Source organism: Coffea arabica, chromosome 7c (genome assembly GCF_036785885.1).
Source record: "Coffea arabica cultivar ET-39 chromosome 7c, Coffea Arabica ET-39 HiFi, whole genome shotgun sequence".
Taxonomy (NCBI): domain Eukaryota; kingdom Viridiplantae; phylum Streptophyta; class Magnoliopsida; order Gentianales; family Rubiaceae; genus Coffea; species Coffea arabica.
This window is the reverse complement of record NC_092322.1, coordinates 5,039,396-5,179,778: the sequence shown is the minus strand read 5'-3', so window position 1 is coordinate 5,179,778 and position 140,383 is coordinate 5,039,396. Positions and strand designations below refer to the sequence as shown.

The following is a 140,383-nucleotide window of genomic DNA, read 5'->3' as shown; positions in this document are numbered from 1 at the left end:
GAAAAGTATATGGAGATCACGACGAGCCCTATATTTTTAATGGTTGTTGGTTAAGTTAGATTACCTGCTTCCGATATTCATATAGAGGCTGCAAATGATGCTATCCTCTTCCTCTGAAAATCCACCATGCTTGATATTTGGCCGCAGATAATTCAACCATCTGAGCCGACAACTCTTTCCACATCTCCTTAGACCTATAACATGCCACCGACTCATTTTTTAGCTCAGCTCAAAAACATTATCAGTTAGAATTACGCCCGTGTTATCAATTTACTTTTTTCTTTCTTAATCATTTTATTCTGTTAAAAAAGAAAAAGGAAAGTGAGAGCACGAATTAGTCAAAACTCAAAAAGTATTAGCCCAATTACCTATTTTCTGTGGCAAGGCAATCCAGTTGCCGCCAGTGCCGTACTGTTCGATGTAGGCTTTGAGTTTTGCATCTTCTTCTGGCGACCACGGTCCTCTCTTGACGTTGGCTTTGTCACAGCAAGGAGCTCTACCCATATTCAGTTTTATGATGGAGAAATTATTATATGCTCTGATGATCTTTTGTTGCAAAGCTTCCCACTATTGGTGATGGTTGCAGCTGTACGTTTTTAAGTAATTATATAGTGCTGGGTAGGCTAGAGAAAGGGGGGTGAATATAATAGCTGGAGAAGGAGAGACATAGGATGGAATGAGCCCCTGAATTCAAAAAAGGAGGAATGGGGAAAAGATGAAACTGCTTTCTGCATAAAATAATAGAGGAATTTGAATGCCAGAGGAGGAGACTTGGGAAGTTTTCTTATTGTCTTTCTTAGTCCAGAATCTCTCTCTATCATCATGCATATAATTCAGACATTCATCTTGACTGTCTCCATCTATAAAACCTCCAAACAACACACTCTCGGACACGCACAAACGTACACGCTAACTGTCACCATCTCTCTCCCTATCTTATTTAACACATAGTACGTACCAGCTTGATCCTGATCGTTCATTTGACATTTGCCTGGCTAATTTCTCTACTGTTTCGGTGGAGACCCGGAAAAGCACAATACTGCTGACCCTGCTGCATCACACTTCACCTATCATCTCATCAACCTGAAAACTATAATCAATCGAGCTTAAGGATAGTAGTATCTAAAAATTGGCGGAGGGACATCATTTTATCGGCTCAATTTTACGTTGTCGATATTAAGCATTTAATAATAGATAAATACATTATTGGCTACGACCACAAGACGACAAGGGGATGGAATTCAGACGCCACCAGATGGACAACAACTTGGCGACTTAGCAGTTTGCAGCCTGCTTTCCATGGCAAAGCTGGGCATTTAATCCAAGCATATATGTTGAGAAAAGGAAAACCCAAGATTTCACTGTTTCCGACGATGATGAGATCACAGAAACGGCGGCATGGTTTTTGGGCGTTTTAGAACAAATGACGCGCTAGAAGAATTGCGGTCGGTCGCGTACATGCTGTTAACACTTACCACATGTGTCATACATCCAAGTGCAGAATATTTCATGATGAGATCAGTTGATCACAAGTATTTTGATATCTTTTACCTAAGCTTTGTTTATGTTTAGAATTACTAAGTGAAGAACTTATATTTTTCTGCGCCTTAAAGTCATTACCATTTTGCTTGTGGGTCTCATGACTTGATAATTTATGCTTGCGATAGAGAAGTTCATAGGAAGGACAGCTATGGCACTTTCGTAGATGCCAGAGTTTTCAACACCTTTAATATCAAGCAAAGTCTCCCCAAGTGAATATATTTTTGACAAATCTTGATTATGATGACGATTTTATAAGTGGCACAAGGTTTGAAACTTGTTGGAGAAAATGGACAAGTTTCAACTAATTACTAATACTACTGTTGACCCGCGACAAACCCCCTATCACAGAGCGCAACAGCCTCAAATCTCACTAATGGAGGACAGGGATTTTGACTGTGTCTTTCATGCCGTATCCAAATTGATCTTTTTCACCCTTGCAGCCTGTGGAAATGGGATCCCCGAATTTAGATTTTAATTCGAAAACTTCGTGTTGCAAAAATAGAAAAAGCATTTGTTTTAGCTGTATGTGATGCAATTATCGAACACCACCATTAGCCAACAAGCGCTGATATCTCGAAGATTATGGTGGAAATAGGAACTTTCCCCAGAAGGTTCAGCTTCAAAGAGAGACAACTATACCCAAATTTCCACAACCTTTATTTTCTTTTGTTTTGGTCAGTAAATAGAGCTGTCTTGTCCTGCTGAATTTTTCTGCTAAGTGCCTGTACCAGACACTATATTGTTTCACGTGCCATAATTTAGAACATCTAGTAGTATCGCGAACACACAGGTAACCTTTTGAAATTTGCACACATACATAAAGTTCTCTTAGTTAGCAGTAGTATTTGTATTGTTTGACACATTACAGGTAGGTTTTCGTATTCCTCAACATGGTATAGCGCATAATTTCGGGCATCCTTGAAATCTATCCTAATTTTTACAGCTGCGAGTTCTTGCATGCAGCTAGCTAACACAAAAAGATCTTGTGTTCTTATGTGCTTATGATATCAATTAGTTGAACAGGAGATGCCGGAGTAGTTTTTAAGTGATTTTTGGGATTTTTTTTTTCCTGGGGCGGCGCCTTTGGGGGCCGGGGGGGGGGGGTGGTGGAGGGTTGGAAGATCACAAGGAAGAGTTTGTGACATTCAGACGCAAAATGAGAAAGGTCCTCCAGAAAGGAGTCAATAATGTGTGGTTTCCCTGGAAAAGACAGTGAGTGGAAATTTTATGTTGGTGGCCTACAGCCCTACCAATGACAACTTTTCTATTTTTCCGCGTTGAAAACTTCGTGTGAATCTCTTGATTAATCGTCTACTTCATTTACTGGTAAACAACAAGTAAATATAGTGCTGCAATCGCAATAAATTCAACACCCTTTTGTTAAAGTAAATGTTAAATTAATGCCATCCTTTTGACTTCTTGAAACGTTACATTTGATCTGCAGCCGTAGTCGGGTCTTAGTTGGGATGTTTGGTGCTCAATTTGCTAGACTCCCGCTTCCTCTCATCGCAGTGTTCATCTCCCCCGGATTCTGTCTTCTCGCGTAAACCTGGCCCTACTCTTTCCCAAAGAGTCTTTTGATAGTCTTTCCCGACAAATAATACTACTCCTTTACAGTGAGATGATTGAGAATATGAGTAATTTATCAATTAAAAGATCATCATCAACTAATAAGTCTAAAAAAGTGATGCCAAAAGTGCATCCATCCATTGCCTTGAGAATATCCAGACCTCTGAGGTGTCAATTATAATCAAATTATGTTGATTCATTCAATTCCGTTCACTAATAAGTAAATTTGGATATGCAATAAGTTTTGAATGGGTCTAAATGAGTACTCAATTAAACCCATTTAATTAGTGGATAGTGGATTTATTTGACTCATCCATTTATATCAATTTAAAAATAATTTATATTTAAACTTAATTTTTAGTGGGTGTTAAGCATATAAATTTGAATTAATCGAATAATAATAAAATATCATTATTTTTTATCAAATAGCATGCAAAATTTTTTTAAAAAAAAAATTAGAATTTCAACTGAGTCATAAACGAATAATTGGATATAGCATTTAAATGGGTTGAATCATATTGACCCATTTATTGAATGGGTATAAATGAGTTAAGTCAATTGTATCAACTATCCATTATGTCCCGCCCAAACGTATCTCAACATTAATTTCCGAATCACCCCTTTTGACACTTTTAGTTTATTCGAGGCTAGGGGGAACCTGGCAACTATACTTTCAACCATCATCATCATTACCTTGGAAAAGAAAAAAAGAAAGAAAACTTTCTCAATCCGCATTTTATTCTCATTTAATTAGTAACCCAAAAGATAAGTGATCATTACTTAGTTTAAAAATTCTTTTTTACACTAACATACTTAGATTATACCACATATTATAAATTTAAATTTAAAATTCAAATCATACACATATAACATACATCCAAAACTGATAGCGTAATACATTATTACATTGTCAGTGTATACAAAGTTAATCCAATAGATTAACTTCTCATTTTACTCATTTCCTATTCTTTAATTTCACTGGTGCATTACCCTATCTCCTTCGAATCCTCATTGGATTGGGCCATTTTAGCGGGGCCAATCATGCATAAACTGGGTTACTAACAGTTGAAATACACTTGGAGTCTTGGCCCAAATTTACGAAACGACATAGGCCCGAAAATCTGCCTGATGGACTCATTCAGTGTCACTTGGGCTTTAGGAATTTAACATACTATCGTTGGTGATTTATCTGTTCCATAGGCAGTCATTTTCCTTAAAAGCTGCTTCTATTAAATTTAAGATCAATATTTTATGTACTGACAGTGTATACATATATCACCGTCCGTTTGATATATAATAATTAGTTTTAATTTAAATTTAAAATATAAATTTTATATATTAGTTATGCATTCAACTATAATAATATATATAATGACAGTATATATAAGATTAATTCTAAATTTAAACTTAGAAGAAAAAGAAAAAGAAAAAGAAAAAGACTGCAACTCATATTTGGTTCCTAATCGTCTTGAGAGTTGATGGTAACCTTTCTAGCCGATTTTATTCTATTGTATGTTTAAAGAAACATGCATGGGCGTTTCCAGATTTTGATCATCTACATGTGAAATAGTAGGCTACATCTATAGAGAACTATAATGGACCCCAATCATATAGGAGTAATGTGTACGTCTTCATTGACAATAAGCACTCGTCCAAAGCCCAATTTATGGTTGACAACATGACATTGAAATTTTCGTCCTGGACAAGGGAAATCCCCCGTCACTGATTTTAGCCGGTCTGGACGGGAAAGCTTCCGACCTTCAATTTGACTCCTATGCACACGATGCGGACGACTTTGTTGCCTTCACAATGTGGAAATTAACTCCCTCGTCACGCATTATGTTACCTCCTGTGTCCCTTTTTTTTCTTTTTAAATTTCCTTCTTCTCTGTTTCTTGGGGGAACAGATCCGTCGGGACTTGGTACAAGGATATACATTCGTGTTAAAACACGCATAAACTAGAATCTTTAATTTCTCCATCGAAAGAGTGAAGAATGCTACAGCATTGCTGATATCCATGCCATGCGCTCAGATGTTTGCCGTCATTAGTCAATGATGCCTTTTCATGTCTTTATATAAGAATAAGATGCACCACCCTTTTTTTTTTCTTTTTTTTTAAAAAAAATTTAAAGTTTCCTGTTTCTTGGAGGTGGTGGCTGGGCAATAGCCAGGGTTTAGAAAGAAACAGTAAGATGTTAGATCAATTAAGTGAGTTGGATGGCTTAAATTGAGAAAATTCCGCATCATCTTTCCACGTCAGTCCGCATGGGAGATTATTTTCCCCTTGTTTAGTTGACAAATTTTAAGTGATACAGATCATTTCTCCGTTTGCTAATATTTATTGCGTAAGTAGTATGTCAAGATTCTTTAGTCTCAACTTTTACCGCCCATGCAATAGCAAATGTAAACAATCCGCAAAACACCAGAGTACACAAGGCTACTTGGAAGAGTAATATATGGTTGATCAATCCATTGATATTTTGTTACACAAGTGCTGTTACATTTCCGAATGCATCTTAATTTGCCGACGTAAAAGTACCATATCATTTAATATCAATGAGAGTCCATGATTGGGTGGTAGTATCCCACTTAGCAGCAGGTCCCCCCTATAGGTACATTTGTCCCACATCGGGGTTGGGGTTGGGTTTGGGTTGGGATATAAGTCCCTGGGATTGCCTCAAGAGTTGCCGGCTTTTGAGGTTAATTCTGGGATTAGGTTTATAAAACAACAAAAGTCTGATTCAGGCTGTTGAAAAAAAAAAAAAATGAGAGTCCATGCATGGTTTACCAAAATATCCTTGTGCTCAATGCATCTAGAAGTACCCCTGTAATAGAAAATGCAAGAGGAGGTTTGAAGGGAAGAGGCGATACCCTTTTTTTTTTCCTTCTCCCCCTTTTGATTACAATTTTGCTGATAAAGTAACAGTAATTTAGGTCCATCAGTCCATTCAATCATTGAGAATCGAGACAAAAACTGCTGAGACTGGAACAATCTGTTCGAGATGGACGAGGGTCCGTGTTATTGAAAAATCCATGGTATGGGCTGTGGGGCACGGTTTCGTACTCCTGAGACAAGGGGTCACGTTCAATTGGCCATTCATGTTCACGTCAATGTTGGTGAGTAATACTAATAGCGAGTTATTGATATCGCTAAGGACACAAGCAAGGAATAGCCATGGCACCACCTCACACAGGCTCACCTGGCTCCATAGCTGAGAGCACGCGGATAAACCCTACCTTCAACTCTTTAACTCACACGCTTTCTCTCAAAAAAAAAAAAAGAAAGAATACTGCAGATGTTCTCTGTTACTCTCCATGTGCCTTGATCGATGATTTCATGTGAAACCCACATGACACTCCATCCCACATTTACATAAATGGTCTTGTCTTGCCTTCAACTCATGAACCAACGTTGCTCCCATGGTCAAGGTTGTACGCAGTTGAATTTTGGAAGATTCTTTTCTTTGGTTTTTCCATCGAATCCTTGAATATTATGACATGAAAGTATGTTAATTTGAACAATAAGAGGCAACTGCTGTAAAGGTTGAGAATTTTAACAATCACGATACGTATGTGTAACAACAAGTTTCTTGTGGCCAGCTCGACTTTGGGGTAGGGTTTAGTCGATAGCTTGTCATTCGGAATATTAACAGTAGCTATACGTTGCCGAGTGTCTAGGTTGCAGGAAACAATAGCCTCAGTCAAAAATATTCCTGTCTGCTATTGTCTTCCATGTCGACATACAAACAAATCTATTCAACTGCGTGCTTATTGACTTTGGATCAGCTAAGGTGAAAGATGTTCAAGGTTCTGTCTTGAAAAGTTTTTCCAAGTTTTAGCTTTTCCCTGTTGTTACTTACCATTAGAAAGAAAGTTTTACAATACGCACGAAGTTTTCAAGGGTCACTGTCGAATCTTTATGTAAATACCATGCTCAAGAAAGCATGATCTGCTTCCCCTGCAAATCATTGTACTTTTAACAAAAATTTCTGATAGTAAAAGAATAAATGCATTGCTTGGTCCGAAGGGACTAAGCTCGTGAGTCCAATTTGGAATTTGTGATATTCATTCTCTTAAAGTTAGAAAGGCATCTCAATTCCGATCTTTGCTTACAGTCTTTTTCATAGCTCGTTTGTAAACTATTTAGAAAGTTTATTGTCTTGGACAGCATAACTTGTGAATGCATGGTTTAGCTGCCAATTCTAATAATGCTATCTTGCTAGGTTTTCCGAAAGTTTATGCAATCTCACTACTTGATGAGTGTTTTGGATAATTCGTGTTGAAGTATGCTCAAGTTACTTACAATTTTATTTGTCGAAATTACTCCAAGTAATACAATATTGAATACTTAGTCCAGATGGAAGTTTTTTTTATATATGAAGGGTTGGAGGCTGAGCAAGCTGATGTTTTGTTCTCATGCTGAGGCAACAATAGTGTTGAGGGACAAAATTTGCTACATCTATTTCTCAAGAAATTTCAGCTACGTTAATAAGATTATGGGCGAATTTACTCATTGTCAATCAGTTTTGAAATGTAACATATTTTTTTTTCTATGAAATTAGACTTGGAACTTGGGCATACAATTCCATGTGTGACTTAGTATTGGTTTTAGTAAACTATTTTTACTATACATGTCTCCTTCATTTCAGCAAGTAAATACATAATCAGTAAAAATTCTTTTGTGTTCCACCTCAAAGCCCAAAATGACCACAAAATAATCATACAACGAGGTTTGTTTATATTTTGGAACTGAAAATTCTCGACGTTGATAGGAGCAGCCGGAATCATCGCTACGGGAAAGAATGCAGAATGGGATTAGTCATAGTCGAAAATAGCAATGATCCGTAACCTAAAGTTAATATAATAGTACAGCCCCAGAATCTTAAGGAGCATCTCAGCTCTCCGAATTCTACTGCATAACCTAGCAGATTGTAGGCCACATGTTAGCAGTCAAGAAGAACATGGAAACGGACCAAAATTCTAGTGTGTTTATTTTTACTCAGTAATGTTTAACTCTTTTCCTTGGCCACCAATACCCTCACATGGACCAATTTCTCATGCAACATTCCGGGAAAACAATAATAGAAATCAAGGCTTCACATGCAGGTACCATGATCAGAGCCTAGGATGACTACACTAGTTGGTATGTTAGTGCTACTCCATCTTTAGACAAATGCAACAACAAACGATAGGATGAGGAAAATGTCACTTTGTTGTTTTAGAAAGACAATGGCGTTATTGAAATATATAGCACCAAAGTCTTTTGGCTTAGAAATTTTTAGATAATTTTCTAGCATATCTATAAATAACAGTAAAATTTTCAAATACTACCCTTTGTTATTATTGCAGTTGGAAGGAGAAAAAGGATCCGTATATCTAGCCAAGTATATGAAAATTTGATCATTTCATTTTTCAATTGCCCAAGTCTATCATTTAAGGACAAATGGGGTACATGATGTGCTTTAGGTCCTCGTTAGATTGCAAGCTTTTCAAGAAAATTTTTTAAAATAACATATGCTTAAATTATTTTTTTATCTCACGTACATCATATCATTATAGCATTTTTTTAATAAAAACTTCCAAAAACTCCGATCCAAATGGACTCTTAGTCTAGTGCTACAATTGAAACTCCAAAATTTAGAGGTGTTCAAAATTTTCTTCTCTCTCTCTCTCACTTTTTAAATCTCACACCTCTCTTAATAATAATAATAATGATGACGATGATGATAATACATTCAAAATTTTCAAAAGATTTAAACATGAAAATTTCTTGCAGGAAACTCTACCAATTACGTAGTTAGTGACGGTATATGGATGATCATTTTCTTTTTAAACTTTTTTCTTTTCCTTTGTGTTTAGTCCTTTTTCTTATCTGTGTGTCCAAGATTAAAAGCGTTAGAAAACTTAGATTGTGTTTGGATTGCATTTTTCTAGATTTTTTATAAAAAAAAATACTGTAGCGATTCGATATATGTTAGGAAAAAATGACTTGTGTCGCTACCCTGCCCCAAAACACTAGGTGGAGAACGAATTCATTGTTGTGACTCATTCCATTTCTGACCCGTATCAAGAAAGCTGCTCATACGGCTAAAACGTCGTCTTATACAGTATTCCATTTCTAAAAAAAAAAAATCCATTGGGGTGGGGGTGGGGGTGGGGGGAAATATCAGTTATATATCTGTTTAGGAAACCGGCCAATGCAAGTCTAATGTCGGCATCGTTCTACCAGGATCTTGCCGGTAATCCCGCCGCTACCATGAAGCATTCCCAAATTCCAATGTAATCAAGTGTAGGCATTACATGCAGTCTAAGTAGTTGACACAGTACTACAGTGGCATGTTAACTTGATAGTTAATCGTATTCATTTGGGTTTTAATTTTTAGGACGTTGCAATATTGAGTTTGATAATGCCATGCATACTTACTTCTAAGAAGGAAAAACTCATGCAGAAAAAAGGGCGTCAAAGAACATACAATTAAATATGTAATCCCGAATCTGATCATGTGATACGTACATTATTGTATTAGTGATGGTTTGAACAATTCAAGAAGATATCGTGGAAGTCCTCACAAATGAGATTTTACAAAATAATAGAGCAGAAATCAACCACTTCTAATCCACATGGACCGAGTGCACTCTCTTTGCATGAAATAATAGTACAAAATTTGGAACTCAACATCTAAATATTGAGGAAAAAAAAAAGAATAATAGTTAAAAAAAAAAAGTCAACTATTCGATACGTTCACACTAGGACTATCGTTCGTTTTCACTGTCATGATGAAACGATAACCGAAAAACCCATTTGCTGAGAGACTTTCGGGCTGAATACTTGCTGGAAAGATGATGACTCCGACCGGTGTTGGAGGATTTGGTGGCCGTTGATACCACAAAATCCTTTATCCTTTGCATTGCCAGGTCTAGCGTTTCTTCCGACATGTTGGCGAAGCACACACGAAACCAGCCGGGTTCGGCACAGTGGCATGAGGATCCCGGGGAGATGTTAAGCCCGACTTGATATACTATCTTCTTCCAAAGCTCCATCTCCGCGTCAAAACTTTTGGAGGTCAAAAGATGCCTCATATCCACCCAGCAGAATAATCCGGCATTGCTATCAAGGCAGCTGATTCCAGCATTCTTCAGTCCTCTAACGAGCATTGCGTGCCGCTTCTGAAGGCGTACTTGATTCTCAAAAATGTAATGCTTTGTGAATTTCTTGTCGGCGAGCATGGCGGATAGCAAATACTGAGTCTGGGAAGAAACTAATCCGAAGCTCGACATTTTTGTGGCTGCAGCTACGACTGTGTTGTTGTTGGAGTAAATCGCTCCAACTCGAAAACCGGGAAGTCCCAGATCTTTGGAAAGACTATATACTAAATGAACTCTGTTCCAAACTTGAGTGTTGGCGAGATTTCTTTCTAGTAAAACCTCCATGACACTAACGAAGCTTGGCGAGCTAAAAACTGTGCCAGAATAGATTTCGTCGCTAATGAGATGAATGTTCTTGGCAGAAATGAAGCTAAGTAGAAGATTTAATTCCGGACGGCTCACAGCCGTTCCCAGTGGATTGGAAGGGTTAGTGACCAGGACGCCCTTGACTCTGAGGTTCTGCTTGCGAGCAAGTTGATAAGCATCCTCAAGGGCAGATTCGGTAATTCGAAAGCCGTTTGAGCTCGTGCATTGAATTGGAACGATTTCAACTCCGGTTCTCCACTTGAGATCTCTATCAAATCTGCATTATTCATGCGGTTTCATCATTAGACCCGGTCCGGCAACGTGATATCATATAAGAGTGAGTGTTTATATACCGTGTGCGTTATATCGTGTACAAAAAAAAAAAAAGAGAAAAAAAAAATACGGGGTAGCATGGCGCTGCATGTATGCGTGCGTACCCTGGATAGTATGGAGTTGGAAGGAGGAATGCTTCGCCTGGTTCAGCTAAGCAGAACGCGAGGGTCTCGTTAGCCGAAGTTGCTCCTGCAGTTAGGACTAGGTTTCTGGGATCAAATGTGACTTTGTTTCCTCTAATTTCTTCCATGAATTCGGCCAACGCCTGCATTGAACATCCATAAGAGATAGAGCCAGCAGAGCATAGTACTTAAATAAATTTGTGACGGTAATTCATAAATTATCGTTTTCTTAGGCACAACGAACCTTCTTGAAAGCGGGAAGGCCGTGATAATCTTGGAAAAGAGCTAGTTCTCTGAAAATGGACTCCCCGTTTCTCGTGAAGCCACTGGCATCTGGATTTTCAGCCAGCCATGACTCCAGCAGATCAAATGAGAGCTGCCAAAAGTAATAGTGACGGTATGAGATAAAAGAAGAATGACAGTCGAAATTTAACCCCCAAAAAAAAAACCATCACATGCATATGTGGAAGTAAAAGAGTTGAAAAAGGGGAAAAAAAATTTTGTTGACAAACCTGACTCTCCGCAAGACCCATCTGAATAATGCCTGTCGGATTGCGAACCTCATCGTATGGGTTCTTCTCATACTCCTGCCATCCCAGGAAGTACGATGAATCTTGGCCGTGGGAATTGCACGTGGCTTTCCTAGATAGCAGCTTCATTTTAATTACTCTGTATTTCTGGTTTTGTTTGGAAAAGTTAGCCTCGAAAAATCGTGCGAGCCAAAAGGCAAAAAGAGAAGAAGCAGCCAAAAACTAGCAGGAAATTCTGTAGCCAGCAAAAAGGAGAGACGGAAGAGAAGAGAATTGGGATTCAGTGGAAAAGTGGAAGGAGGAGAAAAGTGGAAGTCGTCGATGGAGTGGGTTTTGGGCAATGGGCAGGTATGTTGCTATCTGGCATATTCTCTATGCATATATATAGAAGTTTTGGCTGCCAAGGTCAGCATAGACCAATATTTTTCTCCAATCTTCTGGGTTTTTTTTTTTCTTTCTTGTAATTAGTTTCTCCACCGATTTTGCTCATTTATGAAATTTTTTTTGAGTACGAACACGCAATGTGTGCTAAATCCACGCGCTTTTCCGGCTACTAAAACATCAATACATCCTCTTTCAAGACTTCAACTGTGCCGCGTCAGATATGCGTAGCAAAATCAGTGGAAGTGAGTGTACAGCAATCTCCAGCAGGCATATCTATTTCGGAATTTTTTTTTAAAAAAATATTTTTTAACGTTTGACTCATTTACTTTTCTTGATGCTTTCCTTCTTAATTACTGCCAGGGGGCGAGAGAGAGAGAGATGCAATTTGAATTTGGTGCCGATTCTCTGAGGTAAACATTATGCCATCTCGGCCAAACTCAGATGATTTCAATTGCTTGGAATCTAAAAAAAAAAAAAAATTGCTTGGAATCTAAAAAAGTTATTATGAAAATTTGATAAAATGGTGTGGTATTAGATTTTAGACGGATACATATAGAGAAAAGCTTGTGATTTGCCGAGAAACTCAAAGCCAGACCGACACAAATCTCAGGACATAATGACATGAGGAAACAAAGCCCACCGAAAATTGGACCTTTAACCAAGCCATGGTCCACATGTTCCCCGACCGCAATGGCCCATCTCTTACTTCCATGTCGGCCACTCATTCTCCGTGTACAGTCTCCAGTCTACACCCGTATATCAACAGATGCAAAAATTTTTTTTGAAGAAAAAAAAAAAAAAGAATTACTCCCTGATTTAATCACCACGATTTGGTTGTTAAAATTTGTGATCAATATTAATGGTCTATTATTAACGAAGAAGTCCACCTGAACAAATATCGAGAGGAGGGGAGGGGAGGGGAGAAAATTGAAGCTAATACGAAAAGCTGAGTTACCACTTCATTCCTCTGCCCTCCTCAACCCACGTTATCCACTAAACTGTGCCCGGGGGCAGCCAGCGAGAAAAGAAACACTCTCCGTGCCATTGCGTGTGGAGAAAAGAGATAAAATAAATTTACACATTGGCGATCAAGGGTGGAAAATGTGCCACCTGGTTTTGAGTTGTATAAAAATAGTAACTTCGACAATCACGTGATTCAGTCCCAATAACTTGACCGAGGTTTCCAGAAGGGCACGGTAGATTGGCTGTAACAAAAGACTGTAATGTGGGGTGAAAAAACAGAAACGAGAAAACCGCACCGACCGGAAACTTTCGACCGAGGAAATTGTTCCTAGAATCCGTCACCAATAACCTAAGTGCGCCGTTTGTATTGGCCAACTGATTTACGACTCAGAGGCTAAAGCGATGATGGTGGTTACTGGTTATACCATAATCACATTGAAGACTTGGGTGAAAAAAAAAATTATACTTAAAATCATTTCGGAGTTCGATTGAAGTCATAAGACAGCCTCGTTTAGGTTAAAAAAAAAAAAAAAAGTGATCAAAAGTGACCTGGGATCTCTATAATTCCACAAATTTCGAACAACGAAAAAAAGAAAAAGATATTGTTATTGGCATCATGGTAGGTCATGGGTGACCTGCGGTGACTTGGCCCTCCCAGATTTAGAGGCCTTTTTCATGTCTTTTTTGGCGCATGCACGAAAGAATTCTTCTCTCGTTTTTTTTTTTTGTCAATTGTCATCCTTATTCCTATTTCTACTTTAATTAGGAGAAATTTCAACTGAACCTACGAGGAATCAACGGAAACAGAATCACTGTCAGATCAGACAAATGTACCACGCACCCGTTTAGATTTGAAACAAAATTATAAGAGTGATATTTTGACAGGAGATAAGATTTTTTCACCAAAGTCTTAAGGGTTTGGTGGTGGCCACTGGCCCAAGAGCCGGTGGTTCTTCTCTTCATAATTCTTCTCTTCAGAGAAGAAAAAGTTGAGGGACAGCCCATCGTGGTTTCAGCAATTGTCTGATTTCTCTTTTTTTTTTTTTTTTTTTTAGTCTGACATTTAGCTGGAGACTGGGATTTGGATACTCCCCTAAGTTGCTTGACGAAAAAGTCACGTTCCACACCAACCCCGCCACCAGCCGTACCATAGACCTTTGCATTTTTGAGACGGAACCGCTGACCGGTCAAATTACGAGCCCAATGAATAGAATGAATAGCAAGCACATCATGGTGTCGTAACCCCAGAGCAGTTCAAGATAACAACGTTGCTACATCCCGACGGTGAAAAAGTCGGGATGTTACAATGAATTAATTTGAGGACTTTTAGACAAATTTTAATTAACAAGGTGGTGATATACAATTAATATGCACATTTGGTTTTTGCCAGCAATTTTGACTCTGCAGATTGGTTTACTCGTTTGGAAAAAGGGTCCCATTGTACCAAATTTTGACTTTTTGTCATGAATTGAATTCATTCATTCAAGACACGATTGGCTTAATTACCAGGGTTGGCTCAACATATCCGAGCGAGAACGTGGGCTTAAGAGTTCGAACCTAAATTTGGTGGTTGGTAGGGAAAAAAAAAAAATGGAGACATGTTGAGTTTAAATTGAGATTAATATTTTGCTTCCGAGATTTGATTCCGTTCCAAAAGTATAATCTGCAATCTCGTATTATTAAATACTTATTAGTATGTATGTATATATGTAAAACAATTTCAAATTTTGGGCAGTTAAAGAGTTTCCTATTCCATTATGTTCCACCAACATTTTGTTTTAAACGGTTAAGGACTGGGAAGCACATAAACCACTCATGGGCTGTCGAAGTGATTTCTGTTATCGTCTCAACTGGAAAAGAATTTGGATGGTTTGCCCAAACCCCAGCTCCCATGAGACATGGCATACAAGTTTTCACTTCCTGAAGCGAATTGAAAGAACAAAATAAGCTTAATCTAATACTTGCATCTAAGGTTGCTATGGTCCTACTCAAACATGATGAAAATTTGGTCTCTCAATCGGCGAGACCTCATTGATTGATTGATTGAACTATTACGTTAAGATTCACCCTGGGGCAAGAAATGACAGGTCGAACAATATAATTTCACCCGGTCGTGGAAAATTCTGCTGATAAAATGACATGCACGAGTAGAAGACAAAGTTTGAAGGCGGTCGAAAAAGAGGCATCCGTCTATATCGTTATACACCTGACATGAAATTGTCACAGGTGCCCATCCTGAGATATCTTTACGGGTTATACAAATGTTACGGATCAGTTTGCCACGCAATCGTTCGATTTTGTCAAGAAAATGACCGACTCTTTTGGCGCAACGGATCTTCTGTCCCACACTCTGTGCCGCTCTCTGTTCCACTTTTTATTATATTAATAAATATCACGTTTTAGTTTTTTTTGTTTCCTTAAAATATTCAATAATTATTAATTCACTAATACACAAAATTTAACAAACTCAACAAATCAAAATGCATTAAAAAATTTGTATTGTGGAACGAGAAAAAACGCATGCTTCCTGGTTTTGGGCGTCGTATGATCTTCTCTCAGAGGAAGAGGACGAAGTGGTAATCGTGCAGCCAACCTCCTGCGCAACTTGTTCAAATCGTGTTTCGATCAGAGCGAGCAAAACTTCAATCAAATTTTCCACTCTTGACAAAATTAATTCAACCAACAACATAATGCTTCTGGACCACCCACCGGCTCACAGTGCTTATCAAGTATATGTAGAAGTTCCCATGCTCTGATTTGCCACATTTTTCTTCCCCACAACCCAAAAAAATACATTCTGTATATATATATATATATATATATATATAGGTACTTTGTTTATAGTAATTTTCAAGGTTGGGTACATTTAAGAACATCTTTGTGCTGACAATAATAGGCAAAAGATTTCTCATAGTTGATTAAATAGGAAATAAGTTCATTACCTTTGGATGAAGGGTCCTGTGTTTATTTTTCGTATGAACACATATCCTTATCTCGACTCTAGACTGACATGTTTATTACAAACTAATGGAAAGATTAATATAGGAAAGGGGATATAAACCGTGAAATCCAACTCTCCTTCACTGGACTGACTTATATTGGGAAAGATTATTAATATTTTCTTTTTTATATAGGGGATTAAGGGCCATAATTTTGGGGGAATATATTGGATTCTTAGCCCCTCAAAATGATAAGAAAAAAATGATTGAAGGGGGACCACGTGGTTTGTAGTAGGAGAAGGGTGATTAGGGCATGTGAAAGCCTTGTTTAAGTGCCCCCACCCCATACCTCGAAAGGGCATAGGTAAGGACCATAGAGGCCTAAAACCAGGGTGACAGCCAACATGACAAGCACATTAAGTCCCATTCCTTCCCCAGACTTACCCAGAGGAGAGGAGACACTATCAACTAGTCATAGGACCGTTTGCTTCCTCATCCCCCTCTTCAATGGTGTAGGCCCCCGGCCGACCCTCCTTATTTAGGACCCTAGTGCATCAGCTCCTGTCTCTCTCTCTCTCTCGCCGGCGCCCCCCCACCAAAAAAAAGCCCAAGGCCGTTCATCTTTGAACTCAATCAGCACTTGTTCTTGATAGATGCATGTTGTGTATTTATGAAAGCCGGCAACGTTGAGACATAAGATAAAATCCCAAGGTCAACGAAAATTACACCTAAATACAATTTTTTTTTCATTTTTAGGTGAGACCTCAAATTTCGACTATAGTATATCACAGTTGAAACATGGACACGTAAACGGCATGCTGTCAAGAGTGAAACTCAAAGCTGTCCTGACTGACTCCTCAGTAAACAATTTCAAGTTCTGGATCAAATGGTTGACTTCAATTAAAGTCGTGCAAGGAAACTCGATATTTCAGTAGTCAAGACTTCAAACTCCAGCAATATCTATAGCAACTTCGCATTCCTTATTTTTTCTAAAGCGTCAAGGCTTTAGGTTTAGGAGATGACAGTTCCTGAAAACTCCTGGCACATATAGGCCGCAGAGTCAATGCTGCATACATGTGGATGTGGTATACACTCTGAAAGCTACAAGGAGCAACGGTGGGAGATAAGACCATAATCCATCGTTGACAAATCTTGCTCCTTAAGTTTGGTAAGGAAGTATTGACATATCCATTTTCTTTTTATTCTTTGTTTTCCCACTGTTTTTCTTGTTGACTGAAGAAAGTTCAAAGCTTGAAGTTGCACGTTGCGTTGAATATATGCGATTGCTTTCACAAGACTGATTAAGAATTCAAATGGAGTTTAAAAGAGAGTTTAAACAACAATTCTATTTTGACTCGAGGAGTTTGCTTTTTTCTTAGTGAACCTATATTATTGGTTGACCCAAAAAAAAAACACTCTATGTATGTTTCACGTACCATGTGTACAACCAAAGCACTGCTGATTGTGTTAGAAGAAGTTTAGAGAAGAATGATTAGGTCCGCTTCAATCTGATCTGATCATTTCTTTCTGAAAGTAATCAAAATTTGGAAGAGATTTTGTAGTAAAGGGCTCAAAGATAATAAGCTAGAAAACTAGTTTAGAAGTACTGCCAAGGAAGAAGAAAAACGAGTAAACATGTAAGATTGAAATACATGTCGAAAGGACGTTTCGACGCTACGAACATTATTGGGAGTGTTTGGATAGCAAAAATATCTCAAATAACATTTTGCTTGCATCATAAATACATTTCTCAACCCAACTTTTTATATTTTCAGTCACTTTTTTATTTCACATACAGCACATCACAAAAAATACTACAATGATTATTCCAAATAATACTCTATCTCAATTAATATTGGTATTTCCTCATGATTAATCCACTACCAAGCTTGTCAGAAAATTTCCTTAACTGATTATAAGAAAATATAAAAACCAGATAAGGATTTAGGATCACACTACTGTTTTTTCCCCCTTTCTTTGGAGGGTTTTTGTTTGGTGAGGGGTAAAATAGGATAATAAAAATAAATTAGAGGTTTTAAAGTTTCTCCACATTACAAATTTTCGTCAACAACGAAGCCAACAAGTAAAATGGCGACTAACTATGAAACGTAGCGTGTCATGACGAAAGGTAAGAAGAATGTCATTTTGAACTTTTATTTTCTCTTCTTTTCTTGTTCCTTTCCTTTCTTGTCCAAACAAAATTACACGGTCAAGCTTACATTCTTCAAATGAGGAGGAAAAAAAACATGCTTTTAGCGAGTTTATTTGGACAGTGGTTTATTTAAAAAATTTTTATTATATCACAAACAAATTTTATAACGATATTTCATTTCACATAAAAAAAAAAGAATTGTAGTATTTTTTTCAAAATATTATTCTAAATAATCTCGTATACAAACACACTGATTGGTTATTCCATCAGTAGGACTTCACTTAACGGAAATGAAAAAGTGATGCTTTAGTGCGTTACATTTGTAATTCTCCTACCATCGTGGAGTAATTTAATTTATCTTTGGTTTGCAAGTCCAATTTTGCTTTATCTAAATCTTGATTATCGCACGTAACTCCATGGTGAAGTTGAGGGATCCCCACCAACTTTCTTCTACCTGTCCATTCTTTGGACAAAATACTAGTACTGGTTTCTTCTAAATATAACCATGGAGATGTGAAGTGTCAATCCGCTAAGCATTTCACCGTTCTCCAATGCATTTTGCATCCTCAATTTTGCAGTTTAAGATACGTATGCTGTCTTCTCCCAGCTGAAGATTTCAAGCAGCTTCGGGCTGGAAATTGCGTTTGAGCATTTTTTTACTTTTTTTTCCAACACGATAGATTGTATATTACAATTATTCCTACTCTACACTAGAGAAAAATGGGATCTAAGCAGATCAAGAAGAACCCGGTGAACCATCACTGGACACGATAGATTATATATTACAACTACTCATACTCTACATTAGAGGAAGGGCTATCTATACTATAACTATTCCTACTCTATATTAAGGGAAGGGGAACCTAAACAGGTCCAAACGGATGCCTATGTACCGTTGGTGAAATATTTCCACAAAAGTCTAAATATTAGAATATAAGTCAAGAGATTTACATTCAAGTAGAGTTTTAAAACTCTATCGACGGCCAATTACCCTGGAAGTGGGAGTAGTTGGTTGTTTGAGCGTTTCCTACTTGTTCATCTGAAGTTTGAAGCGGCCGAAAGAAAGTTTCAGTAAGATATATCATGTTGCTATTCAAACATAATACTAGATACGCAATAGCCGCATTTTTACATCAAAAATGTGCCGTGTATACCTCTTATTTCTTTTCTCCCTTCAACGTACACATCAAGTTTGAAGACAAATTTTTCAAAAAAATTTCTGAATTGTAATATACTTCTCATGAAGTCTCGTGCTGAGATGATAAATTTCCACAAAAGAGCTAAAGTCATAGACAAGTAATTTGGAATTGAATTCCCCTGCTCAATTTGCAGGTTGATGTCGACACCCGGACAGGTTTTCAACGATCATGTCTGACAAGCAATATTGACGAATAATACTGGTGTCGAAAGGAGGAAGTATGCAGGATTATCTATATAACTTTCCACAACCCAATTATATTTCACATAATTCATCAAACGTGTTTTGTAAATCCAAAGCCTTTTTTCCCCCCTTGACAATATCAAAACAAGAACCCGATTGGTTTGCTATTTTGAGAGCTTTTATAAAAAAATGCACTGTAACGATTTGATGCATGTAAGTTAACAAAAAAAAAAAGTGATTTAAAATTGTGTTCATAAAAAAATGTAAAAAATTTTCTAAAAAAAAAAAATTACAATCCAAACAAGTTATCAACGCCGGAAAAGGAACGGATGATGCACCTTACCTATTGACGTAATTAGATATATCTTGACTAAGGTGTAAGGTTTTGAAGGCATTTTACGTTTATAATCGAGCTAGTGTTGACAAATTAATTAACATTCCATTCCGAAACAATCTTTGAGTTTCATTTATGACTGGAGGACAAGAGACGAGAGAAGCAGTCTCGGACTCGCATGTTTCTTTCAGACCAGTTAATGTTTTGTCGACACTCTCACTTAGTGGGCCGTCTGAAGTAACAATCACGCATGTAGTGTAGCATATTCACACGTCAAAGGATGTTAAGAGCTGGAGATGATGCCATTAAATGCCAACATATATAACAATCAGATTTTATCGCTTTCTCTTAAGTAAGTCTCAGGACTCACAACGGGGCGCGCCCATGCTCGATGGTTTTCGGTCATTACCTTAATGCTTTAAATATTGATGGATGGGACTCCTCCAGCCAATCTTGAAAGTGTTGGCGTATTAAATCAAGTCCCCAAAAAAAAAAAAAAAAATAGAAATTTTTATATATTATTATTTTGTAGTATTTTAGTCAAGTTAAAATTTTAGTAATTCTATTATAATCAAATTATACTAGTTTTATTGTTTGAAAAATAGTATTTTATTGTGATTATATGACTTATTTACCAAGTCATCTAGTTTATAAATAAGAAATATTATTATTATTATTATTGTACATGGTTGGGAAGATTGAAACTTTGAGAACTGTGTTATTATGTGTGATTAATAATATATTATTGATTTATTCCTCTTCTTCTATATATACACATACATATATTTATGTGTGTAAGTTGTCTCCATATATGCATGAATTTTATGAAATATATCTCCTATAAGTTTTTGATTAATTTTTGAGTTCTACACCTAGCCCTAGATCCAAAAAATTAATCTTGGAGTGCTTGTGAACATTGAAGAATTGGCTAGATCACGAGATTAATCCTAGACGTTTCTGCAGTCAAAGTTAATCTGTAGAAATTGATGTGAAGAAATCTGTTGATTGAATTAGATCAAAAGGTTGGTCATGTAGTATCCAATTGGTGAGGATCGAACCATAAAATTGGTTCAAAACTTGTCAGATTGCGGCCGTTGTAGTGATCAGAGAAGAATCTTGTTAGTTAAGGTGTGATTATCAAAATCACAAAGTGATTTGTCAATAAATTGACATCAAATTGCACGACAAAAACATTCTACCCAAGTGTGTGGATTATTGCATCAAGAGAAGTGGTTAATGATAAAGAAATGGTACAAAATGAAATTGATATAATTTGCAAAAGAGATTATTGTTTGTGACAGCGGTGAATCAAATCTAAGAGAAAACTTGATTTAAAGAAAGTAATGTTGGCATATTAAATCAAATAAAAAAAAAAAGAAATTTCTATATTAGTATTTAATAGTGTTTTAGTCAAGTTAAGGTTTTAGTAATTCTATCAGAATCAAGTTATAGTAGTTTTATTATTTGAAAATTAATATTTTATTAGAAAATTTCTTGTGAGTGTTTACCAAATCATCTAGTTTATAAATGAGGAATTTTATTATTGTATGCAGCTGAAAAAAGTGAAATTTTGAGAGTCTTGTTATTATGGTGTGTGTAATTAATGATATATTGTTGATTTATTCCCTTTCTCCCACATATATTTTTATATATGTTAATTGCCTCCCCATATGCATATGCATGAATTTTATAAAATATATATTCTTTGAGTTTTTGGTTAATTTCTGAGTTCTACAGAAAGTGATAATTTCGCAGACTCTATTCAAATAATACTCCACTTCAATGCCTCTTTATGTGCTGTAGTCCATCCATTCTTACGTTTAAGAGCTTCGAGTCAACTATTTTGTTCAGAAGATGGCTCGTCGTCAGTGTGAAATTGTTGAATCATTAATTTCGCAGTCAGTTCTCCGATGCAACGTCATTGGGTACCAAAGAGCTGGCCGTGCTATTTTGGAAAATGAGTTGCGGTCTCCGCAGGCAGAGGACATTGGCACCAGCATCAGCATCACCAATCAAGTTTACTGCAAAAGCCGGCCAGCCACACTGCTAGTTAGTGAGAAAAAATTGTAACGCGAAATAAGCATACTCAGAAGAATAAGAATATTTATTGCGCTATGTTTCTTTGTGCTGGCGCTGGGGAAGCATGTTGCTGCTTCCCCGGTGAAAGCTAGCAGAGCCGAAAAAGATCCAATTGTTGTAGCTAAAAGCCAAATTGCCACCTAAATCCTCCCCTTCGCGTTAAGATTTTCAGGCCCAGCGTTCATCTGGGACTAATTAAACTTGTCATCAACCTGAAGCCAGAGAGATGCACTGATTAAGCAAATCATGAATTGTTCCCCCCCCCCCCCCCCCCCCCCACAAAATCCATGTTCACATGCCTCCCCACAGAGCAAGTGTGAGCCACCAAACCAGCCTCCCTAGTCGTCCCCTTTTGGTTTCCCAATATAACACTTGCACCTTGCTTTTATTTCTAATTTCTATAATAATAATAATAGATCTGATACTCAAATAGACCACAGGCATATTATATTAGTAGAGTACTGTGACGACAGCGTATCAAGCACCACCAAGCACAGATTCTCTGTATACATTTACATACTTAGGCGAAGCGGAGATCATAAATTCCCAATTTCGTAGAGGTGAGCTTGTAAACATATGCTCGCTACAAAACCCAAATTGGAATTGAGATCTCTTAAGCCCAGCAAGGTGGAATTAGTTCTTGGGTTATGGGCAATCAGAAGATCCCATGTTCCCAGAGTTCAAAAGAGGGACTTGGTCGCAAGTTTTGGGCCTGTTCTTCGATCATTCCATTCGTCGCCAAAGTCCTTGCTACGCTGAAGCGTCCTATTGTTCGTCAGAGCATTTTTAGGTCGCACAAAGACCTTTCCACATGTAGAATTTTTCCTGTCCTGTAATTAATCCCCAGTTAGGTAGGGTCTTACTCACGCCCAGAAGAGAAGAGAGAAGAAATATTTGTCTCCAAAACCCCAGCTTAAATTAGTGATTGGATTTTCAAGTATTATTCTCCTTCTTCTTCTTCTTTGCAAGACTTAAAGAGTCTCCCGTTAAAATTATTAAAAGAGAGAGAGAGAGAGAGAAGATATTTTTTCCCTCCTTTATCTATCTCTATGACAACAACAAAATACTTAATAAAAAAGAAGAACCATCATCATAATGCATAATGTCACAAACAAAGAAAGTGCTACAATGCCAGTGTTGGCTTCTTAGATGAACCAAACGTCATGGAGCCTAGTTCAACAGTTCCGCCAACTTTTGAAGACATGCATAATTCAAAGAGACCTCTTAACGGGAAAGTCTCTCCACGCTCTTTTCATCAAGTCCCTTATACCACCTTCGACCTACCTATCCAATCACTTCATCACCCTCTACTCCAAATGCGGCCTACTCTCCGACGCCCGCAAGGCTTTCGACACCACCGCCAACCCAAATGTTTTCTCCTTCAACGCCATTATAGCTGCTTATGCCAAAGAGTCTCTGGCCCACTTCGCCCACCAACTGTTCGACCAGATTCCCCAGCCTGATCTGGTTTCCTATAATACTCTCATCTCCGCCTATGCTGACCGCGGGGATACCCTGCCTGCCCTTCAACTCTTTAGGCGTATTAGGCTTATGGGTTTGGATATGGACGGCTTCACATTCTCTGCGGCAGTCAATGCTGCTTCTGATAACAACAGTTTGATTCAGCAGCTGCACTGCTTGGCTGTTTTGGGTGGGTTTGATTCATATGCTTCTGTAAACAATACTTTAATTACGTGGTACGGTAAAAATGGCTTTATAGATGAGGCCAAGAAGGTATTTTATGGGATGGAAGAAATTAAAGATGAGGTGTCTTGGAATTCAATGATTGTGGCTTACGGGCAGCACAAAGAGGGATCAAAGGCGCTCTCTTTGTATCAAGAAATGGTTCGCAGGGATTTTAGCGTTGACATGTTTACTTTGGCAAGCGTATTGACTGCCTTTACAAGCATGGAGGATTTGTTTGGTGGGCTTCAGTTTCACGCTCAATTGATCAGAATGGGGTTCCACCAGAACCCTCATGTGGCAAGTAGTTTGGTAGATTTGTATGCAAAATGCAGAGGTAGTATCTTGGACTGCAGAAAAGTATTTGAGGAAATTCCTGACCCCGACTTGGTCCTGTGGAATACAATGATTTCTGCGTGTTCCCAGAATGAGGAGTTCTATGAAGAGGCAGTCGCTTGCTTCAAAGAGATGCAAATGTCTGGTCACCGTCCTGATGATTGCAGCTTTGTTTGTGTGCTTAGTGCTTGTTCTAACTTGGCATCACCTTCACAAGGGAGGCAAATTCACGCTTTGGTAGTTAAAGCCGATATACCATCAAACCTAGTTGCAGTAGATAATGCCCTGATAGCTATGTATTCCAAATCTGGAAATCTTCAAGATGCAAGGAAGGTATTCAATCAGATGCCGGAGCATAACAGTGTCACTTTCAATTCAATTATTGCTGGATACGCTCAGCATGGTTTAGGAAAGGAATCGTTGCTACTTTTTGAACAGATGCTTGAAAGTGATACGGCTCCTTCTAGCATAACTTTCATATCTGTTCTTTGTGCATGCGCGCATACAGGAAAAGTTGAAGAAGGGCAGAAATATTTCAAAATGATGACTCAGAAATTTAGGATAGAACCAGAGCCAGAACATTATTCATGCATGATTGACCTTTTGGGTCGAACAGGCCAGCTCAAGGAAGCAGAGAAACTGATTGAGACCATGCCACATGATCCTGGCAGCATTGGTTGGGGATCATTGCTCAGAGCCTGTAGAACACATGGTGACATGGAGCTAGCAGAAAAAGCAGCTAAAAAGTGTCTTCAGCTGGACTCTTCAAATGCAGTTCCATATGTCATGCTTGCGCACATGTATGCCAGTGCTGGCAGATGGGAAGAAGTTGCCAAAGCTAGAAAACTAATGCGAGATAAGCAACTAAAGAAGAAACCAGGGTGTAGTTGGATTGAGTTGGACAAGAGGATCCATGTATTTCTAGCAGACGATAGTTCGCATCCAATGATAAATGTGATATATGATTTTTGGGAAGAGATGTCAAAGAAGATGAGGCAAGCAGGTTATTGGCCGACTGTGAGGTGGAAAGGTGAAGAGACGGCTAGGCAGGGGTATCACAGTGAGAAGCTAGCAGTTGGATTTGCTTTATTAACAACTAAAGAAGGTGATCCAATACTTGTTGTGAAAAACTTGAGGATATGCGAGGACTGTCACAATGCAATTAAAGTTATCTCTGCCATAACTGGGAGAGAGATTACTGTTAGGGATTGTTACAGGTTTCACTTCTTCAAGGATGGGCATTGTTCATGTGCCGACTTTTGGTGATTGCTTTTCTGTCGAGGATGTAAGAGCTAGTGTTTTGAGGAGTTCAAGGAGATTAAATCTGCTACTATTATACTAAGCAAACATTTACTTGGTGGATTCCATGTATACAGTACACTGCAAATCTTGCTTAAATGACCCTATGACATGTTTTCCAATGTCACCTCTCCATTGAGTTCACATTGGTGCTGGATACTTCCGTAAGTTTAGAGCGCTCAATTCTGGCAGTCCATCCCCGATGGTGAAGTTGCTAAAACTTTGCAAATTCAGAAAGACTCTTTTCATCTATTGTAACTTGTTATTGGCATTCTAACATTGGAAGTGAAGCAAATTTGATTGTATTCTGCTGATGGACCATGGAATAATCTTGTTCATGTTTTCTCCCTCTGCTGCCTCCTCGCTTTGGAATGTTTTTAGCATACTTAAATTCATAGACAGTAATTAAAATCCAATGGTAGCAAGAACAAGGACTTGCAATAGTAGACACAGCAACTGATAATTAGCCAAATTCCAAAAACTCGTGCCTATTGCCTTTTGAACTGTTCAACAAATTGTTCTCTAATGCAAGGAAACTGTATAAGCACTAAATAAATAACTCCTATGCTACCAATTGTCTAATCAATAATTATTGATTCAGTGGCTTAATAAATTTTAAAGACAGTCCTAGTATTGAAGCAAGTCAGCGAAAAGACTTGAGATGGAAAACTTGGCACCTGGGGATGTATGTGCTCTCGGTTGCAACCTGTTCAAACTTTTTTACTGCAGCTTCATTCTCCATTAAACTAGTCTGGACAAAAAAACGACCCCACCAAGAAGAGCTGCGCATTTTTGCCTGGACATGAATTTGGAGTAGTTATTTTTCAGGCAAAACAAGCCCTCTGCATTCAGCAAATATAAGCAGCAAATATCCCACAACAGAGCAGCTCAACCAGTAATGTCTCATTTTGCGTACTCTAAGTTCTTCATGCTAAAAGTATAAAAGAAGCTTTGATAATTGAACCAGATGTAAATGATTGGCCTTTGCTCTTTGATTGTGGAAGTTTTTGTAAATTTTGTTGTCTGTTTTTGGCGGACTAAAAGCAGAGAACTAAAATCAAGAGGCAAACAGGCTGGCACAGATTCAAAAAAATACATGCAACCATAGGTAACAAATTTGTAGCCTATGATCAGCTACTGTAATAATGGTCAATGCTTTAGACACTAAAACAATCCAAAAAAGAAAATAGAAAAAAAAGGCTTAGGCCCCAAATTAAATGACTATTGACAGAAAGCATCAAAACTACAGCATCTGAGACAGGATTCCTCCTGGAAAAAGGCTAGAGAAAGAGCATATTGACCTTCCACATAAGCTACAACTTTTCTCTGACATACTATTTCAGCAAAGAAACCCCCATATTTATCCTGTTGGTATGCCAATTAGCTGACTCTTCCTACATCATTTTTCGATTGCTAGCTATAAAAACATCTAAAAAGCAGTAAGACTACTTGAAGCCAAACTAGTTAATAGCTTACCGGGCGCCCAAACTTGGATAGCTCAGCAACATTAGCTCTAGAATGACCTGGAAAACCTAAATAGGAAAAGATATAGACCAAATAACAGGGAATTCAATCTCCATCTTGTTAATAAACTAGATATAAAATGAGGAGTTTACAAACTAATCACTGTTTTTGGGTCAGACTGGTTAATTGAATACTGAATAGCTTAGGTTGAGAACCAGTACCAGTAATGGTTGGTGGGTTCCAAAATCAGCATGCATTCAAAGGAAAACAGACCAAATTGTTCAAGTAAAAGAATACATGCAAAGTAGATGGAACTGCAAATGTAAGTGGATCACTCAAATAAAAGAATACATGCAAAGTAGATGGACCAGTATATCAGCACAAGTGGATGGGAGCATGGCTGTGAGGATGTGCCAATGTGTGTACAAGTGAGAGAGAGATAGAGAGAGTTTGTGTGCATGTGCATGCGCTATTATGTTTGTGTTTTTGTGTGTGTGTGTGTGAGAGAGAGAGTGAGAGAGAGAGCTCTATTTTAGGAGACAAATATTTGGCTGCTCTATGGTTTGCTAATTTATTGCAAAAGAAGGTAAATGACTTCTAGTTCTACATGATGTGTTGGTGGACAAGGATGAAAGGGTCTTGCAGGTTTGAAATTCTTTCACTTGGATACACAACTAAATATTACCAGACAGCAGTATGCATATTGTTTTGAACCTACCTGTAAATATGACGAGACCATCAGATGACACCCTCGCCAAATCAGAAAGAGTCTTGTTCAGGTATTTTGGGGACAAATAATCCACAGCATCTGACACAATAACAAGAGAAAATGAGTTTTCCCTGTATGGAAGAGAAAACTTGATATCTGCCACGCGTACTATGCCCCTGTGCACAAGGCTTTTGCAGCTCCCACTGGGATCCTCCAAATCGTAGGGCTCCACACCCCAGGCTTCAGTATCATCGTCTTTCAACAAATTAGAGACCACCGAACAAGTATCAAGTCCTACATGCAAAACTTTTCGCATGCTTGCACCATATGCCTTCTTTAGGATAGGTATTGCTCTCAAAAGTTCCATTGTACATGTGTTGCCTATAGATGCTGAAAACTCAAACTATCAGCCCTTGGCATACCAAGTCCTCGTAAAAATTATATCATAGCGATGTTCAACTAACATATTCAATGCTTTCTAGAAAATTCTATAGCTACATATTAATCATGACTTAACATAAAACACTTTTGAAAAAATAAAACAAAAACAAAAACAAAAGGATGAAAAGGGAATCAATTGCAACTTTTGGGCAAAGTTTATACATCTAAAACTTAAATATCTGAAGTTATACCATCAATTCCAGCAACCGCTTCCCTGCTAGTCCCTGATAAACCTACAAACAAAAATCTCTTTCAGGGTGAGAAGGGAGAAACATTCGATATCAGATCCTATTAGAAATAAAAAAAAAAGATTTAAAACATGAAACTTCTAAAAAATATGATGCGAAATTTTATTAACCTATAGTTTCTCATTTTGAAGTCATACATGAAATGATTAGTAGCCAACAGGCAACCTATATCTCAGCAAACAAAGAGTTACCTGAGCCCCGAAACAAATAGCCAACAACAAGGATGACACCCTGAGAGTTTAAGAATAAAGAGAAAGTTTCAGCATATGAACACTCAAGTTGCAACATGGAACTTGGAATTTAGAGCAATAAAAGGAAGGAAATGCATCACACAGCTAGCTGCATATTTCATTCACAAACAACAAAAAAGAGTTGTAGTCTAACGTACCAGGGCACCAAGGACCACGGATAACAAAGAAGAAGGGCGTGATTTAGGACGAAAACTTGCCCCAGAAATTCCAGTGGCCGTAGAGCGCCTTGCGGGATTTGAAGGCCTTCTTGACATGACTGTTCTAGTAGTGATCCACACTGGACCAAAACAAAGACGAAAATTTAACCATCATGACAGCCAAAGCACGATAAAACATGACCCTACTAACTCTACGCACAAATTGCAGACAGTGTTAAAGTAAGGAAACAAATTAAGCCCATACAAACCCGCTATCTATGTCCAGGGCATCGTACTATAATCATGATCTTCAATTGCTTTGCTTACAATAATAATCACGAGAAATGCAGCGACGGCCTAAGTTAAGACCGTGATCTATTTTTACGTGCCATTCTTCAAAGAAATACCAGAGTCCAACAGTTGTGCCAGCATATCAGATCCAAATATAATCTTATTTCTCATGCCCCCGTTCTCCCTTCCCGTCCATATCCTTCCCCTTCTGAGATTCTTTTCTTTTCTTTTCTTTTTCTTAAACAACCATTTATGCTGAAAAATCAAGGCTAGTATTTGCAAAAGGACACATAAAGGTCGAGAAAGATTTAAACCTTGCAGGTAGATGATCATATCGATCAAAATGCAATCGCAGCAATATATAATTACATAATGTGCATGCATGAACTCCAGAGGATGAGAAAATAATTCGACATCAAAACGAAAAATGATAATAATTAAGAGAAGTTTAAGGGATAAGGAGGAGCGTAACCTGAAGGAATCAATTTGAGAAGAAGAAAGGTAGCGGTGGAGGCGCGGCGGGGCGATGGGGTGGGGTTGCCCGCATTGTGGATCTAAAGATTTTAGTTATTTGGCGCGCCATCGGATCAACCGCGTTTAAATAGCGCTGCTGCTCCTGCTACTTGGTTAGATTTTGGATACTACGGGTGGCCTGCCAGCCCGTAACAATAATAATAGGAAAACGTCACTCATATTTTGTAAAATAATTTTTTTATTTTTTAATTTTAAAAATATAATTTTATATCATTTATAAATTGCATATTAATCAAATTTAATCCCTTCTTAAATTTTTGACTAGTTTTTATGTGAGATTTACTGCGTGCCTTGCACGTGATTATTTTTGAAGCGTAAAATTATCAAATCAAATTTTACATAATTTGATCCATAATCCCTCATATTTCACAAAATAAATTATTTTATCTCTTACATTTTATAAAATGAATTTTTTCATCCATCGCATTTTATAAAATCAATTTTTTCATCTCTCAATAATCATATATATACGAATGATTTTTTTTAAACCCATATATATATATATATATATATATATATATATATATATATCTATTTGATTTCACCTGAACATTACAAATAGTATATAATATATCTCTATTTGATTTCGATTTGATTTCGTCAGGCAAAATCAAATATAGATATCTTACATGCTATTTGTACTGCTCAAGTAAAATCAAATAGATATATACATGAGTTTAAAAAAAATTATTAGTTTTTCACTCAAATTCATTTCTTTTTACTCAAAAATTGAAAACAAAAATTTAATTCTAAATATTATCGAGTGTTTATATCGAATTAAATTTAGACAAAAAATAAATAAAGAAAAAGTATGACAAAAATAAATAAGTGATTGGCACTTTCAAATTTTAAAACAATCACAAGTCAAATAATTCAACTATTAGTCTTAAAGATGATGAGTAGAAATTTCAAATTTAAATTACAATTTATTAGCATGACTATAGAATTTGAATTATGACCCATTAGTTTGATGGCTTTATTATAAACTCAATAAATGAACTATTACCAAAAGAGAAGAGGTCACAAATATTGAATAAGTTTACATTATGAGATCATATAGATATATACATGGATTTAAAACAAATAATTTTGTTTTTAATCTATGTATATATCTATTGAATAGCATATATATGACTACAATTAGCCTGTTTAGGTGAAATCAAATAGAGATATATTATATACTATTTCTACTACTCAAGTGATATCAAATAGATATATACATGGGTTTTTTTTAAAAAAACTATTCATATGTATGGTCAATGAGGGATGAAAATTTTCATTTTGTAAAATGTGAAAGATAAAACAAATTTCATTTTGAAAAATGTGAGAGAAGAAACAATTTATTTTGTGATATTTAAGAGACTATGGATCGGATTATGTAAATTTTGATTTGATAATTTTACCCTTAAAAAATGATTACATGCAAGACACATGGTAGATTCCTATAAAAAACCAGTTAAAAATCTAGGTAGAGATCAAATTTGACCAATATAAATTTGTAAGGAATGTTAAATTATACTTTTAAAAGTAAATGATGAAAATGTTATTTTACAAAATATGAGAGACGTTTTGAACTATTTTTCCATAATAATAATAATTGAACTTACGCCCTTCCAGCTCAAGTTGTTTAAAGGAATAAACCCTGTGATTCGCCCTCCTACATTTTTTAAGCCTAATGTGAAAATATCTAACCAGGTCATTCTCTATTTGGTAAATAGAGAAAGAAAAATATTTGCTTTTCAAGACATACAACTCATGGCATATTTTTCACTTGAGATTTGATTTGAGAATTGAGAGAAAGAAAAAGAAAATTATAATTCGAGACTTTAAAAGAAACTTAAAAAAAAAAAAAAAAAGAAGGATAAACCTAAGAATGCCTAATTAGTCAAACAAGTCAACGTCATATTTATTCCCACAATTGTTTGATAATTCAATTTAAAACTTAAATTTAACAAATTCAAATTTTAACATATCCAGACATGTTTGACGACAAAACATAAAACATCTTAATTAATTGATTAAGTGACTCTGAATTATTTAGACAAAACTTACTCCAAAAAATAAATAATAAACCGTTCATTTATAACTTAACACAAAATATGCTCAAATGTTGGGATTTTAATTCAATAAATTAATGACTTTAAATTTCAGATTTCAGTTTTATTAATATTTACCATATAACAAAGTAGAGTATATACTACTTCGTCCTGGTATCTGTTAATGAATTGGCACATCATCATCTGTGAAGAGAGGAACAACACAAGCATAATAATCTTCACAATGAGAATTTCTATGGCTGCCGCGATAGCTACTATCCAAAATTGATGTTGGATCCTGATTTGATGGCCAAAACAAAGTAGAAAGAAATCCAGCAGGCTAAGCGTCATTGATTTGGTGCCCCTCCTCCAAGTCATTCTTCTTTAGCATATATATATATATATCTTCCAGAACTGGATCACATGAATTAAGCTTTAAGCTTGCAGCTTCCCAGCTTTCTTTGACCTGGCCAAACTCATGATAGTAGCATTAATCCAATGGCAACACAGCTACGGCTGCTGGAAGACAAAATGAAGCTATCCTGCCTGGCCAACTGGCTATTGCTCAGCTGCTATAGGATCTTCTGAGCGAGGGGGCCTCCATTTGCGATCAAAGATGCTCCTTTCCACGACTTTCTCGTTCTGGATCTTTAACCTCTCATCAATGAGCTCCAGCAACTCTTGCAAGCCAACTCCCATAATGGCAGATGTTTTCACATATGCAGTGGGTCCCAAATCAAATTGAGGATCTTTTCTGCTATTCCTCCAGCTCCTGTAGGTGAAACTTCGTAAATTATCCGGAGTGTCTTGTCCCACAGAACAGCCTTCGTAGTCCACCAGTGATTCTTGTTCTTCTCCTGATAACAGCCAACCATCAGAATAATCACCTTGTTGATCATCCAGGCCCTCCTCACAATTCCCTGACAATTCAGCCTTTGCATCTACATCATCAGCTTCAGAAACATCCAGTCCGGACAACTGGTCAGAAACATTTTCACCGTCTGTTGCATCTGATAAATCGCCAACTTCTTCATCCTCACCATATTCATCGCGCTGGAATTCCTCATCTTGAAGATCAATCTGAAAATGTTTTGCCAAAAAAAAAAAAAAGGCATCTCCTTCTCAGATACTCAAATTTTTTGCCTGTCGTCCACGACTTAAGGAAGGAACTGGCCATAATACCTTATTCCAAACTTCAATCATATTCTCAAGCTTCTCCTCAGATACTCCTATTTGCCGAAGAACTTGAAGTACAGTCTTCCGTTGCTCATCCAGAAATGGCGAACTCGAGTCTAGGACATGCTGCAAAAGAAATTGCCAGTTATCTTGTCTAGCAATTAAAACAATCAAAGCACTCCATCCATTTGTCGAAGGCAGGAATGGGACATCTCAAAATAATGCCCCAACTTCACAAGATTTTTATGCACTCCTTTGCTCCCTCTGGGAAGGAGAATTGATTCCCCAGGTATCAGGTGCTTTTACAGAGCATAGATCAAAGTTCAAGATCGAAGTCAACAGACAAAAATCAAATAGTACTACATCATACCACAAGGAGGTCGGCCTCAACAACCTCTTCCAAGGTTGCATGAAATGCTTCCACCAACTGCAAGGTGCAAAATATGAGAAGTAAGAGCCATGCAAATAAAGCCCAATGGAAAAACACAGCTTCCTGGTTACCTGCACGGGCAAATCTGATATGAAACCAACTGTATCACTAAGAAGCACCTTCCTCCTGAAAATAAGGGAGAAATAACGATCATCTCCATGACATAAAGCTTAGCAGACAATAAAAATCTTCCTACTTTATATCATCATAAAAGTTGACAAAAATTATTAGCGTTTCAATAACAAAATTCAGAAGTTGTTGCTTACTACAGAAAACTAAAAATTAAAATCTGAAGTGGTTTATATTACCCGGAAGGAAGAACTACACTTCTTAATTTAGGGTCAACTGTTGCAAATAATCTGCATAATTGCAAAATTCCGATGAGCCATGCAAACCAAAAGAACACAAGAAATGGATACCAGATCCATGAGACCTCCATATCATGTGAATGACGTTATCAAGATATACAAAGAAGACAATTGACTGCATAAACAATTTGCTATACCGGTCATCACAGTAAAGATAACTCTCTGAAAGCTCACCAACTAGGGTAGATTTTCCCTACAGAGAAAAGCCAAACAGCATTAGGCTAATTAAACAGTAGGGAACTGTAAAAGGAATTAGAGGTGTTCTAACCACCTACAGCATTTGTGTACCCAACTACAGCAACAGTAGCAATGACATCATCATCTGATCCTCCATGCCTCTTACGAGCAGCACGTTGCACAGCTCGTGTCCGTCGCACCTCCTTAATTTCAGACAACAATTGACTCCGCCGCTCCAGTATTCTGAAATTGAAGAGTTACAAGACATATATACTTCTATTGAAGGCATGTAACAAGTGGTGGTCGTGGTGGTGAAGAGGGGGGGGGGGAGAGAGAGAGAACTTGACAAACACAGAAGCGTAAACTGTAATAGAAATCCAAAACACAGAAGGTAAAATGGTTCACACACAAAGCATCCTGTCAAGAGAAGTTTCATTCGAACTGATCCTGTTAACAAAATGTTTTCACTAGTGAAAAAAGGTCCCCGCTCAACATTCAACTCTTCACTTCTTTTTACACCACATTCCAGGACAAAGTCAAAAAAGGACACAGAACTCTCAACTAACTTGCCATGATAAAGTTAGAAGTCAAACTAGGACTTTCTGGATACCATGCTTTTAAGTCAGTTACCCCATACCACCCTTCGTTTAATAGGAGTGTACTTCAATACAAATAAAGTAGAGAACCAACCATCCTTGACTTACATATTTCTTTTGCATATACAGACATTTAGAAGATACCTGTATAATGGCAATCTAAGAATCAGTTGAGTGCAAGGTTTAAAGTCAATGATCAAACCTCCGTCTTTGGAGTTGAAGTTCAGTTTCTCCTGCACCACTAATGAAACCACGCCCCCCACTTCCTCTCCTGCAAGTCACAAGGAAGTGCATAAGATTGGAACAAAAACCACAAAGGCTACAAAATAAGCAAAAGGCTCTATCTGACATCAATTGGTTTTAAACAATAGACGTCTATCATAAGAATGAATATTCCCATACTAGGTAATTTTTCTCTCTTGTTCTTTTTGAGGACTTTTACTAAAGATGTATCACATGGCTGAGCCGTAACTGAGGAACTTCAAACAATGTACTTACCCTCTGGCACTGACTACTTCTGCTTCACCAGCTCCGCCAAATGTATAGCGCCCACCAGGACCACGAACACGGACAAGCCTTGATCTCTTGTACATAAGAGCTGCTAACTCAGCCTGTGGGTCAATGATGGATCAAAGATGAAATATTTGAAACTTGTACGAATAATGGTAACAACAATAGTAGCAATGGTAGAAGGCAGAATATTCGCTCAATACTTGTAGCTTTGCTTCCTTTGTCTGTGCATGAGCATTAAAGATCTCTATGATCAGACCCACGCGATCTAAAACAGGTTTGCCCCAAATACGCTGTCATTTGAATAAAAAGACAAACAAATGGGTAAAAATGATCAAATGATATTCATACAATATATAGAGTAGATAAGTAGGTGGATTTGTCTAAACAGACCGCAGAAGGCAATTAAAATTAAAACTTACCTCCAAATTCCTCTGTTGAATGCCCGAAAGACTTGCATTCACAAATATAGCATCCACCTCGTCCTATTAAGACAGAAAAATGTTAACAACTTCTGCGTACTAAAAGAATTCAGCTGAGTAATCAAGACAAAGAAATAGCAAGCCAACCTAGTATCCCAAAAGCATACCTTCGAGTCCAAGGCATATAGATGGCATTTAACTGTGTCCACTGTTCCTTTCCTAAAATAAGTATCTGCAATAAAGCACAATCTGATAAAGCTACTTCCAACTTTTGGTTCAGCTCAACATCTTACTGTGTACTGTTGTTTTAAAAAGGATAAAAAAGATATAAAATTTAGCTAATAATCAAACACTAGTTTATCAGAAAGTTCATCACTTTACTGCTGTATTCCACAAAGGGATACTAGTAAATAAATCCGGAAAACTGACCAGCACGAGGTGATCGGTCAATCGGATTCTGCACCACAACATGAGGGGGCAACTCTTTCTCCGAAAACTCGGTGTCGTAGTAACCATCTCTCTGTTCTTCCAGCGAATTCGCGAGGTTCAAAGCCTCTTCAAGCTTCCATTGCAAAACGGGTTCAGGCCGAAACCGCGGCTGAACCACGAAGAGCTTGGGAGGGCGGCTAACAAGCTCATTGTTTTCAATAGACTCTCCATCTTGATGGCGTCGCTGAAGAATCTGAGAACTTGAAAATGGAAAAGAAAGGGTTGAGAGAAAAGAATGCAACTTTGGGCTTTCGAAAAAGGAATTTGAAGGGCTGAGTAGACTGGGATGGGTGTCATAGCCTGGGATATGGTTGGTTAATGTAGTATAAACGAGGGATTTGGGGCTGAGCAATGATTGTATATGGCGAATACGAGAGATGGTTCTAAACATATTTTTGGCAGATGGCTTTGCCTGCCTCTGGTTACTGCATAGGGAGTAAGCAGCTTAGGAAGGAGAAGGTTCGGTCTTTTTTGTCTTCTTTATTTTCCTCTCTTTTTTTCTTGTATTTCCTCTTCGCGATTTGGTTGACCGCCGAAACAAAGGAGCGCTCTGGCTCAACTCAACTCAAATTTTGGTTAGGCTTGAGCAGCTGTTCAAATAGTGTAGTTGAATTGAATTTGAGTTTACATGTTTTTGTAAGTTGTTCTTTTGTGCGTGAACCATAAACTATTACGGAAAATTTGTCAAATTGATCCCTAATATTTTTACAAAAAATTTTTTTAATCTCCAACATTTAAAATCAATCAGAATCGTCGCTAACATATAAATTATGATCCATTTTGATCATAATGCTCGTATTTGCTCATTTTTTTCGACTGAAAATAGCACGTCTCTCTCACGTGAGTATATTTTTAAGAGCAAAATTGAAAAACATACTTCGTTACTTATCTTTCCCCTCCTCCCCGACCCCAATCATCACCACCATCATTATCAATACCGCCCACATTCCCTTCCTTACCTTCTCCGTCCCTCCCTCGCCTTCCGTCTGTGCCACCACCGCCACTTCCTGCTGCCCCTCCTCCATCTGTAAACTTATCACCCCTTTCTCCCCCACAACCATCACCTTCCCCTCCTTTTTGCACAACACCTCATTCTCTAGCTCTTTCACCCTCTTCTTCTCGACCAATTGCAGTTCCATCATCACCTATCTCAGTTTCTCCACCACCTCCCGCAATAAAGTCACCGCTCACAACCCTCCCTCTCCTGTATTACCTCCTCTACCCATAGTTATTAAACCCAACCCGGGAGGGAACCCGGTGAACGAGGTGGGTCAACAGGTTACTGGTTCAACCAGTGGGTGGGTGGTTGAACCGGTGGGTCACTAAATATATTTAAATATTATATTTTATAATTTTAAATATAAGATATATGATATAAATTATAATAAATAATGTCATAGCAAATGCTCATATAATTTAATTTGCTATAAAAAATTAATTCATATAAGAATCAATAAAATATAAAGTTATTTAGTAATACACCAAACTTCAAGTATAAAATTTTATCTATGTTTAGTGTAATTATCTAACTTATTTATAAATTTTAAGTGCAAAAAATTATTAAAAATAATATATGTTTTTAAAATGAATTATGTAACATGTTAATTTTTAAGTCCATTTCATAAGTTTGGGGGTCATAAATTATTATTAAAAGATTCCAAATTAATTTGTTTTAGAGAAATAAAACAGAAAGATAAAATTGATAAAATGTTTATATATAATATGTAAGCAACCTTATCATCATCTCGCGAGGTAGCCTAGCGGTTTCGTCGATGTTGCTTTGTATCAGACGCACAGGTTTCGACTCTCAGTCTCAGCACTGCCATAACATTTTTATATGAAACCCGGTTCTTAGACACAACCGGCCGGGTTTCCGGTTTAATCCGGTCGAACCGGCGGTCCGTTGACTAATCAACGGGTTGATTACTTAAATGATCCAATTGAAAATCCAGCCCGGTCCCATGTCTGGTTCACCAGTTTGACCGGTTCGACCGCCGGGCCGAGCCGGGTTTAATAACTATGCCTCTACCATCACCTGCTTCTTCCCAAGCTCTATCCTTGTTAAATCCCCTTCTATTTTCGGTGGTGTCTCCTCCTCCTATTACCACATCTCTTATTCTACCTTCTCCCCTCGCCTCCCGAAATAATGCATCCCAAACTGAAACTTGGGATCTTCGGTGGCATGTTTTCTATGCCAACCCAATGCCACCAATAGTGTTGCGCCAAGTGTCTTGTTATTATTTACACTTTAATTTTCTAATAATTCAACTTGGCTTAGTTTAACATAAGTTTAAATAATAACATGACACTTGGCGCAACATTATTGGTGACATTGCATTGGCATAGAAAACATGTCACCGAAAATCCCAAGTGCCAAACTGATGCTCCAACTAACTCAGCCTTACTAGCAATTGTCCCCTGAGAAACCCACTGCAAGATTAACTACACCTGCTCTAAATATTATTGCAATCACAATATCTAGTAATGGTGGGGGCATGAAGAGTGGAGTTGTCATGACAATTGGATTCGTGAGCTTTCTGGCAATTGATCTTGTGGTGTTTAGTGTCTGGTTGGCACGAAAGCAAAAGAAAAAGGGAGCCCTATTCAACATTAGGTACACAATGCCTTCTTCATATGCTTTCTCCCAAAATTCAAGGGGAAAATTAGGGTTTTTTGTGACTGTAATGTTAGGGGGAAAGATGAAAAGGGACACTTTTGCTTTCAATCGAAAATGAAGTGTGTTTTCAGTTTTGTCCTTAAAAATATGCCCACAGTGAGAGAGGCGTGCTATTTTTAGTCGGAGAAATGAACAAATACAAGCATTATGACCAAAATGGATTATAATTTATATGTTAGGGACGATTCTGGATGATTTTAAATGTTGGAGACTAAAAAAGTTTTTTGTAAAAATATTAGGGACTAATTTGACAAATTTTCCAACAGTTAATTGACACTTCAGTAATCAAGTTTGAGTTGATTTTAAAAAGAAAAAAGGTTGTTGATTTTTTAGAAGAAAAAAAAAAGAGGCTGAGTCGATCTTAAATTGGACATTTTTCCTAAAATAGTAAAAAATAAAAGATCACATGATTTTTTGGAAAGGTATTTAAAGGTATTATATATATGTGTGTGTGTGTGTGTGTGTGTGTGTGTGTGTGTGTGTAAAGGAGTTTATACATGACTGTTGGAAAGGTAATGATGTTTTTGCTTATCTATTACAATTCTATTTTTTTTACTTATAAATTTATTTTTCTTTATAAGTTTGTTGATTTGACCAATTTATTTATAATTTCATGCACTTCAACTGTTTCAATTAAACCAATTATCATATAGTTATAATACTACTATCTTTTTTATAAATTTATTTGAACAAATATTTTATCACAAAGGTTAAAACTCCCGCGTTTAGCGCAAGCTTCTCCCTAATATATATATACATATATAGGACTTTTTTATTTAATAGCGATAAATCTTTTATGTATTAATAATACCATATACTAATAGATATAAATAAAAATCTAGATGAATATCACATATACAAAATTTTGTCGTTTCACATTTATAAAATTTGATGTTTAAATTCAATTCACAGGACATACATCAACCTTACACTGATGGTATATAGGAAAGATTAAGCATACGTTGTGTGTACAAAATATGCTAAAAGTCACTTGTGTTTCATAATTTCATCAAACCAAGTGGGAAGATGAACGTCAGATGTTACGAGGAGTAGGCTTCTTGCCTACCACCATAAGTGGGAATTGCGCCAAGAAACTAATCAAACTCAACCGCCACCTTATAAAACTCACTCGTTCCGAGCAATATGCTGGCGCCCTCCTACTATTCAGCCAAATTAATTCTTCCCCACATCTCAGACCTGACCATTACACCCTCTCCGCCGCCCTCACAGCCTGCGCCAACCTCCGGGACAGGAGCGCTGGCAACCAGCTCCATGCTAATGCCATTCGGGCCGGGCTCATTTTCTTTCCTCACGTTTCAAATACTCTTCTTTCGGTTTATGCAAAATCACAAGACTTGAGTTCAGTCAAAAGGGTTTTTAATGAAATTGAAAGCCCAGATGATTATTCATGGACAACATTGTTATCTGCGTGTGCAAAGCTCGGGGACGTTGAATATGCTTGTCAGATGTTTGATAAAATGCCACAACGAAATGTTGCTGTTTGGAATGCGATGATCACAGGGTGTGCAGAAAATGGGTCTGATGAGATTGCATTCAGATTGTTCCAGAAGATGCATTCTTTGGGTGTTGGACGTGATAATTATAGTTTGGCTAGTGTTTTGAGTCTTTGTTCTTTGGAGTTGTTGGACTTTGGATTGCAAGTGCATTCTTTGGTTATCAAGTCTGGACTTCTAGCTAAAACTTCGGTGATTAATGCTTTGCTTACAATGTATTTTGCATGCGGAAGGATTGGTGATGCTCATGGAGTTTTTGAAGAAGAAAAAGGTATTGTGCATGATCAGATAACTTATAATGCAATGATAGCTGGTCTAGTCAGCATGGAAAGAAAGGAGGATGCATTTCTAATGTTTAAGAATATGCAAAGTGCTGGTCTATGGCCTACAGAGTTGAGTTTTGTTAGTATAATGAGTTCCTCTTATTGTTTAACGGATGCTATTCAAGTGCATGCACAAGCGATAAAGATGAGTTTTGAAGATTGTACTTCTGTGAGTAATGCAGCAATAACAATGTATAGTAACTGTGGGAACTTAAATGCAGCTCGTGTGGTTTTTGAGAGACTAATAGAGAAAGATAATGTGTCGTGGAACACCATGATAACAAGCTATGCTAATGAGAATTTGGGCAGAGAGGCTATCTTAGTCTATTCTCATATGCAGAGAGAAGGGGCGAAACCAGATGAGTTCACAATTGGAAGCTTACTAGTAAGCTCAGAGTCAGTAGTGAATGTTGAGATGATTCATGCTGCTGTTGTGAAAAACGCTCTACTTTTGAAAGTCGAAGTTTCCAATGCGTTGCTTTCAGCATTTTCCAGGCATGGTTACATTAACCAGGCCTACAGATTATTCTATACAATGAACACCAAAAATTTGATATCCTGGAATACTTTAATATCCGGGTATCAATTGAATGGATTTCCTGTCCAGGGTTTGGAGCAATTTTCAGTGCTTGTGTTGTCAGGATTTATTCCTAACATTTTTACTCTCAGCATTGTTCTGAACATCTGTGCCAGCATTTCAGCTCTGCGGCATGGAAAACAGGTGCACGCCTACACACTCAAAGTTCATTATTCTTTGGAGACATCTTTGAATAATGCTTTCATTACTCTTTATGCAAAGTGTGGTGATTTGTGTTCTTCTTTGAGGATCTTCCATAAAATGACTTCAAAAGACACAGTTTCATGGAATTCCATGATATCTGCATATGCACAAAATGGAGAAGGTAGGGAAGGTGTCCGTTGCTTTGAGCTGATGCAAGATTCTGACACTAAACCTGATGAGGCTACCTTTACTGCAGTTCTTTCAGCTTGTAGCCATTCAGGTTTAGTCAACGATGGCTGCCGAATTTTTAACTCCATGGTCAGTACTTATGGTATTGAACCAGATGTAGACCACTTCTCTTGCCTTATTGACATTCTAGGTCGAGCAGGTTACCTTGATGAGACCGAAAGATTAATAAACAGCAAGCATGTTGACATAGATTCAAGTGTCTGGTGGACATTATTTAGTTCCTGTGCAGCTTATGGTAACTTGAGTTTAGGAAGAGTAGTTGCTGGCTTCTTGCTTCAAACTGAAAAGCATGATCCTGCAGTTTATGTGCTTCTATCAAAAATCTATGCAGATGCAGGAAAATGGACTGAGTCTGCTGATGTGCGGGAACGGATTAAGAAATTGGGAGTGATGAAGCAACCGGGTAGAAGTTGGATCAGATCATAGGACTAAAAGATCGGTCACGTTGGCATGATTGCCATGATACATTTGAAAGCAAGTATGAGACGTGCAGTAAATGCGAAGCACTTAAAACTTTGGACATCATGGCCTCGTAGCTCGGAGAAGTCCGTGCCAAATCCATGTGTTTGAAACGCAGACACTAGCTTGAAAACTCGAGAGGCAACCTTTGACTAGTTTTCGAGTTACCTCATTCTCCTATTTCTTGACTAATCATAATTAACCTGAGGAAGGTTCTGTTTTCGCTGTTTGTGTAGTGCATTCCTATAAAAGGCTACAAAGGAAATCAATGGCCAAGGCAGAACAAATTGGAATCATATCTTCTATTTTTTACTATTTTAACTCTTCCTATATTACAAGTCTCTTAGACAGGAGTTTGCATTGACATTCCTTGTTGAAGTTAAGAAAACTACCATAAAAGAAGTACCATATCCTTATCAGCTAATTACTACGAACCCATTAAACTAGTTTACATATGTACCTTATTTTTAATACACGGCCTCGCATATTTTTTAGATAAGGAAATATATAATATGCTGCCTAAATTGTACCTGAGAACCAGAACAATTTAGTGTAGTGGCAAATTACCATTTTCGCTGAAGAGCACCCAAAAGCCATGAAAGTAAGAAGGTTCAATGTTGATGTTAGCGACGGTATGTGAAGTTTAGAAGTAAGATGGTTTTTCTATTAAAATATGAGCCAATGTAATATGGGAGATTCATGCTTTACAGTTTTATCAGATGCCTAAACTTCAAATTTTTAGTTTTGTTCACAGTTTTAGTCTACTCTACAGCTCCTCTCTCCTGGCAGATCAAAAATTCACATAACGTCCCTTGCTTTTTAGTAAGAGGAGACGGGTGAAAGTCGCTAAATTGCCGTCAGGCCTGATAAACTCTATAATATGCAGGATCACTTGCAGGGAAAAACATTTGCCTCGCTCCTTCAGCCTTGATGATAGGAAAAATGATACTTGATGCACCCTGGAGACAGGAAGTTTGCCAAGTCATGAAAATGACCAATGCTCAAAGACAATCCAAAATGTGTGGGGAAATTGACGTTTATAATTAAAAGGGTACTATTTAATGATTAAAAGTGCATGAAAGGATTTGTTGCTGTTGCCGAAAGGATTCCGTGGTAAGAGTCGCCCATAGCAGCGACAGTGAGAAATGAGAAAACGAGTTTATGAATAACAAGTGATTACTAAGTATGGTTTATGGTCAAGGAAACTCAAACTGTCTCGCAGAATCACTCTCTGCTGTATGCAAAAACCTTGTTTGCATATTGGCAGACTTTTAACATGTTGGCTAAAAAGAAATTGGGGAAGCTGGATTTTGGAGCTAAAAGAAGGAAATCAATGCCTTGGGATGCACCAATCATTTGTTGGAAAAGGATTTTCTTTACATACCGAAATCAATCTAGCTCCAATCCACAATTTCTTGGGGGAAGGAAAAGGGGTCAATAAACGTCCCACGGCATACGCGGCAACGGCAAAGAAATGGAGAACTAAGCTCAGTGGTCGCGGATTTAAACCGGAGAGCAGAGCTATAGGTCCATCCGAACAAACGCCACCAAGGCTCAAATAATCAAAACATGCTTCGCGCATTTCCTTTCTTGCTTGATCAGAAGAAGCACAGAACACCTTGTATAGGGCCGCAGCCAGCGTATTTATCGTAGATGCCACTGGCTGCACATTAAGGACCATGAATGGTGTCAATATTATGAGAAATTTTCTTCATAGACAGCATGCAGAAGCTAGATGGTAGACATGTATATGGCAAGTAAGAATTGAATTGCATTCTTTCTTCTCTTTTATGAGAATTGCATTTTAAACGTGGAAATCAAAGAATGAAACTATTCCTTGTGTCAGACTAAATATCTACCAAAACTTCATTTTCTGAATAAACGCTTCAACATCTTCTAATTCAAACTGCAGGTTAGCTTACCTTGCGCAATGTGTAAAAGGACTGGAGATATTTACACAAGGACTCAGCGTCATTCATGTTTTGCAAGGGTTTAAGCAGATCTCGTAACACTACAATGTCAGACAGGGCTACGGTCATTCCTCCACCGGTTAAAGGATGACGCATGTTGAAAGCATCACCCAGCAGTAGTGCTCCAGGAGTAGGATGTGGAGCAGCTGGCATGCTTCTGTTTGGCATTGTTCTAATGTCTCCTTTGTCAATAGCAGATACGAAAGCATCATGTAGCTCTGCAGGAATCTAGGTCAAGCAACATATAAATCAATTGAAGTTGGTCCAAAAACACGACAACTCTCCCATGTCCAGAACAAAACCAGGGAAAAGAAATGGACATTGAGATGCAGAAAGCTGAAGCATATGCCAAAAAATTAATTTAAAAAAAAAAAAAAATCGCTAAAGCATACACAAACATGCTAGAATGAAGGATCTGCCAGAATGACATGCCCGTGATTTGGAAACGGAAGTTGACAGTTCTCTAAGATCAAACCAACAAAGCAAGAGGGAATCTCCACCTACATGAAACATAATGGTTATACTGACAAACTTTCAAAGATTTACGCATTCCACTTGGGAGTGAAGAGCAAATAGCAGAGATATTAATGTAACTTTTTTTTTTTTTCAAACAGTATTCTAACAAAATAAAAATAAATAAATAAATAAAGATAAAGAGACAAGCTTCAGTTTAATTTGATTTGATCCAGATCTGAATGCAGCAGACAAGAAATTGTACACAAAGCCATTGCTTTTGAGGTTGTACCTTAGAGCTGCAGAGAGATCGTCGCAAATTTGAAAAGCACCCATCACACACTATTGTAAGAGGAGCATAAGCTTTCAGCTGCTTGCCGCTTTTGGTTTTGTACTCAACACCTTTTACAGTGCCATCGTCTTCAAGCAGGGATGTCACAGTGCCTTGTTCCAGTCGTACACTAGTGAAAATTGAACCAAGAAGATATTCAAGAAAAATAGATATTTAGAAAATCAGAAATGTAAATGATGGTTATACATGTGGTGCATGGTCCAAAAGATAAACTTTTTATGGATCCTTAATCTGGAAGTCTTAGTAAATTGGACATCCTTAGGCACGAACAAGTCTAAAAGGAGCCATAGATTAGATTTTTTTTTTTATTTTCTTCTCTTTGCTCTTTTCATTTTATTCTGTAGCAGAAGTTATCAGAAAGCTTATAGATACTAATTGATCTTTCCAGCTTACTAAATTTTTTATTCGAGTAATCAATAAATCAGCATGTTCAAAGAGATGCGCGTTGGAAGTACTGATCAGAATTTGACAAGGGTCAGTTAAAATAGCACGCAAGTAGTGAAATCAATGCATGAAAATGAATTGTAAGTATCCAGGAAAGTAATTTGGTTCCTCATTTGTTCTGGCGTAAGATAAGAAGCAAGATAGACATTTGTGCTCTACAGAAGTGGGAAATAAAATTTACTTGGCAAGGCTAGCTGCTTTTTCTCTCATCCTCTGAATAAATCGCCCATGGTGAAAGCTTCTGCCTGCGACATCTGAATGGAAATTTTCCAAGGGATAAGAAACTCTAGTGCTTCTACCGTCCTTGAAAAGAGCATAACCAAGCACTCGCTGAGCATCAATGTTAACTACGCAATCTGTAGTGAATGGGAAACCACGTCAAGCTACTAAAAATCAGCTTCTGCCGCCCCAAAAAAAAAAAAAAAAAAAAAAAGAGCCACAAAGCTGATGTTTCACCAAACAAGAAGATTAGCAAAAACGTTAAGAACATACCTTCCAGTCCCAGCTCAATTAACTTGAGATATCCACCTGGTTGTAGCAGCTCACCCACAATTCTGTCAGGCTCAGTCAAGTCTCTTTCGATTACACGGACTCTCCTTCCTTCCTGCAACAGCAATAAAAGATTACATCGTATATTATAGAACTCCACTGTGGTGAAGTGAAGGGAGAAACTAAAGCCAAGCCGAACTTCAAAAAAGTCTTTTTTTCGTATATTGTTTTTACATAAGTGACAATGCTGAAAACTCCAAAACTACTTCATGCCAGATAACATCGCTGACAATAGCCAGATATTATTTTTACTGTAGGAAAGGTGAGCTCCAAGTCATCAGAGCTCTCAGTTCAGAAAACCATCCCTTTATTTATTTGTAAGGAAATAAATTAAATGCTCAATACATCATCATCAAAGAAAACCTGTTAACAATCTAAGAGTAAATAGAGAACTGATAGTCACCCATCTTAGTACATATAATTATTAAAAAAAAAAACTTTCCTTTAGACTCTTCCTCTTTTCTCTCTAGTGCTAAGATTCTTGGTGCAAACCCTTCCTTCAAACAAATTCACCTATACAAAATACTCCCAGGAAGACTCTTTCTTGGCTTATCTTTTTTGGGCTTACAGAAACATTAAATTTAAAAAAAAAATCTTTTACAGAATTTAAAACGGAATAGTACTTTGAGAAAACGCTCATATGAATTTTTTTGGTTTTTTTTTCTTTTTTTTTTTTTGTTTTTTGGGGGGGGGGGGGTGTTTGGGGAGTGTATGTGGGTGAGGTGAGCAGGGCAGGCGTTGGCGTTCGACCTTCCCAAGGGTGTACGATAAGGCTGCACCAACGACGCCCGCACCGACTATAATAACATCGGTATCAGAGTCCCAGCCGGTCCGGCATTCATCAACCGCCATCTGGTTGCTCCGAATGTCTAAGCAGGGCCGGTCTGCGTGCGGTTTCTGCTTATATTGTTTATTACTCCTAAGCTGCAAAATGCAGAGAATGAGAAAACCAAAAACAGAGGCAAAGAATGTTCCGGCAATGTACTTATCCATGAATATTGTCATGATGATCAGCATACCAATCCGAATTTGTTGGCCAAAGAACAAACGGGGTTTGAACCTTCTGGTTCTCTGTTTTGGGTTGTCGCACTAGTAGTATTGCTGTTGTCAGTACAATAAACTACTGGGAATGTTGTTGTTGTTATTTTAGTTTTGGGGTTTGTTATCTGAATATATAGAGGCCTGTTGGGTCGGGATACTGTTGGTGATGGTAAATTCCAAGAAACTGAAGTAGGAAAGGTGTGGCGTGTTGGAAGAGGACGATGGACGAAGGAGTTGGCAGCAGTTGATGAATAAATACTACTCCTAAAACAACTATTAAACCTATTAAACCGCATCATTCCGTTGATTTTGTAAGTAGATATTTGAGTGGTTCCTAAGAGGACAACAAAATTTGGACCACTGATATGAGTAACAACGCTGTTGGGGTCGGCTGAGGTTTGGCAAGTAGTACCAGCATCTGCATCTGGGGATCTGGAGCTGGATTGAGTACACAGGGGAGAGAGGACGAGGGAGGGGTGCATTTTAAGTGGAAAGGTCCAGCGACCGGGCAGGTTGGCCGCTGGGTGTCTTGACGTGCTGGCCTTTTTGTTTATAATGCTACACTACTTGGTAGGGCGTTCAAGCCAGAGCTTGAACTCAGACGAAATGGAGCTCAATCAAGCCTAATCGATTTTAATCGAGTTTTCAAGTTTGATTTTTTAAAATTTATAATTTTATAATAAATAATTAAAATTATATTATAAATATATTACTCGATAAAGTTCGACGAATAATCGAGTTTTGATTTTTTCTACTTGAACCTTATCAAATAGTTCAAAGTTCAAACTCAATCAGTATCGAGTTCGAGTCGAAGCAATCGAAAGCCCAAATTTACAACCTGGTGATCGGAAATTTAGTGTTCATCCACTGGTGATCGGAAATTTGACTTAAAAATTGATTTTGTTCAGTTTTTTACTCCCGAAACCAACATCTTATTACTGTCTTTGATAATTGGATTTATGCCAAAGAATCAATAATTTGATAATAGTCGAAATATGAAATATCATTATAGTAAAGCAGAAAATTTTAATTTTCTCTAAAAAAATTGTTACACCAAACTAGAACCCACGTGTTCTTTCTCTACAAAATTCAATGAAATCAGCTCCAACAAGCATGATATACAAAAAATAAAAGAAAAGAAAGAAAAATAGCATAAGTTTTCAAAATCATCCATCATCATTATTATTCATAATTCCTAGAGTTATTATCACTTTATCCCCTTAACGTTTGGTACTATTATCAATTTCCCCCTTAACGTTATTTTTTTAGTCATTTTACTCCCAATACTAACGGTCAAACTTAACGGAATTTGTTAATTAAAGTGAAAAGACATGTTTAACCCTTAAAATATTATCATTTTACCCCTATAAAATATGGTCTCATTATCAATTTACCCCATAGAGTTATTTTTTAGACAATTTATCGTGCCATTAAACCAATTTAGCAAGTTAAAAAACTTTAAAAGACAATACCCTTCTCTTTGCATAATAAAAATAAAAAAAAATTAGAGTGACTCTTCTCCTTTTTAGTATCAAGAAAAAAAAGTTAAAGTATTAATTTATTTCTTCTTGGCAATCTTATTAATATTGAAAAAAAATAAAAAGATGGAGAGGGGGAGGGGGAGGGGGAGAGAGAGAGAGCTCAATTCTTTTTTAAAAAATTACAAATAAGAAAGAATTAAATACTTTTATTAAATTAAAATTATTTCACTTTTTGTTTATCACCAAATTCCAATTTTAATCCCGACAATTTTAAAGTAATACGATATGTTAGATTTTTATTTATTTTATGTTTTTGAAAAATCTAATTTTTTATCTCCTTCTTTCCTATCTCTTTTTCTTTTCCTAGTATTAATAAGTATGAAAAAAATTTGAGAAAACCTTTTTATTTTTATATTTTTCGATCTCTTTAAAGTGAAAAAAAGGAAAAATAACCATTCCAACTTTTTTATTTTTAATTATATATAAAAAAGGGTAAATATATTTAAAATTTTTTGACCATACTAGTTAGATTAATGATGAGGTAAAATGCCTAGAAAATAATGTTACGAACTAAAGTAATTGTATCACTATAATCCAAACGAATAAAGTGATAATAACAATGTAGTAATGCTATAAAATAAAAGGATATTTTTGTCTAAAATTTCTTAACATGTTTAGTTGAATTATTTATGAGATAAAGTGACTAAAAAATAACGTTAGAGAACAAATTGATAATAATAATATAATTTAAAGGGATAAAGTGATAATAATCCTAATTCCTATTATAAGCTAACTAATCAGTAATCAGAGTAATCCCTAGTATGTAAAACATTAAAGTATTACTGTACTAGTTAGTAATAGTCCCTAGTCACTAAGAATTAGTAGATCTTAATATTATATAATACGTAATATGTATATTTATATCATGTATAAGTAATAATATATATTAAGGGAAGTGCCCGCGCATCACGCGGGTATTTAGTGCTTGTGGGGAAAGAGGTTTTTTTGTTGAACAAATAACAATACATTGTGAGAAGAAATAAAACTTAGTATGAAAAGATAAACAATATAATCAATCAATTCACACAGCGTTACAATAAAACTATATCAAATTGAAGGTCATTGATAATGCAGAAAAACAGAGCAATACAGAAAGTTAACTTTATTCCAGAATCCCCACCGAAAGCTCTTTCTTGTTGTTTCTCGAAACCTATAAGATTATAACCAACCCAGATCAATTGGGGTTAGGCAACGCGAAAAATGTTATCTTTCAACTAGGCAACGCGATAAGAGTCGCTAATTATAGGTACTAACAACACATCGATAAAATTAAAGAGGAACTGAAAAATTGGGGGAGTGAAATCTAACCTCACGCTGAACTATCAGGCGTAGCTGGGATTGAAAAGCATTCTGAATTGATTAGTATGAAACTAGGTAGAATTATCTCAATTCTGAAATGCGAACAGGGAGAAACTGATAATCAACCGTTTAGGCATTAATATACCAACGGTTCGACAATTGAATTGGATGTAATTAATGACGAAATAAAAGTTAATTTCAAAATTGAGTTCGGATGAAAGAGAAAACAATGAGGCAAATCGTTGTAGACAAAGACAAAAAGGAAAAACTTAATTCCTGAAATTGAAAAGGTATAAATTGACCAATGTTTGTGGCTCATAAATGCAGATTATAAATGATAGAGAAATGGGTTCCTACCATTGATAGAGAAATCGTTGGCTCATTTCCTAAATCCGGTTGCCATTCAAATATTTCAGACAAAGTAACATCTCAAACGGTTATCTGCGGGTGAAAAGGGAAATTATTGATAGTTAGGCAATATTCCGATAATTACACCAACATATAAGTATATATGGGTTGTACAAAAAGTAAAAATAGTTGCACACTAATTACACATTCCATCAATACCCAAATGGCTCATCAATGACAACTTTAAATGTATTAAAATAGGGTCATTTCAGTAAACATACCCAAATACATGCTTCCTTAACTTGTACTTAAAGTTTTTAAACTAATACACAACATTTCACATTCTCAAAAAAGCCCCCACCTATGTGGTTGAAATTCAACCTATTTTTTGACCAAAACTCAATCTTATATAGTATAAGGATATTCTGTGTGTGTATATTATAAGAATTTCGAAGTTCGGCCGATAATCAAGAATTATGAAATTTATTTTCAATATTCATTTCTGAATTATTTTACCAAACATTGTACATTGAATATTCTTCTATTTTACCAATTTTCATTTTACTAAAATTCAATCGAAATTTCGATTTAGATTGGACTGGCCGATTTTTTTTTTCTGAAGTTTAAGCACTCCTGCAGCTTGGGGAAGTAGATAGGTCTATAGTTCGACAAATACATTTGACATTTGTCGTACTGGTTGATTTTTTTTCTGAAATTTAGCCACCCTTAGTGATAAAAAAAAAAAAAGCACCCTTACAACATGGGGAAATCAATAGGCATGTAGTTCGACAAATACGTTTGACATTTATCATAATTGTCTCTATGTGTGTTTCTTTGTGATAAATTTTTTTTTTTGTGCATAATTTCAACTCCAATCACACCATGGATTAGAATATGGACCATAGTGGTTTATAAGAATTTTTATTAATACAGCTCTAACAGTGAAAGTCAAACATACGTACAAACGTCTATTATCATTAAGGTGCCAACTTGTGTTGGGTTGCGCAATTAGGAATACAGGATACATTCTGAAGGTACAAAGGCTGCATCAATACTTACACATAAGTTTTTTTTTTCCCCCTATTTCTTTTGGGGTGATACAGTCCACAGCTCTCCCAAAAGAATAACGAGCCCGAATTTTTTAGGTTCTAATTTAAAGAACTTAGCTGCATTAGTCGACTGTTTCTACGGACCTATTTGACAAAGATCGTGCATTGGCTTTGAAAATGACAATCCCCATACAAAATCTAAGTAATCAGGACTGAGATCTGGTTGCCAAATTATACAGTGCTGGCAGCCACGTTTCTATACTCGAGAGTTAATAGAATGGTATGGAACATAAAATAAAAATCGGAGGAATATGGGTTGGTGGTAGCCACAAAATCACCCCATGATTTCAAGAGGTTTCTTCTTGGCAAATCAAAAAGTAAAGAGACAGAAAAGTAGTAGTTTTTGTTGTCTTTCTTGATATTATCATGATGGCTGTCGAAGTGCTTGTAATTGCCCCATCGACAAACATGCTGAAGTCGTTTTTATTTAGGTTTCCCCGAACCGGTCAATTACCACATTCTACATGTATTTCAAGTGTCGCTTCTTCGGCATGCGAACACAATAATTTCCAGGTATACGTTAGGCAGTTAGGCAGCAGAAACTCGTGCAGTCGTAATGCTATGGTGCCGTAGAAAAGAGCGACTCCCTGTGGTACAAGAAAAAGATATGCTTCTGATGATTTATCTGAAAAATTAAGCATAAAACTAAACGAAAATGACATCTGCCTCGTTTGGATTGTGATTTTTCACGGGAAAATTTTTATGTTTTCCGTAAACATATATATTTTTTCAACGCAAGCTTTTCCCCATACTTCACTCAAGTATAATTTTGCGAAATCTTGTCGAAGAGCAATATATCTCGCTATTGATCTAATCCAAATTACAATACTACTACCCTTGAGCGCCTGTCATTTCCAACTTGTGAAGGTTTTATTTATCTTAATGCCTTTTCTTTTGGTGATGACGTAAATTATGCATGTTTGATATCCAAATGCATAAGAAATCGTTTTTTCTTAGGACCACTTGGTCTAACTTCATCCACATTTAGACAAGATAAACTCAAAATTAGGGGACAAAGTTGGACCACTTAAGATGAAGTTGCTGCTCAATTTCCCGAATACAGTTTGCGAAGAGACAGCTGATTATTAAATGCAGAAGATACGGCTGATTATGAAGCACTAAGAAACACATCGCCACATTTTAAATATTTCGAAGCAGATGCGTGAATTTATCAGCAGAGATTGGCAATGTAACCCGCAACAAGCTTAAGAGGGAGGGAGAGTAACAAGAGTGCAGATTGGCTAGCTAGACCAGGGGTCCAAATACAAGCAGATTTCATCTACTTGGATGATCCTCCAATGGCACTGTAGGAGCTTCTGGGGGCGGATATTATTATAAGGGCAGCTACCCCCAGAACTATTCCATGTTAAGGGCTCTGTGGCCAGCTTTGTAACCCCAACTGTACAAGTTTGACATGGCATTTTATCAAAAGAAATCTTGATAATCAGTCATCAGTGCCCACAACAATCACTTTACTAAAAGTTAAGACCATAGGTAATCTCAACTTTTGGTTAAAGCCTTCAGAGTGTTTTCGAGTTCAAGCTTTTTATTCCAATATATATCCTCAAATCTTTGTTTTTTCCTTAAGGAAATTATTCTTAAAGAAAATCGTGGAAAAATAAAAAGGGAGATATGGATCATCTGGAAACTAAATTACAACAAGGGTTTTTATGGTATGATATAAAGTGATTGCACCAAAAAGAAGACTCGTACTTAGGCGGGTCTAAAGATAGAAAACCATTTCGAAACCTAAAGGTGGACATGGATATTTAATAATTTTAACTGGTATACTACTATGTTGTCTAGTTAAAAGAAAAAATAATAATCATATATCTACGTATAAATCTAATACACACACACACACACATATATATATATATATATATTCTTTTTGGGCCTTTGGGACACGGCAAAGTTGATCCACATCAAGCGTGGCCGAGTGCATTATGAAAACGGGACCGGTTGGTGGGGATCACAACAAGTCTGCTTCACGGCCTGCACGAACACATCAAAGCAGCATGACCACACCAAGACAGCATAGTCTCTTGGCACTATGTTTGGATTGTGATTTTTCTACCAAAAAAAATTTTACATTTTTTATAAACACATTTCTCAATCACTTTTTTATTTTACATACATAAAATCGCTATAATATATTTTTTTTATAAAAAAATTCTAAAAATAGCAATCATCAAATGTTACTGTCCACAGATCCCTGTAGTACCCGCCAGCAATCTCCCATCGATGGCCAAAAGACAAGAGGATCATCAGTCGTCGCTGGGACAGGGGGGCTAAATCGGAAAAGAGGAAAGATACATATTTACTAAACCGACGACCAGGCTTCTGTCAAAATATATCAATCACGAATCGTGGCTGGCCGTGGGGCAGTCACATCTTAGGAGGAGCTTTTGTTTCTTTCCAGTGATGTTTACATCATCTCTTGTCAAATTTTTGTTTGGACGGGGTACATTAGCTTAAGAAGGATCCTGTTTCCGTCTCGAAAACAAAAGGTCGGGGGGTCGGTTGCCAAGATCAAAGACACACGCCTATCATGGTCATTAACATGGCCTCTTTAATGAGTATCTCTTAATATCACTAGTGGCGTTCAGGAAGAATTTTAAGACTTACTTGAATTGCTTGTTTCCGTCAGAAAATATTATCGTTTTCCATGATCACATTTCCCTATCACTTTTTTCCCTCACATATATCAAATCGCTATAGTAATTTTTTCATGAAAAATGACGAAAAATGCAATCCAAACACAACCTAAATATTCCAAACATAACTTCTTTGCTAACATTATTTTTACGCCACATTTGATATTCTCAGACAGAGAATTCCTTCCTGTCTTGTTTGCACGAGCAATCAAGCTATAGGCTACGCAAGTCCGCTTCAGACTATCAGACTCGGACAACATCGACTGGTGAGAAGGAAAGACCAATGAAGTTACCAACGCGGACTAGACACTACATCAACACAACTACATGTTTTCTAGACATCAATAAGGCAGCATTCGCTTTTCCACAAACGTATTCTTGAAAAATTAAACAAATTAGTTATTGGGCTCTGTTACGATACTCAGTACGGGACTGGAAGCCGTTGCACGAGGAGGAGTGAATGGATCATGCAGCTTTTGGCGGCCAACTTTTTCCGCAGGGTTTAGACGGATACAATCTACGCCATACGCCATCACCAAAAGAATTCTATACTTGCAAGACTAATCAATTCCGAAAGTTCAGACACTGCAATTGGCCCAGGATCGCCCCAGCACGCAAAATGCAGTGTGACCATCCAAAAGAGACACGGACAAGAACGGGACGACATGCTGGATATCAAAATTTACCATTACAATCATATATAATATAAAACAAAACTTTTGGGGACTGAGACTCTCCCGAGCTGAAATATTCCAGCGAGCGCGCAACAAATCAATCGACAGTCTCTTTCCTTTTGCGCTTATGACTGGCATCGCACCCTGGTCCCCTCCTCCTCATCCCACCTTTTGAAGGTCGTCTTGATGCCTGAAACCAAGACTTCGTTAAATTCATAAGAAATCTGCCCTTGCAAGCTATTCGACCCACCACCATTGCAAGCTATTCAACAACATTTTGATGTAATGCAGTTGTATAAAGTAATTTTTGTATTATTTTGCAAAATATGCTAGCAAGTGCGAATGCGAGAGCTTGGTCCCCTTAGAGTTTTAGAAATTGTAGATTTTCCATCTTGCAATCTGAACTTGTTTTTGGCCCCATTGCATTATCAGACATAGTCGCCGATTCAATCTATCATCTTTTTCATGCATTTACTGATTTGGATACCTACTTTTATACAATAAATTTGAGATCATTAATGGAACTTAACCATTGTCCCATGCCTTCTGGGGTGTGAAACTGACATTCGATACAATAGTTAACTTTTAAAAGGTGATGTAAATCCTACAATTTATCTATTTGTTACATGAATTCTAAATGCTGAATATCTATTTAGTCGCACAAATGATATATGTAAGTTACCAACCAAAAATTTGTACCCAATTTGATGATAACATGAACTAAGATGATAAACTGAGTTTACCTTCTGTTCTTTACGAGGAAATTGGGAACAAAAATGAGTTTAGATGGCAAATTTACAGGGGCGAATTTCACTTGTCATAAATATTAGAGGGGGCATTAACTTTTACAAGGATCTAACTGAACATTTTAATACTTATAAAGGAAAATTCTACAATTTTGAAATATTAAAAAGCATCCCACCCCGAGTGCACCCATGTTTGCTAGTATAATCATGAGCAAATGAAGACCAGAAAAAATACTGTAAACGTACCTCAGCAGAAAAGGTTTTCAAAGGGTCTCTACTTTTTCTAAACTTGCCCTTAAATCCTTTGCGGCGAGCAGTGTTATTATTGCCCATTGCAGCTCTCACAAGCTTTACAATTTTGCGGGCTTCCTGCGTTGTTGGGTCCAAGAGGTATTCGGGCACATCACGTAGATGGGGAGCCGGATCCTTCTTACTTAAAACCTTGTCATGTTTCAAAAGATCTTTCCCCAGAAACAAATATACGTGTCAAATTGCTGAAGAGAAGTCATGTGCAAAGTCAATGTAATTATCCACGAATAATAATTCATCTTACCTAAGTCCCTGGGATTATCTTGGAAATGAGCTTTCAACCTGATCAAAACTATATAAATTAGCTCAAAAGCAAGATAGAAGACCATGCAAGAATAAGCAGAAAGCATAACATGCATGCAAATCCAAATAAATTTGCATGTCAAAACAATATCAAAGCTAAATGAAAACAATAGACATGATCACAAATGACTAGCATAAATTTTTGGCCACACAGGCCACTCATGCTAGTGACTGTCTACCTCAAAGACATAAAAGTCAAAATCAATGTCTCCCTGACAATCAGATATAGTGTTCAGATGTAGAGGAACGTTTAATTTGCATCCACTTAAACAACTCCCAAGTCCAATGTCACAGTCAGAGATGTCATCTCCTTCCAATGGAACATGTCTAGTGCTCATATGCAAAGTATGAAGAATTATCATCTGCATCTTAATGCATAACATGACAATAAAGGGATCAAATTCAACAAACTCTAAAACAGATATGTGAACTGCATCGCAACTTCCAAGGTGCAATTAACTGAAAGCTTGCAGGCAAAATAAGGCCAACCCAATCATAAGCTAAAGTGAGAAAACTACTTACTTTTCTGAATTGAGAATTTCATTTCTAAGGTCCTGTGCCCGAGATTCTCTCACAGCAACTTTTGTCACACTCCTTGCCACATCCTGAAAAAATAGCCATTTACATCTTCCACAGTACTGATTTTACAACACCAAAGATGACCGTTGTAAACATAAATCACAATTTCATTGCTGTTAATAATCACCATCCTAACATAACAAAAGTAAATATTTTAATTTCTCAGAAATGTCCAGCAACCAAGGTGACTGAGTTGATGACCAACTTACCCTTGAAGAAACATACATACATGAATAATTAGAGAAAGCCATTGAAGAGTTTCTACCTAGTTCCTTTACGAAATGAGCATTCACACAATGGAAAGGACTCTACTTAGAATATAGATTAATCACTTCTATCATACTTTGACAAATGCAGTACTTAAGTTTGGCATATAAAGAAGCACAGAAGCAAAGTAAGCATAAAGAGATGCTTAACGCATAATAAGTTCAAAAAGTTACAACTTACTATGCAGTAAAGGAAGGCAATATTTACCTCAGCTCTATATCTCAAGCCCTCCACAGCATTCTTAGTGAGCAGCGGAAATGGAGCTATAAAATTGGAGTCCATATTATCACTTTCACCGATGATGGATTTAATATCTTCAAACATGTCATTTTCCTCAGGGGACACCTATTCAAGATCAAGTAAGAGGGAGATAAGAAACATATAAGAAAATGATCACAATAACTTTAAATTCATTACCATAATCACTTTAATCATATTAGGGGAGACATTATTCATGTTCTAACATATATTAGGAATTCTGATATAAAAATAACAGCAAAAAATAGGGGCAAACCCTCTAGCACAATCCAATATTTGATATAAAAAATAAAAGGCATATTTCAGTATACAATAAACACAAAGAAAAAACTGAAAACCAAAACCATGATTCGGAAGGATGACAGAACTTCTACAACATGGATATATATGAGCCAATGATTTACCAAAGATTCTAGTCAATATTCAAGCAATCCTACTGTTCATCAGTTCTGCTTGCAAAAAAATGAAGATCAACCAAATTCAATCTGGAAGTCAGGGTATAAATTCAGTTACAAAAGTAATTCCAATTTAGTCTTTAGAAAATTACCAGAGAGACAGATGCACCAGTGTTATACGCTCTTCCAGTACGTCCAATTCGATGTACATATCCCGCAGCACTTTGAGGCATCTCAAAATTTAGGACCTGCAAGAAAGAAAAGAATCAATACAAGTCGATTATCAAACTGACAACCTCATCAGCCACAGACAAGTAGATGATACGCAAAGCAATTCCTGTATGGAAGAAAGCTCAAGGGTAGGATAAACAACATACATGGAAAAGCTCAAATTTTCAATCAATAGTAACATACTAATTACTAATCGTGCAACCATCCACTTTGATTTTAATAAGAAGATTAAGTAGATATAATAACCTATGCATAATGATACCTGCGCTTATCGCAAAAATTACACATCAAAGTAAAGATATTGTAACAAAGAATAAGATACTGCAATATGACGTCTAGAATGTGGTGCAAAAATTTATATAAAAAAAAATCAAGTGTCAAGAAAAATGTATTTTAGAAAAGCAGCCTACCGTGTGCACATTTTTGAAATCTATCCCTCTCACAACACCAAACTCTGCATCTAGTTTTTGCTTGGCATGCTTTCTGGCTTTCTTCTGCTCAGCATTACTTCCACTGTCAAACTTCTTTTTCTCTTGCGGCTGACTGTCATCAGTCGCAATCAAATAATCAAAAAGTCCAGCATTGAACTCCTGACAGAACATGAAACAAGTAATTAGACCGGTTGTAATAAGACTAGTCATATCATCATAAAGATAGCTGCTTGTTGACTACAATCCAGCAAGTAGAACTGTTACCTCAAGGATATGTAGACGAGAATTTTGGGGCAGCTCAGCATTTAAAACAGCAGACTTTATACCAAACTGTAGAGAGGGACACTTAATTGGTGAAGTTGTAAATAAAGGCTTACCATACTTGCCTCACCAATCAGATTGAAATTCATCAAGAAACAATACAATCGATCAACACTTTGCTGAACTTGCAAGTTTTCTAAACCCCAGATCTGATAACCATAATTCCTAGACCACTGATACCCATTTCCATCTGTCTACAGCTTTAGATTTTCACCCAAAAAAAAATCATAATAAAATAAAAATAAAAAATAGGAAAAAATTGAAAGGTCCTTATATGCAAATTAGGGGGATGAAAAATTGAAACGCAGAACGTCTTCTTACTATTCCCTGTGTTAATTCTAACTTGGTTAAAGCCAGAAGTCCCCAGTCGACATCAGAAACAGCAGATATTAGATGATAACCCACAAATAACTGGCACTAGCAAGTCAAGACAATAGCAAAGCAATAATTGAAAGCAAATTAAAAGAGTCAGAATACCTGTTCAAAGAAGAGCTTCAGTCTATAACTTGTATCAATTGCATTGGTGAATATCAAAACTTTTTTCTGAACAAGCTCGAGCTTCAACAGGGCAAGGATGTGGACAAGCTTATCTCGGGCAGTGCATGATATCTGATAGCAAGACATAATTTTATGTAGTTAATGTGAAATAACAACAACTATTCCAATGTAATACAGTACTGTTATGCATATCTACAGAGTCACTTATATGTGCATAAATTCATTAGACAAAGCTCCAACCCTATTCAGACATGATTAGGCTAGAGAAGCAAATCATCTGTTACTTTAGCAATTATGTCAGTAAAAGGTTGTAAACCACTATAACCTTGGGATATGCTGCAGACCAGAAACTTAGAGGGTAACTAGATTGTACCAAATTTCGCAAAATTATAACCATTGCTGTCTGATTTTTAAATTTTAAACAAGGCATGTTGCGTATGACGTATGTATTCCATTGGAGAGCTGTAATGAAGCTTGACAGAGTATACAAAATATAAGAATTGAAGCAATAGCAGATTTTCTGGCTTCTTGGCCAGTATGGTAATTCTAGTTTTCATTTGCAGGGCCAAAACTGCCACCAAGAATATATTGACAAGATACACAACTGCAGGCAGAAAATTTCTTACATAAAACTGCTGAACATTCTTGGGGATGATGTCATCCTTAAGGTCTCCTACTTCAGGCAAAGTTAAGATGTAGGGATTATGTAAAATAAGCCTTTTCAGCTTCTCAACATCAGCACTGCAAAATGTCACATGATAGAAGACAGTGTAAGGTATTTGCCAAATAAGCAATGAGAGGCAAGTGGCATAATCCGATCCATAGGAGGAAAAATAAAATGACTGAATGCAGTAAATTTCTTGCGAAGCTTCATGCATGACATGCTTCAGCATTACAAGCAGAGATTGATATCAAAGTAAACAAAATATCACTTTCTAAAAGAGCATGAGCCAAAAATGCCATCGGTGGTATGCCCCACCACAAGCAAAAGAATGAATTTCAGAACTGACAGAAAAGAGTATTGGACCCGATGCAATATAAACAAAAATATTAGGATAATGATTTAATTTCAACACAGATAGGCATAACCTGCTAAAGCATTATAGAACAGGATCAAACCTAGAGGTTGCTGACATGAGAAGACACTGGCAACGTCTAGGGACATGCGCCGTAAGAGCTTTAAGATCATCTTCATATCCATATGACAAAAGAAGATCTGCCTGATATCAAATACAACTATCATGAGTTTCTCTCACCACTAAGCCATCCACAAACTTGAGATCATCAAAATTACAAATTTTTTCCTCGAAAGTATTTGAGGTTCTTATAACCATACTAATTAAACTGGTGCTAACACCTGTTTAGAAACTCGATAAATGAACCTCTTCAATAATCATGTTGTAGCAAATGCACCAACCCTTTTTCTTATCCATATCATAACTAAGTTATATTGCACAGTTTGAATTCACACCTCATCGAGGACAATAATGGACAAGGAATCCTGAACAGCTTTCTGCTGAAGAACACCATCTGACAGGCATGTATGTACACAAGCAGGCGTAGACACTAGAATATCAGGTGGCCCAGCCAATGCTGTTCTCTGCAGCCACCAACATCCCATGTTTAACAATTGAATTATACAACTCCAAGCTCATTAATTACAAAATGGCACCAAAACAAAAGTAGGTAAATTCTGACCAAGTCAGAATTAGACATGCTGCTAGTCAATTGCACAACTTTCAGCTGCACTCTACATAACTCAATTAGCGACATCACCTCCGCATAAACCTAGAAAATGAGGAGCAAAAACAAAAATACTACTAAGCCATTACTTCCTCAATAAGATTGATTTTTCTTCATAACACTAGCTCAAATTAATCAAGATTACATACTTGTTGGCATAACTCACGAGTAGGAGCTAAAATGAAGGCGGTAGGAGCTTGGTTATGTTTAGAAGGCGAGTCAGAAAATAGCTTCTGAAGTAAAGGTAGGAGATAGGCGAAGGTCTTTCCTGAACCAGTCTTTGCCCGAGCAACCACATCTTTACCTTCCTGCAACAATTTAGATAGACAACCAACAAAAGAAAAAAAAAAGGGTTTAACGAATTCGTAACTTTTAGACAAATCGAGAAACCGACCAAAATTGATTCAACAAGTCAGTTACAAGGATGAGAGGAATGGCGACGCGCTGGATAGGAGTAGGTTTGTCGATGTTTTTCTTGATAAGTGCTCGAATTAGGCGAGGGTCTAATCCAAGGTCTTCGAAACTCCGTTCTTCCTCCTCCTCCTTTTCCTCGTCTTCTTTTTCTTGTTTAGCTGCTGCTGCTGCTTCTGCTTCATCCTCTACAACTACCGGCTGCTCCTTTAGTTCTTGATTCTTATCCTTATTTTGCGATGATTTCTGTTTTTTCTTCGCCATTGGATTCGAGGGAAAGAAACGATGGCTGAGGGTTTAAGACTGCACCGGTAGGGCTTTTGCTTTCCGCTGACAAGGAAGCAGTCCAAATGACGACAAACGGGTAATTCGGGTCGAATTACGTAGCTCGGTAGCTGTTGCAATGAACTGAGTGGGCGTGGTACCTCGTGATATTAAATCAAACGCCTTTAGGCGTGCAGCATCCCACAGTTAGAGGCGTGGTATCTTATCGCGGATCAAATAATCACGACTTATACAGTCTTTCTTTGTATCTCTCCCCCAAAAAAGAAAAAAAAAATTTGCTTTTTGTCTGTGCATTTTTTTTTTTTGGAACAATTAATTGATATATTTGTAGAAACGTTGGCTTATTAATTTTGAATACGTCAGTCTCTTCTTCTTCTTCTTCTTCTTCTTCTTCTTCTTTTTTTGGCTTGAATGAATTTTCAATACATTAGTTAATGATGATATTCTGAATGCTCAAAAAAACTTTTTATTTTTGGAGTGTTGAGTTAAATGGTCTGGTGAGAGGGATTGCAGTTGTGTATATAATTTTTTTTAATATTATATTTTGAATATGATTATTTCTTTTCTAGAATGATTTTTTCTCCATTTGCTTCCCTTCTTCCCCTTTTTTTTGTCCTGTCACAGTTAGAGGCGTGGTATCTTACCGCGGATCAAATAATCACGACTTATACAGTCTTTCTTTGTATCTCTTCCCAAAAAAGGAAAAAAAATTGCTTTTTGTATGCGCATTTTTTTTGGGAACAATTAATTGATATATTTGTAGAAACGTTGGCTTATTAATTTTGAATACGTCAGTTTCTTCTTCTTCTTCTTCTTTTTTTTGGCTTGAATGAATTTTCAATACATTAGTTAATGATGATATTCTGAATGCTCAAAAAAACTTTTTATTTTTTGAGTGTTGAGTTAAACGGTTTGGTGAGAGGGATTGCAGTTGTGTATATAATTTTTTTAATATTATATTTTGAATATGATTATTTCTTTTCTAGTATGATTTTTTCTCCATTTGCTCCCCTTCTTTCCCTTTTTTTTGTCCTGTCACAGTTAGAGGCGTGGTATCTTACCGCGGATCAAATAATCACGACTTATACAGTCTTTCTTTGTATCTCTTCCCAAAAAAGGAAAAAAAAAATTGCTTTTTGTATGCGCATTTTTTTTGGGAACAATTAATTGATATATTTGTAGAAACGTTGGCTTATTAATTTTGAATACGTCAGTTTCTTCTTCTTCTTCTTTTTTTTTTTTTGGCTTGAATGAATTTTCAATACATTAGTTAATGATGATATTCTGAATGCTCAAAAAAACTTTTTATTTTTTGAGTGTTGAGTTAAACGGTTTGGTGAGAGAGATTGCAGTTGTGTATATAATTTTTTTAATATTATATTTTGAATATGATTATTTCTTTTCTAGTATGATTTTTTCTCCATTTGCTCCCCTTCTTCCCCATTTTTTTGTCCTGCCACAGTTAGAGGCGTGGTATCTTACCGCGGATCAAATAATCACGACTTATATAGTCTTTCTTTGTATCTCTTCCCAAAAAAGGAAAAAAAAAATTGCTTTTTGTATGCGCATTTTTTTTTGGGAACAATTAATTGATATATTTGTAGAAACGTTGGCTTATTAATTTTGAATACGTCAGTTTCTTCTTCTTCTTTTTTTTTTTGGCTTGAATGAATTTTCAATACATTAGTTAATGATGATATTCTGAATGCTCAAAAAAACTTTTTATTTTTGGAGTGTTGAGTTAAACGGTTTGGTAAGAGGGATTGCAGTTGTGTATATAATTTTTTTTAATATTATATTTTGAATATGATTATTTCTTTTCTAGTATGATTTTTTCCCCATTCGCTCCCCTTCTCCCCCTTTTTTTGTCCCGTGATTTCTTTATGAACCCTTCTTTTTTTTTTTCTTAAGGGTTGGGTGGGATTGAATGGTAGTATGAGATGGATTGTAGTCCTAAATATGATCATTTCTGAGTATGATTATTTCTTTTCTAGTATGATTTTTGCAATTTCGCTTCCCTTTTTTTTTTATCCTATGATTTCTTTATCATGACTACATAAAGTTGGATCAACATGCTAAATAGTAAACTCTCTATTTAAAAAAAAAAATCTCTATAAAAAGTGAAACTTTTTTGTCTATATAAAAGTTAAACCTCTTTCACTAATAGAAAACGTGGTTGAGCTAGAAAATGATTTTATTATAACTTGAAACTAATTAAGTAAGTTTTGATCACAATCTCCTCTAAGAGCTTTGGAAAAACATAGAGGAACTTATTTTTGATTTCAGGTTGTCCAAACAAAAGGGTTGGTAGAAGAGAGAGGACAACGATGCATTGTATTAAATTTGTATACTCTATGTTCGTATGTAAAGTTTAAAAAACTTTAATATTTTGTACATTTTCAAAATATTTTGAAAGATATATACATATATATATATATATATACTTTTTAGGGTAAATTCCCTTTTGACCCCTTAAACTATACCCTGATTCCCACTTCAATCCCTAAACTTCTAAATGGGACACTTAAGTCCCCAAACTACTGAATCCGTCCCAATTAAGCATAACCGTTGACGGACTCGACAAAATCGTCAGTGTTTTCCGAGCGTGCAAAACAAGCGCCGCTGACCAAGGGCAGGGATGAAAATTCAGAGAAAAGATATAAAAAGAAAAAGAAATAACCGTATTAAGGAGGGAAACTTTCCCTCCTTTTATCAAGCACAATCGGGTCAAATAAATGACCTGATCCAATGCATAAAAAAGGGACGAATTGTGCCCTAATTACCGAAATGAGGGGTAAGAGCTTCTTGGTGGAGAGCTGGCGGAAATCTAAAGATAAGAAAGAAGACCAAGGAGAGATGGTTAGGGACACATGCAACTGTGGAAAACAAGCATTGATGATGACATCATGGACTGATATGGAGCTGCACATTGGCAATGATAGTTGAATGATTTACGTGACCTGCTGCTGCCTGCAATGTAGACAGATTTACACACATGTTTCCCCTCCAAGTGAAGGGGGTTGGTTGAAGTCGTCCGGTGACATGGCTAGTTGAACCAAGCTCTTCTGTCTGCCTATCATCAATGTATGAGTCTGGTGGTTTCATTGTTATCCCTGGACTGTGTGAATAAAATTTGGCACCAGTATTGAAGTTCAACTACATGTCACGAGATAAGAAATAGTTAATAGGATAGTGAACATTTTCACATCTCACACAGTATAAAAACTGAAATTTCGAAGCACTTACATGTCCAGATTCAGTATTGTGTGGAGCTGTCTCATATGGGTTAATCAGAGAATCGGTTGCAGCTCTGTTGAGTCCAAGTTCTCCAGTCATGTCCAGTGAGTTTCTAAAGGTCCATTGCCTCAGCTTGCAACCTTTCTTTGAATGGCCAGGTTTCCTGCAAAATGAGCATTTTCTTTTGCCCTTGACTGGTTGTTCTCCACCAATTTTCTGTTGAGTCTGACCTTGAGGAGCAGCTGTGCAGCTCTCTTGTGTACTTAAGTGAGTCACATTAGAAGTAGTTGGACCAGTACTGGTATGCCTTGTTTCATTTCTGATGGCATCTGTTTGTTGTGTGCTGGTCCCACTAGTTTCCTTATCCATATGGCCATCTCATCCCTTTTCTACTGGAGCAGTTTGCTGATTTTTTTTCGGGCAGCTCCTCCTATTATGGTCATATTTCTTGCACAGACTACAGCTCATCTTAGTGCCAACCTTGCTAACTTTGTGAGGTTTAGATGGATTCACACATGACTGGCTGTTCCTATCTTCATCTGGTCCTTTTTCCTCGTCTTTTTTGGCCTTCCAAGTGATTTCCCATATTTTGGAGGCTTCATTGGTGGTAAATCTACTGGGGCCCACACATTAGGTCCATTGATTGGATTCAACACAGGTTCATAACTCTTCATGTATGTAGTCTTCCAGTAGATAGGTGCCACATTTTTTTCTGGCTTGTCACGTCTCCTATAAATAGCAGCCACTGCATGGCCACATGGGATTCCCCTCAGTTGCCATTTTCTACAAGTGCAGGTCTTGCTCCCCAAATCAACGACAAACTGGTCACCAAAAGGACAGCATATCTGATACTTCATTGTGCCAGCGTAATAGCAGATCACATGCATTGCTCTTTCTTAGCCTTCTCAAGAATGTCAAAAATTGCTGGACATAAGAGACCTGACAAATAAAAGGGCAAATTAGATATTGAACATAGGGTAACTAGAAAGAAGTGCTGATAAAAAATAGTAAGCAAGTAGCTTAACATTCATGCTTGGACATTGTCTCTCTATTCTTCTCCATTCTCTTCAATAAATATAAGTAAATAGTTTGCAACATGCCTATGATAGGCAGTGATCGTGCCTTTAAAATAACTGAATTAAAAGATTCACACATGTTATTAACCAATATATCGCAATCCAATCCAGTCTTGAAATGAGCCCTTGACCAAGTATTGAGGTCCTTTTCATCCAACCATGCATATGCATCTAATGATTCTTGCTTCATCATCTCCATTTCTGCTTTGAAATGAGTCATATATGAAGCCCTTGCACATCGCCAAAGCCTATCTTTAAGAGCAAGACCTCTATGCATTTGCTTGAAGTTAGTGTAAAGGTGTTGGACACAACATCTATGTTCAGCTTGTGGAAGTTTGTCCCTAACAACCTGAAGTAGTCCCTGTGCAACACAGCATAACAATCACATATGTCACATTAATATCAATAGTATAACATAAATAGTTAATGGATAATAAATTTATTAATTTGTATTAATAAATACTACCTTCTGTTTGTTAGTCATAATGCACCAGCAACTAGAGTCTTCAATTTTTAAATCTTGTACAAGCAATCCTAAAAATCAACTCCAATTATCATAATTCTCTGCCCCAACAACTGACATTGCCAAGGGAAATATTTTGTTATCACCGTCCATTCCAACTGCTGACAAAAGCTGCCCACCATATGGACCTTTTAGGAAGCAATCATCTAACCCAATCCACTTTCTACAACCAACTAAAAAACCTCTCTTTATTGGTTCTAAGCACACATACAACCTTCTAAACCTAGAAACACCATCTTCATCTACATCAGTCTCAACAAACACAGTAGATCCCGGATTTGCCCTCCTCAATTCACCACAAAATGATTCCAACATGGTGTACTGTTTGTCATGGGACCCCTGAATAGTGTCTCTAACTTTTCTAAGTGTTCTATATCCTTGCTTAAGGCTGAAATCAACATTTAACTCCTCAGTTACTTTGGTCATCAACTCATGCACTGTCATAGATGGCGTTTTCCTTACCTCATCAACAAATAGTTTGCTAGCCAACCTAGATGTCATGTTTTTATTGTGAAATACTCTTCCACAAGTGTGCTTATCACTAAGTGTTTTTATCTTAAAAGTATTTTCATCTTGCATTTTAGATCCAAATAGCTGCCAGTCACAACTTCTGCATTTCACTCTCACCCTCCGTGTATCATTTTTCTTGAAATACACATCTCTCCCATCCATAATTGCTTGGATTCTTACAGCCAACCTGAATATAATGACTGATGTGAACTTCTGACTAACTTCAAACTTTGATTTCTTCATGTCTGTTTGCTCATTAAAAACTGAAAATTTAGGCCTCCTTGTCTTACTATTCCCATTTTCATCGGATTCACTTTGACTCTTCAATTCAAATGAATCATCCGAGTCATATTCTGATTCAAAGTCATCAATGTTAATCATATCCGAGTCATCACAGCAGTTAATTTCAATATGTGGGTCTCTCTTCCTTCCTGCCTTCTTATTTCTTTGCTCACTGCAATGAGAAGGACCAGGTTTATTGCAATGCGAAGGGCCAGCTGAATGTGCACCTAGGTCTCCTCCAAATGTTTGACCAATTTTGATGGCTTCATCTAATATGCCATTGTCTCCCTCTTGATCCTCATAGTCTGAATCTGCAATCTTCTCATTAACATTGACTCCATTTTCTTCCTCTTCTTGTCTGGCAGCATCACATTCTGTTTCCCCTACACCACCTTCATTGCTGGCTGTGTTTTGTGCATTTTTATTACTCCCTCCGTCCCGTTTTCTTAGTCTTGGTCTTTTTTTCACACAGATTAAGAAAGTGTAATTAATTTGGTTGGAAACATAAATTTAGATTAATAATTTCCTAAAATACCCTTATGCTAATCAATGTAGTCAATGTATTCAATGTATTGGAAAAACTCAATGTATTCAATGTAGTGGGTTAGCATTTAATAACAATGTATTAATAACAAGATATTTAATAAGGGTATTTTAGACAATTTGAAAGATTACTACATTTCTTAATGGGAAAGTGGACTACAATTTGGGACGGACGAAAAAGGAAAACAAGACTAACAAAGTGGGACGGAGGGAGTACAATTTTTACTTTGGTCATCTTCTTCTTTGACTTGTGCATTTGAAGCTTCAACACAGCCTTCAACATCTTTTTGTTCCTTTGCAGCATCACTCCTATTATCAGCTTTCTTTTCTACCAAATTTTCAGTTTCAGTCGCTTTGCTATTCACGTCTTCATATTCTGCTTCATCTTCAGCAGCAACACTATAAAATTCCTCACTTTCTGGTTCAACATCAGCACCTTTTGAGTGCTTGTCTACAGTTTCTGGTGCTACTTCAATACTTTCTGGTTCAACGTCAAGACCTTTTGCTTGCTTGTCTGCAGTTTCTGGTTCTACTTCTGGCCCAGCACTAGAGGGTGCTGCAGCTTGTGAACAACCTTGTGACAAAACTCCAAGAAACACTTCTGCCACCCTATGTGGTGGTAATGTGTTCACCATCATCTCACAATCCCTATCACACATACAAAAGACCAAGCATGTATCCAATGTCATCCCTGGTAGCAGATAATACCACCCAAAACGATCTTCTGCATCATACCCAAGACGGACTCCACATTTGTCTAGAGCTACTAATGACCACATTTTTGGGTTGCATCTATCTATAAAATCAACCCGTCCCCCTATATACTGTTTGTTAGGAGAGTCTGTGAAGGTTCCTTGATGATGTATCTTTAAGGAGAAAGGTTCAGGCCAAGTTCCACTATCACCATTTCCTGGTTCAAAGAAAAAAAATTTTAATTCAATAATTAATTTTTTTTACACCTTTTGCAGTGGATAGGGGACCACAATAATGTCTGAAATACAGGGAACAGCATAAACATTCGACATTAAACAATTTTGTCTTAACATTGCCTTAAAAAATACCCCAAATTATCAAATTGCCCATACAGGGAACATTCTGGCCCTTTTTACATTACACAATATCACTACAAAACCTAACCGACAACACAGCGCAATAACCCAACTACTATATACGCTATTATCCAACAAGCAAATAATGACATTTTAATATCATTTCTCTTACCGGGAGTGGGAGTGGGAGTGGGCTTTCTCTTCTTGTTCTTCAATGGCGACCTCATTTCTCCATCAGCCCTCTTGAATGTCGATCTAGACTTTCCCATTTTACAATGCCAGTCACCTCTAACTCACAGTCACAAGAATGTCAAAGGTATAGATTAGCACAAATCTGCTAACTTCGTTCACACCGTCCCTCTCTCTCTCTCTCACTCTCTCTATCTGTTCAAATCCACGGTGAAGACTGAAGACGACAGAAACAAAGCTGCTTCCCTCAATTTTCTTTTCCCCTTATACCTAACGGGCGAAATTACAATTATGTCCTGGCTATTTCAGTTTTCATGGCTTGCTTAGTCTGACTAACGGCGCTTGTTTTGCACGCTCGGAAAACACTGACGATTCTGTCGAGTCCGTCAGCGGTTATGCTTAATTGGGACGGATTCAGTAGTTTGGGGACTTAAGTGTCCCATTTAAAAGTTTAGGGATTTAAGTGAGAATCAGGGTATAGTTTAGGGGGTCAAAAGGGAATTTACCCTACTTTTTAATTGATCATATAAAACACATAATAATCTTTTGACGTATTATACTTCACGAATTATACTATAATTTTTGAAAAAATTTTAAAATTTTAGTAAGGAGACGGACTTCATCCTCTTGGTTATATACAAAATAATTATGTACTTAACAAAACATAATTCTATAGATTTATACATATAAAAGTAATAAGCTGATAAGATTTTAATAAATTTAGTGTCTCATACACAAGAATATGGGTTAAAATTAGCATAAATATAATATGATCTCTAAAAAATATAGTAATTTTAACTGTTGTATTTTCAGTTTCATAACTTTCAAAGACATTCGTACTATTCACATGCGAATTTATAATTCTGCCAAACAAGTATTTTAATTGCATTATTTTTAAAAAACTATATAATATATATGCATATAATTATCTCATATTGTACTCGTCCCGAATTTTGGGAAGCGTGCATAAATCCAAATCAATTTGGTCCGAATTGAAGGAAATGGAATCGGCCGCTGACAGTCCGAAGACTCATGAGAGTTTTCTTAGGGATTTTGGGCAAAGAGGGCCCAGAAAATGATGAGTCCATAACATGCATGCTATTCTTGGGGGATGCATTAATGAGAGGAATTAAAGCAGACTTTGACTTAACTTTTACTTTCGGTGCGAAGTTGAATATCTTGTGATCCATTTGATGATCTGATGAAACGTACAAGGTGCCATGCATCACTTTCTTTTCTCTGTGCTGCCCTTTCAATTTGTTGAGCCCATCGGGAATTTTCTACAAGAAAACTAATAAGACGAGGAGGACGGCACGGGCGTTAAGTGATTCACAGGAATATCGGGTTAATTTCAGTCATCAATCTCCGTTTCTTTTGGTACTTTCATCTACCAAAAGGAAACAAAATTAGAGCCGATTAAATTAACATCAAGAAATTTGTAAATTTTTAGCAGTCGATAAGATTGGCTTACGGAAAAATCGTGGCAACGATTTTGACTAAAAAAAAAGTTCAGGCTCTAGTGGCTTCTATTTCATGTTGATGAGCCTAATCAGCAATCACCACAAAAAGTTTTGGCACTTTTACTTCAGTCGTTCAAGCTGAAATTCCAACGTCGTATAAGCAAATTAGAGAAAACAATCCACAACAAAAGGAAGAAACAGGAGGAAGACCGCACCCAACTTCGGAGGAAGCAACTTTTCTCTCTCACGAATGTCTGTCTTGTGTAACCACCGGCCTTTGATAGGATGAGATGGCCACCACCTAGCCATTAAGGCTTGCCAAGTCAAGAGTTCAAAAATTCACATTTAAATTGGCTAGGCTTCAAAAATTCAGACAGATGTGTAGTGCATCCGTTTGATTCGATAATGATTCAAAAATTCAGACGGATGCGTAGTATATCCGTTTGATTCGGTGATAATTCAGTCCCTTTCGAATTATTCCTGAATAAATTAAATTAGAATTACTCCTGAATAAATTAAACGATACAACAGTTGTTGTCGTCTTTCCAAAAATAAAAAATAAAAAAGAATGTCTGTCTTGTGCACAAAAGTAATACTAAAAAGCATGTGAGCACGTTTGAAACGAAAGCTAGGCCTAGGATGTTGGCGTTGCTTCATATGGCCAACAGATCAAAAATCACAAAGTCAAACCACTCAATCCACCATCACAAGGTCAGGAGAATTGTAAGAAAAATATCTAATTGAATCAATCTTTACATCGTGCCCAACTTCAAAATTGTGAAGTAGTAGTAGTATCAAATCATCAATAATAATAATGAAAGTATATAATGCTTCATTATTTTGGCTTAACAGAAATGGTAGTATGAAAAACTGGCTGACTAACTGTGGTTCAAACATATATTAATACAGGCTCCCTTCACGCGGAAGCCTAAATTCTTAGTTAGGTTCATAATCATAATAATAATTTCGAAGAAAAAGAGTTCCTTTCGCTCATGATTCAACAGCTTGGAATAAACTTTTAACTGCCCGCCTGCCTGCCCCGTTGACATCTTGCTCTACACAGACTCATTTGTGTCTTTTCCTTCCGATCTGATCATTCAACATAATCACAAATTCTCCTTGTTTAGTGTTGATTGATCATTCAACATAATCACAAATTCTCTGTAATTATAGAAAACACGACCCTTGTTTAGTGTTTACACCACGAACAACCCGGCACTGACACCACCCAAAAAAAGGAAGAAAAAAAATCTTGACAATAAAAATCAATCACAACTAAGGTCTCAGATATACTAGATGATTTGAAATAGAAATCAGGAAATCCCACATCGTATTAAATGCTAATGCCATAATTTATTCTAGTCGCGCCAGCAACTAATCCACAGTATTTAGAGCTAATTAGTATGTATAATATAGGAGTATACAAACAAAAGAAAAAAATTAGATTGTGATCAGCTGGAATGTTTCCCATTCCATAATTAATAATTTTTTAGTAGTCAAACTCTGCAAACATGGGATGTCTCCACAAATATATTTTTAAACAACCGTACGTAAGTCAACTTTTAGCGTACGCACAAGCAAAAAGTCGACAAGTACTCTAACATTTATGCTGTAGAGCACTAAAAAAATACGTAATTTACAGTGCCACTATATTAAAATAAACAATTTGAGAAAAAAAAAAATGTACGTAATACATTTGCCTTAACTCGTAATTGAATTCGTTAATTCTTTACATTGTCAAATGTTTCAGAAGGATGAAACCAAAATTTAGCACAAAAGGTGGGAAAAAAAAAAAGAAGGAAAACGGTCACAGCAGAAGACGTAAAAGGGGGCGCAAACAAAACAAAAACAAAAAAAAGAGCAACTAAATCACCCCCCCCCCCCCCTCTCCCCAATGAAGTTGGAACATACCCCCAAATTTTAGCAAAAAGCCAACAACATGGAACTTCAATCCAGATGCCCATCACAATCATCGCCACTAAAATTTACTGCTACTGCTAATCTACTACCAATACTAACACCATCTCCCTAAACATACCTGTAAGTTCCATCCAATCCTATCCAGCCATTGATTCTTAGTGGCAGCTCCATTAATAATATATTTTTTTTTAAAAAAAAAGAAGAATTCAAGAGAGAACAAAAAAAGAAAAAAAAAAAAAAAGAGGCTGAATCAGTAATCCGGCATGAGTTGACTAATTTTGCCTTCTTCAGCAGCCATTTTCTGCTCCGAAATTTTCAACCATACGCAAACAGCTGTAAAGCTCAGCACCAGACTCAACAACCCACTCCCCAATCCGATCCCCACAATGGCCAGAACCGATAGCCCTTTGCTCCTCATCGGCGGCAATGGGTACCCGTACAGATCCTTATTCCCCTCGTAGGAGCTCGCATTAAACCTCGGCAGGTTCCCGCTCCTATTTCCTAAGGACGACGGTATCGGACCGGACAACTTGTTATTCGAAACATCGAAAACCGAGAGGCGGGCCAGCAATCCCAGCTGCTGAGGGATGAGCCCGGAAAGTTGGTTATCGTGGAGATCGATCACATTAAGGTAGGCGCAGAGAGCGAGCTGTTGCGGGATTGGCCCGGAAAGTCGGTTAGAGGAGAGGTTCAGGACAGCGAGGTTGACGAGGTATTGGAGGTCAGGGGGGATGGGGCCGGAGATGGCGTTGGAGGAGAGGTCGAGTGCTTGGAGATTAGTACAGCTGGAGATATTGGGGGAGATGGAGCCCTTTAGGAAGAGGTTGGAGAGGGAGAGTTTGTAAATGCGGCCGTTGTTGCAGGTGGCACCTTGGAGGAAGGAGGTGAAGCCTTGGCAAGGGTTAGCGAAGGTAGCTTTGCTCCAGTTATGGAGGTTCTTTAATGGGTCTTGAAGGGATTCACTGAGGTGGGTTAAGCATAACTCGTCGTTTGGATCTGGCTCTGATGGCGGGAGTAGGGCGCACGTTAGCAGGATAATCAGCAGCAGGATTCTTGTGTTGCTCCAAACACCCATTCTTTTTGTGGGGGGTGGAGGGTGTTGCGTTGGGGGCTAGAGGCTGGTGGCACTAAAATGCGTTTGGAGAATTATAAGATACTGTTATACTTTGCAGTTACTAAAGTATTCTTTTATCTTGGGGGGACGTTTTTTGTAGCACTATCTGAGTGCAGGTTGGCAACAGGTGGGAGGGGAAGATGGGTACAATTTGCTGTAATGTATGGAAGTAATTAGACTAATTGCTCTAGTCTATATTGGATTAGTAGAAGTTCACAGAGCTGATGTTCAGAAACTGAGAGAAGGGGAAAGGAGGGGACTCACCAAAAAGAAGCAACGAAGAAAGAATTTTAAAGAATGAGAGAGGGATGCTTTTTATTTGGGATTTTTCGTAATTTCCTTATCAGAGTGACAAGCCGCACGCTAGCCCAGCAACACGAGCACGGACTAGGAGGAAGGGGATTGGTGTTGTCATTTGTCATCAGGGCGGGTAAAATTATCCGTTAACTCAAAAATTCGTCGTATCCAATCTAATTCGACTCAAAAATTAGAATATCTGATCTGTATTATTTGATTGGATCAAAAGAGTGTCGGGTGCCATTTAAGATGCAGGATAAGTTATGGCCGCATAATTAAAAATTCACGAGAACTCGACTCGCCGTCGCGTGTATATATATATATATATATATATATATATTATTTTTATACGCATACTATAAAATAATATTTTTAGAGTTAAATGAGCAATTTCATTGAACAAATGGTATTACGAATTGAAAGCCTATAGTTTATTTACAAGATTCATTTGTCGAGATCATGATATTATGTTTTATAGAAAAGAATTTAATTAATGTGGAACATATATTTAAAAAAATGTGTTACTTATTTCAAACTTTTATTGATTTTGAAGTCTTTTAAATTCTTTCCTTTATCTTGTATTTTCTTCACTAGTGGGAGACTTTTTTTTTAGAACAAAGCCTTTATTAAATTTTAGATAAATATTAAAATACAAAATTAAATTAGTATAAATTATTTTTTTAAAAAAAATTAAATGATAAGTCGGACGAAGCGAATACCTGTTGAGCTAGCCCTAACTTAGCAGGTACTCGCTAATATGCGAGGTAGATAATGATAAAAAAATAACTGATCGACAAGATAAGGATCTTGCGGGTCAGATCAGTCAAATGATGGACGTGGCGGATACCCGACCTTCCCCTACCGTGTCAAACGATTAGGTTAATGTTTTCGAGATCTTTCATAATTAATTAGAGCTAATTCATGCTCATGCTGTGGGCTTTTGCCACATCATAAGGCTCTTTAATTTTATTTTTTTTTTGGGGTGTTTGGTAGGGGAAGTGCTGGGGAGTGGTGGTGAGTATGGGGATAACGAGAATGAGAATTAATTTCTATTAATACTTAGCTTCTCTTCTGTAGTCTATAACACCCAGAAATAAAAATAAAAAGAAAAAAGAAAAGAACCGGGGGAGATCAGGATCCCACTAGAGACTTGATAGGCTTGGTGAAAATGAAAGTGGAAGTAAATACAAAATACTTGGCACGAGCGAGACGGGGTGTTCTCTGTTGCGGACTGGGGGTGGGTCAGCTGCTGCAAAATTTGAGGACTGGTGGGGTTTCGATGGGGACAACACTAATCCCGTCCTCAATGGCAATTTTTGGGCACTTGATGCGCTCTTCTTTTCATTTTCATGGGCGGCTAGCAACGTCGAATTCTAGTTCAATTACACTCTTTTTATGCGGCAAGCTTATCTCTCTTCGGACCAATCAGCCACTACTCCTATTTGCTTTAATGAAACAATTAAAGTCGATTAAAACTTTTATAATCACGGTTAAGAGATGATTTATTGATGCACTTGCCCCTCCTGGCTCTTTTGATTTATCCAAAAATTTAATTTAATTTAAAAAAAAAAGAAAGAAAAGAAATGGCCTTGCTGGAGACGATTTTCCAATTTTTCTGGCCCCTCAACTGTAGAGTACTTTCCCACTCTTCTCTCTGTGTGTTTACTTTTAATGTTATGCATGTTCTCTGAAATGATACCTCTTAAGTATTGCTTAATTTAAAAGTTATCACCGGGTTTGGACGGCAAGATGGACCACATTACTCATGCTCTACCCAGCCTAAAGCTGCATTGACAGTGGGCGCGCAACCAAGTCCAAAACCTACAAAGTACTTTCTCAGCTGCTGTTTATGTAGTTTTGGTTTTACCTACCGGATTGAGTAACTTTCAGTACTTAATTCCTCAAAACGGGTGAGGGTTTAGCTTAAAAAATGTATCAAGGCAGCATATATAATAGGACTATATAAAACGAACTTCCCATTGTAATACTTGGTTGTCCATTGAACACAAAAGGGTTAGGAAGTAGTGATTATTTTGTGAGTTTGGAGATTGCAAAAGAGTCACGCTTGCAATATTCAAATTTTATTACTAATGCTGAAGTTTTTTGCATAATCATTCATCCATATGCAACTCACTTTAGGATACTACTAAAGCACAATCTAGTTTTTTTTTTTTTTTTTTTAACACAATCTAGATTATCATGGTGTTAACTAAAAAACACATCATCCATTTATAACTGTATAATGTCCGTCCATATCCCAATAAGCTGCTCAAGACAGAATCAACATCTTTTTCCTACAAGCTAGCACAAATGAACATGCTGCTGTTGGGAGCAAAGTCCAAAGCTCTAAATCCAAAAGCGCGCTTCATGGATCACTGAAAGTGAAGGAAGAAGCCATATTTTTGCCTAGCAGGCCCGTGAAGTTTGTGCTGCGTCCCAAGTCGGGAACAGGAGTTGCAGTCCCGCTGCTCCTGAGAATTTTGTACCATAGCCTTAACTGGTCCCTCCGACAGCATGATCTCTTTCCTTCGCAGATATATCATCTTACTCCTAAATATCTATGGCGTTACTTGGGGAAAAGTCGGAAACAAACTTTGTGGGTATTAACGCTGCACAATCCATCACTCTTCCTCCCCACTCCTCACACACACACACATATATGTGTGTGCGTGTGTGCGTGCGCAGGCAGCTCATTCGTGCGTGTGTGCGTGTGTGTGTGACACTGACAGGGACTCGAAAATGATGTGTAATTCGTCGGTCTTCTGAAATCGGAACAAATGCTAGTCTTAGCTTGAATACTTGCACAACAATTACCATTAACTAGTTAGTGGTTTTGGGTGCAGTTGAAAAATCAACCAACCAACCAACCATTGCAGGTTTATCAGTGTGTTTTTCCAAGGCATGTAATTATGGGTTTTTGGTCTAAGAGCCTCAAAAATCTCACCGCTTGGAAAACGAACTGGTGAAAGATAAAGTACCAAAAAAAACAAAAAAGTTGGTACTGAAGGTTAGGGATTTGGCGACGCAATGAAACGCACTAACTACGCATATGGTAGTAGAACTGGTGGTAGGGATAGACATTGACGACTCTACTAATGAGTCGTCAGATAGAAATAGTGGGGAGGGGAGTCGTAGTATTAATATAATTAATACTGCACCTAAATTAAAAACACTCGGACACTACTCAGCCTCTAGTAGTGGGCTACTCGTTTCGAATGCACCTTGGACCGATTGTCCAATCATCATCTTGTACGAAAGGACGATAAGTTGAATACTTGGTGCGTCTTCACTGGCTCCCTGCCCCCATGGAACATTTACTGGTGCTTGATCAGGTCAGGTTAGCACTTAACCACACAACTCTGCCAGGTAAAATTTCGCTATCAAAGTTAGGGATATAATAATGATGTAGTAGTAAATGTTCCAGAACTGAACCACCACCGCCTCTGGCTGGCGGGGCGGGGGTAGATCAGGGTAGTGGTGGAGAAACCTTTTTCAGTTTTTGTATCTGCTTTCTTTCATTTAAGATATATACATATATATATATATATATATGTGGTGCATGTCTAGTTTTGGTTCATGGATTGAATTATTTGCGTTGGCCTTCTTTTAGACACAGAAACCCAATCGCTAGTCATCTTCAGCTTTTTTTGTCTAATAAAGTTTTTGCCATCTCCGATAATTTACACCTAAGAATTCCATCCCATAAATGTTGGGCTTTTTCTTCTTCTTCAACAATTCTTCTTCTTCTTTTTTTTTTTTTTGGTTTTTTTAACCCTTGAATAGGGAAACAATAACTCAATTGGTGACTCTATTTCATTTAATCACTCGTTATCTTATTTCATGTTCATGCATAATACTAAAGCAATAAAATGTTCATGCTGACTCCGCATAAAAAAAAGAAAAAAAAAAAGACAAATTAGGAAATGAGACGGGGCCTTCCACGACAACCAATGTTTTAAAACTCGGACTGTTAATTGAACCGGTGAAGTGTTCAGGTCAAAGTTCAATTGATCGGACCGGTTCAACCGTAGTTCAATGATTTTTTTAAAAATAATTTATATAAAAATATATATATACACACAAAATAAGACATGCAATGGACTCATCTAAAACTTTATATGATAAAAAGTTTAATATTTTCGAATAACTTAGATTTTCAAAAATAAATTTTTTAAATTATAAGTTGAAACAAATAAATTTCATCTCAATCTCAATTATATTTACCAAAAAATAATCTTAAATTCAATCCAAAATATACCACAATATTTTGAAATTATACAAAATTCACGTTTATAGGAATTTAGATATTGTGAGTTTAAATTTTAATTTACGTTTTTGGGATTTTGAAATTGCAATTAAAAAAAAAAAAGAAGTTTGGAGTTTAAAGGAAGTCAGGAGAATCGAAAATAAAAATACAAACTTGATAAGAAACAAAAAATGAGATAAAAGTGAGTGGTTGTGACATTTCATAATTAGTCTTTAGAGTTTAAGAAAAATAATTCTTTTTAAAATTTTTTTCAATTTAATGGACAAAAATAAAATTAAAAGATGAAAGAAAAATCAATAAATTAAAACTAAAGATGTTTGATTAAAAAGGGAGTGACAAAGGAAAAGATGAGAGAGAGAGAGAGTTGAATATTAGAAAGAAAGAATCATAAGAAAATGAGATTTTGTAGAGAAAAATGATAAAAGAAAAATGGATGTTTGTTTTATATAAATGAGTTATCATAAAAAATTTATAAGATGTAATGATACAATGGTTACTATATTGGTTTTTCATCACAAATGTCCTGAATTCAATCCTTGGTAGCTGTGCTTTGCAAAATCTAAAAAAATATTAAAAGAAGAGTTAAAAACCGAATACCATCGATTTGACCCCCGTTTACCCTAAGAGGTTTGACCGATTTTCTGACAAAGTCAGCTGTAATTTAGAATTGGACTGATGCCATGAACGGTTGACGGTTCAATCGGTCGATCGCCTGTCCAGTCCGATTTTCAAAACATTGACGACAACAGAAGAAGAGAGGCTGGTATGGTAGGGCAAACCGTATCATGTTGTAATTTGACTACTTGGATTTGTTCTTGGCAAGTCTTTTTTTAAGTGTCTGTTGGGACGGGGATCTTGACATTCAAAACTGAGACAACTTTACGGAATAAAGCAGGGAAGAAAATGACTACAAAGGATAGCTAACCACATAAACCTTTTTGTGGTAGTTCTCCTACAAACACCTGGGGTCCCCCTCCAGCGTCATACCAAAATCCTTCCCTTTGCTGCTCAAACATCTGTTTGGTTGGTAGCCAATGGGCCATTAGATTTAGATTATCGTTTCATTCTCTGCTGATAGCAATCTCTCAGCGCCTTGTCTCTCGTCTCCTAATCTCACATTTTTAATCTTTGATAATAATTCGTGGTTCATAACCAAGACATAAGTACCCGCTATTTACAGCTCAAACAAAAAAAAAAAAAAATTGGCCCATAAGCGTTCCATCAACCATCGAATCTTGGCAGGCAAGCAATTTGCGGGATGTTGTTGGTTTTGAATAAGACTTGAGATATTCTTGAAATTATTTTCAATTGAAAAAAAAAAAAGCATAAATTTTGCATTTAACGGTCGACTGACTAGAATTGGGCCTGTTCATTAGCAATTGGGCCAGGCATTCGCAAGGAATCCGGAAGGTGACGTGCCCCGGATCCCTCATGTTCCAAGAATAGCCTTGGCTCACGGTTTGATCGATCATTCTAGAGGCCTGTCCTTTGGGCAGATGGTTAACGATTCTGAGAGGATCTGGCATCTTAAAGCCCATCATAGAAAGAAGCCCAATTATTTAAACATTTTGCTCCAACTGGCAACATTTACGTCACTTGGCTCACGTTTTTTTTTTTGGGTAACCTTTTAAAAGACTATTCTTCCTTTTGGAAATTTCTTCCTCAATGGCTTCCACATTATCGATGGGAAACCTTACTAATTGAAAATAGTTACGAGCGGTTTTATGCAAAAAAAAAAAAAAAAAAGGTTTACTGCTATTTTGCAAATTATAGAGGGGGTTCCTAAAACTGTAAAAGATTAGAAAAAATATAGGAGGAGAAACGCATTCGATTCATTAGTCATAAAATTTCTCCGGATATTCTGTACGAATCGATTGCAGTCTATACTATATCCAAGAATGGAACTGGCAATTTCTGAACGGAAGCAAGATACTGTGGAAGTTGTGATCGTGTGAGGCTTATATATATGTTATGGGTAGTAGGAAGAATGTGTGGGGTTAAAGTAACAAGAGGAAAACCTCAACAGTCAAGTGTAGCAATGTCCTTTTTATAACTAATGCTGTTAATCCAGCTGCGCTATTCATTAGTTTGGCTCGTTTGAAATTTTATATGAGTCGAGTTTGAATGAATATTTTGGTTTGATAAATCATCAAACGAACACAAGATAGTTCATGAATTTAAACGATCATTTGCGAGCATGGGCCTCATTGTCATTTTACAAAATTTAGCGTTTATATTGTATTCATAATTTCTATTCCAAACTTTCCAACCTCTGTTAGTCTCAAACATGTTGTTCCTTGGTAGTTAATACTATGGACAAGCAAATTGTATCAATTTTATGAAAGAGAGCCTGAACTCGAATGTCTCGAGTCTGTTCATGAATGGTTCATTTAAGTTAAACAAGTCAAGTTTAAGTTCAAGCTTGAATTATAATTTTGTTTAATGAATCGAACACAAACACAAATTTACAACTCGAATATTATTAAACGAATACGAGTCTTGTCTGTGTAACTTAATGATCAGAGTTCAAACATGATATGTTGATTTAGATTCGATTCGTTTATAACTATATTTATAACCTCTAAGTAAGTAAAAAAAAAAAAAAAAAAAAAAATTACTTGTTTGCTTGTAGATAATTGCTTCTGTACAAGCATTGAATGTTTAAATCATCCAAGAAAAGTTTGCATGGACATGATTAAACTTTTGACAATTTCCTATTAAGACAAGAGAACGTGCTTTTCGTAATAATTAATTAATTAATTACAGCTCGAGAGCAACCACGCATGCAGTTTGGACTGCTTATCTGATTAGCGATCCCATCCTAAGAAATACGTACTACAAAACAATTCTAAACGACGTACTGTTAGTGTCACGTCTACACCTCATGTTCGGCGGCAATTTCCCATTACATAATGATAATAATAATAAATGTGTATTAGTAGGACAAAGATAAAACAAGTCTGAGACAACATAATTGCTAATCTTGTTGACGGGACAACCTCTGATCCAAGACTTTCCCATCGTGCTAGACAACTACTCACAAATTTTCCTTTTTGACTGCATCATCACTCCCATTGTTTCCCTTTCCCTTTTTCCCCACTTCAGTATTGTACGCACCAGATGGTATGTTATTCTACTACCCTTTCAAATTTACAACAAAGGGATGGGATAGGACCCGGTAAATTGGATTGAAATAGATATAATAAATCTCTTCCCTGACTATTATTTGATCAACACAGAAAATCCAAGAGTCGCCCTCCTCCATTTTTTTGTTTGAAGAGAAGGTTGGGAGGGGGGGAAAGGAAGAATGGACGGACTGGATGAGTACGCCCAGACCTAGAGCCAGAATCTAGAATTGAGGGATTGCATGCATTTCACTCAGTAGTAATTAATAGATGAAATTCAGTTGCCAGAACATGCGTCTGATTTTTCATCCTTAATCGAGCCGTTGTTGGTGACTTCAATATGATATGATTGCATCATATCATTAGTATTCGTACATGAAATCCTTGCATTACCTGTGTGCACGAGTGAACGACTTTGCTCGTGAGGATTGATATTAAGGATGCAATTATTGACGTCCAGACACCAAATCACTTTTGTGATGATTGCTTTCGGCTGATAGCTAATGCCGATTAAATCTTGAAAAGAGAGGATGAGAAAAGAGATATGAACAAGATCAAGCACCACAAACTGCAGCACTACGGAAATTTCAACTAGTTATGGATGGCCCGTTTTACTTACCGCCAAAGTAATACTGTGCCAGAATCCATTCTTAACACCCTTTTCTCAACTTTTTGAAGAATAAAAAAAAAAAAAAGTGAAAAAGGCTGGCGGCCGGCATTTTTTGTCACCTTTGGAGAAAGCTTAGGTTGGAAAACAGAGAGGAAAAATTTTTACGGTCACGATTACTGGTTTGAAATAGATAACCGGAAGATCTACATCCAGAAAGAAAGAAAAGTAGCCCAATTGATGGTCAAAGACACAGATAATAGACCTTTCTGCTATGGGAAACTTTGAGCTGCTTCTGTACTTAAAGGTGCAGAGAAGCAAAATCTAATCATGAATTGGGGTGCATTCATTTGGTCAATGAATCAATGCATGGATTAGAAACCTTACCTAATCATTTCCTCTAAAGCTTCCCGCCATCAATTTTTTCAAGCTTTTGATACATAAATTTAGTGCCCAAGTTGGGAAATGTTGAATTTCTTCTCGACAGAGTTCACAGGGCCCCGCTAGAGCCAGTAACTACAGGGAAAAACCACATGATTTCCCCTGCCTGTTGCTCATGCAAAAGCCAAAACCTGCAGGGCCATTTTAATTGGACACTGATTATATCATCATGATGCATCTGTCCACGAAGCAAAAACAGAGACATGAGGCCTCAGCTGAGTTGAAGAGATCCAAGGGTTGGCCGTGTGGGGTGATGGGCTAGCAAACAACTTGGATGCTGCTGGAGGAATTGTAAATTGCATTGGTAGACTGTTGCTTTTATCAGGGCTGCCTTCTCTGGAGCAGCTCAAACTCGTCACCAATGAAGAGGGTTCTGAGAAATGAGTCGTCATCTTGCCTGATCCTGCCGCCTCTTGATGAGCGGTAGTGCTAAGCGTTTCCATCCCCATCAAATCATTCACAGACATTGGAAAAGATGAAGTCTTGAAATGTTCGGGATCACCCGGTTTCTGAAGAGGAAACTGATGAAGAGCCACATTCCAGTCTAACACATTATCATTATTCTCCTTGGAGGTGGTGTTAACTTCCTCATTGCAGTTGAGATTGGAAGGGTTCCCAATAGAGATGTCATTGCTAGATTCCAGGTTGTTCTTTCTACGAGCTAGTTCGCCTGCAAGAAGGTTACTGCTCGCCATGATCCGATCTACATCGTACCTAGATATGTCAAAGTTGGTTACAGCATTCGCACCCCGAAACTTGATTGCTGCTATGTCATAGGCCTCAGCAGCTTCCTCTTGGGTGCCTGAAATGTTATCAAGTAAAACTTAGAAACCTAATTAAAATGCAATAATCAGTTTATGAATGAGGCAGCTTTCAGCTTTCCGCTTTCCCCAATATTATACAACCACACTACATTGTTAAAACTAAAGGAGAATGATTTATTAATATGTACAACTCTAACTGCTATGTAAAAGGAAGGGCAAGTTAATCCGAGATGAGGGAAAAAAACGGGGGCAAAAGCCAAAGTGGCCTTGGCGTGTTGGCAGCATTGCCGTTTACCCCAGTGAACTGTTTTTTCGCAAAAGCTGTTTCCTTGCTGGTATCGCACAATCCCGCAAGGCTTAATCTCTGCGTCACTATCAGCAGTATGCTGAAGTCTCAAGGGTCAATAAGTAGCAAAAAATGGGCATCCTAGAGATGTGGTCTAATTTATTCATTTACTTTTTTTGTACAGCATGTACTTGATAAATTATTTCAAAAAAAAAAAAATCTTTCAAGATCTAAACCTGTTTGTAACGCTAGCACGACAATAGGAAAAGCCAGTACAAGTTAGTAGTAGGATGAACAAAAATTATGATTGTTTAGGTCCGAGAACTTACTGAAGGTCCCCAAGTAAAGGTCTTTGTTGCCTGCCACTCTGCCAATCCTAGCTTGCCATCGTCCATGTTGATGATGTCTGCTAAAGAAAAATATAAGAATACAATTTCAGCTAAACAACAGATACTAATCATGATCAGAAACATATCAGTTTATATCTGTTTCTAAGTTCTAAGACCTTGTTACTCCTCTGTACATTGAAGCTCCCCTTGAGAAACCACTGCTCTTTCTGCAAATTGTAGTGTAGATATCATGGAGGGGATAAAGTCAAGTCAGACTTAAGAAAAAATCAGATGCTATAAGATAGAAAGGATGATGAGCCACCTTCTCAAGTGAGCCACATATTCCTGCCTTGCCATGCTTTTCATTTCTTCAAGTTCATGCTGATAATTTTCCAACTGAAAAGGCATCACCAAGCAAATCAGGCTAAGGAGAGTTAATAGGACATCTAAGTTCAAGTTACCAGAACCAAACCCCTACCGGAAAATTAATATGAGTCGAAGGACCCCAATACTTGAGTGCTGCCAGATCATAAGCCCTTGCAGCTTTTTCTTCCATATCATAGCCACCTAAGTTCAGCATTATGGAGTACATGAGGTGCTAGGAACATAAACACAATAGTGCTCAATCATTTGAAAAATAAACAACGAAAGGACTTAGAAAACAAATATACCTAGATAAACTGGAAGACGTCATCAGAGAAGCAACCCCCGTTGTAATACCATGAGAAGGATAGGATTCAAAGTTAGCAAGTTAAGAAAGCTGCCAATATGTACAATGTGGCTAATTTTGTAGCAAATAACTTGTTAGTTACTTACCTTGCCTTCCTTTTCTGCTTTGACCTTCTTTCTTGCAGCTGTTGTCCCATAGATGTGCTTCATATCTACCAGTCCATCTGTGCCTGATCACAATCCAGAGGAAAGGCATTCTAATAAGTACTACCAACATTAAGGATACCAAATACTGTTTGACCAGAGGACAATTAGTGTTAAACTACGAAGCATGATAACTAGTGAGCAAGCAGAACAAGGACAGGCTAAACTAGCATCCTATTTATGTAAGAAGAGCAAGTTTGTTTAACTAACCAAGATTTAACTATTCTAAGACAAATAATGGATAACAAAAAAGAGATATTAGACGAACCAAGTCAAAAGATCTAACCTTGTTACGCCTCTAAACTGTGAGGTTCTCTGCCCAAATGTATCAATGGACTTTCTGTGAACTATCTGCTTCTGCTCGACCTTTTCAGGCCCTCTTTTCTTAGTTTCAATGGCCACACACTCTGTCCCTGTGGGTGAAATTTGCTGGGAACCAGTAATACAACTTGATTGTGAACCCGGGCTCATTGATAAGCTCAAGGACTGCAAATCCCCATACCCCATTGCACCAAAGGAACCAGACTCACACCTATTTTCACCCCCGCTGCCAGTCATCTTAGGCTCTAGTGAATGATCGCCAAGGTAATTCCTAGAAACCCAATTCTTCATACCAGAAAGATCATTATCTGCCATTATAGGCAGCTGAAGATTGGTTTCAGCAAGATGAGTTCCTTTGCTTCCCTGTTCTGATGCCTGGTAAAATTCATGGCATCTAAAGGGAGAGTACTCCGCATACTGTTGAACCTGAATCTGCTGTTGCCTCTGATGCTCCTGCTGCCTGGAGTTCCCTTGTAGATTGTTCAAGAAATCTTGACTACTGGGCGCATGATTCAAGCTTTGGTGGTAGTACATGCTGTCTAGGCTGAGAGCCATACTTCGTCTTTCACCAGCTTCGTAGTGATGGGTCCCCATTGTTGTTCCACCAAAGAAGTTCTCAAGTTTTGGAGTTGAAAGCATACCTTGATAGTAAAAGTTAAAAACTCATAAGATTCCGCGGGTATAGGTAAATAAGCAAGTATTACAAAGCATCAAACAAGAAAAAAACCAAAAAGACAAAAAGAAGCTAGTTTTGAGCTAGACAGACCTTGTGGTTGTGAAACGTTCATAGCCTCCATAATGCACAATGAGCCGTCAGACTTGAGTGGCATCACAGTCACAGGCGAGTAGAACGCAGCAGCATTGTCACCTTCAATCCCACGGTAGATTCCAGGGTAGTTAAAATGAGAGGAAGGATGGGAAAAGCTTAATGCGACTGAGCTAGAGACTGCATTAGAGCAAGGCAGAGCTGTTTGGGAAGGATGGTCAGCAGCAGCAGCAGCACCATCCATTTTGTTCATTTGGGGGGACAAAGAGAAACCCAACCAGTTAGTATTACTATTGTTGCTGGTGTTACCATTACTTAGGGACTTCATTTTTCCCGCTTAGAAGAGAGTCTTCTTACTCTTAGCTAGAGTAGTTTACCAGTTTCACTTCGCCTGGTGGGAGGACTGAGGAGTCAATCATTGGAAAGCATATAAACTAATCATATCTCCTCAATCTCTTTGCTCCCTCCAATTGAAACTATGTAGGAGTAGCAGCTTGCAAGTTGCAAGTAGTAGTAGTATTTTGTTTTCTAGCTGCGGAGACTAAGTAGACGAAATCTTGCCAAAATCTAAAGAAAGCCCAAAAACCCACTGAATAGCTGAATCTACGGTCTTTTTCTTTTACTTTTCTTTCTCTCTCTCTCTCACTGAAAAGATTTCTAAAGAGAACACAGCTAGTCCCTTTAAACTTGAACAAAAAGAATGAGTTCCAGCAAGCAATGCTGGGCATCCATCCTGCATTCCATAGGGATCTGTGTTTGAGAAAGACAACTTCTTCTTTTACTTTTCCTGTCCTCCGCTCCACCCTTCCCTTCCTCTAATCCTCTTCCACTTTTTCTTTTATCCTTTCCGTGGTATGCTCACACGCAAAACACAAAACTACACTGCTCCGCTAAACTGGTATATTTGAGCAGAAATACCAAGTCCTCAAAAAGACCATCAATCAAACTAATGGCCCCAGAGCACGCTCTATTATCCCAAGTGCAAAACCGAGGGATCGAATCAGAAGGGTCCAGGGCATAAATCAAGAAAATGTACCTCTGTTAAAATAGGCCTGGACTTTATACTGTTTCAATACCATTACTGATCGTTCCAACACCACAGTGAACACTATTGTGTCAAGGTACACAAACAGTTATAGTAATTGTTTGTGAATACGTATGCATTTCTCTTTTTGTACGTTTTTTTTTTTTTTGTTTGGGGAGGGGGGTGGCGAGAGGAGGGTTTCTTTGGTCAAAGCTCAAAAAGATTTATATGCATTATGTTGTGTACAGGGAGGGGCTCATGACTTATTCATCTTGGGGAGAAATATTTCATCCGTCGGTAATTGAGTGGAAGTGGCAGAGGGTGGGGTGGACATATTAAAACGATATGATTTAACAATCAATTAGGTGGTGTTGCTTTTTTACAATCCCGCAGGATCAGAGAAGCTTAGCTAGATTTCATAGGGCAGAAGACAAAATGTCGATCTGATCACTTCACCAGTACAGTACATAGCCCCTCTGCAGCAACTGGACCTACTAGCTTAGTTATTTTTTCTTTTAGAATTCTTTTCTTTTGATTAATGGGCATCTAGTACTATGTATGGCTGGCTACTACTTGGTCGCCGCAGGAAGCAGAGCCTGTTGGACAAGTCTAAACGATGCCGTCTAGATGTTGCCTGGATTGATACGTCTATTGTCTGCTTAGGTATTGCTGCTGCAGCGCAGATGCAAACGAGAAGCAGAAACAAAAAAATCTTTTTGACTAGCATGCCTGCTTTCTCTGCATATTTCCTTTCACAAGCAGCAGTCCAACCTTCTCTACTGTTTAGTTTAAAGAACTCCACCCCGCCCTCTCCCCTCTCCCTATGGTTTTATACAATTTCCTTTGTTCCCTTGCACCTGGTATAAGGGCACACCAAGTTTTGTATACATTATTAAAAGGTTAGAATAATAATAATAATAATAATAAAGTGTACAATCAATAACAAGAATTGTCGTGACAGCAGGTGTTTTAGGCCATTAATTGGAAACGAAGCTTAATACGAGGAGGATGACATCCCAAATTAAATCAAGCTCCTAATTGATCTCTGAAAAAGTATCACGTTGCATTGATCTCTGATGTTTAGTACGGAGGAGGTACGAGATCTTTGTACCTCAGGAAATTTCAACCTTACATTCTTAATCGCGGATGTTAAATGTTAATTATGCAGAACGCTAATGGAGACAGATTTTCTAGCAGAAATGATTCGTTTTTTAAAAGGGAGAGTTAAGTAAAACGTACTAAAGATGGAGGATGCTGCTGCGGCAAAGAGTCATGGACCCTTTTTCTTATAATAGAAATGATGAGTAATATCCAACCATCCACGACAGGCCGATAGCAAATTGCCCAAAATACTACTGGGCCTCATAAAGGGGGCTCGTTCCCTACCTGAACAAAAATGTCACTCCATCCAGCAGATGGGAATTGGAAATTTGGAAGCAGGGGTCGGTGGAGCCACATTTCTCTTCTTTGTCTGCTTCAAATAGGCCAACTCATAATCCCTTATTCCCAGGAAAATTTGGTCTGATAAACGGCTCTAGTCCTTGACTACTCAGAAGTCAGACCTCCTTATAATTTTCTGTCTACACATAGACATCCCACCTTGTTTTATGCCCATCCCCCCTGGGAGCATATTTGGAAATGCATTATCCCTTAATTCGGGCTTTAGTTTTCTAAATTTTGGGCGGGGGAAGATTGGGGTGTGGGGAGCAATTCATCTGCAGATGGTCCTATCTTCTGTTTGGTACTACTGTATGATTGTGTATAGTACCGACACTTTATGCTGGGAAACCTGCTAGTTAACCAGGAAAGAATTGCTCTTCCTTGTCCGGATAACATTGTAGTTGTTAGATGTCACTGTTGGAAGTTTTAAGAACATGTACTGGAACTTGAACATTGGCCGTGTTTTTGGTGGAAAAAAAAAAAAAAAAACCAGCGGTAAAATGTTTTCAAATGCATACGTTGTGACAATCTACAGCACTGCAACTCCCTTACAGGAAGGCTTTCTTATTTAGCTTGAATCGAGTAGAGAAAAAGAGATCTCTAGCCCAAAGGGGCGACCACGAAAGCAGAGCAAACAACCCAGTCATGTGACCGAACACAACCTGCTTTGGTGGTCTAGGACTCAATACTTTCTTTGCTACATGTCTAGCAAAAAGGGCTGCATCTGTCGCTTTGCTACCCTGGGAAGCCCTTGCTCGCTCGGCAATAGCTTCCTTGAATTCTTTATAAAGTTTCCAATCATAGTTTCCCAATTTCTCCATGTTGGTGTCACCAAAATTTGATCTTACAGCACCCGGAAGCACCAAGATCACATCGACATTAAATGGCCGCAGCTCGACCCGCAAAGCGTCGGACATGGCATGTACTGCAGCTTTGCTAGCACAATAGGAGCCAGCCCACGGGGTTGGCACTTTTCCAACAACGCTCCCGATATTCACTATGCTACCACATCTCTGAGAGGCCATATGAGGGACTACGTGTTGAACCATCCTTAATTGCCCCAAAGTGTTGACTTCGTACGCTTTTCTCACTACCTCCAACGGCAGCTCAGCTAAAGGGCCAGTACTTCCTATTCCTGCATTATTGATCAATACGTCTATCCTGCCACATTTTGATATCACAGAATTCACAGCCGATGAGACACTGTCCTCTGATGAAACATCAAGCTCAAGTGTCCCAATTTTGTCGACCGACTCTAATTCTAACATATCATGCATGCGGGTGGGGATGTCAGATGCGAAAACACGACAATTTTGCTCGGCGAATGCCTTGCAATATTCATAACCGATGCCCCCTTTAGCACATCCTGTGACCAGAACGACCTTGCCTTCACTCATCCTTGTTCCTATTTCGGGATGGTGTCCAATCTTGATGCACCGCATTATGCTTCTGCTCCCGCTTCTTATAACTTTAATTAAGAAGAGATTGATGAGGATCTATGTTTACTCCGCCAATCTTGCCTCTTGTTTTACGTATTCAGGGAGCATATGCTATAGTGCAATGGCATATACTAATGCCACGTTACGTCAGCCGGCTTCGATGGATTTTCATCTAAATTCTCTGATTATGCGACTCTACCCGCTTGGCCTGGCGCATATCCTGCGTGCCGACTTATTATTTGACATATTAGCTAGCAAACTATATGCTAGAATTAGAACTTCGAATGAATCATGTTGCTAGATCAAGTTTGCCTCACCTAGTCCGTGCATTGTATGCTGTTGGCAGACGGTGACTTTAACATCAAAATTCTGCTAATTCAGCTTCGTTTTGCTAATGAAATATGTTAGAAAAAGACAACAGTGTATACTTGAATCCCAGGCAAATCTTGATTCCTTTTTAACGAACAAACTTTGTCTTGGTTATAAACAAATTTGAAACACATATGTTGCTGTCAGGGAATTCATGGTAGAGAAGGAATCAGCGATTATAACTTAGAGAAAAAATAATAATAATGGCAGAGTCCATGGCAGTGCACTTTAATGAGGATGCGGATTGGTTTCAGAATTCAGGTGGGAACACAAAATCTAAATAAGATCACAGCTATGGGCATTGGGCAGGAGGAGGAGTCAACAGAAAAAGTAGATGATGGATAGCAACTTAGCTGAGAACGACCACAGAGCCCAATGGGTGTGGCCTGCGGTTCTGCATGAGAACAAAAGGGCTAGCAGCTGCTTGCCCTTTTAAGCTCCCAGAGAGAGACCTATCTCTACACCATTAAAGTCCCCCTCGTTTGTAACTCTCTCACCACAGAAAATCTTTTAACCTCATTCTCTTTATTTGGTCTCTCTCTCTCTCTCTCTTTCTCCTCTCTGTCTCACACTACACTGAGTGTGTGTGAAATGTCATCTTCTACGGCATGTGTGTCTTGTCACATTCACCTAAGATTCTCTCTATCTACCATCTAGATCCAAAATGGCAATTGGCTCATCATACCAATACCTTTGCATTTTGCAAAGAAACCCCAAAAAACCAAAAAAAAAAAAAAAAAAAAAAAGGGAAATCGTAAATTTCATTCGTCCATAGCACCTTCGCGTGCACTATCAGTACACTAAGTACTTTTAGTCTTTCTTTTAGCTTTCTTTTAGTTGTACGATATGAACTCTGGGGGACCTTAGACTTGCATGGACCATACAGGACAACCTCATTTCATTTTCCATCACAAATTCATAAAAAAGCTCCAACGAACGTGAGGCTGCATTCTGATGTGGGCTTAAATGTTATATGGTCAAGCTTCGATTTTCCAAAAAGGACCCTTTATTTGGTTCAATTTAGGATGGTATAATTCTGTTGCAGCTGTAAAAGGCTCAATTCTCAGTATCACTTTCCTAATCAAATTCAATGTTTGTAATCACGATGAATCACAGTAAAACTTTTATCTTTCTTGTAAGAAATGATAGACTTCACTCTTCAGGTGATTAAACTACAGTTTTGGAGTGTCATTATTCTTGCTCTCTTCCAGATACATGAAGAGCCAAAACCCAAAATATGCGAAGGATGCTGCATTAATAACTTTTTTTTTTTTTCATCTCACCAGGGAAAGAAAGGTAACCTAAAATAGTATCCAATCCGAGGATACCTCTGGTCCTCTACAATCTGAATGCGAGTGGAATAGCAAAATTTTGCCAACAAGACCACTCTGTATCTCAGGGTGGGGTTGCTTTCATTCAAAGAAGATTCTACATCCGTCACCCATTTTGGGCGCAAGTGCCTTTCATGTCTCTGCTTGCACGTCCTTGGAAATGGTTCCATTTTGCCATTCAGGGGGCTTTCTCTTTCGCAACTAGGAAATGGACCTCCTCTACATTATTAGAATGGAAAGATTCACACTATTTAAGTTTATCTTGATATCTATTTCCAATGAACTTGGAACCACAGAATTCAAGGGCCAGTTATTTAAAAAGGGACAATACCATTTTTTTTGGGGTAAGAGATGAAAAGGTAGTCTGGAAATGCATCATTAAAGATCCATTCAGCTTGCATTTAGCTTCTTGTTAGGATTATGTAGTGGTTTGGACTAAATGAAGATGTCAAACTTGTTTAGTAATTCAAATACATCATCCAATTTCTTCTGAACATTTAAAAAAAAAAAAAAACAAAGGGGTCATCTGATCCGAGAAACTATCACGTCTTAATCCTATTCACAGTTTTTAGTTTTCCACCGCCGGAACCCATGAGTATGATTGCACGTCCTTGAACGTATTCAAGTAGCTCGCTTCACATATACAGCTATCCATTTTCTGTTGTAGCTATAATAGTGACCGTGAAGCTTAGTACATCAATAACAGTCCGGGCAAGCGCAAAAAGACTATGCGGACATACTCAAGCTTACCCAGCCTGTAAAATTATTCTCAAGAGTCTAGTTAGTAATTTCAAGAACAGAACAGCGATATACATTCACTTTTTTTCTTTCACTTAAGGATATTCCATCTTTTCGACCAGACTAATTTCCTAAAATTATGTAGAGCCTTGCCCCAAGAATACACAGCGAGGAAGCACAGGAAGATCGATCACGAGACCTGCTGATAACTATCAGACTACGGAACCAATCGGACTACCTCTGAGGCGAAATACACAAACTTTTACATGATTACATATGCGCGCGAGATGGAGAGCAGTTCACACTATAGTGAACAGGCAACAGAAAAAATGGTAAGTGCTATGCTGAAGGCAATATAAACAACAGCCGTTACATATTGGTAATCTAACTTTAATAATGACAGATACACCAGAAAGCACCATTTTAGAAGAGAGGGAGCAGAGAAAGACTTCATGAAATGGGGACTTTGCAGCAGATATTAATGATGTCATCTAAGGGAGCATGGTCACCGGTCCCTTCATCCTTCCGAGCATATAGCAATTCTTTTCCTCTGAATACAAACATCCCTCCCTAATCATAGAGAAAATCAAAATGTTGAGAGAAGAGTAACATTGATCTGGGACCCTAAAGGTTACGAGCTCAAACCTGTTGCAAGACTCCACTTCTATCATCTGGGGTGGCTTCAATAGTGTAGTTCTTTACAGCATTTCGTAGAGTCTCAAATCTTGAAAAAACTTTAGCCTGTTAGGTCAGGGTCCAAAAAGAATTTACCAAGAACGCTAGTTTTGATGATAAACCCATTTTACCAAAAATACTAACGATAATAAGACAACAGAAAATATTACACTTGCGGGGTTGAAAAATGTTCGACCGACACCGTAATACAAGCCCAAGACATCATATGCCTGAGATACAAAGCATCAGAGTTAGGATGGTAAACGGAAGAAATTGAACTGGCAATAACTGAGAACACACAAGCTATTACCTTACGGTCAGGGTCAGCATACAGGCAATCAATTGGAAATGGTAACTGGCCATACAAGAACATTACCAGAAGCATCAGCTCAAACAATAGCATGAAAAACTACTTGAAATCAAATTGTGGAAATAATCGACAAAACAATCTTTCTCAGAGCAAAATGATGCTGAAGAAATGGATCGTTGGATCCTTTTCATATATACTCAACTATACTTTAAAATGATACAAACCCCATGCCAGAATATTACACATTAAAGAAATCCAGTGTAGAATCTCATCTTTATAGAATAACTCAGCCTCACAATCTTAATCAATCAGCAGTTATATTGCTGGCAGCCTTGCCAAATTGCAAGTTTAATTGCCCAAATATGACCTAAAACAGACTGAAAACCATGGACAGGTACGGTTAGGAATAACCATTGATACACTAGGCCTCCATAAGTGGATAAGCTTCCATGAAACTCAGGAGGCAAGTCCCATTCTGCCATTCCAGCCAGACATCCTAACCAAGGAGGCAAGAAATGGTGCACAACCAAATGTGGCACAGGCAGACAAAATGAGCTCCATTGCTTATTCACAAGAATCATTTCTGCACGCTTATGACATATCCAACATTTTGAACACTGGCAAACCAAAATCCTTTTGAAAAACGACTGCAAAAAGGTCAAGAGTTTCTTGAAGAAATCATAAGAGCAGATAGTGCAATCTGGTGCGATTTACTGCACTCTTTGTTTCTTGTTTTGCAGTAACTTAACACCAGGCTTAGTTATAATCCAGAATTGAGATCATGGATGTCAAATATACGTCAAGCTACCATCTAAACATCCTAATCGAACCCAACGTCAATCCTATTTCACATAGTAAATAGTTTAGACTCTTCGAAGTAATAAATGTTAAGAGAAATCTTTTGAAGTTCATGTTAACCAAAATTAAAAAAGAAAAAAAAAAGGAGGCTATGAAATGCAAGAGACAAACCCTCTCAGCAAGAATGCGAGCTTTGCTGGGCGCACCAACACCAACAGCAATTAGCTTCACGCCAGCAGAGTCGAATCTCTCTTTTGATTCTTTAAGTACTGAAGCAAGTTCCCAGCTAAATGATTGTGAACAAAGAAAGCCATTAAAAAGCACCAGTGTGAAGATCAAGCAAGCAACCATCACAGAAAATAGCATTTGCTTGCGTGGCTTCGTGCTTACCAGCAAGGACACCCAAAATGCCTTAACAGAGCAACAACTGCCATTCCCTAGAAACGAAAAAGGAAGATGAATTAGCAAAAATCCCCTGATCGAGAATTAGACTAAAAGACAATTACCAATTAAAAAAATAAAATGAGGATATCATGGGTTAAATAATAGGGCAGTGTGATTTTAGTTAAAATTATTTATTAAAAAAAAAAAAAGCGCTGGCGGTAAAATTAGGAACTAACTGTCAAGGATCATCATCTGATAAAAGCGCATAGCTAATGTTGTAATTCTCAAAATTTTTAAAAAAAAAGCGTAAAAACTACTCCACCAGTATAAATTTAAGTGTGGGTGAATTACCTGTTTTTGATCCCAGAGGTCTTTGAACTTGACGGGCTCGCCGGTGGCGGTGAAGATGCTGACATCACCCAGCAAATCCCCGACATTCTGGGAAAAAGAAGCAACCGAGGAGGCTTGAGCTCTAGCCGGAGAACGATTTAGCCTTTTGGATTTTGGGAAATGGATTGAACTGACAGAGTTAACTGAAACTGAACAAGTCTGGGGTGCTGACACTAGCCTCTGAGATGACGGAAAACAAACGGAAGTGGAAATTGACGATCGTTTTAATATTAGTGTTTGCGGCGGAGGAGATATCGTCGTCGCCATGGCTTTAGGCTTTAGAGAGAGAGACCGAAACGCGGGATGGGGATCGGGCCAACGATAGCAGGAAATTTTTATGTGGCGGGAGAACCATCCAGTTTCCACCGAAAGAAGATGAAACGGTGACGTAGCACGAGGCTCTTGACCCTGATGAGATCAACTGTTGGTACATTTTCTTGGACTTCGTTGAGCCCATTTCTCGTGGATTAAAAGGCCTATATATCAGAGGTAGCATATCTACGCCATCTTTCCAGCCCGTACAATGCTTCCGTTCGTCTCTCACACGGCTACTACAATAGGAGCCCATTCAAAAGTGGATCGAGTGCTTCTTTTGAGGTTTGACGTTGGTAGAGGAATTTGACGATGTCAAAGGCAGTTAGACAACAATTGAGGAAGCAGCAATCAAATCAATGGGGGTGGGAGGTCAAGGGTTGGTCTTATCACTTAATTATGGTTGACGGAAAAATTTCGTCAGCTTCTCCTTTTTTTTTTTTTTTTTTATTAGAATAGATTATATAAATGTTATCGAATCAACAGGGTTGAAATACATGGCACGGGTTCAAAAGAAAAGATGAAAGAAAACTGCCGATGATCAAATTGAGTAGAGAAATGCTTAGCCAAGCAAAAGGAATACTGTAAGGCGATGAACAATCTTGGTCTTGGGGATCCATCTCAAACAAAAATATAATTCGCAATGCGTGAAAGTGACTTATTACTGTAACATTTTTTGTGATGTGATGTATGTAAGATAAAAAGATAATTAGAAATATAAAAAGATAGATTGAAAAGTATGTTTATGATACAAGCGAAATATTATTTGAAATATTTGTGCTATCCAAACACTCCCGTAATTTTCCTGAAACTTATTTTCCAACATTTGTTTCAAAAGGAGTAATGTAGAATTTAGATGTTCCTCAAACACGTTTTGTCATTTTTTTAATTTAAAATTATGTTAACTATCTTCTCACTTCACATATACTTAGATATCACATCACATCACAAAGCGATATCAACAGTTATTATAGTAAATAAAACCATTTTTCCCCCAAATAATCGTCAATGCAAACAAAAAACTTATTTGCCTACAACCTTAAAACGAAGGTTCTCTCGCTGGCACGATTGAGTTTGAAAAGACAAGTACTTTGTACTAAATAAATGAAGTACTCGGCATTGACAATTCGTCAAAAAGGGATGCATAGAGAATAGAATGGGTGAATTAGCTGTGCGTGTGAGACAGGCCCGAAACAGAAATTTGAGGGATAAAATACTGCTTGAAAGCAAAACCGTCGTGTGTTTCGCAAAGAGACTGAGAGGCCAAGGCTTTTCAGAGTTTCCTTCGGAAAAGGGTGTGTTTGGATTGTTTGTTTCCGTCGAAAAATATTGTCATTTTCCGTGATCACATTTCCCTATCACTTTTTTTCCTCACATATATCAAATCGCTACAGTAATTTTTCCATGAAAAATGACGAAAAATGCAATACAAACACACCCAATTTCTCCTTATGGAATTACTTACTTTTTTTTCAGTGACGGCCTTTGCATTCCTTTTGACCCAAATCACAAAAAAAAAAAAAAAAAAGGTTTGATAAAATGTGATACGTATTAAAAAAAAAAAAGAAGAAGAAGGAGACTTGGGATTTTTAATACTCAGCAACATCACGTGGGTTAGAGCTGGACCATATTGGTATTTACGGTCCAAGATATTATTGAAAGCAACGTTTTTGTTTTATCTCTCTCTATTTGACAGAGACTTTTGCGCCTTTTCCCACTTCACTACTTGCTGGTGTTGTTGTCTTCAAGGCCCCTTCTCGGACATAACGTAAGTAGTAGTTGCAGTAATTAATACTCCCTCCGTCCCACTTTGATAGTCTTATTTTCCTTTTTCGTCTATCCCAAATTGTAATTCACTTTCCCATCAAGAAATATAGTAATCTTTCAAATTGTCTAAAATACCCTTATTAAATATCTTGTTATTAATACATTGTTATTAAATACTAACCCACTACATTGAATACATTGAGCTTTTCTAATACTAATTAGCATAAGGGTATTTTAGGAAATTATTAATCTAAATTTATGTTTCCAACCAAATTAATTACACTTTCTTAATCTGTGTGAAAAAAAAACCAAGACTAACAAAACGGGACGGATGGAGTATCAAGCGATTTTGGAAACATTACAGAGGCGAGACGGAAATCCGCATTACTTAACCCAGTCAACCGAATATATATATATGTATATATATACTATATATAACCCCCACCCCCCCCCCCCCAAAGACAAAAAAAAAAAAAAAAAAAAAACAGGAAGAAGAAGAAGTGGCCTGATTCTTATGAATGTAATTTATTGTTCCGACAACTTATTGTGGGCTTTGGGACTGAGAGTAAATTTAACAGAGACAGCGTCTCGAGTTAGTCAAAACAGTAGTAGTAAGTAATAGTAGTAGGATGTATGGTGGAGACATTCATATTAATGCATTGAATGGATATGGATTGATTTGGCGATATGCTTTGGGCAGCGATCCCCATTCCCACCACCGCCCCCTCCTCACTCCTCATCCTTCTACCTTCCTCACTCCCAATCCCATCCTCCTTGTTTATGATTTGGGACATTCTATTGACTTGATTGATACACCAAGTACATGCAGGCATCTTTGTCTTGAGCCAATAAATCAACTTTGCTTCCTGCCTTATCTATTTATTTACCCTCATCCCACCAAAATTCTTACCCCTTTTTTTTTTTTTTTTTGGAAAAAAATCTCAAAATTAAACAAGTATTGCAGTAGCACTTAGCTCTCTAGTTAGGAAATTAATGACGTTTATTGTCCTTACCTTTCTTTAACACGTACCAGTAGTATACTAGTATTAATATTCACAATTCCCTTTCTTTTTTTTTTTTTTTTGTAATAATACATTTAATCTAGTTTAACCTACTCCTATTCTTAAGGAAGGAGTCTACTCTACAGGGTGATTCAACTGAGCCGGATAACCTGACGGATCGACCGAAACTAGGGCTGCAAACTAGTCGAGCCGAGTCGAGTTTTGAGCTAATCGAGCCGAGTTTCGACTAAATTTTATCAAGCTCGAGCTCGACGAGCCGGTAAATTTCGAGCTTGAGCTCGAGCTCGAAAAAAAAATAAAAAATAATTATTTTATTTTTTAAAAAATAAATAAAATAATATTTTTTCTTAATACATAATAAAATAGTAAGGATATATACGTAATTTTACTATGAAAAAAATAAAAAATATATATATAATATACGTAATTTTATTATTAAATAAAAATAAAAATAAAAAAATATATATATATACCCAAGCTCGCGAGCCTAACGAGTTTAATATTCTGAACTCGAGCCGCTTGCGAGTGGCTCGATTCGTTTGCAGCCCTAACCGGAACATATCTAGCCTAGCTTGCGCGCTTTTACATTTGCCATTTTTATCCAGAATCCACCAACTGATCTCTCATCCCAAGTGACCTACCAAGCTTCCGATTATCAACAGTCAAATTTCACAAAGTCCTCCCCCGTTTAATTAATTGTCTCTCATCAGTGTAAAGTTTCAGAAGTTTTTTCATAAACAATTCGACTTAAAAGGGCCTTTTCCTTTTCTTGCTGCAGATGAGATTATTCTTTATGAACTTTCAACACATGCGTATACTACTATTATTCTGGTCTGGCAATGAAATAGATTTTTTTTTTTTTTAAAAAAAACAAATACATTCTTCTTTTTCTTTTCTACGATATTTCATCGCCGTAAAAGTCCAGGGTGGTTTAAGTTTGTTTTCCGTGTTTTTACATTTTTCACATGATAGAGACTCAACCTGTCAGTCTTACAAATTCAACTACACATTTATTGAAGACGAGATTTTAGGTCGTCCTCCTCATTGCTTGTGTACCCCCTTTTTCCGTGCACTGATGTAATTAAAACCAGTAAATAAGTATTAACTAAAATGGCCCCTCACTTTTTTCGTTTCGGTAAGGTCACAAAGAAACTACAATAATAGAAAGGATTTTTCTAATTTGACATCCATCAACACATTTAAACTTCACCTAACTTACGATGTATATAGACATACTAATAATTATTATACTCCGCAGCATTTATATACTCTTTCTATTTATTTTTGCCTTCCCTCACTTGTATTTATTTACTTTACCTAATTAATCTTATATCTTAAAAAAATATGACATCTGAAATATATTTTGTCCGGTACCCAGTAGACGTTAGACAGATCCTAATGGAAATAATAATTAATATTAACAAACAATCTCCAAATAGTAGAAATTAAAACTATCAATCAGTAGCATCTTATACTATACAGACAGCGGGAGGAAATGGGTTTCAAAATTACATTATTTTAATTAATCGCCTTCTCTACGTCTATTGAATTAACAATCACCTCCCTACCCAAAAAAAAAAAAAAAAACCCCCACTTTTCTAACTAATTTTTTTTTAAATATCTTTTTACTAGCTGCACATATATTGGATGCGCATCAGCCGCTAGCTACAGTTAAACCCAAAATGGGTCCCTTACTTGAAGACATGCCCTTTTGGAATCTCGGATGTACAACTGCTTCATGAATGTCTTCGTTACAATAACAGTCAATTCTTACAATGGTTGAGCAACAAATTTGTCAGTGTAAAATCCGGGCAGCTCACAAATTCGTTAAATAAATAAAAGAAAAAGATCAAATTTCAGTTAAGTAGTTAATAGTTGAATTTTTAAATCATTCTCAATTATTGGGTAAAACAATCTAAAATTGATGTATAAATTTTGATAACGGAGTTATTTTGATCAAACATTTCAACGTTTAAGCATGCTTCAATTATCAGCTATCAATTGATTGAAAATTATCAGCAGTGTTACTAAGTACTTGACTGTGTCTACACACACGCGCGCGCGCGAGTTGACTAAGCATCTTCTGTTTCCCAGGTAGCGTGTCTAATTGAATAGAAGTGATGGATCAATGGATATTTGGATTTATCGAATTTTGCATTTAATTCTCTTCCAAGCAATTTTATCTATAATTTCTCTCACTTCTAACAACTCATGGATTGTTTAATAAAGTTCAATTGTTCTTGTTACCCACATATAATAAATTTTTTATAGCGTTAATTCAATCGTTGCATTTGTAACTCATTAACCTTGATAGATCGTAATAAACCATTCATGTAAAAGTAGATTATTGTATTTGCCTTTGTCTTTAAATGAAAATGAACAAGAGTATATGATAAGAATTAATTACGATCTCAAATAATTCCCGTTATTTCTCTCTTTTTTAATGAATTATACTTGCTAATGAATATTATCACATTATAATAAATTTATGTATAAAAGTTTCTAAAGACTAATAGGATAGTTCCATATTTGTAGTATAATATTTTTTAAATATAAATATGAATAATATATAGATATTGTTAATGGTTTTATTTAAGCCTTGTGTTCATTCATAATTAATCACAATAAAAAAAATATTCCATGCTAATGCACGAACAAAATAATAGTCGAATATTGAATCGATAATTCATAACTCTGTGTACTTTTAATTTTACATTTTAACTTGAGAAAATGACATGTTTCATCTCTCACATTTCGTAAAAATATTCTTTTCGTCCATCGCATTTAAAACGAAGCAAATTGGTCCTTTACATTTAAAAACCCAAACTTTTATATCCTAAAAATAAACTCTCAGTTGTGAATCAAACTATCTAACAACCCGTTTACAAATTCTGGGGATAGAATTGATAGATCACTTGCAAAAACATATTTCCAATAAATAAATTAAAACAATTAAAAAATCTAATTAAAACCCATTTGATTCTTCAAAAGAACGAAATAGTGCTAAAGCTCTCAAGCACTAAACCCTTAGACATATTCCTCAAATTTGTTGCACTAAGGGTTTAGTGCTTGAGAGCTTTCGTTCTTTTGAAGAAACAAATGGGTTTTAATTAAGATTTTTTAATTGCTTTAATTTATTTGTTGAAAATATGTTTTTGCGAGTGATCTACCAATTCTACCCCCAAATTTTGTAACCGAGTTGTTAGATGGTTTGATTCATAACTGAGAGTTTATTTCTAGGATGTAAAAGCTTGGATTTTAAAATGTGGAGGAGCAATTTGCTTCGTTTTAAATATGAGAGACGAAAGAATATTTTTACGAAATGTGAAAGATGAAACATGTCATTTTCCCTTTTAACTTTTAGCTTTTGGTCTTTATTTTGTTCCTCTTAAGGTGCACATAAGTTTTGAATAAATCAGTTATTTTTTGATAAACTAAATGCACGGAAAGTTCGTTAATGTAACTAATTAATTGAATTTTAATAACTGATTTCTTTTAAGGGACAAGTAGGCTTTGGAAATAGATTGTATCAAAATTAATTGAATTTTAGTAACTGATCAATGAACACCCTGCTAATATACTTTAAATTTACTTCTTCAGGAAGTTGCTTTAAACTTGTTTGTTTATTGTTTTTCACCGCATAGTTTTCCATATAAACCAGCCAACCAATTAACAGAAGTAGTCAATAACCATTAGATCAAAGAGTTGATTTTAACTGAGAAACACATTTAGGAAAAATTTTGAGAACAATGCCATTTTAAGGTTATTAATACCAAAACAAAAAGCGACATAAAATTCTATTTGGAACCAGAAATTTAAAACTAAATAGTACCACTACTGTTGTTTACTACTAATAAATCTCAGTATTAACCAACTAATAAATCTCATCCAGAACTAATCAACTAACACACCTCATCTCCCCCTTGGGAGACAAAAGTAGATAAATTTGTGCTTAATATGTCCGAGATGCAGAGAGAGTCTTTGGTACTAGTCCTCTGTACTTGTCTTCTCCTCTCGCCCGCTCTCCCCTCTTCCCATCTCTATTTCTCTCTTTCCAATTTATTGCTATTCATTAGTATCCATTTTTTTCCCTTTGCTTGCTGCTTTAAGCTTGTGGCTCACTTGACACTCGACTCTACTACTACTACTACTAAACTTCAGTTCAACTCCTGATATGATATGCTTCGCGGAGGTTTTAGATTGAACCCGTTTGTTGATTATCACTACACTCTACTTATTTTGAAGAATGGATTTTGGGGTGATAACAACTGAAGGTGTAGGTGGGGATGCTTCATGCAATGGTGCTGGTTCAGAGCCATTTGGGATCAGTCTAGAAAAGAGAGGAGGATCTGGGGTGCTCAAAACTGAGAGATCTGGTTCTATTCAGGAGAGTTTGAGGGTGTCTAAATCTGCTAGGGCTAATGAATTTTGCATCTTTTCACAAGGCCAAAGCCCTGCTTTGCTGAGATCTGGTTCAGGTCTCCCTGGGAATAATGGACAGACTATGATCAGTTTCTCATCTCAGTCCCAAGTTCCTTATTTTAGTGATGAAGATGCCTCCAAAACCTCAGCTTTTCCATTCTTTATCGCCCCACCAGACCCCCTTTGTCCAAGAACTTCAGGTATGCCAAGGGCCCTTTTTTGGTTTCTTCCATTTTTCGTTGCTAAACAAAGGTATTATTTTTGTCATTTCATGTCTGTTAGGTAGGTGGGTGGGTTTAGATAATCAGTTTTTAATCGTACACAGTTGGGTTTTGAAGATTTAGATGTTGGGGCTAACGTTAATTTTCGTAAAAGGTTGATTGGGTTTGCTTGGATTGTGTTTTCTGTTTCATTGGACAAATTATTGGTCTTTTCAGGGACTAGTATCATACTAATGAGATTTGTAGATTTTTCCCATGTCTTGTCAAGAAAAGAGAAAGGTTATTTTCGTTTTTCTTTTTCTGCCTTTTACTAATGACTATGTGGTTTTACCAAAACGCATGTCTTTCTCGTTATATGATTACTTTGTGATAAGTTTTTTACCTGGTTATTGATTGGTACTGGTATGTGTGAAAAATGACGAATTGCTGCTAATAAAAGTCCTTAATGTTCATGTAAGGGGCACGAATCCACAAATACGACTTTGCAGAAAACAGACTTTATTAGATTACGCTCCTTTCCTGTCATTCTCAACGTCCCCTCTTTTATTCTTTTCCTTAATTCCCTTCTCTCATCTAAATGAGAAGCATTCATTAGAAATACCATATGCTTTTAGAGATCAAATTGAAATTGTTTTGGGTCTTGGTTAGCATCATTTTCAAAATTTCTTAACTTAGTGTTGTCACTTCAATTGATATTTTTGTCTTTCCCTTTTTTCTTTTCTTTTCGCTTTTTGGCTTTGAGCTTCTCCTTTTCAACCATTCGAGGACTTGAACAATTTATACTTGGCCTTTTTGTGATTCAGGTTATGCTACGGAAAAGTCGACTGAGGGCATGCGTGGGCCATTTGCTAAGTTCAGAGGCCCCTTCACTCCCTCTCAGTGGATGGAGCTGGAGCATCAGGCTTTGATCTACAAATACATTATTGCAAATGTCCCAGTTCCTTCACACTTGCTCATCCCTCTTAGAAAATCTTTCAACCCATGTGCCTTTTCCAGCTTGTCTTCTGGATCCTATGGCTCCAGTTCGTGTAAGACTGTCCTCTTCTTACTTACTAGCCTGAATGAACTGGGTTATTTATACAAATGTTGTATTTCTTAACAGAAAATAAAAGATAATTTAATTAGTGTTCCAAAGATAGCGAAACGAATTTCTTGGAACTCAACTTTAATGCCAAAAAGCTACTCCAAAATGGATATCCGACTATCAATTTCTTTAGAAAACTTAGGCAGGCATTTGGCAGCAAATTTAAGGCAGTATCTACTCAACAGGTGCCTGACTGTTTGCCTTACAGTACTGCTGCCGCCACCTCTAAACGAATGGTATCCACCTCTGCCACCCCCAATGCCACCACCAAGACAGATGACCACTGCCCCTCGTTCTCCAATGTCACCTCATGATATTACTCACCATCTCCTCCCACTTACTCACCAATATCACCCCCTGCTTCAAATTCCACTCCTTCACCGACACCAACTTGCAATTCTCATCTCGCAACTCCAACACCATAGTTGGGAGAAGTGATGGGCTGGCCAGATTGGTGGAGAGAAGAGTGGAGAAACTTTTGTTAGGAAGAATGAAGAAGCAGCAGGGTTGTATAAAATATGCTAGGATGTAATTTGTGCAATTCTGTAACTAGTAGCATCAGTTCTTTTGGCCCTTTGACGCTTAGACAATTCTCAAGAACCTTATTTGCATTCTATTGATGTCTTTACATGCATTAGTTAGTGTATCTCAGACAAAATTTCATTCTAATCCCTAATTGTTTAAGAGTATAAGATAAATTACCATGTAACACATGCTTGATGTGATGTCAATAGTCGTTACTTTCTGAATCCCATTCAGGAGATAACCGTCTCTTTTCGGTTTTGCTTTTCTTTTCTTTTTTTTGGTATTCATTTTTCTCCTTGTGTGTACAGTGGGATGGGGTTCTTTCCATCTAGGTTTTGCTGGCAGCACTGATCCCGAGCCTGGGAGGTGCCGTCGAACAGATGGAAAGAAATGGCGGTGCTCAAGAGATGCTGTTCCTGACCAAAAATACTGTGAAAGACACATCAACAGGGGCCGCCATCGTTCAAGAAAGCCTGTGGAAGGCCAGAATGGCCATGCTGTCTCTGGATCCACTGCTTCAAAGGTGGCACCGATTGCTTCATCTTCATCAGCATCGGTGATGTCCAGCAGCAGCGCCTCCAACAGCCTTGGTGCTGTACACCACTCTTTTAAGAATCTGCACACCCGTGCTGATAATGCTTCAACTGAACATCTTGTGAGCAGGTAAGCTATACAGCCATTTTCAGATACTGTTATCTATTTCAAATCATCAGTTCATTTCAAGTTTTGTGAGACTGTACGATAGTGTACTGCTCGTGCACTTAATTGCTTTGTCCCTTCTTCTTTACCATAAAATCAAGCTGATTGCTTTGGTGTTACAAATCTGAGTAGTCCTGGGAAACAAGTTGAGATACTTCACCATGGTGGATCTGCTGTGATTTGCTAGTCACAAGTCCATGGTTTGTCCTAGACTCCTAGGCAATATGAAGTAAGAGCATGCTGGAAGCTCTAGATTTCTCTGTTTGTGTTATAATTCTTTGTAGTCCCTTCCTTGCTAGCCTCCTACTCGTGATATAACCAGTTGGACATGAAAGAAAGCCACGTGTCTATGTTCTCTTTCCTGTGCTGAACTAAAGGCAATGCGTATGGCAGGATGCAAGATCTTCATGGCCTCTCCGCCGCAGGAGATTCCATCAACTTGAAATCCAAAGACTCGCCATTCTCCATTCAAAAGCAGCATGCCATATTTGGGGGATCCTCTCAGACTGAATTTGGAGTTGTCTCCCCTGATTCCCTTCTTAATCCTTCTCAAAGATGCTCCAGGATGAGTTCTAAAACCTCTGATTCTCTATTAGGCTTCAATGACCATGAGACACCGAACCAACATCTGCTTCGGCATTTTATTGATAAATGTCCCAAGGATCAATCTCATCGTGCCTCTATTTCCTGGCCTGAAGAACTGAAATCAGACTGGACACAGCTGTCGATGTCGATCCCCATGTCTACCTCAGATTTTTCTTCATCTTCAAGATCTCCTCGGCAGGATAAACCAACTCTTTCTCCCCTAAGGTTAGCTCGTGAGATTGACCCTATCCAGATGGGATTGAGCGTGACTAAGGACGTCGTTGGGCAGAACCAAAAGCAGGCAAACTGGCTACCAGCTTCTTGGGGAAATTCAATTTTAGGTGGGCCGCTGGGAGAGGTTTTGAATAGCACTTCTAGCAACGCAGGAGGTTTCAAGAGCTCATCTACTCTGAACCTCATGACAGATGTCTGGGATAATAGCCCTCAGATGGGATGCTCTCCTACTGGGGTGCTACAGAAGTCAACTTTCGTCTCTCTTTCAAATAGCAGCTCGGGGAGTAGCCCAAGAACTGACAACAAGAAAGCTCCTGAAGGTGCGACCCTCTGCGATGATATTCTTGGTTCAACTCTTGCACATTCAACATCTATTCCATCCATGTGATGCCCCCATAAGAGTAGATGGAGGTGGACTTCAGGAAGTTTGTTGTACTTCATGTTGATCAGAAATTTATTTTCAGTTCTTTTCTCTCCCCCCCCCCCCCCCCCCCCGGGGGGGTCTTCTTTTTCCCTTTATTATGGTGTGCAATTAATTTGAAGCAGAGACTTGTTGCTCATCTGAACCCAGTATTCAATTGTAGGCACCTGTATTGTATCATCAACTGATTACATTCTGATATTACCTCGTTCCTTGTTATCTTATGGTGGCTGCTTGCTGTTATGTTTTCATACTGATTCAGTAATATTAGAAATGGTTTTATCTGATGAAGCTTTCAATATCTGAGACGAATATCCTGTGTAGTATGGTCACAAGAACCGACCTCACGTCAGCTTCTTAGTTCATAAACAGGGTGTAAAGTCAGAATCATCAAGAATTATTGAATTATTGTGGACAGCTTCTGTAAGAATCACGCAATCTCTTGTTGCTGTTACCAAACATACTGAAATTTATGCATTGGCAGGCGGCTGGACAGGCAACAATCTTTAATCGACTTCCAATGGAGAGACAAGGGATGTGCTGCGAAAGGTTAAAGGTCACGGGAGACTGTTGTAGGCAAGTATTGGGGAGCGTAACATCATATGCCTGCGTGTAATTTCACTTGTTTGTGTCCGCGGAACAGATGACCGGTTGTTCTTGTGTTTGGGAGGGACCTTCCCAGCGCTCCCAAACAGAGAACATAGCCAATTTGCCGCCGACAATCTAAAAAGCTTAAAATCACATAACAATCTGAAAGTGTTGTGCTGCTACATCACCTTCTGTAGTTTTTGAATCTTGCCCTCTTTATATTTCTAATATTTCGCTGCAAGATGTAACAGGGATTTGTAGCTGCTTAATTTATTCATACATTAAATCTCCCAAGTGATGGACCCAAAAAAAAAAAAAAAAAATCTATAAGACCAGAATATTCATTTGCAAATCATCCCAGAATTTCCTGAACGTTCAATAGCAAACCTATACCCATTTTCCCCCTTAACAACAAACAGATGGGAATTATTTACCGTCGTCGCGTACCTTTTACGGTTCAATAGCATAATAACAAAGATTAAATAAACGTAAGAGATAACGGAGTAAAACTCGTAAAAGAAGATGATGGAGATGGATAGCGGCAAGAGGTGGGCGTGTGGCTCAGATTCTATGGGTGTAAGATTGAGTCTCTCATGCCTCTGGCATTCAGAACGAGGAATTATGCATTCTAATCACTGCCAACATCCCATTTCCTCTTACTTGCTATCCATCTTCCACAAAATCAATAAAAAAACAAAAAAAAAGAATTAAGCTCATAGCATCATAAAGGGACATGAGTAAAGCGGGAGCTCAGACACGCACAAATCGGTCATCAAAGAAAAACAATGGTCGAGTAATCAACCAACTCAGCATCGAGAAACGATTTCAATCTTCATTGCCCCCATCACAACGCCCCAGATATCAATAAATCGTTTATGTATAATGATTAGAAATTAAAATAGCTGATGTCCGCTAATTCTGCAAAAGTCCTCGACTCCCACCTCCGTCGACTGCTTATTTGCTGCTTATATACTACTACCAGCGAGGGGGAGAGCAAAACCCTAGAGGCGACAAAAAAGGGGCCTTCGATGGTAATGGGCTCGGCCCGAAGTTACTCGGGATAAGCGGGCCGAAAATACTGGGCCCTGTCAACATGTCGCCCTTGCAATCATTTCCTTGGGAAGTTTGGCGTCTTTGACAGAATTACTAAAATTGATCAACGATCATGACATTTGCTGGGGATTCCTGATTTTGTACTTGATCATGACATGCATCGAGCTGCAAATTTTGCTACCAACCCATTAGTTAAACCTAACCTGCACTAGTTTTAGAAAAATCCGTTAGTATGGGGTGTACTTTGTTTGAATAACCTAACCTACACTGGTTGTTACTTGCCACTACATCAAGAAGTAAGCATCAATCGATTGGGGTGCGGATAAAGAGTTCCGGTTGGGATATATGAAAGGGAACAAGTCAGTGTCTGAGAGTCTTGTAAGGTGCAGCTGCAGCAATGGTCAATCGAGACAATCAGTAACACTTGCAGTGGAAGCAGGCCGCAGACCAAAACTAATACTGATGGCAAAATCTTTTCCTTATTAGACTGGTTACTGTCCACAGATTCTCGAGTTGATACTTGTTTGTTGTCTCCAGAAGCAAGGGACCTCGGAAGTCATGTGCAAAATCATTTCGTTTTTTGTACCTTGGTTAATACAACCACTGCTGCACCAACCGTTTTGTGTTTTCATCAACTTACTCATTGATGGATTATTTCATTTGCAAGTTATTTATGGAATTGGATCTCTCTCGTCTCCTCTTCTCCTTCTTTAACCGCTGGCATGCTTGATAATTTCGAAAGCAAAAACCACATATTTCATTGGAGTCCATTCACGTTTCGCTTTCTTGATCTGAAGGAGTCCACCATTATGGGAAAAGGCAGTCTACCGCATGCAGTTAATTTGTACTTGTAATATCCTCGCTAACTAACAAGCAGCAGCATTGCAAGAAAATTAACAATTTCTATCATCATAGTCCTATCATAGGACTCCTATGTCTTCCAAGTTTTAGACTGAAAATGATTCACAGGAAATCTCAGTCTTATTCAGAATCAGTGGGCAGCGTGCCATTTTCCTGGGAAGAAAAGCCGGGGATTTCCAAGTTTAGTCCCGGCTGCCAAAACAAGACCGCCGGTCCTCGGATTCAGCCGCCTTTACAAAAATCACTTTCTTCTCATTTTCAGAGCCCCCTGAATATGATGGGGTGCTACGCTGATAATTATGACATGAAGATTTCTCCTCCGCCACGAATGACTCAGCCACCAGGTCGAAGTCCTTCAACGAAAGGCCTATGGGGAAGGCGCCAAGACGACCCTTTCGCTGCAGCCATCAAGGAATGCACCAAAAATGTCACAAGCCTCGGAGATCCAAGCAGAATTAAGAAATACATCGGATCCATCAAGAATAGAAATCAAAGCATCATACTCTCGTGCAAGGGGACCTGCGATGTGAAAGAGGGTAATTTGGTTAGATTGGTTGATCTTCCTCCCCTCCCTCGGGGTAGAAATGGTAGGTGCCAGGCGAGGTAAGGATTTCAGACAGAGCATTAATGCATGCAGAGCATAAAGTGAGGTCGTATTTACTTTTAGATTAAGTAATTGCTAGGAGAGAATTTACGAGAAGCAATATAAATGTGTTCTTAAACTTGGTCGAATAAAGTCCTAATGTTTACATTATCGATGTAGAATGATCAATCAAATATTATGTATTATTAAGTGGATGATGATGATCATGTTGAGGATTGGATTATGAATCTCTAATCTAATGCACTTGAATCTCCGAAGAGTTTTTATTCTAAGGTTCCGTTAATCACATAACTATTCCTAGGTGGGCTGCCAAAGCTTACAACTCGAGAGGGCCAAAGCCCAAAAGGGCGTATACAAAGAATTATAAAAAAGGAGAAGAAAATAATAGATAGAAAATAGAAAAGCACAGGTGTCTAATGTTCTGTACCCCCGTGCTCTGGGGTTTAGTGCTTCAAAGTTCAAACTCTGCTCGATCTCTCCTCTCAAAAGCCCTGTAAACCTGGGTCTGCGTCCCCTGCCTGGCTGTCCGATGCTATAATCCTTTGAAAATAAATAAATAAAAAAAAAGATTATGGCTTTGCCTACTGCAATGGTTTCTCCGGTGGCTGTTGCTCCCTCAAGCATGGTCACCCGCAGTCGGCAAAAGGGTCTCAGTTTCATTGCCTCGAAACCAATTACCGGTACAACTACTCCACCGCCTCAAATGTGTTTGATTTTAAAGTTCCGTTCTTTGACGATTAACGCTAATCAAGCTAAGTTGGTGAGCTAATCTTTTATTTTCATTACCTTTTTAAGTTATCTATCTGCATCTGCATTCATTTACATATTCAAGATCATTTTTTCGCCATATTTGGTTGGTTCCATCTCAATCGTGTCGTGTGTGATCGTAGCCGCTAGCTGATATTAGTATATTACTGTTTAAACATGATTTATATGAAGCCAACTACGACGGATTAACTTCCTTCCCTAGTTGGTTTTTTTTTTTTTGGCCAAAAAAGAAAAGAAAAATAAAGAAATAGTGGGAATCAGAAATGAATGGGGGAATCATTAATATGAGTTTACCTATTCTGCAAAGAAAAAGGGGGAAAAATGGTGTAACCCCGAGTGATGACATACACCATTGGCCCAAGTGTTCAGGTTACGAGATGTTGAAGGGTTTAAGGAGACATGGTTTCTGTCCCTTTCGCTCGTTTACCTTCTCTATCTTGTTGAAATGTCTTGAAACTGTAGTCACATGTTTTCTTGAGCACCACAATGCAAAAAATTAGAGTTATCCAGACAAAGGGAAGAGTTGTTTTGGATGGATTATTTAGAAAGAAAGATGTTAAGCTGGGGATTGGTGCAATCTATTTAGATTATGAAGAGTTGAATGAGTGCAGTGTTCTCCAAGTGAGGTTTAACCTTTTACCTACAGATCTTAGATTTATGTCCTACAAGATCTTAAAAGCCATTTGTTGATGTTTTGCCAACACCTGCTACAACATTCATGATCTTTTAGGAATAAACCAGCGGTAATGGAGGATTAGGGGCCAAGCAGAGCAAGTGAAGCTTTTCCATTTCTCAGTTACTGTGCATCACTGGCATAATGATCTAGCGGTCTGTCGCATGGTCAGAGTGATGCGATAGGTACCAACCCAGGGTTCCGCACACTAGTACCGGAACTGATGAGATGTGATCCCCTTATGTACAAAAATTTTTCAGGTGAAACTTCAATGACAATTTGGACGAGTTATAGAAAGTTCTTTCCGTGGGACGTATGGTTTATTTTTGATGAATGAAAATTTAACTGTGGAAAAAAAAATTAGCAAATTTGCAATTAACAGTCCTTATCTGCCCCCTTCCCCCTCCTGGCGTGATATTAATTTGGAAGATCACCACCAAGAGCTGCAATAGCTGTTTATAATCTGAAGATGCTGGCTTTAAGCAAAAATGATGTGAGCTTGAGGACAATTTGCATGCTGCAGAAATTATCATTTTCACATATGAGTATAACATTCTGAGTGGCGATGTTAGACATCCATAGGGAATAGTCGTTTTCTTCAGTTTGTCATGCAATACTACGACACTGAGTGGGTTTACTGGGATCCCCTGTTTGCTCTCACAATGTTATCTACTGCTGCTGTTTAATTCATTGGCTCTTTTCATGTTTCTTAATTTAACTTTTGCAACTGTTCTTGTTTATTCATTGTGTAAATGGCTGATTAAAATGACAGCAATTACTTAGGAATTAAGATATGTTGGAGGGAGATTGCAACTTACCATCTTCTCCATGGGATTAAGCAATTGGCACCTTGATGCATTCTGCATTGAGCTTATCTTCCTTTAAATTATTTGGCTTATCGTTGATGCAGACAAAGTCTTCTGGGTTACAGCCCAATGCATCAATGTTTGGAACATTGTTGACATGATTAGCGATCACAAATGATGGAATGCTTGCAACAAGAGTGTCCCCCCATCTTAATGATTACTTGGAGCCCTTCATTTTTGACTTAAGACCACATGAGTCGTGGATTTTTTACTTAAGACCCTTCATTCTTGACTTAATGATTCATGGATTTCAAGCTCTAAGACAAGAATTTCCCACTATTTAACAGGCCACTTAAATCCAAATATGGAAATTGATATTCTATCAAAGAATATACTCTGCTGCTATTCTGAAGTAATTGTTAGACGTTTAAACTTCCTTCTTAGAATTGACATGCGAAGTAGTTAAAAAATTCATAACTTCAATGACAAGCCTCTGTCCTTACCTTTTGGCCAGAATTTGGTGCGAGAAACAGAGGTTTTAAATTATACAATGATGAAGAATTTCTTTATTTGAGTAAGAATATGATTGGATTAGCAACTTTTGTCTTGTGTGACAGCTCAACAAACTTTTTTCATTTGGATATTTGCTGCTCTTATTTCATGAGATTGGATGACCTTTTGAAGGCTCTCTTTGCTCTCAAGTTTCATGTTAATCATCATTTGATTGACTTTTATCACGGCTGTTTATATTGAGATTTTGTGGCAAATATCACCCGCCCTCCTTTTAAAGAATCCGTAGGTAGATTGTTGAAGCAACTTTGTCAAGACAAGTTTGTTTGGATAGGGTATTATTTGAAATATTATTTGGAATAATTACTGTAGTACTTTTTGTGATGTGATGTATGTGAGATAAAAAGGTGGTTGGGAATATAAAAATGTGAGTTGAAAAATGTGTTTATGATGCAAGCGAAATATTATTTGGGATAATTGGGTATCCAAACACACTCAATGTTTTTATTCGCACATTGACCCTAGACACCGCTGTGCAGCTTCCCACTGAGTCTGAGAGCTGGAATGTTGCTATTAATACTGAAGCTTATTTTACGAAGGGGCCCCAATCTTGGAAGCATGCTTTGAGAGCTGCAGCAAGATCCAGCTCAGATGCCGAGGGAGGTAAGAATGTTCAACAATTGGCTGAACCTAGTCGGCCAAGGTTGTCTAGGAAGGAAAGAAATCCCAAATGTCTTAGCAGTAGTGCAGCCCAAAAAGTCATGCTTGACCATTTCCAGATTGTCAAATATCCCTTAATTACTGATTTGACGATGCGAGAGATGATAGAAAACAACACTCTAACTTTTGTCGTGGATAAACGTGCTGACAAGAATAACATAAAGGCAGCTGCCAAGAAGATGTTTAAGATTCAGACCGAGAAAGTAAATACATTGGTCATGCCCAGTGGTGATAAGAAAGCATATCTAACGTTGACACCTGATCAGAAAGCTGCTGAGGTAGCAAAGAAGATCAAAATCATATGAGAGAGCAGAGGCTTGGATTCTTCAATTTTGCTTCTTTTGTTGGGAGCTTATATGCTGTCGAACCCTTTGAAATCACTGAAAGGGTATAAAAGTGATTGCACTGCCCCAGTCGCGAGCTAGTGACACCTCTAGGAACCCTCTAGTTCTCGAGCGCCATCTCCTTTGACATTTCTCCAGTTGCCGACAACTGTTGACATGCATGCGCTTGCGTTCATCCATCATTGTTAATCCATTTTAGCACGGCAGAGTCCATTTTCTGGTGCATATGAGCGGTGCGTTATTAGTCCTGCTTCCTCCAATGCTAAAAGACATGGGATTTCTAGTAAATAAATATGTCTTTTGTAGCATGGTGACCATGTTGGTGGGTCTGAATCTGAATGCGACTGTGGAGGATCCTTTGATAAAGAGTAAAGATCTTCTTTTGTAGTAGTAATATTTATATGTTGCAAAGACGGTCTAACCATGATCACTCATGTAGTGCATCATCGTTTTTCTGCTCACGATGTTTTTACTTTTTATGATATGGAGTTAGGTAAGTTGTTGGGAGGGTTTTAAGAAATTATTAGTGACATAAATTGTCCTGAATGGTTTTGATTTTTATGCCGATTTATGGTTTCACCGTATCTATGCGAAGCTTGAATGTTCTATGGTTCTTCTGGCCTGATATTTTCCCATGCATGAAGTTTCAGACCTCAACATACACTCTCCTCGTACAACTGCAGGAGACTAGAAAACCAAGAGGTGTACAACGTAAAACAGTACTGAATTTTGACGGTGCAATATTTCCTTTTTTTTTTTTTTGGGGGGGGGGGGGGGGGTTGGAGAGGAAGTTGCTGAGTTGCTTCGCTGAAAAATGATTCTTGACATTTGCCAATCCTCGAGGTTAGAGTTACTTGAGGGTTTTAGCTTCTAAGCTGCTCGTTCTTGAGGTAACGACAAGTCAAGCAGCATATTAGATGCTACTACAAAAGAGTTCACAATCAAATCACGTGCAACGTTTCCGAAAGTCAATCTCAACCTCAGTTCAATCTAAATTTGTGATTGGACAAAAAAAAAAAAAAAGGAGAGATTGATCAACCAGATATTGATATGTTCACAAGATTCGGATTAAAGTCCTGACGAAATATTTTTTATGTTTCTGGTTCGCGTAACATGTTTGCCCCAGTTGAGTTCCAAGAAGTCGCTTTCTTCGAATTTTTGGTATGGTTTTTTTTTTTTTGGGTTGGAAATATGGTAAGATATTGTCCGCAAATGAAGATAACACGACGGTATCTTTCCTGGAAAAAAAAAAAAAAAAGGCTCAGAACCCTAATGATGTCGTTGACTAGTTTGTTGTTTTCTAGTGGTAGGCCTGGCAGGCAAGTTCAATTCTTCGGCTCCAATTAATAAGTTAGATTTCTCTTGGACTCGGAGACTTTGGACTTTTTGATTCATGGCATGTAATGATAATTATTGTTTTTCAAAGGGTTAGTTGGTAAGGAAAGTGACACCGTCGATATTTCTTCTTACGAAGAAAGCTCATAGATGCGACCCTATGATCCCTGGGAAATATATTATTATTTTTGTTGGGAAGAAAATAAAAGAGATGGATGATGGATGCCATGGTCATTAACCAAGTACGTAATAAAATTATTTACACCCTTCTAGGTCTTTATTATCGGCGTTGCTCGTATCAAATCACTGATCGGGGAACTTCGACGGAAATGGACGGGGTACTCTGAAAGTGAAAGACAAACCTTGAGAAATTCTTCAAGAAATTGACAATAGGAGTAATTACTGAAGTCAATCATTTCGTCGCCGGCCTCAGACTCGGTTAAATAGACATATAAATAACAACATCTCCTAATCTTTGTCGTCAGCATAATTTTTGAATTGAAATTAAGGACTGGACCTCAAGCAACGAATAGCGAGTGAGTGGTTCAGGTTCAGGAGTGAAGATTAATCTGGACCAGCAGCCAGCCTTAATTTCTTGCTTTGGCAAATAGTACTAGTCCTAGTACTAACTGGGCAGGCTGGCCAAAAAAATCCAAGAACTTGGGAATCTCGAAAAATGTACGCTTAAACAAAAAAAAACCAACTTGACGCAGATGGTCGAGTGGCAATTATTGGAGATTAATCCACAGCCTCCTGCAATTCACGCGTGTACAGGCGTTAAATTTTTGGATCCCACTTCATTCGGACACGTTTAAACTCGGAGAGGCCCACATTTCATCTTTTTAACTTAGAGATGAAGAAAGGAAGAGACAGCGTCCCAGCGCCTTGATTCCCTTAACAATTAGCTTTTTAAAGGCCAAGTACAAAAGAGCCAGAACGACCGGTTGAAACTAGAAAGAAAGAAAGGAAAAAAGAAGCATAATGACTGTTGAGGGGGCAGGCTTCTCGTATAAACTAGTTGTAATCAATCAAAGACCCTCCTGTCAAAAAGAAAGAAAGAAAGAAAGAGAGATTGGGTTCCCACTCTCACCTACCCCTAAAAGACAGCGGACCAGCCCTAAGCTAACAGCCATGCATTCTGCGCCATACCAATATCAATTTTCCTAAAAGCTACTTAAACTCGTATCACCTTTGCCTTTTTTAAAAGTTGCACAAAATGTAGAAACGTGTTTGGTTAGATTTACAAATTTTCATTTATTTAATGGTACAAATTAGATCTTCCTGTTATTATTTGTCCACCTGCTGTGCTGTGGGGAAATATTTGCTGAGCGATGAATACATTTTGCAACTTCTTTAGGTAATTGGCAAAATCAATCTGATTATGATTTATGACGAGGTCTTTTGACTTGAAGCTAAGAAACTTCCAAGACGGTGTTCCGAAACATAATACTGGTACTAAAGCATTGGGACCATAATAGCATCAAGCGCTTTGAACGTTGGACGATGCCTTGATGCTTATCACCACGGGGCACAAAAGGCAATAGGCGGTTGAAACGAGGAATTAGTCTTGATACGTGGGGAGTGTCCGTTGTTGCATACGTCCTTGATTGCTTTCCTAGTGTCGAGCATAAATACTTCCTTCATCTTGTGTTAATTGTTTTTTAATTAGCATTAGGTTAATGGAAATGAATTACAACGGAGGTGACATGTGCAAAATTGCAATCTTTTTCATTTGTTGTGTTACGGGCTGATTGGATTACGTCCTTAATCACTACGTCTGACATAGCCCGTTTTCTTAATTATAAATTATGACGTGTCTTCAAGACCACCCACTTTAACTGAATATAAGATCATCATTATCTGGTAACCGTGACATGATAAGTTTCCTGATTGAACTTTCTATTTTTCGATCTCTATTTAGACTAAAAAAAAAAAAAGAAGAAAATATCATCCATCTCTTTATAGAGTTAGTTAAGAGTTTCCCTTCAATTCAAAAAGGGATTCTAGTGTTGTTGTAATTTTAAAAATTACGTACATACAGAAAATTGCTCCAATCTTTACTTGTATTGCTTGCTTGACATTTTTAATAATTGCAAAAGCATCTAAAAGTCCAAAATACCTAAAATACGAGGATAAGGACATTGAATGCAATAGCTTCAAAAAAATTAATTAGTGGCTAAGAATGGCAGCCTAAGTAACATTCCTATTTTATTTCCTTTTTTTAAAATAAAATAAAAAAAAGGTAATGCATCTCTTTATGAAGTTATAAGGTTTTTCTTTTTATCTCACTTCTAAAGTTCTGTATAATTCGAAGCCTACTAAGTTTGCCAAAGTAAAAGCATACTGACATCCGGACTTGCTTGCAGAGAAAGAACCAAATTCCCATCTTTGGTATATTCCTTGTCTAATGTCATGCTACTTTGTTTTCTATTAAAGCTCATGGACATGGACGTGATGTTACTCAAACAAGATTAATTATTTTGGGACGAACATTTGTTCTGGCTGTGTTAATAAGTTATAGTTAATTTGCTTGATGAGGACGGCTAATAATTGGCAATTGTATACACTTGGATGGCCTCCTGTGAATCGGCATCTTTCTTCACGAATGAAATGAAAATCATTATGAAGAACTTTATCGTTTCTTGGCTAAAGCGTCCTTTCAATGATAGCACCCATGAGTTGCCCGATTCCATTAGCCCTTGTAGTCGGAGCAGTGTTACTCCGTCAATATGTGACTGCAATAGCATTTGTATTCGATTTCCACGCGATAGTGACAACATATAAATTGAAGCTATACCATACCAGTTCTATTCACCAATTGTCAGAAGTAAAGTTAGGAGAAAAACGCCATACGATGGTCACAAACGAGTCGATGTCGATGATATTTTGGTCAGTCACAGAATTGCAAAACGTTGTAATTAAGACCCGATTAGCCAGGGATCTACAGTACGGTACGAAATACGCAAGGCAAGAGAAGTTCAATGAGAAGACTTTCGATTATTATAATTTGCTGATAAGCAATAGCCAGACATTGGACAACTCTCTACAGAGTGATGATTCTGCTGGCGTAGCCCAAAAACGAAAGAGAAAAAAGAGCGCCTACTCCTACTCCTTTTTCTCCAACGTCCCCCAGGTCTAAAAATAGCTTGAGAGTAACACCTATCCGTCTCTTCTATTAGCTTTAATTTACAGAGAAAGAGAGAGCAAAAGAGGGGAGAGAGAGAGAGACAGACAGAGAGAGAAATGTGTCGGGGTTCTTGCATATCTTCGGTTTTAGTAGCTTTTATGTGAAGCGGGTTTTTAATGATTCTTTAAGGTCATGTGATTAATGGTTGCGGTATAGTTTCATCGTTCATCGGCGTAAGATTATTGCATGGCCATGCAGAGGTAGCCAGCTGTTGCTGAAGTTGCCGGACAAGCAACACTTGACGTATGTCCCAAAGACGTTGCCGGAGGATGACTGACTCCGACCGGAGCCGGTCGTTGTCAGTCCTCACCAGTTGGCAGTGATGGGTAACAACACGTAGCCGGTTCACTAGTTCCCGGTTCCCAATTCTAAGCCGACTCACTTGGTTCCTCAAGTTCTCCAGATGTTTCTGTTTCCTCATACGGGACCTCTTCGCGGACTCCCGGTTCGATAACATGCGCCTGCGCTTTCGCTCGTCTGCGGCAGAATCAACGGGTGGGTTCGTGGTATCATCTGAACCGGGGTAAGGCCTTTTATTGTTTTGGTTCGGTTCCTCCGAACCGGAAGATGAATCAAGCGGGGTTGGATCATAGTTTTCTGAACCCGAAATGGAAATAGCCTGTCCGGTTGGATCGAGCGGCGGCGGAGTGTAGGTTTCCGAACCGGAATTAGAAATTACCGGTTCTTGGGTTTCTACTCGTAGTTCTCCTAGTGGGGAAAGAATCGGGTCATCGTGCTGTGGGAAGACAAAAGGTGGTTCTTGGCAGTCCCAAGGAGGGAAACCACTCTCAAAAGCCGGAAAAGGGTTTCCGAACAGACAGTCGGCGGACAACATGGCCGGAAAATCAATAATGGAGCAGTGAGGAAAGGTGGGAGGAGAAAAGGGAAGGAACGAGAGCTAGGAGGCTCGTATTTAAGGAGGAGCCTGAGGGGTTGTATGGTGGTCCACTCAGGGACATTTTGGTAAAAAAAAAGCCGCCCAAGTTTAGGCATTAAACTTTTGAGTCAGGTGGCACTAGTGGGGTGGGGTAGCGTTTTGGCTTTTTAAAAGAGTGCATGGGGGTGACATCAGCTGGGGGTCCCACACGTTCAACAGCTTAGTCATGAAGAAACAAAACAGGTGGGATCACTGTTGGCACACGTGTCAGGCAACAGATGGGTGAGCGTGAGGGGAGGCAGGAGTGTTGGAAGGGAGGTGCCAACGTGGAGGATTTTGGGGGCCTGATTCGTTTGGGCTCGGCTTGGCGCGCCGATGGGTCGTTCTCAGCTCACGGCTCCTGGTCCCTGTGAGTTGTGACGTCCCTCGACTTCTCCAATCATTTTTGTGCAACCAGGCGACATTAAGATTAACACTCCACTCTTAGTATTTCAAATAATTAATAATAATAGAGAGATTTAAGTCGTCATCATCAACTGTTTATGTGTTTCAGATCTTGGGCTCCCTCGTGACCTCCTACGATCCTTCCTATGGTGGAAAAACTCAGATTAATTATCTTTGGGAAGTTGACCAATGGCTAGATGAATGGCAAACGCAAGGCTCAATGGCGGTGTTACTGAGAAAAAGAAAAAAAAGAAGAGGATTAGTGTGTATTTATCTTTTGATGGGAGCACAAAATGCTTAATACATGACTCAAATTTTTGGTAATATTTCGAACAATCTTCACTTGAAATATGATGATTATAACTCAGTTGGAAGCAGGTTATTTATAAATAGGAAAATTTCAAACCCATGTTAGCTTATTTTTAAATTTACTAATGTTGTGCAAATTTTGGTACTAATGTTATGAGGCATCATCAATCAATACATCGAAGTTGTGCATGCATTTGAGATAGAGCGGTGTGATGAATTTAGCAATTTCCTATTATTAAACTTTATTTTGTATTAATTGTAGTAAAATACGTAAAATTTCTTTCTAGACAATTAAGGAGCAGTATATAATACGGATGACAAATTAAAGAATAATCAGTAGTTCATTATTATGGGAAGAAGAAATAAACATATAATTTTTTTTTTAAAAAAAAAAAAAGAAGAAGAAGAAGAAGAAGTCTTCACTTCACTCCTCATAATAGAGAGGAGGAGCAAGGGGACTTGTTGCAGATAATATCTAATCAAATTATCATCTCTCAAGCAGTAATAGGAGTTGATCGACTCCAAGAAAATAATAGCCACAATATGAGTTTGATGAGATAAATAAGTAGTATTAAAGTATGTTATAGGAATTGTGACAGCAACAAGATGTAGCAAGCAACCTTCCATAAACTGCTGCAAGTATAAGCAACGGTTACGTCAAGAAGCATTTGCAAAAGCGATCATGTATGAGAACATCAGATGGATTGCAATCTGCAGCAGAGTACTCCTTATCCATCTTTTAATCCGTGCCTGGTCCAAATTAATCTCTTTTGTTTACTAATCCGTACTGGTTCAGGAGGTGTATCCATTACCCAGAAACTTTTCTATCCATTCTCGCCATCTAAAATTAAACAACTAATAGTAGTGTTAAAGGCAAGGCAATAATGCTAGCTTATTGAGGTGATTAAAAAGGTCAGTAAGTACAATAGCAAAGTGCCAGTTTGATGCGTGCTTGAGAATTATTTTATACATCTGGCTGGCCTTTTGTTTAACCCTGCCAGATAGAGTTGGAGCCGTGACCATCTTCCGGAAGCTCACCATATTCTTGAGAATTATATATATACATATATATACACGTATGTATGTATGTTTGTATATGTGTAGCTCAATCATCTATACTATACCTACCATATATACATAAATACGATGAATTCGCATGATATGGGGTTGGGTAGAACGTTTTGTGTGTTTAATTGGGCAGCATAAGTTTTTCTACTCTTGCGCTACTGCTGATCTGCGAGAAGCTATTTTTTACTCCTGTATGGCATCTCTCCAGCAATGGAGTATTCAATAGCAGAGATGCCCTTCACCTGTTTCTTGCGCAGTACTTTAATTCAACAGAGAGTTAACCTGAACATGATCAACAGATTAAGCATCGGGATGAACTTTATCAGCAATTTAAAAGTCCTTGAAGAATCTGGATGTTCGTTTGTTCAACATCATACCTAACTAACTTTCTCTTCATTAAATTAAGCTAGAGCGCTTAGAAAATTTAGGATGGGAATCTACAGTGGTGTAGAATGGTCATGATTCATGAGGACTAAACAGCTGGCTATTAATTAATCTGGCTGATTGCTCAAATCACCATGAGGCCGACAAGCAAAAGCAATTTATTGATAGCCCTAGTCTCCTAATCCATACACAGAAAAAGGAAGCAAATGTTTGATTAATTTCTCCTTTTACACTACTGCTATTATCTCATCCTCTGGCATATATTTCTCTCCCAGGTCAAGGGATTAATATACAACGCCATTGACCTACAGACGCGTCGATGGTGATAAGATATCATATGGCCTTCCATGCACTTTATAGTATGCAACTTGGCGTCCACCTCGGCATATTCCAGTGTCACCTAGCTAATTCATTGAAACCAACGCAAGAATATTCTCTCTGTTTGATTTTTCCACACTCTAGTTTAGCTTAGCTACTGACTATACTGTACATGGCTTTTAAACTTCACTTCTATACTTATTATGACGAAAGTGAAAATGGCCCGAATGAATATTCTAGTGTTGTTTATTGGATGAACTGCAAGTAGCTTTCATGTGAAAGATATATACTGTCACTAAATAAAGGTTCATAGCGGATATAAGAGTTCAACTGCCTCCTTAATTATCATTATTATTATTTTTTTTCTCTTTTTGGTACAAAGTTGTGTAGGAGTAGTAAATTACTTTACGTATAGCGTACGTAATAACAAGTTAGTAAATTACTTTTGGAAGTAATGGAGAATATAATACGGCAGCGCAGCCTACACCACGGAGCATGTCGCTTTTAAGAGTTGTGAAACTTATGAGAATAACAACAATCCGAAGAAAAATTTTCATCAAACTTGCGAGAGAAGTTGTAGTAAGGAGGCTTTATGACTATTTAGTTAAAAGCAATTTCATAGCTAAAACAAAATGTTAGGTTAAAAAAAAAGTATATGAAAGAGTTTGCTTTGAGTCCCTACGAATATTTATTTCGATTTAAGTCCTTTCCCCCCGACAAATATTTGTTCTCTGAGAAAGGAAATAGTGAACGAATTGATCATGAACTATGATATTTTAATACCCTTTTCCCCCTCTAAGAAGATATTAGTCGTATATAAAATACAATTTTCATAATAAATGCAAGTCCTTCTAATATTTGTTTGAGAATATAAATTCTTGTTGTGACCAAAAAAATAGATTTTGGTTAAAATTATTAGCAAAAGTAATAAAATGATTTTGTTGATAAATTCGAGTAATTAAATATTTCACAATTAGGAAACTGGATTTATTATCATAAACTAGATTTTCTAATAAAATCAGTCGGTTTAAACTAGGATCATGAGCAAGTGCATAAATATGCTCCTGAAAGATAAGTAAATATAGAAAACCGTGTTGTTGAGATCTATCAATATATAAATATCTTTAGATTTCCTCCATTTGATTTAAATTTGAACCAAAGGTAGAAGATTTGGAGGTTAGCAAATGGTACATAATGCGACGCAGTCAAAACAAAGTATTTTAGAAATAAAAGATGGTATTACTTTCTCTGTTTTTTTTTTTATTGGCAGGTTGCTATAACTAGCACTGAATTTGGGTTTAAATTATTTGTTAATCGTATACTCTGTTAATAACAACAATGACAAAATTTTTTTTTAAAAAAAAAACAGACAAAATTCACCCAATATTTTGTAGAAGTGACGAAAGGGATAACTTGGACGCTAATTGTAATTTCTTGGGGGCAATATTAATCAATATTAAAAGAGTGTTAGGCGCATCCTTGCTAGCTTTGAGATGGTGTTGTCAATTCGAGACATACAACTGATTTCACAGATCAACGTAACAAAGTGATTAGTCTACTAATTAATATTGGAAAAAGTTTTGGTTGGGCCATCACTATCTCATTTCTAGATGTTTAACGTCAAACTTTGGGCGGCAGAAGCTGGTGATTTTGGCCCCTCACTTTAGTAGGAGTAGCAAATTTCACATGATTAGACTTCTTTTCATCTGTCTTTTGCATGCACCTGGACTACCTGCATCTTTCTTCTCCTCGTTAAGAGGTACCAGCAGAAAAGTACTATTCTGATGCCCATCTGTTCGGGCACCAAAGAAGAAAGAAACAAAACACAGAATATAGTGGGATTGAAAGCGAACTACCCTAAGAAGCAATCAAGGAGTTTAGATATATGATTACATTCATACAGGTTCATATCAGCTGAGCTTTAAGTTGTCCTATTTGATTGAATTAACAAATAATTGAGCTTCGGAATCACCGACGCGATCTTCTTCTAGCAGATTCCACGCTCATTGTAATTGTTAGTTCAAGCAAGCATATATTTCACTTCTTTACGTTGTTGGATTCTACCCAGAAAACAAAAAAAGGGAAAACATTGAGATATCTATGAAGAAGAAGAGGGAATTGGTTTAGGCCAAGTAGTAGTGTAATAAATTAAAGCTTTGCTTAACGGAGAAAAGAGAGACAGAGAGAGTCAGAGCTTTGAAATCTCAGCAACGAGAAGGGTAAGGGTGAATAATGGTTTGTATTACGAAGTCATGATGACAAATAGGCAAATTCCAATCTGTCTTGGACCAAAAATAACTGGGCGGCAAAGATGGTTCCAAAATAATACATTCAACTCCGCTTGACCAAGTTTGCAACCAAGATAATTACTGGGGTTAGCCCATTGATTAGGGCAGTCTTGTAGAGTTCTTCCTACCGTAGGTTTAGGACTCGAATCTTGTAACGAGTAGTAGTATTAAAAAAAAAAAAATCAGTCTCGCCTTCATTCGTTTAAACTTTATTGATTTCTTTGTTGGGTTTAAATTTCACTGTGAAGATTTTTTTTAGTATAAATGGAAGGATTCATATTCGAACATTTCACTTACACTCCCTTTCTTCAAATCACTCTACCCATCCCCCCTCACTACGAGGTTTGTATTTACAATATTTTATACTTTAAGCCCTACAATTTCACAAGACGTTACAATTTCAGGCTATGGCCTAAAAAAAATTACCTTCTCTCTGGGGCCTAGAACGCAGAATCAAGGGCCATATATGGGAAGCACTCCTCCCGGGTCCTCCTCAGAAAATGCAACTTCTTATATATATATATATATATATATATAGGGCAAACTAATGCTAATATATTCCATAACATAAGCCAGTTAAGAGTTCACATGCCGTGGGAAGGCAACTCCTACCAAATCGAATACCAGAATATTACAAATACTGTAGGAAGGCCTATCGAGAATGAAAAGCAGCTGCTACATTAGCTTCCATGCATATGCCGAACTTGGAGTTGGGGATCCATCTTACCAAGTACCTGCAGTCAAATAAGAGGGGGCCCAGATTTTCACGATTGTTAGTAACAAGATCAATAGCCGCTTTTGGACCTAATTCAATTGGGATGGGGAGATATGTATACATGTATATATATATATATATATATATATATATATATGTATATGTGTATATGTAAATACGTACATATTTTTTTAAAAGAAATAGGTTCTTCAATGAAGTAGCCGAACTTTTCATCTTAGGCAAACACAACTGCGGACTCCATGGCAAACATATATGTTCATATTTTTTAACAGAAATGGGTTCTTCAATGAAATTGTCGAACTTTTCATCTTAATTCTTACGTAGTTAAGAACTTGAGAAAGATCTCTTTCTTGAATGTTTTTTTTTGTGTGACCAGAAAGCATATTTACTATGTGACCTATTTTTTACATGGAGAATAGAAAGGAAGAAAATTGAACTTCCACCGTGAATTTCACAACCCATATTTGATGAGAATGAAGAAGAGAAACTGCTAAAAGGTTCTTAAATAATTTGTTTAAACCAAATATATATCCCATGCATCAGGAAAAGGTGTTCAAGCTGTCCCATTACATTTCTTATCTAATCTTGATTACTCATATTCTTGAACATCACAACAATAGGATGTAAAAGCCACGATTTTATTTCACCCAAGAAATCTTACATTAGATCATCTTCTTCAATTGCTTGCGAACTTCAGTTGATCAAATCCCATGCATTTATTCCCCTGGTTTCAGGTGAACGTTGTTGTCGATCAACGGCCGCCCACCAGTACCACCATCGTTATCATCTTTGGTCTCAATATCCATGCAATGACACCATTCCAGCGGAGTGAAAAACGCGGCTTTAACCACCTTAATCAGTCGTGCCGCCAACCACTCAATAAATTTTATCACAGGAGGGCAGCAACCTGCAATTGTTTTCTTCTGATCACTACAAGATTCGGTCAGCCTATTCTTGCAGCAGAACAAGTTCATCCCGCGGCTGCACCCGCCACCAGTGCTGGCATTTTTCTCCATGTATCTTACTTAATGTTTAGATGAAGACGAAGACGAAAGATCCTGGCCTTCGCGACTCCAAGAGTAGCCAAATTAATTAAATGACGTAGAAGTAATTTAACGAGGCAGTTTCCATATGCTCATGTTTCTTCTGGACAAAGTTATTTTTTGCTTTTCAAGTTAAAATTCATTTTAGAGGCGTGTCATTGAAATTATCGGTGAATAGCGTGACTGTTATAACACACCGCTAATCTTGGAGCTTAAATTTGCAATTACTGGAGTTTAAATCATAATAGGGGTATTATCTTGCTCTTGTGACCAAAACGTCATAATTTCTACAAGTGCATGCGTAAGTGATTCAGTGTATCCAAGAAGATGTATTAAACTGACTGGAAGGGGCAAAAAAAAACACTAGAGAACTCATGGAATATAATTTAGAGTCATGTGAGGTCCTTTTCTTTTATGCTGGTGTATACACACTGGCATGATTCGTTTCTAAATACCCTATTCGTGATCTTAGTAATAATCAGACCAAAAGGGTTAACGACTCCAAAAATAACCAAGAAGAGACGGCCTCAAGTTAAGGATAGCCCATGGAATGGAGTCAATCAAAGATTCTGTATATATTTCCTTATGAAATTTGTTATGGTTACAGGACAAGATGGAATCGAAGTTTCAAAAAGTTAAAACATAGCTTCGAAGCCATCCTGGGTCCTGGATCACGCAAACTAATTAAAGAATCTGGTAACAGTAAAGACTAAGCATTTACTCATCTTTTAGATTCTCTTTCATCAAAATGTTCCTAATAGACAAGAACAGTAGGACCACCCATAGATCATGTTATGAAATTAGATACACCGTCATTCTTTGCATACGTACTTTTTAAGTGACTTTTTACACCATGCAAGAAAAACTTATTCCAAGTAAAATCTTGAAAAATGTCAAAAAAAAAAAGAAGAAGAATTCTTGAAGAGTGCATAAGAAACATGTTAGTATAGCCTTCGCCCGTAGTGGGGAGGAGGGGTCTTGCTAGGATGAAACTATAAGTGGAATAGAAAAGTAGATGGATCATGGACGACGAATGGAGCTGGCAACCAGTGGGCTGGGCTGAAACAAAAAAGGTCTGTTATTGTGTGGATCAAGTACAAACTATTTTCTTTCGTTTATATTGGAAAAATCAGAAAACTCATGGAATGTACTTTATAGAGTCATATGAGGTCCTTTTCGTTTATACTGGTTTTGTATAGTGTTATTAAAGTCTCCATACATGATCTTAAGAGGTGGACCATGCTACGTAGATGGAGAGGTTAATCACTCTGTAAGTAACGAATAAGAGACGGGCCTTGTGGATGGATTGGGTGATTTTGGGAGAGGGAGTATGAGTAAGAAGTATCGGTTTCGAGTCGTTCCATTTACACTAAAGAGAAAAAAAAAAAAAAAAGAAGAGAGAAATGGCCTTAAGGAAGGGATAACACATGGAATTGAGTCGATCAAAGATATTTTGTATATATTCCTGATGCAATTTGGTCTAGTTACAAGATAAGTCACGGAACGTAAATGAAGAATTACAGTAAAAATTAAGAGGTTGTTTAAATTGTAATTTGTCAATATCTTTTGAAAAAAAATTATTATAATAGCAATGTGATATATATGAAATTACTATAATACTTTTTGAGAATGTGATATATATGAAATGAACAAGTGATTGAAAAATGTATAAGAGAAATATTGATGAAGAAATGTAAAGCTTTTTAACAAAAAATAGCAATCCAAACAAGGGCTAATCTTTTAGATGGTCTTTCATCAAAATGTTCCCTATAGACTGGACAGTGCATAGATGATGCAATGAAATTCGATACACAATCATTCTTTACACCTATGTTCTTTAAGTGAATTTAACACCTATGCGCTAAGAAAATTACGAATAAAAATCTTGCAAAGCGTATATAGTTATCGTAAGTTTGTAACTTGCTGGTATAAAAGTGGAATATATTATGTTGAAATTTCAGGAATTAAAGGTTTTGGGTTCAAATTCACCTTCCCCTTTCCTGCATCTTAAATCCTACCCTTCTCTTGCTAAGAAAAAAAAAATAAAAATTAAAAGGGAAAAGTGGAGCATATGGATCATGGATTACAGATAACAGTGACAGATTGGAGCTAGCAACCAGTGGGCTGGGCTCAAAGAAGAAAAGTTTGTTACGATGCAGATCAACCACAGCAGATCTGTGAAAATGTGGAAGGACTATATCTCGAAAGGCTTGCGGTACAAAAATGGCGTCCTTGGGCTTTCCTTAGCAGGTCCAGTATATGCCCCACATCCCCAACAACACGCTGCATAATCGTTAATCCAATAACAATTTTTTGTATATCAGCACAGTGAGTGTTTTCTTCTTTCTTATGGAGAAAGACAGACCACCTACTTAAATTAAATCATAAACTTTATACGAGTAGAAAGAAAGAAGAATTCTATTTAGTTTATGCAAAAGGTTTTTCGTTTCTCTTTTTTTTTTTTTTTTTTCCAACTTAAAAACGTTGTTGGATAAAATTTCGCAGATTTCCATCAATCGCAGAACACACTGTGATCGTAGACGACAATAACTGAACGCTAACCCCATGGCCCAACTCCTTTACACATGTAAGAATCTTCAAGGGTCCCTTATATCAATCAATCCAGAACGCTTTACGACCATATTTATGCAGAGAGTTGAATACTGAGAACGAAGCATTGATTAAAGGAGACAACGATATCACAGAGTGTGGTTTTCCGATCAATGTAAGCTCGTATTCACACTTGATTTTGTATGATATATTATGAGTTTTTGACTGTAAAACTAGTCTAAAGCTTAAGGATAAAAGACGTGTGGATACGGGCGCCATTAGTCTTCTTAACAATTCAGCTCCTCCCAACTTTATTGTATTGTTTTGGGAGGAGTATGCTTTGTATACTTTTTTTTTTTGTTAAGGGTCAATCCTTCTTATATCGTCAGTATATATGCACGCTGACAAGTTTAAATACGTGTTATATTATTTTAATTCAAATTTATATATCAAAATTTACACGTAGCGTGCATGCATTTAGACTCGTAATCACATGCACTGACAATACATAAAAGATTTATCATTTTCTTATATGATAAAGAACGTTGAAAGAAGCGCTGTTAATATTTGCAAGTGCTAATACAAGCTCCCTTTTGTTTTGTCATCCCTTCTTTGGGTTAGAAATACGAGCTCCCTTTTGACGGACGGTATGTATGAAAATATGCATGTTACAACGCCCTATCTTCAGCATTTCTTTGTGTACATTTCCTCTAGAGCCCAAAAAATCTGATGGTTACTGTCACGTGAATAAACATCTCAATAATATTATATATGGTCAGCGATGCAAGGTACCAGGTCCTACCAATATGGATGAAGCTTTGAGAAATGCATGGAGACATGAATATTTATTGGCTCATCTAAAGTCAAAGAAAGAACAACATCAAAGGCATTTTATAAACGGCAATGCGACCCGGAATCTGATTATATTAAAAGAAGGTCCCTTATAGACGTGGTATCTGATGTGGGTTTGAATTTTCTTCTCAAGAAGCGAGGGGACGTCCACTAGATTTCAATCCAGATCGTGGGTTTCATGATGTCAGGTGCATCAAGTCAATCAGCCCAATCCCTTAAAATTAAATTAAGCAAAGCTTGGAATTTTAAGGAATGTTCCATGTGCCGCTAGTCTTCCTATCTTCGTCTCTGAGTAACCCTATCTACTAGGAGTACGCGCTTAATTCATTCTTCTATTGCTGACTTGTCTCCTGTTTTATATCGATTGGTCCGAAGTTGCGGATGACGTTCCCAGTGTTTCAGACTCCTAACTACCTTGTTACTTTTTTTTTTTTTTTTCGGATAATTTAAGTACTTAAAATGACATATTCGGCCCTAATATAGTGAAGAGTTGGCAACAAAGGATCGGCCCGTAAATACTCCCTTCGTCTCACTTTTATAGTCCTTTTTTTTCACCTGTCCCAAATTATAGACTACTTTTCATTTGAAGAATATAATTATCTTTTAATTTCTCTAAAATACTCATATTAAATGTAGGTTGTTATTAGTATAAATTATCTTATTTAATATATATTATTATTGAATATAACCTACCCCATTTAACACATGTGGATTTTCCAAAATATATTAATGTATGAATAAGGATTGATTCTTTCTTGACCATCAATTCAAGTTCCCATAAACTATCAATTCAAGTTTCCATAAATAATTAATATAAAGTCGTACTCTATTTAATTTAAGGGTATTTTAAAAAAATAGCAACTTACATTTGTTTTCCAATAAAGTTAACTAAATTTTTAAAATTGTGTGAAAAAAAAACTATGGCTATTAAAATGAAATGTAGGGAGTATATGGGATTGGAGAAGTCGGGATTCAACCATCACCAAGTGAACTTCTAGAAAATTCTGGAGAAAAGTGCAAGTCAAAAAATTTGATTCCTTGACTTGAACCAGACTCTCTCTGTGGCCAACTACTCCAAAAATAGTTGGTTCAACCAATCTCTGTTTAGTTCATTAACAGAGCTACATGCGGTTGCACTTCCAGCTTGGGCAATCTTGTGTCCATAAATTATGCAGGGATCCCATTTCATAACAGACCAGTGGCACCATTTGATTCAACCTCAACATCGGAAAATTCAATGATAGGATGCCTGCATTTCGTGGTATAATTTTGTACATGCGAACCTCAGGAAATCAGATTCCACAATGGCCAAATCTTGTAAAGATGTTGGGTTATTTTCTAATTTCACCGCGAGAAAATGCACTTTGTCAAAATTATGCTTTTTTCAGCCGAAAGGGGTTTAAAACAAGAAGATCTTTTGACTTCATCAGTTCGAGAACTGGGCCTCTGAAGTTTGAACGCAGTGCCCCCGGTTTCACAAACACCTGCGATTCTCTGTTGATAGCTTTCCAATTTCGTCTATTCAAATCTCTCTTTCTTTCTTTTTTTTTTTTTTCACTTTGTTCTCCACTTTATTCCCTTAACAATCCTCGTTTCTTTTTTGGGTCAACAGTCATGTTGATAACGATAAATCTACATGCTTTCTACCATCCATCAGCGCCGAGCAGGCAACAAAGATTAGAATTAGCACAAGTTGCAGCACATGCATTTCTAGTCTTTTAACTGTCGGCAACTTGGCATGCCAGCCCGGCTTTAGACCTATTCTATTCTGATGATTATTTTTTGTTGCAATACCTTGGGCCAATGTCAGCTAGAATCTTTTAAGAAGAAAGTTGTTGTCATGTGAAGTCATGAGTATTACCATATGATATTCTGCAGAATCTATCTATCTATCTATCTATGTATGATCTTTGAATGAATTCGTTAATCAAGAACCCGTAGTACTTTCGAGGCCTTAATTGGTGCTTTGATTTGATAACGACGCCATTCATTAGCGGTAACTTGCGTGATGGACTAATATTCATCTTTTTTGTCTGCGTACGCTGACCACTATTCACTACCGGTAATTTTCAACTTTAGTGATGTTTTATCTCTCACAAATGAAAAGGCCAACAAGACATCCCAAAAGCCAAAAGCCAAAAAAAAGAAGAAGCATACTCTTCAAGCCTATCAGATCTCAGTATTCACATCAAAATGGGCCATCCATAGAAAATTTGAAATGGATCGTGGAGAGCTTTGTTAGGGGAAATGCGTGGATTGTGCGACATTCCAAAATACACGTCCTCCTAAAGTACCGTATAAAAGTAATACGTGTTATGTGCATTAATTGTGGGAGGATTGATGTTTTAACATTTCAAACACGTACCTTGAAATTGCGTCTAATGCTATATGGCAATCCGTTTCCAAATCGTGCGGTCGTTATCCCCTTCTGGAAAGCGGACTTTAATTCAAAGAGATTTTTTTGAAAATTCAATTTAGATTTTTTTGAAAATTTTTAATTTGATTTCTAGTTTAGAGTAAAACTGCAAACGAGTAGGGTCGAGTTTTAAACTATCGAGTCGAGTTGGACTTGTCAATATGCGAGTTCAAGTTCGAATTCGAACACGTCGAGTCAAAAAATTAAAACTCGAGCTCGATTCAATTTAGGAAAGAGAAAATTCAAACTCGACTCGTTTCTGACTCGTGAGTTTGACTAGATTTCTGGCTTGCGAGGAACTCGAAATCAACTCGATTTTAATCGATGTAAAGGTATTTTTGTAATTTTATATCAACTCGAACTCTTCAAGTGACTCGTCGAGCAATTGAGCCTAACAAATGGCTGCTCGAGTTCGACTCGTATATATTAACTCTCGGCTCGAGCTCAGTATAGATCGACCTAGAGTCGAGCTCTGACTCAAGCTGTTCGAGCTCGCGAGCGGCTTGAGTCGATTGCAGCCCTAGTTTGAAGAACAACAGGTACTGCTGTGCTCTTTTTAATCCCTACCACAAAGATGAATGAACGTAAAACGCCCAAACAGACGAGCAAAACCTGGTCGATTTTTTACGTGTTGCAAACGTCAGGAGTGTGATCACAACAACGACATCTTTTTTTCGATTCCAATCCGTGCCTATAGTCCACAGGCTGGATCAAATAAATAACCTCAGACATAGATCGAGATTTTTCGTGCTGCAGATGTTGGACACAGACACGCACACGGACTTGACTCGTTTTAAGCTATCTTAAAGTTTATCGTCGGAGTGCTAAACAAACTGCTAGTAATTTATCGTAATGTCATGCTATAAATCGCGTAAAGATGGAACGACTGATCAGATTTTGGGATTGCGTTTTGAAATTGTGTTATGCAATGATGAAATCTCCGACCCCAGCAGCTTCAGAAACGGAGATGAAGGACTAATTGGTCAACGGCCGAGATTAATGATGCACCAGGTAGAAATTAGAAATTTCCCCATAATTAAGTGGTTATAGTCTATCATCCACATAAGTAGCTACCATGCATGACGAAAAAAGGTCTGCAGCAGCCTAATATTTCTTGGTCATCCTCAACGTGACATCATGAGTTAAACCAAAGATCCAGCACAGCCACCATCCCCAGGAAACGAGTAAAAGCTTTTCCAGGACATTCTAGAACGTGACTGTCAACCAAAGGTTTTCAAAAGCCATTGGACTACATCAACATGTAACGTTTATTTCTTGTCCTTGTCGATTTCCTCTGTAAATTGAGGATCAAAAAAACCCGAGCAACACGCCATGAATAGAAGCCAAGAAACTGAACCGTACTTTGTCGAGTAAAACACACAACGGGTCTTTTGTCTCACGCCCTGTGCCATTCTCTGTCTCATTTTTTATTATATTATTATTTTTCCTTCATAAACATATAGTTCTTTTTTGTTTCATTAAGATCTAATAACTATTAATTCAGTAATAAATAAATACAACAGCTTCAAAAAAGTAATATATAATAGAAAATTAAAAAATACAACAGAAAATTCATAAACAATCTCATTTTTTATGCATTTTGATTTTTTGAGTTTGTTAAATTTTGTATATTACTGAATTAATAGTTATTGGATCTTAAGGAAATAAAAAAGAACTAAAACATGACGTTTATGAAGGAGAAATAGCAATATAATAAAAAATGGGATAGAGAATAGCACAGGATTAGAATGTGGGACAGAAGATCCGTTGCGAGTAAAACATGCTATATACCATCTCACGTCTAAAATCTTGAAAAATAAGAAATAAAAAAAAACATGGCACATTAATTAAGGAATTTTATAAACTTTTTTTTTTAAAACGAAAATGAAATTTATAAGAGTAACCCCTCCAAATACGTCACCTGAGGAAGTGTTACAAAAATATAAGTTGCCAATGACACGAGTTGCGTGGTGGAACGAAGTGAGTATTGGTAATTTCGTCGTTGCATTACTGAAAGTTCCGTCTTCACGAGAGCCACTCCCATTTATTGCATAGTCATAATCAAACATCAAATCCATAGTTAAACATCGATTATTGAATTTATTCTAATAATTTTTTTTTTTTTTTTTTTTGTGTGGAAGGTTTCATCTCCCATGCATTTGTTTAGGAACCACCATAGAAATATGTGAAGGTGGCACTGTTGGTACTATTGGTACGATTTGCAAAGCCGGTAGCACCACGAGCCTAATAGGAGACTGCCGCCACGGGGACATCTCTCTAATACCGACGGGCTACGAGTGTGTGTGTGGGTATGTATTTATAAAATTGGAGTGATCTTTGGTGATATGAGCTAACCTTGACTATCAAATTGTTAATCCCTCGTGAATACAACAAACACCAAATCACTCTTTCAGGGAGGAGATTTGGCCGAGCCTTTTGTCATGTACCTTCATTCTCTATTTGACTCTGGTCAGCTACCACCTTTATTCTTACGCCAATTTGCGACAAACAAAGCCATCATTAGGAATGAATTTGGATTTTTAACTGTTTTCTGACTTGTTTTTCCCCCCTTGTCATTTCTGTGGTCGTCTAGAATTTCTGTTTCTCCAATTTATTTATTTTCCTTCTTTTCACTATTTTGTTCGGCGGCATTAAAAGTCTCCCTTTTACTCTTCCAAGTTCACACCCACCTTTCAGCGTTGGCCTTCAATCATCAATCGCTATATATATTCAGGCTATTTCAGACCCTTTCTCAGCGCGTCTTTAAGAACTCTCACTAGCAAGTTACCACCAACATATACTACTTATTTTGAAGCGAGCAAAAACATGGCTACGTTTGTATCCTTCTTCACAGTAGCCCTTCTTTTCAGCTTGCTGTCACTATCTTTTGCTGGTCGTCCTGAGCCGGCTTTTGTTGATGCCACCCTGATGAAAACTCAGCAACACGTAAGTGTCTAATTCTCTGTTCCCCTGTTTTTCAAGTTTTCACCTCTGCAGACATGCTGAGATGGTCTTTATGCTCATCTTTTTTTCTGATGGGGTGCTCGTATTCGATTTATTTCTGCAGGAAGTAGAAGCAAAGCAAGCAGAGATGGAAGAAACCTGCGGAGGAGTTGGGGAGGAAGAATGTTTGATGAGGAGGACTCTTGCTGCTCATCTTGATTACATCTATACCCAGAATCATAAGCCGTAGTAATTCAAGGAAAGACATTTTTGGTTGTTACATATAGGCAAATAGCTGCTTGTACAACTTCTATGATCATGCAAACTTCGATTCCAGTGACCTGAAAAACATGTGATCATTAGACGTGATTGACTTGGCTCAAGTATAATCTTGTTTTGCTAGTTAATTTCTGACCACTGCTATTAAAAACTGCCTGTTTAGTGCTTGGTGCCTGGATTTCTGAACAGACTCATGTACTCAGGATGCGTTAAATTCCTTAGGATCTCTCAGTTTCTTTCTCTTTTTGTGGATAGAAATGAGGAATAATATCTCTTTCTTCGTATGCGAAGCACCTGTAATTACAGTCTTTCATCCATTGCAGCAATTTCTTCTCTTTGCTGACTGTATTTTTAGCAGGAATGATCGGTTTCCTGAAATATACAATCTCTCCGCTTCTGGTTGCCTTTGATACGTTTATACACCGCGACCTAAAAGAACTACCAAAGACGATGATGATGTTCCCGGTGAAAAAAAATGACCTACTCGAAAAGAGAAGAGAAAAAAATAAATAAATAGCAAGTTAGTTACCAACAAAAAAAAAAAAGGAGGTCGGTAAAGCAGTAAGAGGGGCTGACGCTGAAGACTCCAGTTCCGTGTGGTTGACTTAGATTCAAAAGTCAATTAAACGGGAATAAAAAAACGTTCGACCAAACACATACACCGTAGCCAGTAGCCTCCGGGGGCATAACCTGTAACTCAATGTACTTTAACAGAGACGCCTTGCTATACTATATAATCAAGTTGAGTACTTTAGTATTTCATTCGGTTTCAGAGTCCGCCCAAAGCAACAATTAATGAAAGCTCACGGGTCAACTAAAGGAATATTTATGATTACCGAATAGTAATCACACGTAATTGCATATTTATGGATCCTCATCTACACCAGTGATCCGTTGTTCCAAGGTGGCTTCGTACTTTTTCTGCGATAGGGATCACAGCACTGGAAGCAAATTGTACAGAAGAAAGGAACATTTTATCTGTTTGTTCATTTTCAGAATTTAATGGAAACAACTACATTTTTAGATTTCAGGCGGGGGAAATAAAGCAAGTACCCAAGGTCACAGGTTGATGTTGATGAGGTTGGTTGACAGTTGAGACATTATTATTATTGTTACTCCAACCTAGTAATGAGTAATGACCATTACCATACTACTGGTTACTACTATTAAATGGTTGCAGTAATAAATATTAGCGCAATAAAAATTTCTCCGAATCGCAGCCGTTAGTTCCACGAGAACAATTCATTCATTTCACCTCATCATACATTTAGCCTAAACCTTGCGGCTTACAATGCGAATAGAAGGATTTGGGTATGTTCTGGGAGGTGGTCCTGAACCTAAATGAAATGTTGTCTCTGCAACAGCGGCCTGGCCGGCAGCATGCACTGATATCTTATCTTCACGCACAGCGGAGCTCTCCCTCCTCTGATGCAGATTAGATAACTCGTCAGTGTGTATGTTGCATGTCCCATTATTACTCATTTATCACCAATTTCATTTACATCATGAAATTTGGATCTGTTTCGGTGTACATGCCAATTGGATTCTAAGTAGTCCAGTTGCAGACCTATCATCTTCGACATTAAATTCTCCTGAAACAGCAGTAGTCAAAGTTGCTCCTTTTTTTTTTTTTTTTTTTGGTTTTGGGGGGGGGGGGGGTTTGGATTAGGAGATGGAAAGTATTGGAAACATGGTGCGGCCATTGCAGAAACATTGCCCTAATAATCCAACGGTTTGCATGGGAGAATGCAAGTAGTAGTAGTACATGTGAAAGCCCAGCCACCAACCCAGATTCGGTCAAATGATAGTTTACAACGTTTCCTGCAATCGGTCCAAGTTGAATCATCAAATGACTGCTTGCCGCTTCAACTAATAATGCTTTGGTGGGTATCATTCCATTAGTTTAATTATTCTATGGAGGGGTGCCACTGCCTATATTTACTCATTGTCCACCTTATTCTCGGTTTAATTACGAAAAGATAAATAAAATCGGGTGAAGTGGGAATCTGTCAACCCACTCTTGGCAGCAATTCTTGTCACAACATTGAAAGCCGAAGTCCCTTTAGCGAAAGCGTCTATGAACATGAATTTCTTCCACTCCCCAATGCATATGAGAATTTCATTCTATGACTAGGAGATTTACTATGATTCTATGACTAGAATCTAATTTGCTGCTATTGTGGCAAGCTATTTTTTTCATTAAATTAAAAAAAAATGATGACAACAATATCTAGCCCAATAGTATTCCTTGTTTAAAGTTTTAAGTAAGAGTCATGTAATGTAATGGGAGATTAGGTGTATGTTCCCCTTCAATTTTAATTTTTTACTTTAATAAAATTTGGCTGGCATCTCACCCCCCCTTCCCCCCCCCCCCCCTATTAGGGTATGCTGGAAAAAAAATCTACCAACTCACATATTTTACCCCATTTAATGCGTGCGACACTACATCATCTAAAAGGAGAGAAAAAAAAAAAAAGAAAAAGGCCTAAGTTTGTAATTTTCCACTCTCTCTCCTTTCTTCTCATTTCATTCGATACACTTACTTTTTTTGGCAACCTTCAGCCAAATAATGCATGTGTGCCACAAACGCTAGTCACAATAATAAAAGAAAGACACATGTAGGATAAATAATTCGAGCAAGATGACAAAATTACGAACATAAACGCATTGGACTGAAGTTACGAAGCCCATTTGTAAAGAGTATTGGGCCGGTGATCAAAAAAAATATGTGATGGCCCGAATTATCAACAGCGTCAGGAGTCAGAGAGGAACTTTCTGAAATCTGCAGAGGAGTAGGAAGACGGAGTCTCCTTTCGGCTTGGAAGTGTTGATCCAAAGCCTGATAAATGTTCGGGAGAAGGAGGTTTTTGTCGTTTCCTTTGGTTATTGGAGCTGTTGTGTAAGCTTCCATGCCTTGTTCTTATTTTTTCTTGAATTTGTGTATGTCTATGTGTAGATTTGCTTGAGTGCTCCCCTGCTATGTGAATTGGCTGCGATTCAAGATTGGAAATTTTTATGCCTTTTCTTCCCCTGAATGCTTCTGAACGAGTCATAGCTATTTAATTTCAAGCCAGTGAAAATTTTGTTGCTTTTATTATGGCATGAAGTTTCGAGGTATGGTGTTGTGCCCAAAAATTCGTAGAATAAACAAATGCTAACTGTGGTTATTATTGGAGAATGATGGTTAAATTCACAGTATTAATTGGGAGAGGTTAGACTTCATGAGTGAAGTATAGGCACTCTGGCAAGAATAAACTGATTTGCAATGGCACGCTAGCAAGGACAATTTTTCTTGAATTGGAGTTAGATGGTATTGATTAGTGATATTCATGTTGAGAGGCCTCTTTAATTCAGTGTTGTCTCAAATGGTAATGAGGAACTTTAGATAAGTAGCATTACCTATAAAAACTTGGGTTAGTCATGAAAACATCATCCATGCTCTTTGTGGGCATTTACACTGATAAAATCATTTCTGATAAATGTAGAAAGGAAATGAGGAGACCATAGGCATTTTGAAGATAGCGAAGAGTAATATGTATTGAATATTGAGAGATTATGTGCTGCTGTTAAAATTTGAGTTTGCATAGTGGAACTGCCTGCTGAATGTCATACCCCTGAACTTTAGTGCTGGTCAATGAAGTGAGACTGGTATGGTTCTTAAAGGCTTGATGCTTGGTATTTGGATGTCAGTGTCACAACATGAAACTCGTACAGGTTTTCGGTGCTGTTAGTAATTCCCTCAAGGTTTTAGAATGTTTCTGATATGTGTGGTAAATTGGACAGGCCATACTCAATCGAGGGTGCTGTTGAATTTGTTATACGGGAATACTAGTTGGGATGCATTTATGCGGTTAAAAAGAGTCAATTTGTCATTTGCTTGTCTGGTAGGAAATGCTCCTTTGAAGATACACCTGTGCTTCTAAAATGATTTTGTGAATGGAAACCTTATTTCAGTATCTACGGCTTAACAAGTGTGGTGGAACCAAAGCTGTGCTTCTTGTCCAAGTGTGTTGGTGAAATTCTTAATGCAGGTTTAAATCCTAACAAAAACTTAATATTTTGACTGTATGTTGTGTTGAACAGCCTTCAGATTATTCAGACTTCACCCTCCATTTTGGGTGGAAAGAATGTTGAGAAGTCAGTATTCCTTGAGAATCTTGCTAGATTCAGTTTCTATATGAAGATTTTTTGATATCCTGATTGCCTTTGTTTGACGCTTGGATTGGCTTGCTGCATTTGCTTGGGTGTTTCTCGCTGGCTTCACCTCTGTTTTGACCGATGTCATGTGCATTACATAGCTGTTTTGGTAGACATGTTTGTTGTGACTAAGCCTTTTGCTAAAGCTGTTAATAATTAGCTTTTATGGCACAATCACTGAAAGGGAGAATTCAGCAGTTGTGAAGCATTTTCGGGTAATACAGTAGATGGATGCGAGCAGTGGACAATGTCCTAAGTTGATATTAATCAGAGCCATAGATTCTCTCCCAATGTTGGGGTGACAGAAAGTGGCACAGACCCGACTTCCTAATAGCTGCCATTTATTAGTCTTGATATCCCAGAATGGATGGAGCATCAAGCAAGGTCTCTGTAAAAGTTATGAAGTCACCATCCCGAGGACCTAAACTCTTTCTAGCACTCTAACCTAAAAGTTTAGTCATTTATTCATCAGGTTAACTGATTCTGTAATTCATGCACAATTCAAGTATCTAATATTAATTGCTGAATGATTTGTTCTGCAGGATTGGGGTCGTCTCTGGAAAAGCTATTTTTGGGCCTCCACTTGATGACTACTGGAAGAAGAAACTTAAAGAAGAGGCGGCAGCAAAAGAGAATAAGCAAGCTTCTCATAGCTGATGATATAATCTCCTCAAAAGTATACAAGGCCATGATATTGTGATTCATCCAAGTCTCTTAAGAACTGATAACAGCAACGAATGTTGCCTTCGGAAGGCAGTTTGCCCATCAACTTCTTTTAGGGATACCAGTATCTGCTATCTGGTTATGGTTTTGGCAGACCCGTTCAACTCCAGAAGTTTGTGTTGCAAAATGAATCATGTCATTGGTATCTAGGATTCAAGGTGTTTTATTGTTTTTCATTTGCTTTAAGCTTGATTCTACTATGGCCAAACATATGTAGAAGATTTATATGCAATTGAGGAGTTTCTTAGTGTATCAGAAACGAATTGTACCACACATTTAAGATTATAATATCCAAGTTAACGATTTCAGAAGCTGGCAACAGCTCAATGCTTTCGGCTGACGCCGCTTGCTTCTGTTACAAGCCAAAACTGCATAATGAAATCAAGGTAAGACCAAGTAATTCTCTTGCCTATGTTCACGTAGTTTCCTGAACATAACCGAGTGAAATTTACCCTACGTAGAAAGTAGAGGGAAGATGAACAGTTGATGCAATTGAGATGCAAGCAATATTCTTCCACATATTCACGGCAACTATACGTGCAAGTACAAAGCCCAAGATGAACTCGGGGAAAGAATCTAGTGAGCTGCGACCAATACCAAACAAAGGATAACCGATTAATATGTCGGCACCAAAATCCATGGACTACTCAGAATGTGCAAACATAAGCAAAGGCATATGGAAGCAGCGGCAGACTTTCTACTGACGTGTTGAACAACTTCGATCCCCCTATCAATCACCTCATCATGGACAGCATCAATGCTACTTCTCAAACGCTCGGCTATCTTTTCAAGTAGAAATTCCAGAAAAGACCTGACGCTCTCAAACGTCACCCTTCCAGTTACATCAAGGACAAGTTTCCTGTTGTTCGGAACTGCCAAAGTGGAAGACATCTTCCTCGTCCACCCACTGTCTTCATTCTCACAAGATAATTTGCTCGGTTTGGATCCAAACGACATCAATTTTCTCTGAATTAAAGCCTTTTGATCTTTACTAGGGCTCAGTAAAAGTTCGCTAGGTAGGTATTTCGAATCAGGAGCTGCATCCCTACTATGTGCATCAGCCAAAACTTGGTGAGAGCTCCTGACAAGAGTTTCTACGGCGACATTGCACAATGATGACAGCATTTCCTTTACTTTAGATTCATGCTTGGGATTTGTCATCCCAGAAAAGAGTTCATCATAAGGATTGATGCCCATCGTTTTGTCAAGAAAAACAGTAACCGCTGTACTCACGAACATTTGTACACAATCCCCAATCACTTCTCGACATTTATCCTCAAGTAGCACATTGACCCACTTAGCAGTAGAGTTCGATTCATAAATATCATGATCCGCATTTGAGGAACCATTCAATTGCTTATTCGAATAATAAGTCACAACCAAATTCCTCGCAAAGCTGCCGACAACAACAGAGGCAAAACCAGAGCCTGCCTCCGAAAAAAGCTTATCCAATATTCTGTCAGAAAAATCTGATTTTGGACTGATGGAACCGCCACTCCTCAGTTTCTCCTGCCTATTACCACGCAATATTCCCACAGTCAGAGCAGTAGTAATCCTCATCAGAGACTCTGAAATCTCATCTGACCTAGCAATCTTCGATATTTGCCTCAAACTACTGGGAATTTGATCAGAATCAGATTGTATGAACTCTTTTAAATCTCTAGAAACGACACCAACTGCCTCCGCTGAATCAGACACCATCTCAGCTACGGCGACAAGGGCGCCCAAGAGCTTTGACAATCTTTTCCTCTTCTTTACCACAGAAGGCAAGTGATAGAATTTATATGCGCCATAAAATGCACCAAAGGCAAGAACCCACTTCTTCTTCTTCTTAGTATAATCAAAAGCCCACTTCAAGAAATCCAAATCCATACAAATGAAGCCCAATTACTCTCAAAGACAGACTTTTTCGTTGGTCCTCAAGAAAAGTGCACGTTTTTCTGAATTCTCAAGAAATCTAACCAGAAGTGCTAATATGTGTCAAAGGCTCAAATATTGCTTTTCTATGACAATTTTGCAGACATAGTTCCAAGGATGCGTGTATCCACTAATGAGGTGTGTAGTATTATCCATAATTTCAAAGATTTGTACACAAACCTGGGAGGAAAAGTTGAAAAGAAGTTATGATGCAGAGGCAGTTGCAGAGGGACGTAGCTGACGTTGGTTTCTTGCAACGAATAGCAGAAGGGGCCTGTGTGCACGTACTAGTAGCCTGTAAAAGGCCAAATTGAAGCTGATCCACTAGGAATTTTGCATGCCGTTGCCTGATAGGATAACTAAAACCACGACAGCTGTGTCGTTTCTGTATTATGGCCCTCAATTCTATAGGTGGAATGGCTGCAAGATCCGAGTATATGAATACATAATTGGTTATGGATATGGATCATTTATCCTGTTTATCTTTTGTTTTGTACAGGTGAGACTTGAGAGGGATACGGATGATGAATTGTAAATTGATGACCGCGGCCTGCGTATCGTTCGCTTTTGGTCCCAAACAGCTACTTTTCCAACTTCCTGGATTTGATTTGACAAGTCAATCCAGTTATAATTCTTTTGCCAGCAAAGTCGGCTTCTTGCATGCACCGTACTACAGATGTTGTTGCCTCCAATGGATAGGGAACTGGCATTTAACCAAGTGCACCTTATTTTTCAGCCATACCAATAAATGAATAATTCGACGAAGCTAACTCTCTCTTATTTCTCAATTTGTGACAAATGTACTTTAAAGCGTAGTGCGGGGAAACCTGGCAGTTACACTTTTTGCCCTTTCACTTTCGTTGCGTTTCTTTCTTTTCATTTTCTCC

General features: G+C 37.6%; 17 protein-coding genes, 2 long non-coding RNA genes and 2 other non-coding genes across 23 annotated transcripts in view; 5 read left to right on the top strand and 16 right to left on the bottom strand.

Annotated features, from left to right (window-relative positions):
* LOC113698947 (transcription factor MYB87-like) overlaps positions 1–642 on the bottom strand; it is a 1,636-nt gene extending 994 nt beyond the window's left edge. The window contains exons 1-2 of the mRNA XM_027218923.2: positions 369–642; positions 65–194 (exon numbers count right to left, since the gene is read on the bottom strand). Coding sequence (XP_027074724.2) covers positions 65–194; positions 369–504 — 266 coding nt within the window. The 5' untranslated portion in view covers positions 505–642. The remainder of the gene's footprint in view (positions 1–64; positions 195–368) is intronic.
* Positions 643–9,653: 9,011 nt separating this feature from the next.
* On the bottom strand, positions 9,654–11,894 carry LOC113698671 (1-aminocyclopropane-1-carboxylate synthase 3). The gene is made up of 4 exons (XM_027218561.2): positions 11,531–11,894; positions 11,263–11,394; positions 11,001–11,161; positions 9,654–10,840 (listed from the first exon to the last, which is right to left on the bottom strand). Exons 1-4 carry the CDS (start codon positions 11,675–11,677, stop codon positions 9,865–9,867), a joined length of 1,416 nt encoding a protein of 471 aa, XP_027074362.1. The 5' UTR covers positions 11,678–11,894; the 3' UTR covers positions 9,654–9,864.
* Positions 11,895–22,466: 10,572 nt separating this feature from the next.
* LOC113698945 (probable pectin methylesterase CGR2) lies at positions 22,467–29,251 on the bottom strand. Of its 3 annotated transcripts, none has more exons than XM_072057312.1 (8): positions 29,112–29,251; positions 28,349–28,488; positions 28,152–28,191; positions 27,904–27,945; positions 27,281–27,661; positions 26,575–26,630; positions 25,776–25,894; positions 22,467–22,610 (listed from the first exon to the last, which is right to left on the bottom strand). In XM_072057312.1, exons 2-8 carry the CDS (start codon positions 28,463–28,465, stop codon positions 22,556–22,558), a joined length of 810 nt encoding a protein of 269 aa, XP_071913413.1. In that variant the 5' UTR covers positions 28,466–28,488; positions 29,112–29,251; the 3' UTR covers positions 22,467–22,555. The 3 variants fall into 3 exon arrangements, with proteins under 3 accessions (XP_071913413.1, XP_071913412.1, XP_071913414.1); XM_072057311.1 differs by lacking the exon at positions 22,467–22,610 and adding an exon at positions 25,098–25,483; XM_072057313.1 differs by lacking the exon at positions 22,467–22,610 and having other exon boundaries at positions 25,562–25,894.
* On the top strand, positions 22,613–25,403 carry LOC113698250 (pentatricopeptide repeat-containing protein At3g49710). Its single transcript, XM_027217999.2, has one exon. The coding sequence runs from the start codon at positions 22,930–22,932 to the stop codon at positions 25,063–25,065; it is 2,136 nt and encodes a 711-aa protein (XP_027073800.1). The 5' UTR covers positions 22,613–22,929; the 3' UTR covers positions 25,066–25,403.
* Positions 29,252–31,308: 2,057 nt separating the features above from the next.
* Positions 31,309–35,975, bottom strand: LOC113698944 (GTP-binding protein At3g49725, chloroplastic-like). Its single transcript, XM_027218922.2, has 13 exons — positions 35,318–35,975; positions 35,056–35,120; positions 34,889–34,951; positions 34,670–34,759; positions 34,455–34,567; positions 34,159–34,227; positions 33,459–33,603; positions 33,321–33,376; positions 33,124–33,174; positions 32,887–32,941; positions 32,756–32,812; positions 32,392–32,511; positions 31,309–32,289 (listed from the first exon to the last, which is right to left on the bottom strand). The coding sequence occupies exons 1-13, from the start codon at positions 35,766–35,768 to the stop codon at positions 31,768–31,770; spliced, it is 1,857 nt and encodes a 618-aa protein (XP_027074723.2). The 5' UTR covers positions 35,769–35,975; the 3' UTR covers positions 31,309–31,767.
* Positions 35,976–39,030: 3,055 nt separating this feature from the next.
* On the top strand, positions 39,031–41,616 carry LOC113698612 (pentatricopeptide repeat-containing protein At3g49740-like). Its single transcript, XM_027218489.2, has one exon. It carries the CDS (start codon positions 39,092–39,094, stop codon positions 41,285–41,287), a length of 2,196 nt encoding a protein of 731 aa, XP_027074290.2. The 5' UTR covers positions 39,031–39,091; the 3' UTR covers positions 41,288–41,616.
* Positions 41,617–41,962: 346 nt separating this feature from the next.
* On the bottom strand, positions 41,963–46,651 carry LOC113698516 (squalene epoxidase 3-like). The gene is made up of 8 exons (XM_027218360.2): positions 46,108–46,651; positions 45,839–46,012; positions 45,032–45,143; positions 44,721–44,895; positions 44,036–44,204; positions 43,243–43,518; positions 42,705–42,983; positions 41,963–42,279 (listed from the first exon to the last, which is right to left on the bottom strand). The coding sequence occupies exons 1-8, from the start codon at positions 46,609–46,611 to the stop codon at positions 42,178–42,180; spliced, it is 1,791 nt and encodes a 596-aa protein (XP_027074161.2). The 5' UTR covers positions 46,612–46,651; the 3' UTR covers positions 41,963–42,177.
* A 6,964-nt stretch (positions 46,652–53,615) lies between these two features.
* LOC113697994 (DEAD-box ATP-dependent RNA helicase 16-like) lies at positions 53,616–60,640 on the bottom strand. The gene is made up of 15 exons (XM_072057310.1): positions 60,259–60,640; positions 59,988–60,146; positions 59,794–59,883; positions 59,567–59,695; positions 59,215–59,315; positions 58,722–58,836; positions 58,075–58,206; positions 57,541–57,606; positions 57,256–57,435; positions 56,767–56,862; positions 56,169–56,306; positions 55,638–55,720; positions 55,057–55,094; positions 54,750–54,964; positions 53,616–53,947 (listed from the first exon to the last, which is right to left on the bottom strand). The coding sequence occupies exons 1-15, from the start codon at positions 60,511–60,513 to the stop codon at positions 53,855–53,857; spliced, it is 1,890 nt and encodes a 629-aa protein (XP_071913411.1). The 5' UTR covers positions 60,514–60,640; the 3' UTR covers positions 53,616–53,854.
* Positions 60,641–71,321: 10,681 nt separating this feature from the next.
* On the bottom strand, positions 71,322–72,541 carry LOC113699118 (receptor-like protein 44). The gene has a single exon (XM_072057308.1). The coding sequence runs from the start codon at positions 72,396–72,398 to the stop codon at positions 71,574–71,576; it is 825 nt and encodes a 274-aa protein (XP_071913409.1). The 5' UTR covers positions 72,399–72,541; the 3' UTR covers positions 71,322–71,573.
* An 8,515-nt stretch (positions 72,542–81,056) lies between these two features.
* Positions 81,057–85,711, bottom strand: LOC113699119 (AP2-like ethylene-responsive transcription factor ANT). The gene is made up of 9 exons (XM_072056462.1): positions 84,514–85,711; positions 83,713–84,388; positions 83,370–83,452; positions 83,225–83,233; positions 83,032–83,120; positions 82,876–82,949; positions 82,730–82,780; positions 82,554–82,630; positions 81,057–81,976 (listed from the first exon to the last, which is right to left on the bottom strand). The coding sequence occupies exons 1-9, from the start codon at positions 84,839–84,841 to the stop codon at positions 81,342–81,344; spliced, it is 2,022 nt and encodes a 673-aa protein (XP_071912563.1). The 5' UTR covers positions 84,842–85,711; the 3' UTR covers positions 81,057–81,341.
* A 1,744-nt stretch (positions 85,712–87,455) lies between these two features.
* Positions 87,456–88,436, bottom strand: LOC113698943 (short-chain dehydrogenase ptmH-like). Its single transcript, XM_072057657.1, has one exon. It carries the CDS (start codon positions 88,417–88,419, stop codon positions 87,526–87,528), a length of 894 nt encoding a protein of 297 aa, XP_071913758.1. The 5' UTR covers positions 88,420–88,436; the 3' UTR covers positions 87,456–87,525.
* A 2,624-nt stretch (positions 88,437–91,060) lies between these two features.
* Positions 91,061–93,795, bottom strand: LOC113699117 (thioredoxin-like protein AAED1, chloroplastic). The gene is made up of 7 exons (XM_027219234.2): positions 93,373–93,795; positions 93,028–93,074; positions 92,809–92,923; positions 91,840–91,884; positions 91,700–91,759; positions 91,500–91,595; positions 91,061–91,424 (listed from the first exon to the last, which is right to left on the bottom strand). Exons 1-7 carry the CDS (start codon positions 93,676–93,678, stop codon positions 91,305–91,307), a joined length of 789 nt encoding a protein of 262 aa, XP_027075035.2. The 5' UTR covers positions 93,679–93,795; the 3' UTR covers positions 91,061–91,304.
* A 6,661-nt stretch (positions 93,796–100,456) lies between these two features.
* On the top strand, positions 100,457–104,954 carry LOC113697940 (growth-regulating factor 1-like). The gene is made up of 4 exons (XM_027217565.2): positions 100,457–101,134; positions 101,959–102,183; positions 103,073–103,427; positions 103,857–104,954. The coding sequence occupies exons 1-4, from the start codon at positions 100,759–100,761 to the stop codon at positions 104,668–104,670; spliced, it is 1,770 nt and encodes a 589-aa protein (XP_027073366.2). The 5' UTR covers positions 100,457–100,758; the 3' UTR covers positions 104,671–104,954.
* On the bottom strand, positions 104,750–110,585 carry LOC140010401 (uncharacterized). Its single transcript, XR_011817684.1, has 2 exons — positions 110,069–110,585; positions 104,750–107,724 (listed from the first exon to the last, which is right to left on the bottom strand). It is a non-coding gene; the product is annotated as an uncharacterized lncRNA (long non-coding RNA).
* Positions 105,848–105,936, bottom strand: LOC113700232 (small nucleolar RNA snoR8a). The gene has a single exon (XR_003450576.1). It is a non-coding gene; the product is annotated as a small nucleolar RNA snoR8a (small nucleolar RNA).
* Positions 106,037–106,132, bottom strand: LOC113700233 (small nucleolar RNA snoR126). Its single transcript, XR_003450577.1, has one exon. It is a non-coding gene; the product is annotated as a small nucleolar RNA snoR126 (small nucleolar RNA).
* LOC113698412 (uncharacterized) lies at positions 108,194–112,243 on the top strand. Its single transcript, XM_027218227.2, has 2 exons — positions 108,194–108,569; positions 111,106–112,243. The coding sequence occupies exons 1-2, from the start codon at positions 108,381–108,383 to the stop codon at positions 111,589–111,591; spliced, it is 675 nt and encodes a 224-aa protein (XP_027074028.1). The 5' UTR covers positions 108,194–108,380; the 3' UTR covers positions 111,592–112,243.
* Positions 112,244–116,282: 4,039 nt separating this feature from the next.
* Positions 116,283–116,987, bottom strand: LOC113698942 (uncharacterized). The gene has a single exon (XM_027218921.2). It carries the CDS (start codon positions 116,985–116,987, stop codon positions 116,283–116,285), a length of 705 nt encoding a protein of 234 aa, XP_027074722.2.
* A 5,388-nt stretch (positions 116,988–122,375) lies between these two features.
* LOC113697870 (uncharacterized) lies at positions 122,376–123,692 on the bottom strand. Its single transcript, XR_003450039.2, has 2 exons — positions 123,238–123,692; positions 122,376–122,574 (listed from the first exon to the last, which is right to left on the bottom strand). It is a non-coding gene; the product is annotated as an uncharacterized lncRNA (long non-coding RNA).
* Positions 123,693–132,126: 8,434 nt separating this feature from the next.
* On the top strand, positions 132,127–132,943 carry LOC113698444 (phytosulfokines 3-like). The gene is made up of 2 exons (XM_027218267.2): positions 132,127–132,383; positions 132,505–132,943. Exons 1-2 carry the CDS (start codon positions 132,264–132,266, stop codon positions 132,628–132,630), a joined length of 246 nt encoding a protein of 81 aa, XP_027074068.1. The 5' UTR covers positions 132,127–132,263; the 3' UTR covers positions 132,631–132,943.
* A 5,128-nt stretch (positions 132,944–138,071) lies between these two features.
* Positions 138,072–140,043, bottom strand: LOC113699022 (protein PHLOEM PROTEIN 2-LIKE A10-like). Its single transcript, XM_027219060.2, has one exon. It carries the CDS (start codon positions 139,449–139,451, stop codon positions 138,195–138,197), a length of 1,257 nt encoding a protein of 418 aa, XP_027074861.1. The 5' UTR covers positions 139,452–140,043; the 3' UTR covers positions 138,072–138,194.
* Between the last annotated feature and the right edge of the window lie 340 nt (positions 140,044–140,383).

Coding starts and splice junctions, on each gene's coding strand:
- LOC113698671 (XM_027218561.2), bottom strand. CDS start 11,677: ATGAAGCTGCTATCTAGGAAAGCCACGTGCAATTCCCACGGCCAAGAT. Junction 11,395..11,530: donor TGGGTCTTGCGGAGAGTCAG/GTTTGTCAACAA, acceptor TACTTTTGGCAG/CTCTCATTTGATCTGCTGGA. Junction 10,841..11,000: donor CCAACTCCATACTATCCAGG/GTACGCACGCAT, acceptor TGAATAATGCAG/ATTTGATAGAGATCTCAAGT.
- LOC113698250 (XM_027217999.2), top strand. CDS start 22,930: ATGAACCAAACGTCATGGAGCCTAGTTCAACAGTTCCGCCAACTTTTG.
- LOC113698945 (XM_072057311.1), bottom strand. CDS start 28,465: ATGTCAAGAAGGCCTTCAAATCCCGCAAGGCGCTCTACGGCCACTGGA. Junction 27,946..28,151: donor CTATTTGTTTCGGGGCTCAG/GTAACTCTTTGT, acceptor TTTTGTTTGTAG/GTTTATCAGGGACTAGCAGG. Junction 27,662..27,903: donor AGCGGTTGCTGGAATTGATG/GTATAACTTCAG, acceptor TTGAGTTTTCAG/CATCTATAGGCAACACATGT.
- LOC113698944 (XM_027218922.2), bottom strand. CDS start 35,768: ATGTTTAGAACCATCTCTCGTATTCGCCATATACAATCATTGCTCAGC. Junction 34,568..34,669: donor CAAAGGAAGCAAAGCTACAA/GTATTGAGCGAA, acceptor ATTGACCCACAG/GCTGAGTTAGCAGCTCTTAT. Junction 34,228..34,454: donor GAAGTAGTCAGTGCCAGAGG/GTAAGTACATTG, acceptor TGTGACTTGCAG/GAGAGGAAGTGGGGGGCGTG.
- LOC113698612 (XM_027218489.2), top strand. CDS start 39,092: ATGTTACGAGGAGTAGGCTTCTTGCCTACCACCATAAGTGGGAATTGC.
- LOC113698516 (XM_027218360.2), bottom strand. CDS start 46,611: ATGCACCCCTCCCTCGTCCTCTCTCCCCTGTGTACTCAATCCAGCTCC. Junction 44,205..44,720: donor AAAGCAGCTAGCCTTGCCAA/GTAAATTTTATT, acceptor AATTTTCACTAG/TGTACGACTGGAACAAGGCA. Junction 43,519..44,035: donor GATCTCTCTGCAGCTCTAAG/GTACAACCTCAA, acceptor TGCTTGACCTAG/ATTCCTGCAGAGCTACATGA.
- LOC113697994 (XM_072057310.1), bottom strand. CDS start 60,513: ATGGCGAAGAAAAAACAGAAATCATCGCAAAATAAGGATAAGAATCAA. Junction 58,837..59,214: donor CTCATGTCAGCAACCTCTAG/GTTTGATCCTGT, acceptor GACATTTTGCAG/TGCTGATGTTGAGAAGCTGA. Junction 55,721..56,168: donor GCTTGAGATATAGAGCTGAG/GTAAATATTGCC, acceptor CTATTTTTTCAG/GATGTGGCAAGGAGTGTGAC.
- LOC113699118 (XM_072057308.1), bottom strand. CDS start 72,398: ATGGGTGTTTGGAGCAACACAAGAATCCTGCTGCTGATTATCCTGCTA.
- LOC113699119 (XM_072056462.1), bottom strand. CDS start 84,841: ATGAAGTCCCTAAGTAATGGTAACACCAGCAACAATAGTAATACTAAC. Junction 82,950..83,031: donor CGACTCATATTAATTTTCCG/GTAGGGGTTTGG, acceptor ATGCCTTTTCAG/TTGGAAAATTATCAGCATGA. Junction 82,631..82,729: donor ATGTACAGAGGAGTAACAAG/GTCTTAGAACTT, acceptor TTTCTTTAGCAG/ACATCATCAACATGGACGAT.
- LOC113698943 (XM_072057657.1), bottom strand. CDS start 88,419: ATGCGGTGCATCAAGATTGGACACCATCCCGAAATAGGAACAAGGATG.
- LOC113699117 (XM_027219234.2), bottom strand. CDS start 93,678: ATGGCGACGACGATATCTCCTCCGCCGCAAACACTAATATTAAAACGA. Junction 93,075..93,372: donor ACCTCTGGGATCAAAAACAG/GTAATTCACCCA, acceptor TTTCGTTTCTAG/GGAATGGCAGTTGTTGCTCT. Junction 91,760..91,839: donor ATGCTGACCCTGACCGTAAG/GTAATAGCTTGT, acceptor TTTGTATCTCAG/GCATATGATGTCTTGGGCTT.
- LOC113697940 (XM_027217565.2), top strand. CDS start 100,759: ATGGATTTTGGGGTGATAACAACTGAAGGTGTAGGTGGGGATGCTTCA. Junction 102,184..103,072: donor ATCCTATGGCTCCAGTTCGT/GTAAGACTGTCC, acceptor TTGTGTGTACAG/TGGGATGGGGTTCTTTCCAT. Junction 103,428..103,856: donor ACTGAACATCTTGTGAGCAG/GTAAGCTATACA, acceptor TGCGTATGGCAG/GATGCAAGATCTTCATGGCC.
- LOC113698412 (XM_027218227.2), top strand. CDS start 108,381: ATGGCTTTGCCTACTGCAATGGTTTCTCCGGTGGCTGTTGCTCCCTCA. Junction 108,570..111,105: donor ACGCTAATCAAGCTAAGTTG/GTGAGCTAATCT, acceptor ACCGCTGTGCAG/CTTCCCACTGAGTCTGAGAG.
- LOC113698942 (XM_027218921.2), bottom strand. CDS start 116,987: ATGTTGTCCGCCGACTGTCTGTTCGGAAACCCTTTTCCGGCTTTTGAG.
- LOC113698444 (XM_027218267.2), top strand. CDS start 132,264: ATGGCTACGTTTGTATCCTTCTTCACAGTAGCCCTTCTTTTCAGCTTG. Junction 132,384..132,504: donor TGATGAAAACTCAGCAACAC/GTAAGTGTCTAA, acceptor TTATTTCTGCAG/GAAGTAGAAGCAAAGCAAGC.
- LOC113699022 (XM_027219060.2), bottom strand. CDS start 139,451: ATGGATTTGGATTTCTTGAAGTGGGCTTTTGATTATACTAAGAAGAAG.